Source organism: Crinia signifera, chromosome 1, assembly GCF_055691185.1.
Source record: "Crinia signifera chromosome 1, ASM5569118v1, whole genome shotgun sequence".
Taxonomy (NCBI): domain Eukaryota; kingdom Metazoa; phylum Chordata; class Amphibia; order Anura; family Myobatrachidae; genus Crinia; species Crinia signifera.
In genome coordinates, this window is record NC_139217.1 from 84,332,169 (window position 1) to 84,467,652 (window position 135,484).

The window sequence follows — 135,484 nt, forward strand, 5'->3', positions numbered from 1 at the left end:
TAGTCTGCTGTTGCCACTGGCTACCAGTATTTATCGCAGTATATAATTCCAGTCTGCTTTTGCCTCTGGCTACCAGTTTTATTTATCACAGTATATAAATCCAGTCTGCTGTTTCCACTGGCTACCAGTATTTATCGCAGTATATAATTCCAGTCTGCTGTTGCCGCTGGCTACCAGTATTATTTATCACAGTATATAAAAATCCAGTCTGCTGTTTCCACTGGCTACCAGTATTTATCGCAGTATATAATTCCAGTCTGTTGCCACTGGCTACCAGTATTTATTGCAGTATATAATTCCAATCTGCTGTTTCCACTGGCTACCAGTATTATCAGTCCAGGGGTGCCCACATGTGTGCTGTATCCATCCAGGGGTGCCCACATGTGTGCTGTATTTGTCCAGGGGTGCCCCCATGTGTCCTGTATCAGTCCTGGGGTGCCCGCATGTGTGCCGTATAATTCCAGGGGTGCCCCATGTGTCCCATATCAGACCAGGGGAGATGCCCTTTTTTTTAATGAAAATAAAATTAAGGTGTTTTTTTTTTTTTTACTGCAAGGGCTGTTAAATGCGCTGTAGTCCAGGGGTGAGCCAAGAGTGCTGTATAATTCATGGGGTGTTGCTAAGTAAGGTGTGCTGCTCTTTTTTATAATTAAAAGAATACACATTTTTATTTTTACTGCAGGAATTTGTCTGCCGTATAATTCCATGCCTGCCGCCATGTGTGCCGTAACAGTCCAGGGGTGCCGCCATCTGTGCTGTATAATTCCATATGTGCTGTATCAGGTCAGGGGTGCCACCATCTGTGCCGTATAATTCCTGGGGTAAGCCAAGTCTGCCGTATAATTCATGGGGTGCTGCCAAGTGTGCTGTATTAGTCCAGGGGTGATGCTAAGCATGCCATATCAGTCCAGGGGTGATGCTAGGCAGGGGCGGGCTGGGCCGGGGGGCAGGATGCCACATGCCCCCCGGGCCGGTATGAAGTGGCTGGGCCAGGGCCGGCTGTGTGCATTTTGCACAGCCCTGCTGCCGCAGCCGTCTCCGGGTCCTGCTGCACACAGCACAGGCCTCCATGTACGGTGACGGCCCCTCCAAAAATGGCCGCCGCCTTGGAGGAGACAGACACTAGAGGTACTGTTGTACCTCTAGTGTCTGTCAGAGCCTGGATGACAGCGCGGCCAGCAGTGGCGTAAGTATGGGTCCGCACTCGCAGTCTCGCGGGGGGGGGGGGGGGGGGGACCATCTCCACTGGGGCGCAGCGCAGGGTCACGGCAGGCACATAGCACTAATACTTTAGTGCTATGTGATGTAAATATATATGTTATGTGTTTTTTCACCTGCTCCATGTCACTTGTATCCCCCCCTCTCCATGTCACATGTAATCCCTCCAGCATAATGTCACATGTAATCCTCCAGAATAATTTCACATGCAATGCCCGCACCCTAAACTGGGTTCACATTCCTTCCTGACACATTTTCCTTCCAGGTGCTGGAAGAATGGGGGGCCAGAGCCATTGGGGTGACCTGCCTTGTGGAGGAGCTTGGATCAGGACGGAGATTTGCTGTAAAGAAGGTCAGAGAACCTGTTATTTATCTGCACACCAATAGTAGTAACATGGACGCCCTCCTCTGACTCCATTATCATACCTGTATGCCCATATATCTATAAATAGGCAGTGATTGCCCGCCCATTAACTCACCATCATCTGAGTGCGGTCTTCTACTACTGGTTGTATCACTGGACATTTGTGCGGAGTAGGTGAATAGGGATGTGGCGGGTATAGCATGGGTGAATAGGGGTGTGGTGGGTATAATAGGGTGACAGGTATAGCATGGGAGAGTAGGGGTGTGGCGGGGGGTATAGCATGGGTAAGTAGGGGTGTGGCGGGTATAGCATGGGTGAGTAGGGGTGTGGCGGGTATAGCATGGGTGAGTAGGGGTGTGGCGGGTATAGCATGGGTGAGTAGGGGTGTGGCGGGTATAGCATGGGTGAGTAGGGGTGTGGCGGGTATAGCATGGGAGAGTAGGGGTGTGGCGGGTATAGCATGGGTGAGTAGGGGTGTGGTGGGTATAGCATGGGTGAGTAGGGGTGTGGCGGGTATAGCATGGGTGAGTAGGGGTGTGGTGGGTATAGCATGGGTGAGTAGGGACAAGTATAGCATGGGTGAATAGAGGTGTGTTGGGTATAGCATGGGTGAATAGGGGTGGGTATAGTAAAGGTGAATAGATGCGGGTATAGCATGGGTGAATAGAAGCGGGTATAGCATGGGTGAATAGGGGTGGGTATAGCATGGGTGAATGGGGGCGGGTATAGCATGGGTGAATATGGGTGGGCATAGCATAGGCGGATAGTGGCGTTATAGCATGGGTGAATATGGGTGGGTATAGCATGCGTGAATAGATGCCGGTATAGCATGGGCGAATAGGGGTGGGTATAGCATGGATGAATAGGGGTGGGTATAACATGGGTGAATATGGGTGGGCATAGCATGGGCGGATAGGGGCGGTTATAGCATGGGTGAATTAAGTTGATTTGCTGCGGGTACAATCTTACCTACTAATTATGAGCTTTCATGTTAGTCGTTATATCATTGTGGTGGGGTACAACTACATGTACTGTAATTGCTAAATGAAGTGTGATGAGCCTGGTTAAATGTTTGTATACATTGTATTTAAATATGCACCTGTTCGTTACATTATAATATTATTTCACTGTGAACGAGATGCCGCCGGGACTACTCAGTCGTGGACACGGGTGCTATGTGCGTCTGGTGGTGTTTCCATGGCAGCCGCGCACGCACTTGCTATGTGCGGCGGGCGACGTCCCCTTGGCAACCCTTTGTTCTTTCATGACGCTGTGTTAGCGTCTCACCTTGATGATGTCACTTGTTTCTATTGCCGACTCTGGCTGTGTGGATTTTCGCGGGCTGGTGAGTGTGAGGAGGGGGATATAAGGAATGCTATTGTCATTTGCAAATTAGCCTGATGACGACATGTTGTGTTGAAACGTTGCTGTAGTGTGCTTTTTGAATAAGAGATTGATATCAAAACCGTTGGCGTGCTGCTTCTTTCTTGTTATATATTTCATACCGGATTTTGCAAATAAAGTTTTTTAGTGCAAAAGAATTAGTATAACATGGTCGTCAACGTTTCAAGGCCTCAGCCTTTTCATCAGGACGGACATAAAGTGCATACAGTGCATATATATATATATATATATATATATATTTCTAAAATATGGGCTGACCCTGCTAGAAAAAACTGCCTGTACCGTAAGTACATTTTTCTACCTAGACTTATACACACACATATATATATATATATGTAATGAACAAACAGTGGCACTCCATGGGTTAAAGCAGGCAAATATATGTTTAATTGGCATTACGGTGTGTGGCATTATGTTTAATGGGCATTACGGTGTGTGGCATTATGTGTAATGGGCATTACAGTGTAAAATTTTGCAGCGCGCCTTCGCCGCGCACTGTCCCTAATTCAGCTGTGTGTATGGGGAAATTATTGTTTAATAATTGCTGCATACTAGATAGAGGGGAGAGGGAGGGTAGGGTGTTGAAACAATGGTGATGGTGGTGGGCCACTTGCTTGTGTTGCCCCCCAGGCTAAAAGTTGCCAGCCAGCCCCTGATGCTAGGTGTGCCGTATCAGACTAGGGGGGATGCTAAGTGTGCCATATCAGTCCAGGGGTGATGCTAAATGTGCCGTATCAGTCCAGGGGTGATGCTACCTGTGCCATATCAGTCCAGGGGTAATTCTAAGTGTGCAGTATCAGCCTAGAGGGGATGCTAAGTGTGCCATATCAGTCTAGTGTTTGTGCCGCACACTTGTGTGGCTTATCATAGTTATCCAGCTACCTCGGTGCAACCTTTTGCCCTAAAAACAATATTGTAAGGTGTGAGCTGTTCAGAATAGACTGTAAATGAGTGGAAATGAATGTTATTGAGGTTAATATAGCGTAGGAGCAAAATAAAATAAAAATTATGCGATTTTAGCAGTTTTTATGCTTTTTTAACAAAAAAATCAGAACCCAAAACCCAAGAAATCCAAACACAAAACACTTAGGAGGTGTTTTGGCAAAACCCATTAGAACCCAAAACCTCAATGTAATCAGAACCCAAAACCGGTCGGTGCACATCTCTACTCCTCATCCATCTTGGCCTTCAGGATACCTTTGACGTTACTGTACAACTTATGTTAGAGAGGTCCCGATGGCAGGACATCCAGGACCGTCCTCCACATTGCCTGCTTCTGGGAAGCAGGGGGCCCTGTACACCTGGGCATCCAGACAAGTAGATCTGCGGGTCCCGACCACAAACCCGGCGGCGGCAAGCGGAGGAGTAAAGCAAGGATGGGGGTTTTAACTTTACCTGGGGAGGTGCTGACGAAATTTGGTAGTTACGACACTCTATACCGTAGCTATGGGTTAACACGCTCGGCTCGCGGCATCTATGATTAGGGCATTGAACATGGATTTCTGTTCAAACCTCTCTAGGGCTAAAACACAAATCTGCAGTGTGTTTTAACTGAATAGCACCAGCAACAGATCAATTAACCGCTTGCAATTAACTGAGGCTAATTGGATCTGGCCCCATATACGAGACCTCAATATTTATATTGTAATTGCTTTTCTTTATTTCTTTTGCTTTGGTCAATTGTCTTTTGGCCTAATAGTATGTTATAACCTTTGGGAAAACACTCCTCCTTTTCTCTGTGAGACAGTTCCAATAGGCAGCTTTCCAGCTTTAAAGCATGGAAGGGATGAATGTGCAGATGGTTTTATCATTAACATGCGCACCTTTCATTAACATTGGTCAGCTTTTGTTGTACCAGCAGGGAAGAATATACACTCAGATGCCTCCTAACAGGACGTGATTCCAGTTGATAGATCTACAATGTCCAGGGCTTAAAGTGGTCCTGGAGAGGTGGTGGAACTCCTTTCCCCTAACACTGCCCCCCCCCCTTACCCTCACCCCCTCATTAGGCAGAGTCTAGACCAGTGCCAGAGAATTTGCACACAGAACACAATCATATACACAGCGAGGATTGCAGAAAACCAGCGATCCTCGCTGTTTAACCCCCGCGCCGGCCGCTCGCTCTATTCAATGTTCTGGGGAAATCCTCGCCATCACAGGACAGCGAGAATTCCCCAAAACAGCGAGACCCGCGGCTAATGCAGAAAACTCGCTGTATTTAGCCGCGAGTCTCGCTGGTTAAGGAGCCGCATACGGCAATACCCCCTCACTCAAAAAATGGAGCGAGGGGGAATTGGCATATGAGGGGGCTGCATTGAATACTGACAGGGTGAGTGGTGACAGAGAGCAGGAAGCTCTGCTCGCTGTCGCCGTTTACCCACAGCATTGAATACCCCCCAATGTCTAGATCAGACATGTTCAACCTGTGGCCCTCCAGCTATTGTGACTACATGTCCCATCATGCATTGCTACAGTTTTGCTATAAGGGAATGCTAAAACTATGGCAAGGCATGCTGGGATGCACCCTGAGATGCTATACTCCTTGAATTATTAACACCACCCCCCTGATGGGTCAAATGCCCCCCCATTGTCATAACGCCAACCCGAAGCGTGGCCAGCGCAGCGAGCCCGCGATGGGTTACGGTACGCGTCCTCCGACCTTTTCATACCCCCACTATCCACGTCGGCATGGAGTTGAATTTATATAGTGTAGCGAGCGCAGCGAGCCCGCAGCGTGGCGAGCGCAGTGAGCCCCGCGATGGGACGCGCATTACTTCACAGATATTAAGCGTCCGCTCGCCACGCTTCGGGCTCGCCACGCTTCGGGTTGGCGTTCATCGTGGGGTAGCGTTAACAATGGGGGGCATTTGTCATGTAAAATACCCATAAGGGTGGGTATACAATGAAAAATCGGGTCCATTGGCCCATTTAACATTGTTCCCTATGTAAAATCGAGTACATCGCATCGGTCACATCGCATGCCTTAACTAGAAATAGCCCTAAAATCGCGTTGGTCGCGTCCATGGCATACCTTAAGTTAAGGTATGCTATTACCTACGACGGGCGCCGTGCTAGGAAACAAGTACCAAATTGACAAAAGCACAAGAACAACATTGCAATGGTTGACACATGAAAAGATCAACTTCAGTTTAAAAAAAAAAAAAAAAAAAAAATTAATCCAAATGACTTGTTGATACTTTATAATCCGTGACGACTACAACTGGGAGTGGTAAAGTGCCTGGCGAGCGAAGCGCTTAATGTGAGGGTACACGTTACACTAACTGGGGTCCATGTCGACACACAAAAAAAAAAACCTCATGTTGACCATTGCCGGTGTTGACAATTTCCATGTTAACCGATTGCTCGTGTCAATCTTTTGCCCATGTCGAACTTTTTGTTGTTTCATCCTTTTCACTGTTGCCCTATAGTGGGCCTCCCAATGCTAGAACTCTTGCAATGTCCAACTTTTGGCCTGCAGAATTAGGCAGTAGACTGCAGCTATACACAGGTTACATGCACCTACTGCTACTGGGACTGAACAGCGAGCACATCTCACTCAGAGGCAGCACTGACAGCCAGCCTGACAGGAGGGGACGCAGTGACGTAGATGGGACCCACTGACGCATGCGCAGAAGCCGCTTTTCCCGTTGTGTCCCAGGATCTCCCTGTGGCCGCCGCTGCTTCCTGGGCTGGGCTGCGCATGCGCAAGGCCGCCGCACTAGTGATGGTGGAGGAGTGAGCTACTGATCGGTGCGTACACAGCGATTGTCATCACATCAGCGCTCTGAGCGGGGACGTGGGCCTGGGCTGCCATCCCTGGAGATACCCCCACTACTGCTGCTTCTGCTCTATGGTGAGGTAAGGCTGCTGCTCTGCGTGCATGCATTGCTGCCAGCATTGTGGGGGGCGTGTTATCCTTGTGTAATACTTTGGGTATATAACACCCTGACTCCCCTGGATGTGATACAACTTCGCTGCTTCTCCCAGAGAGGACCACCAGTAGCCCACACCCCCTGTCATGTGTCACTGGGGTGCAATGGCTGGTGCATGTTCTGCAGATTCGTGCTTGGCAAGTGTGTGCAGTGACTGAGACACAATCTCTGATTACACACTGATTCGTCTGTCCAGGGATGTGCTATATATGTTCTGGGTTATTTGCATTTATTTATATATATATATATATATATATATATATATATATATATATATATATATATATATATATATATATATATATATATATATATATATACAGATGGTCAGCTATCTGTAAAAACAGTCTTGCCATTCTATATAGCACCACGTATAAAGCAGCGGGTCTGTATTTATGTACCTGTTGCAGCAAATCTGGACTTTGATGTGTTTAAAAGGTTAAACATTTATATAGGTGTAATTTTGTGGGCATGATGTTTGTTTAAGGAAATGCCAGCTTTGCCCAAGTAGAGCGTTCAATCACTTGTGTTTTTAATCTCTATATTTTAGAGTGTAAGCTCTCATGAGCAGGGCCCTCATACTTTTGCTTCCCTCCATCATCTCATTACCGTTGCCAATAGTGACAGCAAACCTTTTATCCCATTTTACGCAAAGGTTTCATGTTGTAAGTCTTCCGTTTTTCTTGTCTTTATACTTTTTTCTGCTCATAAACTCTGCAAGGCACAGCTGACCCCTTGAAGCGCCATATAAATAAATGATCATAATCAGCAAAATTTATCTTCTATAAATAGCACTCCGTAATGATGGCTCCCCATTCATTCTGCTATGTGGAGTGGTTGGGTTATGATAGGGTAATCCAGGCAGTACAGGAAATATAGACAGAATTAAGCAACTGGCAAATATCACCAGGATGATTCCACCTCTCGATTGTTTCTGAAAATTTTACTCACAGATGCTTAAGTAGGTAAGGCTTTAAGGTGCCCATACACTAGTGAGATTTATCTTCAGATCTGGCTGGTTGGAACAAAAACATGGTTATGGAAGAGTGACAGTTTGTCAGTTTTCCAGCATTTCCTAGCAAATGGTCAACTGTCATTTGCTCTCATCCATGAACATGTTTTTGTTCCAACCAGCCAGATCTGAAGATAAATCTGCGTGTGTATGGCCACCTTTACTGTAAATTAGTCTGGGATCCGAATATGTTTTTATGGTACTTGTGTAGTTTCCCAGCGCCCGATATATCGCATCCGATATATCGGCTGCTATTGCAGCCGATATATCGGGCGCCGTGAAACTATACAAGTACCGTTTTTATATGCTACAGCAGGTTTTTGACATTTTTTTTACTTTTTATTGCTCTTGCATAACCTCCTTTTTTTTTTTTTTTTTTTTTTGGTGTATTAAAAGTGTCCATGAGGGAACGCCAGGGTAGCTTGTGGTTAACCACCTATTTAGCGTGGTCACGTTATTTGCAAACAATGCGACAGGTCAGAAATCGATTGGCTGGCTGCCAGATGATATGCTTCTAGCAGCTGTCAATCACAATGGACCTGTCGGCCCCTTAGCTTACCAGTACCCTCCTCTAGTGCCTGCCATGCATCTGATTGGTTAGCGCGGCTGCAAAGAGGAACATCTACTTGTAATCTGACCTACTCTCTGCCCACTAGTGTTTACCTGACAGATGCTGAGGAAATCACACTCGTGATGTCCTGTTATTTTAATGGTAATGTTTCAATGTTTGGCAAAAAAAACCCACAATATTTTACAGATGTTTACACATTAAAAAAAAAAGTATTTTGGATGTGTTTTAAATAGATCTCCTTGACCTAATTAAATCGTAATTAAAAAAAAAAAAGACACAACACGACAATTTCTGAAGGGTTTTTTGAAAATAAAAACACCAGTGTACTGGATAAAATATACTCATTGTTTCTTTGCTGACAGTTCACTATGGGATAAAACAGCTGTTATTTTTGGTGATGACACCTGCATAACATGCTGAAGGGGGAATCGCACAATGGCCTGATACACCTTGAAGATTCCACAGATTGCTTCTGTCAGGGCAATGTGTCTCCTGGCCCATTATTTTACTTTAAAACCAAGGATCGCAATAAACTTAATACACTTCCATTAAAAAAATAAAAACCTGCCTGACGAGTTCCTGTACTGAACATTTTACTATTATTGGATATACAGAGTATAATTTATCATAGATTGCTTTTTTTTTTTTTTTTAAAGAATTGGCGCCTATCAAAGTAGTAGACAATAAGTGACTTTGCATTACATTTTATTTCATACTTGACTGCCAAGGAATAAGATATATTATCCTGGAGGCTAATAAAAACAGAAATTGGAATATATAACCTATCGGGTGCTCTTTCTTTTCTTAGTTGTTGAATCCATATAATGTCACTTCACCGTGGATTTTACATGAAAGAAAGGAGTGTCATATAGTGAAGTACAGTAAAAATGTCTTTATATACACACAAAAACATATAAAACTGTATTGTTTAAAATTGCACTGTGCAAAGAATAAAGTGCATTAATTTTCCATAAATTCATAAACATCGGGGGCAGTGGTGCGTAATTACCGGGATCAATAGAACTGGGTTTAGTCAGTTCTTAAAAGGCTCAGTTCAAATGTCCAGTCTCAGCTACTGGATACTGGATTTCCTGCACTGCTGTCCTTTGGTGTAAAGCTTATTTCCTTCACTGCATCCGACTGGAACACAACTCACCAACGCTTTTCTTCCCACATGGGGACTTTATCCTGGAGGCCTCTACTTTGCTGTGCTGAAAAGTCATATTTAGTGGTTGGGAGGGGGCTATAATACGCCTTTTTTAATAGCAACTGTATTCTATCATTTATTCTCTTTTTGTCATGTTCTCCTTTGATGTTGGTATTATGATGGGCATCCTGGTTGTGCAAACTCAATGCAGTACTTTAGATATACGGTATACTCACCCATGCAGATTTATTGTACACCTGTGTAGGTTGCTGTAAACAAATCCGATTCAGTGGTTTTCCACCACAGCTACAACTAGGGGGTGCAAAACAGAACATTTTGCATGGCTAAGGGCCAGATGTATCAAGCTTCAAAAGTGATTAAAATGGAGAGTGATAAACAGCAAGCCAATCAGCTCCTATCTGTCATTTTTGAAACCCAGCCTGTGACATGACAGGTAGGAGCTGATTGGCTGGTTGTTTATCACTCTCCTTTTTATCACTTTTTTTTTTAAGCTTAGTACATCTGGTCCTGAACCTGGTACTTTGAGGGGTATCTAAGACATGTTAAATACTAATGACCGTCCAAACAGAAAAATAATTGAATTGTTCCATGTGAAATGTTCAGGAGCTATTCTGTTGTTTTGCTAGACCAGACCGCATTGGTGGCAACTGGCACATTCTTGCACGTGAATTCATTGGATTGGCTGTGCTGAGCAGCTTCTCCTGCCCTGCAGTTGCTGCACTCTTGGCACTATCAACCAACCCTGAAGCCCTGTGTATCCTGGACTTCTGTGGGTAACTTAGGAGGGTGTGAGCAACAATCCTCTATACATGCAGCCAAGGGACTGGTCACACTAAATAATTGAATAGCTTTAGATGACCGCTTAACTCAGTCAAACAGTTGAATCGACCCATTTTAATGTCTACATAATGACTAAATACATATTTGTTTATATATTTCTGAGTAAGAATGCCCTTAAGTATTTGAAGATTTTATAGAATCACTTAGGTCAGGCATGTCCAACCTGCGGCCCTCCAGCTACACATCCCAGCATGCCTTGCCATAATATTGCTATTAGGGAATGCTAAAACTATTGCAAGGCATGCTGGGATGTGTAGTTTCACAACAGCTGGAGGGCCGCAGGTTGGACATGCCTGACTTAGGGCAACTGTAAAATGTATCTTTGATAATGAGGTGAACTTTGTTTCATACAGAGATTGAGTTGACCTTGCAATCTTCCTCGCTTACCAACAGTGTGTGCTATTGAAGGCCCCCTATTTAGCAATGTCTGAGGCCTCCTGACATCGTCACCTGTCACCTTGTCCTCACTTGCAGCGATCACATTAACACCTGCACAGTACGTACATTTATGGACGTCTTACAGAAACCGCTATAAAATCGGTGTAATACAGATTTCTACATTACAGACTAAGCATCAAAAGAAAGTCATTACTGTGTGCTTTAACCAGTCTAGGAATCTGTGTGCTGGTCGGATTTAGGCCCTTATTCAGATCTGATCGCAGTACAAATTTGTTCTCAAAATGGGCAAAACCATGTGCACTGCAGGTGGGGCAGATGTAAGATGTGCAGAGAGAGTTATGCTGCCCATACACCTGTGAGGGATTGCATGCAATCATTCAATTTCGACCACATCTGGCTGATAAATGGAATGATTGTATGCATTTTTAACGGGACATTTGACGCGATACGCTGGTCGAATGTCGAGTCTCAAGATCTTATGTGTTGCACATAATATTTATCAAACTGCAGGAGCAATCGCATGTGGTTTTTAACCACATGCGATGCTCGAATGCAATCCGCAGGTGAGGGGTGGAGGGAAAGCTTTTCCATCGGCATGGGGAGAGGGGGCCGGAGGGACCGCTGATGGCGTGGGAGACGGCAGTGTTTTGTAGCGCAAGAAGTAGCGCTAGTGGATGGCGGGGGTCAGTCAGTGGTGGTGGCAGAAGTACTTAAAAAACTGGGCAGCCCTTAAACAATTCTGCTGCCACCGCTGACTGACCCCCGCCGCCCGTTAGCGCTTCTTGCGCTACATAACGCCGCCCTCTGCCCGCCTTCTTCCAGCACCTAATGTGCCATCTCAAGATGGCATGCGACATCGGGTGCTGCAAAGGGGGCACTTTAGCACCACAAGATGCGATCGGGTTGGATGTAATCGCACTGCGATGTCGCATCGAATCCGATCGCACAAGTGTATGGGCAGCATTAGATTTGGGTGAGTTATTTTGTTTCTGTGCAGGGTAAATACTGGCTGCATTATTTTTACACTGCAATTTAGATTTCAGTTTCAACACACTCCACCCAAATTTAGCTCTCTGCACATGTTACATCTGTCCCACCTGCAGTGCATATGGTTTTGCCCATGTGAGAACAGATTTCTACTGCAATCAGATCTGAATAAGGGCCTTAGTTTACACTTGCGTGAACTCATCCATCTAATGGTGTGTACACACGGTGAGATATGCCTTCCGATGTTGACGATATAGTCAACATTGTGTCGGCATCGCATGCAGATCCCGATGCGCGTTCACGTATCGCAAGACAGATAGTCTTGGCTGCATTGACTATATAGTGCAGATCTGCACTATATAGTCGGAATTGTGCCACTGCATGCATGCCGTGCTATGCGAGTCCCGATACGATCTGATCGTATTGGGACTCGCATAGCATGGCATATCTACCGTGTGTACACACCATAAGGCTGTTCCTAGGCGTTTGGTAGTAACTGCTTTTCAGTACTGGGGCCTCGTTTTTCTAATCCCAACCTTTTTATTTTATTTAGGACAACCCCCCCCCCCCCTCCCTCCCTAACAAACAAAAATAAAAAGCTCTTTAGTTGGTAACAAGCTGTGCCTTCTTGCCTATTGCTGGCATTGTGTGGAGACCTATTGTTTTTCTGTTTCTTCATGTCACATGCAGCACATCATTGAAAAGGCACAAAATGTTCGAGTGGCTCGTGATTACTAATTTTATAATAAGACAAATAATCCCGGATCATCCACAGTATGTAGTTTAGCGGGAGACACATCCTGCAATGGAAAAATAAAGTTCTTTCTAAATCAGAATGGATGCAAGGTGTCCCTGCTGCAATATAATATGGGGCTTTACCGTGGTCCCATCTGTATGCATCACATTAGGAAATTATTTTTTGACTGACATTCTTTAGAATAATATTGTACTGGTGTTTGGCACCATACTTTACATATATCTCTTGTCTTGCATACATGGGGTCAATTTAGTATAAGTATGTTCATTTAATGATCAGGCTGTATGGTGGGCAGATAAGCAGATCACTAGGGGCCATGCAGTAGGTATGAAAACATATGCAGATTGTAATCTTTAATCAATCAGTTATATCCAATCAAAATCTGACAACCATATTACCTGCCTGTGTGACGGTCTACACAAGCAATAGCTAACAATTCCTATGTATAAAGTTATAAATCCATAATTCACTAAGCATTTATACATCTAATTTGAAAATGGGGTAGGTGCCTACCACATAGCCTAAACTAGGCATGTCCAACGTTGGCCCTCCAGATGTTTTGAAACTACACATCCCAGCATGCTTTGCAATAGTTTTAGCATTCTCTAATAGCAAAACTGTGGCAAAGCATGCTGGGATGTGTAGTTTCACAACATCTGGAGGGCCAACGTCGGACATGCCTGGCCTAAACCATGGGTCTTCAACCTGTGGCCCTCCAGATGTTGTGAAACTACATGTTCCAACATGCATTGCCACATTTTTTCCTATAAGAGCATGCCAAAACGGTCAGGGCATGCTGGGACATGTAGTTCCACAACATCTGGAGGGCCACAGTTTGAAGACCCATGGCCTAAACCAGGCATGTCCAACCTGCGGCCCTCCAGATGTGCTAAAACTACACATCCCAGAATGCCTTGCCACAATTTGGCTATTAGGGAATGCTAGAATGATGGCAATGCATGCTGGGATGTGTAGTTTTAGCACATCTGGAGGGCCGCAGGTTGGACATGCCTGGCCTAAACCCTTGATGGCTAACCTTGACACTCCAGATGTTTTTAAACTACACATCCCAGCATGCTCTGCTTCAGTTTTGCTATTTTGGCCATGCTACATCTGACGCAGAGCATGCTGGGATGTCAAGGTTAGCCATCAAGGCCCTAGACCAGGGCTGGGCAAAACCGGCACTCCAGATGTTAATGAACTTCACATCCCAGGATGCTTTGCATTACTTTTGCTATGTGGCCATGCTGAAACTGATGCAAGGCATGCTGGGATGTGTAGTTCATCAACATCTGGAGGGCCGGTGTTGCCCAGCCCTGCCCTAGACCCTTAAGGTGCATAAACATAAAATGATTTGGCATACAAAGTGGGCCTTCCTGATCGATTGGAGCGACCAATCATTCAAATCGTTCTGTGTGTATGAATGATATCGATGCCTATGCGCGTATCCACAGTTCGTTAATGGAGGTCTGTGATCGGTTAAGCCTGCAGAAAGATCTTAGACCAATCTTTTACAGTGTGTGTAAATTGTTTCATGTGTATGCCCAATGAACGATTTGGTAAAAGCTGATTGGCTGGCTCCCACTCCCCTCCACCATCGTTAACTGTTGATCGTTCGTGTGTAATCGTTTGTACAATGGTTCACTATTTGATACTAAATTGTTTGGCCTGGAGTTCTGAGGAAATCGTTAACAATATTGGATCGTTTCCCAAATCCCTTTTAATTGTACTTTTGTTTACTCTTCCATTGTAGTTGAAAAGATTAGTTCCATAACAATGTGAGGATTCATCTTCCAAAGAATATCCATGTATTATAAATGTTAATTTGATAATAGCTTTAGTTCTTAAAGAAACTGGATGGCTGTCAACATTAGCAATGATCTTATATAGGTATGGCTAATCTTATTACATTTAGTCAACTTTCCTGAAGCACATTTTCTGTTCAATACCGATTCAATTAGGATCAAATCGCACGGCGCACTTGGTTTAGACTATATAGTACAGGCCTGTACTAATAAAGTCTTGCCTGCACAGTCTATTTTTGTTATTGGCAAAGTATTGTAATCAAAATGGGTGGATTACACCCACCCATTTGGATTACAATACTTTGCCAATACATTGACCGGACCAGCCTTCCCTCTTTCCCACAGCCATATCCATATCGAGATCTGAACAAGCCAGCCTTCTGACAGACGGGACACCTAAATCACGCACCCCCACGGTGGAGAACGCAGTTTCTTCTCCCTAAATTAATCCACTCTTGGCTCATAATCTGTGGAAGTACACAGGGAGGCATCCTAGGAACGGACATTGGACACATTATCCAAACGGGACTATATCCGCACATTCATTTACTCCATATATGGTATCACTGATTTTACAGTAAAAACGTTTTAAATATGTCTTAATAAATTCCCTTTACTTTTTAGTTCCAGCTGTTGCATGTGTTTTTAGATATAGCGCAGTTATACCCTTTTCTGTACCAGGGGTCTGACAACCCCTGACACTAACTGCAGCTCTGCAATTCTACTCCTCCCTAGGCACCTTCACGGGACACCTGGTGCCCTACCCTCTCTACCACAAATTCTAGTTGACTCTGACCCGCTAGGTTCTTCCTATGTCACAACGTTACAGCCTTCCTCCGTCTGCCTTGCCCACTGCATCATTCAGGCCAGTAGTACAGGTTTAGTATCCAAAATGCTCGGGACGAGAAGAATTTTGGATAACGGATTATTCTGTATTTTGGAATATTTTTATATTTCAGTGAGGTATCTTGCATTTATGTGTTGTATAAACACACCAAACACTTGAAGTACACACAATTATATATTATTTGTGCATGAAACAAGGTTTTAAAATATGAAACAAAGTTTGTATCCTATCTCAGGCACTGAATGTGAATGCCAAGCAATCATTGTCTTGCACATATTTAGTGGCAGTTACATATCATGTCCCCAGTGGTGCCAGATACAGATGTCCCCAGTAGGTTTTTAGCTGTTATGTCTTTCAAGTACATAACAGATCGGATTCCCTAGGCACTGATCATTTTTGTTCCTTTTCAGTATCTAGATTAGTGTTCATTCTAGCACCTGCTATCTTTGAAAACCCCTGCAGTTCCTCTTCCCTGCCTGGGGTGTCGCTGTCTGCTGTAGTGCTTCTAGCACAGTGTGGTCTGTATATTAGCACTGATATGCAAACCAGACCTGTGCTAGAAACACCACAGCAGACAGCGACACCCCAGGCAGGGAAGAGGAATTGCAGGGGTTTTCAAAGATAGCGGGTGCTAGAATGAACACTATAGATAAGAATAGAATAGATTGTTTTTTTTGTTTTTTTTTTGTTTTTTTTAACTGCCTATTTTACAATTGCACAAAATAAAAAGGGAGACAAGTCTGCACTTTGGGCCTGATTCAGACCTGCATATACTCGCAGCCTAGCGAACATGTCAGCGCCGTCCGCATCCCCGCGCTAGCATGCCAAGTGGAGGTGTATGAGAACACATCCCCTCGCATGTGGCCTAAGTGGAGAGAAATCATTTGATGGTCGGCGACATCAAATGATTTTTCTCCCCTTCGGAAATCAGTGACTCTAAACTGACTTATTTCTGCCGCAGATCGCTGAATACGGGGCGGGCGCTGACGTCATGTGACTTCCTGTTTTATTCCCTTTTCATAACCGTGCGTTCTATTGTAATAGCACCTCTAATTCCCACTTAGGGCAGTTCTGATCGTTACACTTCACTTGAACTTAATGCACATTAAGGTAGAGATTTATGCAAGCCTGGAGAGAGGTAAAGACGACACAGATAAAGTACCAGCCATTAGCTCCTTACTGCCACGTTACAGACTGTAAGAAGAATGACAGGAGCTGATTACTAGGTGCTGAATCCCCCACCCAAATGCTAGTGACTAAATTGGAATGACGGTAAAGGAATACAGGTAATATGTAATTAATATATACAATAGTTGATGATACTGTATGAATGGCCTGCGAAGATAACCGTACCAAGCACGTCTATTATTGTTCCTTCCCTGAGTCACCTATGCCTCGGAGCAGTAGGGGGCGGCATGTGATGTCTGACAGTGGGTGTTGGCAGCAGCCTTTCACAGAAAATAATAATAGTACAATTCCACTAATTCATGTCTTGTACGCCACGCCGGATTTTCAGTAATGTGACTGACAAAGGATGTAGGAGTGACTTCTGCTGAAATACTGTGTCACTCGGCAGTCAGCCAAATTACTCTCCTGGTTATCCAGACCTTGATTACCTGTAACAAAATATCAAAATATTCTTTTCTGATAGAGTCCTACCTTACACCCCTTTACCAACCTGTCGTGCAGTCATGAAACTTAAGGTTATGATGTGTCCTCCTGCTCATGGGCCTAATTCAGCATGTATCCTAGAGAAAGTGCAAACCGAGTGCTTATGGAATTACTGCGAATGAATACTGTATACAGACCACATTGTGCTAGAAGCACTACAGCAGACAGCGACACCCCAGGCAGGGAAGAGGAACTGCATGGGTATTCAAAGATATCGGGTGCTAGAATGAACACTAGGTTTAAGAATAAAAACTGTGGGTCAGATCCGGGAGCCCACCACAGACATGGGCATGGCGAGCGGTTAAGCTTAAAACAAAAGGATCAAGGTCAAGTAATGCTGGGTACCTCAGCTGGTTTATTTAATATACTCCTTTTATTTCACATACTTATAAGGAGGATTTGTGTTGTTAATTGTGCGTATTAGTCTGTAGCCTGGCTGCAAAGGAAATGTAGGTGTTGTATCTAGAGATTAGGGATAATATTTAGTTTTATTTCGGTAAAGCAGGCAGAAAACAGAACAACCGTGTCACAGAGAAGTTGCAGAGTAACCTGTGCATGCCCCTATTACTGTCCCTTATTACTATTTGAGGTGATATTTGTCTGTAACATGTGTAAAGTAAAATTCTCTAAACTGTAGCTGAGGTTACTTGCTGTGATCTAAGGGATTACATCCGAGCTGTTGGTTGTGCTGTTGGTGACCTACTGTGTTTTATTTTTAAATGGTCAAATCCCTTTGATAAACACCTTTAGCTTTCTGGTCAAATGTAACCATGTGTGTGATCTTTAGTTCCTTGTGGAGTTTTGTAAAGTTGTGTAACTTTGGAATCCATGACGAATGATGGATGATTTGTTTGTTATCTGTAATAAGTACTGTACATGAACATGTTGTTAATATATGTGGGGATGAAGTGAACTGGAGGTTCTTCTAAGAAGGTTAGTAAGGTGAACTGAAGATGCTTGCACATTAGGTTTCCAGGAAAACCTCATACTAAACAATTCAAACCTTATTTAAGAATGTCAAGAGTCCTGTTTTACTGATTTCTCTCTGTTGCATGTAAACAGTGTTGCTGTGTCAGCTGCAAGATCACACGTCTGAAAGGGGGGGCTCAAGTTAAGGTCTGCTTGCGATGTGTTTCTATGAATTCATAGGACTGAATTAAATTGTTTGCTCAAGACGCATTAGCAGCAGAACAAGCTGGGGACACCCTGATCTGCTGATTGGGAGCACCTGGTCAGCCAGTGTGATTATACAGGTGTGCACCCAGCTTTTTAATATGGGATCAACCCCATATTAGGCAGAAGGTTAGTGAGAGTGGTAGAAAAAGAGCCAAGGAAAACATCTAAAGAGATGCAAGGTGAACTCAGGTGTTTCCAGTGATCGAAAATGATGTGCTATAGCGCGTATCTTACTTTTCAGATTGCCAGGGTCCACGGGGACCCACTGCACCGTAATTGGCTTTAATAGTTGATGTCTACATTGACAGGAGAGGAGTCATGCAGCCCTTTCTGGGATGCAGATGCGGGTTGTGCCGGGGGTGGGATGCCATGCGCCCCCCGGGCCACACCGCCAGCTAATGTCTTGGACCATCTTCTTCACATGCATGCAGCATGCGTAATCGCACTGGTGGGCAAAATAATCCGTGTCAAAACCAATGGCATTGCACCATGGCCGCAGCAGAGAATGGGTCCGCAGCCAGTGGCATTACAATGAGTCAGTGACTTATTTACAATGCTACCGCTCACCGCTTCTATTCAGCGCAGTATTTCAGTGTTGTCTGTAGGGTAAGCAGGGCAGGGGCCGCTCTCCAGTCTCCACTCTTCTCTTACTTTGGTAAGAGTCCTATGGTACTATGATGTCTTTGGGACCCACAGGTTTTATCGCACCATCCAAGGCTTTTTGAGTAACAGTGGGTTCCACGGAAGAAGACCCAGTAGGAAGGCAGTCTGGAGTGAAACATTCTGCACAGAAAGCTCTGTCACATATCACTTTAAAACACACCGTTAAAAGCACTCCGGAATGGATAAAAACAAAACCCCAGACTGTTTAGAAGTGTCCTGCTATGTGCATTGGTCTGAATCCTAATGATCATCTATGACTGTGGTTCCCAACCTGAGGTAAGTGTACCCCTGTGGGAACTCTGCAAACCGGTTGGGGGTACTTGAAAATAATATTGGTAACGACAGAACAACAAGAAGTCTCCCATTGCCATGGAGACGAATCACATTGCATCAATTCCGGTTCCATCTGCAGCGTCATCAGCGTATCTTTTATGTTTTTGGCTGACCAGCAATCCACTGGGAGCTTCCCGCACTGACCTCAGACATTAGTGATCGTCTGTCCCATGCTGACACAGGTGGAGGAAGCAGCAGCATTAATCCTACAGGCGTTAGTCAAACCCCGGAGACCGTACACAGCCAGACACGGAGGGACCCAATTGCTGACCGCAGACTACTCATCCGCTACTGCTTAATATAAGGACATGCATACGGCTTATTTCCACTTGTAAGTACTGTGGATATTTCAAACTGAGAGGAGGGGGTACTCATAATTGAAAAGCCTAGTCAAGGGGTATGGCAGAGAATAAAGGTTGGAAACCGCTGATCTATGGGAAGAGCTGAAACATGAAGTCTGGAGATGGCACCCATCAAACCTAAGCTAGCTGGAGCAGTTTGCTAAGGAATAAAATGGACCAAACTAACTGTTAACAAGTGCATAAGTCTGGGGGGGGTGGTGGTTTAATTCTTATGCGTGCCCCCTGCTAGCTGCCTATAGTAATAGAGCCATTCATTTGCGGATTACTGCTGACGTGCCAACAGAAATCTGTGTACGGCTATGGGGCTGCTTACAAGTACCGGGCGCATCGTAACTGCAGTGCATCTGGCACGATGAGCAGGAGCTGCTCCACATGGTTAATCACCACGCACACTCACCATGCGACAAAGCTCCTTGCGGGCTCGGTGGTTCGCTGTGTGTGCCACAGGCTCTTTTCTCCCTCAGTGTGGGTCATGGACTGCCACAAGGGAGAATAGCCCCTGTTGGTCTGGTCCCTGACTGTCATGCAATCGAACAGTTGGGATTTCAATGTTGGTACACTGACCGACGAGATCCCGTCCGTCGGCCAGTCATCCAGCATTCATATATACAATGTACTGCTGTAACCATGGGTAGTGAAGCAGCTGAAGTGTTTGTGTTCTTGGGTAATTCAGTCCGTGCCCAGGGCAAGCAGATCTGGGATGTAAAGCAGTTGTTGTTGCTCAGCATGTATATAATCTGATGACGCTGGTGTGCTGTATGTAACAGAGAGCCAGTTCTGGGTTTTTTTGTTTTATCAGAGCTGTGCAGGTTAATTTTAGCAAGTTGTTGCTAGGAGAGCGCTTTCCCCCACCTACATGGTGAGATGGCACACTCCAGAAACAAATTGGTTCTATTCACTTCTTCAATAGAGACATTACATCGGGGAGAGAGAGCTGTACAGTTGATCCTGCTGCTGAATACAGCCAATCGATTGATTTGAAGTCTCTACTGCGATTCTTCTGTTACATTTCTTCTTCATGGTTTTGTTCTCCATTTTCATATGACATCTAATACAGGACAGGCCTTTCCCATTGTTAGTTTATTTGTCCAGAATGCTCCTCAAAGGTTGCAGTCTTGTCAGAATCAAAGAAACCGCTTCCAAAAAATAAGCCAACTGGACAGGCCACAGAGAACGGTGTCGTTTTTGTTTCAGTATTTGATAATATAGGGGTAGATTTATTAAGCTCGGTGAAGTGATAAAGTGTTTTTATCACCGGCCAATCAGCTCCTACCTGTCATTTTTCAAACCAAGCTTGTAACTTCACAGTTTGGAGCTGATTGTCTGGTGATAAAAAAACAGACATTTTATCACTTCACCAAGCTTAATAAATCTGCCGTCACTTATTAGCATTATTTCTTAAATAATGTTATTATATTTTATTAACACGTGTGTGTGTTTGTGTTCAACATTTATTGAAGTTCTCTTGCTTTTGTCTAAATTTATGTTTTTGCTGTATGTATTAAATGTTTCATAATATTTTTTGAATGGATCCAGTATGAAATGGGAGCATTCACCCCCAATTGATTGGGGGTGGAACTCCATTCTTTTGGGCACTGCAATTATATTGGTGCAGGTGCCTATTAATTATCATGCTTGTCTCACCCAAATAGATGAGGTTTAATCTTGTATGGCGGCTAAACCCATCTAAAGTCCTGTTTCGGTGGACAAACCAAGGCATTTTCGCACATTTCATCTTGCCACCTCAGGAGGTGTTGGAAACTGGCATGATTATTGGTTAAGCTCATTCAGTGGCCGTTTCACTACAGTTGCATTTTAAAGATCCACATTAATTGATTTTGATAAAATCCGACTTCTGTTTTACATTTTACTGCATCAACAACCCAGATTTGGATTGTCCCATGGCCCTGAGTGTCATTAAAGTGTCATTACTCATTTAAGGCAACATGTACTAAGCCATGAAAAGTGATAAAGTGGAAAGTGATAAACCACCAACCAACCAGCTCCTAGCTGTCATTTTTCAAACATCCACTATCACAACAGTTAGGAGCTAATTGGATGGGACTTTATCACTCTCCACTTTATCTGATAGACCAAGTCAGAACCAATGCGACATACACACTGAGATATGTGGTTTAGCAGGTATCGTTACAATATCGGTGGTTCCGCGGAAACTGATGACCCGCAGGTAAACACTGAATGATGTTGTTAACGATATAATTTAGTGATGTCACACTGAGCCCCGGCAAACATGCAGTCACTGAAGATATCATCTGATTGGACTGCAGGTTCAGACAATCAGGGTTCTCGTTACATGGGATCCTTGCCGGGCTGGTGTAAGGCTTCTCAGCACCCTAGGCAAAACATCAACTTACACTCCCCTAAAATTTGGGCGGTCCAGTCCCCTGGGAAGGTGGGTATGGCCCCTGCTTTCCCTGGAAGCCCCCAGGAGGGGACAGGAAAATAGGGAAGTATGCCTCAAGGGGGAAAGTATAAAGGTGAGATCTTAGAAGTTCCACAGCTTCCACCTGAATTAAGTACAACAAGGATCCTCAGACATCCTTGATTTTTTTGATAGGCAGACTTGGTGGCTCCCCCCCCCCCCAGATCCTGGCGCCCTAGGCATCTGCCTAAAGCTGCCTAATGGTAGAGCCGGCCCTGGATCCATGCACATCATTAATGATCTAGTGGGTACACACTGGACGATATGCATAGTGATATCGTTAATGATATTATTATTGTGCATATCGTTCATGAAAATCGTGTAGTTTTGGGGTTTTTCTATAAAGTTACTTGTGCTGGAATGATTCCTTATCAGCAACCTTGGCTTTGTAGAAGACTATGCTTTCTATTACTACATTGTAAACTGCCCCAGCAACATACAGGACGCAGAGCCGGCTGTTTTGTTGGGTTTGTCACTATTCAGTTCACTTGAGGACAAATACTCATGAGGCGTGCTTTCTTAGTACTGACAGTTTGCCATTCTGGTAACAGAGGCATTTGAAGCTTTAATAATGCATATTTTTGTTATTTATCAGGGCAAAAGTTGGCTGAGCTTTCCTGTAATGATCTTGCTATCTAGTATATTGCTGTAGTAACAGAAAACACATTCACATCATGTCACTGAGTTCATACAGTTTGTCCAAGGGCAGGACCAAAGGTTGTAAAATCAGCATTAAAGCAAAATAATTGCTGGTTATTTAGAACCCTGCAGTACAGGACAGATATAGCAACAACTTACTGAAAATAAGGCATTTGTTTCTTGTGGAATCTCTGTGCTACTAATGTAAATGTCTATAAATTGTAAAATATTTAGAAACTCTGCAGCAAAATGAAGCATTTATTATAGATGGCAGACTAGCATTTATAAATATTGTGTATGCTGAGGTTTCCATACTGTATGTCAACAGAGTCTAAAGGTCCATACACACTGGGCGACTATGCCCAGCGTGTATGGACAGCGATGATGTCAATCATCGCTGAGGGGAAAGCCGCTCAGTGCATACACACTGAGCGACTTTCCCCCTGCCCGGCGCCGACGGAGAGGGGAGGACGGCGTTGCATAGCGGAGCGCTATGCAAAGCCATCCTGAAAGCCGCTCATCTGCTGGTATAACCAGCAGATGAACGGCTTTCCCGGCGATGATTTGGCATACACACTGGGCGGCTTTGAGCTGAAAGCCGCTCAAACTGGGTGTTTTGAGCGACTTTCAGCTCAAAGTCTCACAGTGTGTATGGGCCTTTAGGCCATGGAGAGTTTATAAACTACCTTTGTGGCTTATACTGTGTACGCGCGGTGAGATTTTGTGTTCGATTTTTACTATATAGTCCAAATTGAATAGACATCGAAAGGTTTTCAGCCTCATTCGATGCCGATTCGATCCCAATGCACGCCCCCCATTTAGTGTAAATTGAACAGTAAAATAGACTGTGCAGGCAAGACTATATAGTACAGATCGAATGGGTTTTGCGTGACGTTCGACTTGATCCCAATCAAATCGGGGTCAAATCGCAAGCAAAATGGCAGCTTAACAGACAACGGGGATATCAAGTTTGGGGGCTGAAGTTTTATGAGTTGCCTATATCAGAATTCCTGCCTGATACCACCTGTTCACTAGGCTGCGTATGTCCATTTAAATTGATGATGTTAAAAAATGTATTGCGAAGACTGTATTGTGATGACGGTTGAAATCCCAGTGTCCATTTAAATGTACGAAAATACTCTGATCGCTTTCCGCTGATGCTGGAGTGTCAACACATTAAATTAGAACGAAACCCAATGTTTTGGTGTGCAAACTACAATATTTTATATACTAAAATATAACATGACCATACCATATTTTTGAGGGGGTTACTTTGGGCCTAATTTGTCTACTTTTACCATTACTGGGATACACCAGAAACATGCAGTGGGTCATAAAGGGTTAAGTAGGCATTTATAAAGGTAAGCAGATTTACTGTTCTGTTAGAAAAGAAACATTTGCTGCAATGCTTTTTAGTCCTCTTTTCCTATGTTTTCTAGACTCATTTACTAAATCGGTTAATTATTCTTCCTTTCATATTTTGATTTGTATTACAAAAAAAAACAAAAAACAACCACCACTAAACCAGAAAAACAACGTGTTCTAAATTGAATGCTTGCGGGGAAAGTAGGTAACTAGGCCAACAGGTTACTGGGACAATAGAGAATAAGTGAGTTCATTGACTAGAGCCGCCTTACGGTGTGTGCCAGATAAATCCCTTCTGTCTGTGTACATAACACACTATTCCGGTGATCCTGCCTCTATAAACATTGTACAGAGATGTTTCTCTATCAAAACAGCAGGTTTCATCCAATACATTCTGCACTCGTTTAACATTCACGGCGCAGAGGTTCATTATCGGTTGTTTTTTCCATCAGTGTCGTGTTCAAGCGAGTAAAGCAGTGTATTACACAGATAATAATTCACAGAAAGTTGTAGAGTCGGCTAAACTCTGCAGATTGCATAGCCTGTTCTTAAATGTTACCCAGAAATTCCTCATGACCCAGTAGAGGTTCCATCTAAGTTGTTTTTGGAGGGTGCCGCACCCTGCTCGTTTTTCAAACCTCAAAATGCACCCTGCCCTTTTTGTGTTAGAACTTTCTGTGCATGCCATCATGTGTAATGGCCATTATGCTGTGGTATAATGTGTAAGGCATTACAGTGTGCCATAATGTGTAGTTTTCATTACAACAGAATATTTAATGGGCATAGCAGAGTATGACAAAGTATAATGGGCATAATTCTAGGGCATTGTGGATTTTGTTTTATATAGTTTTTTTTTATTTCAAAGTAAATTTCTAATATAAAATGTGCCCTCCCGATTGAAAAAAGTGCCTTGTCCAGTCAGCGCTCTGACTGGTGATCAGCACCCTGCCCTAAAAAAACCTTAGAGTGAACACTGTGGGCCCTTGAACGCCAGTGTACTTATCGCATCTAGCTCACTAAGCATACAGTTCTTGAATATAAACCAAATTCCTTGTGTGTTTTAAAACCTCTGTGCTGTCATGTACAGGGTTAAAAATACTTGCGTAACCAGTATAATAGAGGTCAGAGATAATGTTGGTGCAGGTGTTTTATGACTGCGTTTTTTTTTTGTCCTACATCAGTAATCTATGCTGTTACGGAACCCTGCTGCATCCATTAGCTAATTTCTTCTCTTCTCACATCATGCCTCTAACACATGTATCCCTGAGCATATTGGGAAACGCTTCATGAGCTGAAAATGTACAACCTACTGTATTGGAGAGACTGATATGTAGTGAAATAGAGGTTGAGAGCAGTTTGGGATTTTAAAGTAGCAGGCTATAAGAAGCAGCTTTCTGATCACCTTGTATTTATAGGTTTCAGTCTTCAGACTGATGATAGTGATTGTTTATTCATCAGATTTAACATTGTTGTGAACCTGGTAACCACAGTTACATGACACGTGATGTATGGGGGGGAGAGGCTTTGAGAAAGCTCTGATTGCACTGTGATATCTCCCACTCTTCCTTCCATAGTCTGAGAGCATGTGTCTGTGAAGCAAACAGACTGCCTCTGTCTTGCGGCCATATACTGTATATTGTCAGCCAGTGTTGTACCTTCTTGCTCCCTTTTCCTCCATTCCTGACATGTTAAGCGCTCTGGCCACCAAAATTGTTTTCCCTCCATTGTCTCAGTCTGCTCGGTGATTTAGGGATTCTATAGGCGGGATGGGATAATTTGGTCTACAAGAAGTTGGTCGACAAGCTTTGGGTCAACACCATTAGGTCGACATGGGGACATGCTTGTGTTGACCAAATGACCTGTCGACCTAAACCCATGTTGCCTCTAATGGTGTCGACCCAATGCTTGTTGGCCATCATGTTGTAGACCAAATGACCGTATCCCCTAGAGGCAGGAGGCCATTGTGAAAGTTCTATACCATTTACCCCAGAATGGGCCGTAGGGGGTATTTACCAGAGAATAGCAAAAGGTAGCAGAAAAGTAATTGGTGAAGTGTGCAATGGCAAAGAGAATGATTCTACAACACTGGATACATCACAATACTCTTCATTATTAAGGAGAAATCACATTTTATTTTCCGATTGGATCGAGTGATAAACGTATTTGATAAGCTAGTGTTCACTCTAGGATTTTTAGGGCAGGGTGCTGACCACCGGACAGGGCCCCTTTTTTCAATCGGGAGGGCACATTTTATGTTAGAAATTGACATTAGAAACAACAACAAAAAACATATATAAAAAATTGTTCACTGCACTAAGATTATGCCCATTAAACATGGTCATACTCTGCTATGCCCATTACATATTCTGTCGTAATGACAATTACATATTATGATACACACTGTAATGCCTCATACACATTATACCACACACCGTAATGCCCATTACACATGATAGCACACACCGAAAGTTCTCAGCGTCATGTCAGCACGGTGGGGGGCAGCATAAGGGTGCACAGTGCCACACACAAAAGGGGCAGGGGGTATCTTGAGGTTTTAAAAATGGGCAGGGTGCGGCACCCTGCAAAAGAAGGTTAGAGGGAACACTTATAAGTAGATGTGTGGGGAACTTTTTTGTAAGAGCTACATTTCCACTCAATCCATTCCTATATGGGTATGTCTAGACAGACAGGGTCTAGAAAAACAGACAGACAAACAGTGCCTAGATCAGGGGTGAGCAATAAGTTTCCCTCCATCTGTTGATGAACTACACATTCCAGCATGCCTTGTTTTAGTTTTGCTATTTGGTCATGCTGAAACTGATGCAAGGCCTGCTGGGATGTGTAGTTCATCAACAGCTGGAGCGCTGCTTATTGCCCACCCCTGGTCTAGATAGAAAATCAATAGCTTGACACCAAAAGGTCAACAGGGTGAAAAGGTTCAATATGAGTTTTTGACAATTTTTTGGGTGCCAATATCGACAACTGTCGACATGGACCACTAATTAGGTCTCCCTCTGTTATATTCTCTCTCTTTGTTGACATTAATGGTGAAGTAAGAACAATTTGGTTAATAAAACACATGAAAAACTAGTCTTGGCCTTGTCATATGTCTACCTTTTTCATATGGACATTTGAAAGCCCACACATGACCCCGTGGGCTTTAAAAAAAAAAAAAAAATTCATGTTGACCTATTGTATGTTGCCCTTTTTGGGGTAGACCTATTGACTGTCTATCTAAAGACTTTAGCTCTATCAACTGGAACCATCCCATGCAAAGCCAAATCCACAATATCCTGTGTCTGACCACATGGTATGAAACTCAGACTCAAATTACAGGGTGATTTCATGGATCATATACTATGTGGTGTACACATCTTGGGGGGTATTCAATCCTCACCTCTATTTCCGACAGGGAAAATAGCAACAGGCGCCTATTCATCGCTGTCTTTCCTGACCGCATTGAAGAGGCATCATTGCAGAGCAGACCCAACTTTAAAAGCTGCCGGGCCCGTTTTGCCAAGAACGGCCGTGGATTCTTGAGAGCACGGCCGGTTTCACAAACAAACTTTTTGCCGATCGGCAGGCGGTACATTGAATCCTGCCTGCTGATAAACAGGCGTGTGGGCCAAAAACGGGCCAGGGTCACGACTGTCTGGACATACCAACAGTTGTGAGCTGGGATTGAATACCCCCCCTTAAGGTGCTCATCACGGCCAGCATCGGCAATTGTGTACCCAGCTTTAGTTTTGGTTCCTGTACGGTATATGTTCATATACTATGGGGGTATTCAATGCTGCAGCGAGCGGCCGGCGAGGGGATTAAACAGCGAGGATTGCAGAAAACCAGCGATCCTCGCTGTTTAACCCCCGCGCCAGCCGCTCGCTCTATTCAACGTACTGGGGAAATCCTCGCCGTCACAGGACGGCGAGAATTCCCCAAAACAGCGAGACCCGCTGCTACTGCAGAAAACTCGCAGTTTTTAGCCGCGAGCCTCGCTGGTTCTGGAGCCGCATCCGCCAATTCCCCCTCGCTCAAAAAACGGAGCGAGGGGGAATTGGCATATGTGGAGGGTGTGTTGAATGCTGTCAGGGTGAGTGGTGACAGCGAGCAGGAAGCCCTGCTCGCTGTCACCACTCGCAAACAGCATCGAATACCTGCCTATACGATTGCCAAAATAAGTTCCTGTATCTTCATACATAATTTACTCTACAAGTCAGTGGTATTGAGGTGTTCTAACTATATATCAGTTTTGTTATAATAGCAATGTGTATTTTATTACTTATGTAATGCTCATTTTTTCTTGAGCTTGTAATGTACGCAGCTACACATTTCTTTTGACTGTTGAACATCTTTTGTATCTATTTTTAAATCTCAGGAAGACAACTGACATGGAGATCTGCCACTGCTGGCTGATGATTTATTGAGGAGATTGCCAGAAAAGAACAGTGTATGTACAGTATACATAATACAAATACACTTGTGAAACCGGTTGGGTCTTCAGGCTGCCATTGTTCCTCCAGTGCCGGTATGTGATCTTTCTACTTTGAGGACAAATTGAATAAATTATACACTTCTTGTCTACTTGTTTAGCTATTCCTGTTTGTTAATGCAAATATGTCAGCAACTTCATTCATAAAAAGCATTCATATATATTCTTCATTTTAGTTAGCCCAAATGCCTGAATGGGGAAGAAGTGACCTTGATGGTGAAATAATTCTGAGTGCCAGAAGGGGTGGTATGAGTATCTCACACACTGGTGATCTTCACAGAGTTTATGGAAATGGTGGTCAAAGCACAACCAATATCCAGTAAACAGCACCTCTGAGGGAGAGTTATCAGAGGAAAAGGATATACTGACAGGAAGGCAGTATATCACATGACCATGGGTTACAGCAGTGGTATACAGAAGAGGATGTACTTTAAACCACCAGCATATACCTGGTCCCAGTTGTGCTACGAATAGGAAACTGTGGCTACAGTGGGCACAGGGTCACCAAAACTGGAGAGAGGTTGCCTGGTCAAACACACATAATACAGTATGGATCCATCCCCCTGTGTGTCATGGGTTCACACTGGTGGGGAATGTTCTTGGCATACATTAGCCGGGTGCCCGCTTACTCCAGGAGCATATAACGTAAGAAAGAAGCAGCAATGTATTCACCCACAGCAACGTTTCAATGCAAATGGCGCATTGTCATCAGGCATTGTCATCACCGAGCCTGATGACAATGCACCGTTTGCATTGAAACGTTGCTGTGGGTGAATTACACTATATATAATTTTATTACCGTACCCAGAGGACACCCACACAAGCACGGGGAGAATATACAAACTCCGCACAGTTAGGGCCATGGTGGGAATCAAACCCATGGCCTCAGTGCTTAAGGCAGTAATGCTAACCATTACATTGTTTGTGCTGCCCCTTCTATTGGTATTATTATTTTACTTTAAGGCAACATAACGTTTCCACAGTCCCATACAGGGCACACACATAGTAACATGAACAGTGTAACATGATATCATAACATAACTTGTCACATTTCATTTTCAAGCTAGTTACAGGAAAGGACAATGAGATCAGCGTATTCCAGTGTCCTCAATAGTCACATGTCTGTCCACCGTGGTGGAAAGCGGGGCAATTGCGGGATGAATCTGCAGCAACTCTTTGGTTCCATCATGTCCGCGTAGACCAAAATCTCTAAGGAATGTTTCCAGCACCTTGTTGAATGTACGCCACAGAGTCTATTTGTTTCTATCTGTAATGCCAAACTGTTACATGGCTGCATGTTTTCAGAAAGTGAGATCTGCTGTGAAGGAGCATTTTCCCAATTTGTAAGGCAATTATTTTAGCATTAACCTATAAAATAACATAATACTTTTACAGTGGCTCAGATCCATTTCTTTGATGAGCGTAATTATTTCCCTCTTAATGTCAATTGGGAAAGATTGTGATTAAAATCACTGAAGCAAGGGAAATAATTCCCATACAGCATTAGTGTTCGTCAGCGTCATTTAATTTTCCTTCTGTGGTAATGTAAGTTTGTTCAGATTTGTCAGGAAGAGTATATATACAATTCCAATAGTGCTTCCTCACTTTCACTCGAAGTGGTGTTCGTTCTAGCACCCGCCATCTTTGAAAGCCCATGCAGTTCCTCTTCCCTGCCTGAGGTGTTGCTGTCTGCTGTAGTGCTTCTAGCACCGTGTGGTCTGTATATCAGAACTGATATGCAAACCAGACCTGTGCTAGAAACAGCACAGCAGATAGCGACACCCCAGGCAGGGAAGAGGAACTGTATGGGTTTTCAAAGTAGGTGGGTGCTAGAATGAACACTATGGTGTGTTCAATGGATTGGTTTTGCTGCTGTCTAAAGAAGCTAAAAGTTGGAGTTGCTTACAAGCCAGATGTATGTTTTATGTTTCTGTAATAGTAACATGCACATAGGTGGAAAATGGGCCATGTAGTAATAGGGAATAAGATGCCCGTCTTGGCTATGTACTGTGTGCCCCAATCACAGAGCATATTGTAGTCCGAGTATACTGACCTATGGTAGGTCTTGGGCCTTCTCATGGTGAGTTCTCCGGTGCTGCGTGTAGTTTTAGCTATTCCATCGGAGGAAGAAATGAAGGACCCTGAGACAATTTTTTTCAAAGAGAAGAATTATAAGATTGAAATATGTCTACTTGTTTAAAGCACACATTACCAGATATATACTATGAAAATTGAGACATTAATACACTGTATGTGCTTTCATGTTTTTGTATATTCAACTGATGAGTGAAAACCTTATGACCACCTGCCTAAAAAAGGTTTGCCCTTAATCATCAGCCATAACATTTAAAACCACTGGCATGATATTGTCTAGGCCCCCTCATGCTGCCAAAACCACTCTAATCTGTTGAGGTGAGGATTCCATAAGACAAAGGTTTAGGCACCTGCACAAGACCAACAGACAGACCATGTATAGAGGTATTGATAATAGATCAACAATTCCCTTTTTGGGCTAATTGAAAATGAGCTATACTAGATAATATTATGGTGTTGGTGGTGCTCCCCAGGGTTCTAAAATGACATACAAGGTGTCCCCTGGAAAAGCCTCCAGGAAACAAAGAAGTTGAGGCAAGGACTCTGCAAGTGTTCTGTAGAATCTGGCGCCAAGACTTTAGCATCAGATCTTTTAAGTCCTGTAAGCTGCCAAGTGGGGTCTCCCTGACTAGGACTTGTTATTCAAGCACATCCAACAGATGCTCTACTGGATTGAGAACGGGGAAGTTTGGAGACTAAGGGGGTCATTTTGGTTCACTCCTTCTGGCAGATTCCTTCTTAGATGGACAAAGCCATGTGCACTGCAGGTGGGGTAGATGTTACTTGTGCAGAGCGAGTTAGATTTGGGTGGGGTTTTACTTCAAAGTGAGATCTATATTGCAGTGTAAAAATAAAGCAGTCAGTATTTTCCCTGCAGAGAAACAAAATAACTCACCCAAATCTAACTGTCTCTGCACATTTTACATCTGCCCCCCTGCAGTGCACATGGTTTTGTCCATCTAAGAAGGAATTTGCCAGAAGGAGTGATCCAGAATAAGGCCCTAAGCCATCACCTTGATCTTTGTCATGTTCCTGAAACCGTTCCTGGATATTTTTTGCATTGTGGCATTAAACTGCTGAAACAGGCCACTGCCATCAGGGAGTACTGTTACCATGAAGGGGTGTACTTTTTCTCCAACAGCTAGTACATGTCACATTGTCTCTGCTGGTCGGTAATGGCACTGACTTACCCAGCCGGCGATACCGAGCATCGGCATCGCTACAGGACATACACATGGAGCTTTCCGTGCGCCGTTTCTAAGTGATCTAATCTTAGAAAAGGGGCTGAAATCGCCCCGTGTGTATGCCCCTATAAGTTCCTAGAATGTTGCGTGTTTTTGTAATAATATTTTTTGATAAGTCAGGTAATACAATAAGACGCACCAAGAATATTAAGGGGGATCCAATTTCCTGTGCTACTTTTTCCAGACAATTGGCAATTTTAGGACCCATTTTCTGGTGATAATGTGTGGGATCCTGGACCATTTCTGCACCCACCTGTTATCACTGAAATAAAGGTTTCTAAGGCAGGGCTCGACAAATACCGGTCGCCAGGTCGCCATGGCGACCAGATTCTGCTTCCTGGCGACCAGATTTTTTGGGAGAGAGGAAGCAGAATCTGGTCTGGGCAGGTCAGTGACAGCGTTTCCTAGCCCCCACCTGCTGGAGGTCAGCAGAGCGGCCAGGGTGCATGACCCCCCTCTCCCCCTCCCAAGGGACCAGCGGCAGCGCACTGAGCGGCGCCCGCCCCCGTCCCCTGGAAGTCAGCAGCGCGGGCTGGTGGGTGCCCGACTCCCCCCTCAGGGAACAGCAGCAGCGCACTGAGCGGCGCCCACCCCTGTCCCCTGGAAGTCAGCAGCGCGGGCTGGTGGGTGCCCGACTCCCCCCTCAGGGAACAGCAGCAGCGCACTGAGCGGCGCCCACCCCTGTCCCCTGGAAGTCAGCAGCGCGGGTTGGTGGGTGCCCGACCCCCCTCAGGGAACAGCAGCAGCGCACTGAGCGGCGCCCGCCCCCGTCCCCTTGAAGTCAGGAGCGCGGGCTGGTGGGTGCCCGACTCCCCCCTCAAGGACCAGCGGCAGCGCACTGAGTGGTGCCCAACCCCGTACCCCACCTGCTGGAAGTTAGCAGCGCGGACAGGGTGTCCAACCCTCCCCCCTCCTAAGGGACCACCAGCGGCAGCGCACGGAGTCTGCAGGAAGTCAGCAGCGGCAGCGCACCGCCGACCACTTCAGTGCGGCAGCTGCTGCTAAAGAACTCGGTGCCTCCTCTATGCCCCGTGTAAGCACATGTTAACCCCTGCAGAGAATGTTAACCCCTGGAAAAGTATGTAACCCCAAGGGGATAGGGAAGGGGATATGGGGGGGGGGGGGGTAATGCACACTACCTCTTGTGTCATGTTTTGCCCTAACCACCAGCATACATATGTCAACCCCCCCTTGTGTGGGCCTGCAAGGGCCAGCCTGCCCCACCTGTGTAGCCTGCACCCCCCTGCAAGTGCCAGCCTGCCCCACCTGTGTGGCCTGCACCCCCTGCACGTGCCAGCCTGCCCCACCTGTGTGGCCTGCACCCCCTGCATGTGCCAGCCTGCCCCACCTGTGTGGCCTGCACCCCCTGCACGTGCCAGCCTGTCCCACCTGTGTGGCCTGCATCCTCCTGCAAGTGCCAGCCTGCCCCACCTGTGTGGCCTGCACCCCCTGCACGTGCCAGCCTGCCCCACCTGTGTGGCCTGCACCCCCTGCATGTGCCAGCCTGCCCCACCTGTGTGGCCTGCACCCCCTGCACGTGCCAGCCTGTCCCACCTGTGTGGCCTGCATCCTCCTGCAAGTGCCAGCCTGTCCCACCTGTGTGGCCTACACCCCCCTGCAAGTGTCAACCTGCCCCACCTGTGTGGCCTACACCCCCCTGCAAGTGTCAACCTGCCCCACCTGTGTGGCCTGCAAGTGCCAGCCTGCCCCACCTGTGTGGCCTGCACCCCCTCTAGTGCCAGTCTGCCTCACCTGTGTGATCCCCCCATACTGTCTGCCCATTTGTCCATCTTTGCCCCAGTCCATCCATATATTCATAGATGCAGCATATGGTGCTCATTCCAACCATTTTCCCCAATGTCTCTCCCAGACACTCTTTCTTTTAGTTACGCCCCTGGCCATGGGCATTACGGCGTGTGGTATTATATGTAATGGGCATTACGGTGTTTGGTTTACTGGGTAATGGGCGTTACGGTGTGTGTGGTATATGTAATGAGCATTATTGTGTGTGGTATAGTAATCAAAAGTTTTTTTGGTGTGTGGCACAATGTGTAATAGGCATTGTGGCATGTGGGTATGTGTAATGGGTATGTGACATGTGCAATAGGCATTATGGTGTTACTTTTTGGCGCACACTGTCACTATTTTTTTTCTGGCTCCTACATTTTCATCCAGGCTCCTAGATTTTTTATAAATTTGTTAAGCCCTGTTCTAAGGGCTACTTCTCACCTGAGACGCACAAAGTGAAATCCCCTATAAGTGCCGGCTATCCCAAATCATGTGACCTGCCGATGAGGGTTAAGATATAGTGGGTCGACACCTGAAAATGGTCGACATATCATAGGTCAACACAAGCTAAATTCGACATGGACATGGTTGATGGTCAAAAGGTTGACGTGTTTTACATGGGTTTTTGTGCTATGTTGACATATGTTGTTGTACTGCGTCCCACGCAGTGCTCACCATGCTTTGGGCACAGTGCCTTACTGCACTCTACACACTATTATATTCTCACTCTGCGCTCACTTGGATAGTAAAATATGACCCAAGTCGGTCTACACCAGGCATGTCCAGCCTGCGCCCTCCAGCTGTTCTGATACTACACATCCCAGCATGCCTTGCCATAGTTTTAGCATTCCCTTATAGCAAAACTATGGCAAGGCATGCTGGGATGTGTAGTTTCACAACAGCTGGAGGACCACAGGTTGGAATTGCCTGGTCTACACCATAAAAGTAACACACTTGTGTCGACCTTGAGCTTGTGTTGACCTTCTGTCAATGCTGACCGACCATTTCCAGGTGTTGACCTAGTGACTGTCGATCTAGGGTGAGTTCTAAATTGTAGGGGACTAAAGGACCCCCTGACGTCACAGGGGAGGAGAATGGGTGGAGAGAGGAGGAGCAAGGTCGGAAGAAGGGTCCTAAAGGACCCTCGTGGGCTCGCTTTGCTCGCTACCTTGTTACTTAAGGCAACCAGTGGTGGCGTGGATAGTGAAGAAGCAAGCCCCCCGGCCTTGCTCCTCCCCCTCTGCGTGGAAGGTCCTTTAGCCCACTACAATTTAGCATTTACCGTCGATCTAGACCTTGTCGACCCGGGGACGGTATACCCTGATGAGAATCACTGACCCTTCTCACTGACACCCTCTGTCCTGTATATGATTGCTGGGATTTCTGTGTGCCAACATATACCTAGCTCTTATACATTCAGATCCTATTTAATGCTGTATATGACCAGTTTATGTCTTAGATACTATTATGAATAGCATATAATGAGTATATACGGTATTTACAATCTAGCAGCATGTCATTTACCACTTTCCTCATTGTTCCAGACGAGCCTAGAGATGCAGCTGTCAGGAGTGGTTCTGGAGACGTAACGGTCCTTCCCATCATCCACCTCTGTAAATGAGATCATTCATTTTGACCGCAGACCGCAAGGTAATGCCTGCTACTGTTGGGATGATCTTTCTGTTCCCCATGCCGGTCCTTTCCGCTGTAGACTATATGACTATACATAAGTCATCCATTCATAGTTACATACAACATTATGTTCCACTGAACATCTGAATGGAAATCTAAAGTAAAACAACCCTTGCCTGGTATTTGGGAATGGAAACAGTAAATATCTAAAATGTATCCAGGGGAAAGCAGCTTCAGTACTTATAATATACAAATAGCTAAGAGTGGCTGGCGATGAATAAATAGTGAACTTTAGTTGCTTCTGGATGCTTGCTTAAATTGTCAGATGCCCGTCATGATTATGCCAGCAGAATGCAAACGTAGCTCAGGGCCCGCGGGGCGCGTAGCGTGACTTTTTTTTTTTTAATTTACTGAAATATTTAATTTGTTACTTGTAATTCTATTTTAACTTGTGACCAGTTAATTCTGTAGAAGATGTTTTATTTATGAATTTTAGGTTCTGCTGTGATCTGTGGGGAAATGTGTTTGCCTGTATATTTAAAACTGCAATCATTTACACAGCAAGTCTAACCTGGGGGGTTATTCTGGTTCATTCGCAGAGACAAAACCATGTGCACTGCAGGGGGGCAGATGTAACATGTGCAGAAAGAGTTAGATCTTAGTGAGTTATTTTGTTTCTGTGCAGGGAAAATACTGACTGCTTTATAGATCTCGCTTTGAAGTAAAAACCCACCCAAATCTAGATCTCTCTGCACCCCTGCCCATCTGCCCTAATACATTGCCCCGCATATCTGTAATGTAATGTAGTTTTATCAATTAAAAATACGTTTGTTTTTCAGACACGTTATCAATGCTCACTAGAATGTTTCTTTCCCAACCTTTTCACAGACTAGCATACAAATGTCTCCTACACGGCTAAAGTGTGGCATTTTCTACTTTTTTCCATAAGCAACCATAAGATGAGCTCTATCACAGACAGGTAAGAGGGCTTCCATGTCTCAATTAGGTTTTTTCCTATGGTTTATGGGTTTTTGTTGTTGAGGGACTTGCACGTGTTAAAATCTGTCCTTTAGAGTATGTTCTTACAGGTATAGTCAATGCCGCTCGGCGAGCGGCGGTGAGGGGTTTATGCTGTGAGAATGGCTTTTTTTTTTTTAGTGAGGAAAAGCCATCCTCTCTGTCCAGCCCCATCGCTGGCCGTTTTACGTATTCTACGTTCCCCTAAAGGGCGAGGTTTGCCGCAAATGCAGGGAGCCCACTGCATTTTGAGGCGAGCCTCACCATTTTGACAGCCACACTCGCTGTTTCCACCTCACCTCAGGGAACAGGCGAGGTGGAAACAGCGAGTGCGGGGGTTGAGTTGAATGCTGGTGGCAAGCTATCGGCGCTGCTCGCTGTATAGCTCGCAGTCAGCCGCATGCTCTCCCCACATTGCATATACCCCACAGAGCCTATTAAATGGAACCAAAATCCAATTCAAGCAAATGGGATATGGTCGCTAGGTCAACCACTAAAGGTCGACATTGCTAAGGTTGGAAGGTTAACAAAAGCATAATGTCGACATTGAAAAGGTCAACATGGGTTTTTAACCTTTTTTTTGCCGGGAAAATATAAAAGTGCCCGAAGCATGGCGATGCAGTGAGCTATGCGAGGGAATACGGTACACTGATTTGGTATCCATGTCCACTTACATCGAAATGCGAGACAAAAAAGTGAAAAACTGAATTAAGCCATGTCGACCTAAGCTCTGTTGACCTTTATTGGCCGACCTAATGTATGTCGACATTCATACAGATGACCCATACCCAAGCAAATGGACCCATATACTCCTGATTTGTCAAGTGGTAGCTTCCATGCTCTTTGCGTCTATATCTGTGTTTTCTGCATTGGCCTTGATTAACGCTCCTAGGGAATTTACGTTATTGTATGTTGTCGCTCTGTAGCAGCTCTTTGTGCCCACTATATTTACATGTTCACAATTTTACTATGGTCATAAATGGGGAATGTCCTGAACTAGCAATTACAACTTTTAGCTACTTGACACTTGTACTATATTGAGTGGATTTAACCCCTTCCCGACATTTGACGTACATTTACGTCATGGCCGGGATGTACTTCCCGACACATGGCATAAATGTACGTCATGACTTTAAACTGTCACTGCGTCTCGAGACGCAGTGACAGAGGGACGATGTCTGCTGTCCCTGACAGCAGACATGTCCCTGCATGCCCAGGGGGGGCTGCGATGTCGCCCCCCCGTCGGCGATCGCTGTGATTGGCTGTTCAGTGTGAACAGCCAATTACAGCGTTTTCCTGTGTTACCAGCGAATCAGACGCTCGGTAACACAGGTGTCAATCACCGCCGGGCGTCAGGGGGCATGAGGGGGTCATCGGTGACGATGACACCTCACCCCACCCTCACCCCACCTGCCCCCAAGGCTGTGATTGGTCCGTGGGACCCACGGACCAATCACAGCCAAGGCGCGACATTTAAACTAACGGTGACTGCGCTGCAGACGCCATTCCGGTCTGGAGTAGCGTGCAGAGCGGTCACCGTGCCTATCTGCCGTGATACTGACCTGATCCTTGCTAATACTTACCTGATCCTTGCAAATACCTTACCTGATCACTTGATCACTGCTTGTAGCGTGCTGGACGCTTCCTGGATCTGACTTCCTGAGACTTCCTGCTGCTGCTGCAGTGTGATAGAGAGATAGAGAGAGAGAGATAGAGAGAGATAGAGAGATAGTGACAGAGAGAGCTATATTTTGTGTCTGCTACCCCCCCTTTTTGGGGGTGCAGGGGTTTTTTATATATAAATAACTGTCGCTGCTGCTGCAGTGTCATAGTGATAGATAGTGAGAGATAGTGATAGATAGTGAGAGATAGAGAGATTTGTGTCTGCTACCCCCCCTTTTTGGGGGTGCAGGTTTTTTTTATATATATATAACTGTCAGTGCTGCTGCTGCAGTGTCATAGTGATAGATAGTGATAGATAGTGAGAGATAGAGAGATAGAGAGAGATAGTGACAGAGAGTGATAGAGAGTGTATATTTTGTGTCTGCTACCCCCCCTTTTTGGGGGTGCAGTTTTTTTTTTATACATATAACTGTCAGTGCTGCTGCTGCAGTGTGATAGATAGTGATAGATAGTGATAGATAGTGATAGATAGTGATAGATAGTGAGAGATAGAGAGAGATAGTGACAGAGAGTTAAAGAGAGTGTATATTTTGTGTCTGCTACCCCCGCCTTTTGTGCTGATCACCATATCTGAGGTGATCAGCAACTTTTTGGGGGCGCAGAGGTTTTTTTTTTTATATATACCTGTCAGTTGCTGCCAGTTGCACCAAAGGTTGTGCACCTGCTGCCCCTCACTGGTAATCAGTGTCGCATCACTGATCACCTTTTTTTTTTTTTTGTGGGTGCTGTGTGGTCTTTTTTTAATTTTTTTTTTACACACACTGTGATTTTGTGGGTGTCCTGTGGCCACTGTGCGCTGATCAGTGACGTACATCACTGATCAGCTTTTTCGGCACAGGGTTGATCTATTTTTTTTTTTTTTTGATCAAATTCCTGTTGCCTTTGAGCGCTGTTCAGTGACAGACGTTACTGACCAACATCTGTGCTCAATTTTTGGCGCAGGACCTTTTTTTTTTTTAACCCCTTCAATTTTTTTTTTTAACCCCTTCAATTTTTTTTTTTTTAACCCCTTCAATTTTTTTTTTTGGTATAAAGTATTTTTTTTTTCTGCACTACATACACATTACACACTACATTCCCCCCAGGTTGAAATAAAGTTTGTACCCCCCCCTACACTATACACGTGTTGAAACATTTCACTACCAGTAACACAAAAATAAAAATGGCATCCCAAATGTCATCCCAAATGTCATCCCAGTCATCCAGAAGAATGTATTCAGTGGAGGAGGCATATGCCATGCTTGCTTCTGACTCTGACACAGCCAGTGATGCAAGCGGGGAATTTGAAGGATTCGCCTTAAGCTCCTCTTCCTCCTCTGGTGATGAGGGACCCCCTCAAAGACGTCCCCGTAGAGCAGCTGAGACCCCCCCCCCAATAATTGATCTCGTATGGACCCCACCACCAGACAATTTTGAGCCCCAGGTTCCTGAGTTTTTGGCCATGCCAGGAATCCAATTTGATTCCACAGGTCTCAGAGAAATTGACTTTTTCAAATTATTTTTCTCTGATGATTTTATAAATTTAATGGTGGACCAAACTAATTTATATGCCCAGCAGTTTATTGCTCAAAACCCCACGTCATCATTTGCTAGGTGGACCCCTGTAGATGCAGTAGAGATGATGACATTTTGGGGTCTGGTGTTTCATATGGGCATAGTAAAAAAGCCAGAAATTAGGCAATATTGGAGTACAGATGTTCTGTACAGCACCCCATTTTACCGTATGGCCATGCCCCGGGCTCGATTTGAGACGATCCTTAAATTTTTGCATTACAACGATAATGCACAGTGCCCACCCAGAGATGATCCCACCTTTGACCGGCTATTCAAAGTCAGGCCGGTCATTGATCATTTCAGTGCCAAATTTGAAGACATGTACATCCCAGATAAATTCATTTGCATAGACGAGTCCCTTATACATTTTAAAGGAAGGGTTAAATTCCGCCAGTACCTTCCCAGTAAGAGGGCAAGGTATGGCATAAAAATGTATAAGCTGTGTGAAAGCACCTCAGGGTACACTCACAGGTTTAGGGTATATGAAGGGAAGGATTCAAGAATTGAACCGCCAGAATGCCCCCCCTCCCTCGTAGGTGTTAGTGGAAAAATTGTCTGGGATTTAGTGCACCCCTTCCTGGATAAAGGTTATCACCTCTATGTGGATAACTTTTACACCAGCATCCCCCTGTTTAAGGCCCTTGGTTCAAGAGGTACAGCAGCTTGCGGTACTGTGCGCAAGAACCAAAGAGGCCTCCCAAAAACGCACATTGCCCAAGTAATGAGAAGGGGTGAAAGCAGGGGAATATGCACCGAAAATATGTTGTTGGTCAAATATAAAGACAAGAGGGATGTCCTTATACTGACAACAATTCACGGAGACAGTACCACCTCCGTCCCTGTACGAGGTACCAGTACCCACACCTCAAAACCTAATTGTATCCTGGATTACAATAGGTACATGGGCGGAGTGGATCTTTCAGATCAGGTACTGAAGCCGTACAGTGCCCTGCGGAAAACAAAAATCTGGTACAAGAAGCTGGCCGTGTATATCATCCAGATGGCACTGTATAACGCTTACGTGCTATTCCGTTCTACCGGCCAGAGGGGGACATTTATGCACTTTCAAGAGGAAGTCATAAAGGGCCTAATATTTGGGAACCAGCAGGCAGAGGGCCCCAGTACTTCTAGTACTGGCCCCCGTATTGTACCAGGGCAGCATTTTCCTGATGAAATCCCCTCCACTGGAAAAAAGGGCAGGACACAAAAAAGGTGCAAAGTTTGCTATAAAAAGGGAATAAGAAAGCAAACTATTTTCCAGTGTGACACTTGCCCCGACAAACCCGGCCTATGTATAAAGGAGTGTTTTAAAATATACCACACATCTATGGATTATTAGGTTCATAATTTCACCGTGCTTCGGGGGTCTTGCTAATGCCACATACCACCCACCATTCATTCCACCATAATCTGAGCCGCAAAATCCAAAAATCACTCCTTCCCTTCTGAGTCCTGCCATGCACCCAACTGGTATTTTTTGGTCACATGTGAGGCATTGCCGTACTCGGGAGAAATTGGGGCACAGATTTTGGGGTGCTTTTTCTCCTTCATACCTTCTGAAAATGAAAAATTTTGAGCCAGAACTGCATTTTTGTGTAAAAAAATGTAATTTTTCATTTTCACTGCCCACTTGTATCAAAATTGGTGAAACCCCTGGGGGTTTGAAATGTACACTATACCCCTAGATGAATTCCCTGAGGGGTGTAGTTTGCAAAATGGGGTCACTTGTGGGGGGGTTCCACTGTATTGGTGCTTTGGGGGTCTTGCTAATGCGACATAGCACCCACCATCATTCCACCAGAATTTGTGCTGCAAAATCCAAATATCACTCCTTCCCTTCTGAGTCCTGCAACTTTTTGGTCACACATGAGGCATTGCCGTACTCGGGAGAAATTGGGGCACAGATTTTGGGGTGCTTTTTCTCCTTCATACCTTCTGAAAATGAAAAATTTTGAGCCAGAACTGCATTTTTGTGTAAAAAAATGTAATTTTTCATTTTCACTGCCCACTTGTATCAAAATTGGTGAAACCCCTGGGGGTTTGAAATGTACACTATACCCCTAGATGAATTCCCTGAGGGGTGTAGTTTGCAAAATGGGGTCACTTGTGGGGGGGTTCCACTGTATTGGTGCTTTGGGGGTCTTGCTAATGCGACATAGCACCCACCATCATTCCACCAGAATTTGTGCTGCAAAATCCAAATATCACTCCTTCCCTTCTGAGTCCTGCAACTTTTTGGTCACACATGAGGCATTGCCGTACTCGGGAGAAATTGGGGCACAGATTTTGGGGTGCTTTTTCTCCTTCATACCTTCTGAAAATGAAAAATTTTGAGCCAGAACTGCATTTTTGTGTAAAAAAATTTAATTTTTCATTTTCACTGCCCACTTGTATCAAAATTGGTGAAACCCCTGGGGGTTTGAAATGTACACTATACCCCTAGATGAATTCCCTGAGGGGTGTAGTTTGCAAAATGGGGTCACTTGTGGGGGGGGTTCCACTGTATTGGTGCAACATAGCACCCACCATTCATTCCACCAGAATCTGTGCTGCAAAATCCAAAAATCACTCCTTCCCTTCTGAGTCCTGCCATGCACCCAACTGGTATTTTTTGGTCACATGTGAGGCATTGCCGTACTCGGGAGAAATTGGGGCACAGATTTTGGGGTGCTTTTTCTCCTTCATACCTTCTGAAAATGAAAAATTTTGAGCCAGAACTGCATTTTTGTGTAAAAAATGTAATTTTTCATTTTCACTGCCCACTTGTATCAAAATTGGTGAAACCCCTGGGGGTTTGAAATGTACACTATACCCCTAGATGAATTCCCTGAGGGGTGTAGTTTGCAAAATGGGGTCACTTGTGGGGGGGTTCCACTGTATTGGTGCTTGGGGGGTCTTGCTAATGCGACATAGCACCCACCAAAATTCCACCAGAATCTGAGCTGCAAAATCCAAAAATCACTCCTTCCCTTCTGAGTCCTGCCATGCACCCAACTGGTATTTTTTGGTCACATGTGAGGCATTGCCGTACTCGGGAGAAATTGGGGCACAGATTTTGGGGTGCTTTTTCTCCTTCATACCTTCTGAAAATGACAAATTTGGAGCCAGAACTGAATTTTTGTGTAAAAAAATGTAATTTTTCATTTTCACTGCCCACTTGTATCAAAATTGGTGAAACCCCTGGGGGTTTGAAATGTACACTATACCCCTAGATGAATTCCCTGAGGGGTGTAGTTTGCAAAATGGGGTCACTTGTGGGGGGGTTCCACTGTATTGGTGCTTGGGGGGTCTTGCTAATGCGACATAGCACCCACCAAAATTCCACCAGAATCTGAGCTGCAAAATCCAAAAATCACTCCTTCCCTTCTGAGTCCTGCCATGCACCCAACTGGTATTTTTTGGTCACATGTGAGGCATTGCCGTACTCGGGAGAAATTGGGGCACAGATTTTGGGGTGCTTTTTCTCCTTCATACCTTCTGAAAATGAAAAATTTTGAGCCAGAACTGCATTTTTGTGTAAAAAATGTAATTTTTCATTTTCACTGCCCACTTGTATCAAAATTGGTGAAACCCCTGGGGGTTTGAAATGTACACTATACCCCTAGATGAATTCCCTGAGGGGTGTAGTTTGCAAAATGGGGTCACTTGTGGGGGGGTTCCACTGTATTGGTGCTTGGGGGGTCTTGCTAATGCGACATAGCACCCACCAAAATTCCACCAGAATCTGAGCCGCAAAATCCAAAAATCACTCCTTCCGTTCTGAGTCCTGCCATGCACCCAACTGGTATTTTTTGGTCACATGTGAGGCATTGCCGTACTCGGGAGAAATTGGGGCACATATTTTGGGGTGCTTTTTCTCCTTCATACCTTCTGAAAATGAAAAATTTTGAGCCAGAACTGCATTTTTGTGTAAAAAAATGTAATTTTTCATTTTCACTGCCCACTTGTATCAAAATTGGTGAAACCCCTGTGGGTTTGAAATGTACACTATACCCCTAGATGAATTCCCTGAGGGGTGTACTTTGCAAAATGGGGTGACTTGTGGGGGGGTTCCACTGTATTGGTGCAACATAGCACCCACCATTCATTCCACCAGAATCTGAGCCGCAAAATCCAAAAATCACTCCTTCCCTTCTGAGTCCTGCCATGCACCCAACTGGTATTTTTTGGTCACATGTGAGGCATTGCCGTACTCGGGAGAAATTGGGGCACAGATTTTGGGGTGCTTTGTCTCCTTCATACCTTCTGAAAATGACAAATTTGGAGCCAGAACTGCATTTTTGTGTAAAAAAATGTAATTTTTCATTTTCACTGCCCACTTGTATCAAAATTGGTGGAACCCCTGTGGGTTTGAAATGTACACTATACCCCTAGATGAATTCCCTGAGGGGTGTAGTTTGCAAAATGGGGTCACTTGTGGGGGGGTTCCACTGTATTGGTGCTTTGGGGGTCTTGCTAATGCGACATAGCACCCACCAAAATTCCACCAGAATCTGAGCTGCAAAATCCAAAAATCACTCCTTCCCTTCTGAGTCCTGCCATGCACCCAACTGGTATTTTTTGGTCACATGTGAGGCATTGCCGTACTCGGGAGAAATTGGGGCACAGATTTTGGGGTGCTTTTTCTCCTTCATACCTTCTGAAAATGAAAAATTTTGAGCCAGAACTGCATTTTTGTGTAAAAAATTTAATTTTTCATTTTCACTGCCCACTTGTATCAAAATTGGTGAAACCCCTGGGGGTTTGAAATGTACACTATACCCCTAGATGAATTCCCTGAGGGGTGTAGTTTGCAAAATGGGGTCACTTGTGGGGGGGTTCCACTGTATTGGTGCTTGGGGGGTCTTGCTAATGCGACATAGCACCCACCAAAATTCCACCAGAATCTGAGCCGCAAAATCCAAAAATCACTCCTTCCGTTCTGAGTCCTGCCATGCACCCAACTGGTATTTTTTGGTCACATGTGAGGCATTGCCGTACTCGGGAGAAATTGGGGCACATATTTTGGGGTGCTTTTTCTCCTTCATACCTTCTGAAAATGAAACATTTTGAGCCAGAACTGCATTTTTGTGTAAAAAAATGTAATTTTTCATTTTCACTGCCCACTTGTATCAAAATTGGTGAAACCCCTGGGGGTTTGAAGTGTACACTATACCCCTAGATGAATTCCCTGAGGGGTGTACTTTGCAAAATGGGGTGACTTGTGGGGGGGTTCCACTGTATTGGTGCAACATAGCACCCACCATTCATTCCACCAGAATCTGTGCTGCAAAATCCAAAAATCACTCCTTCCCTTCTGAGTCCTGCCATGCACCCAACTGGTATTTTTTGGTCACATGTGAGGCATTGCCGTACTCGGGAGAAATTGGGGCACAGATTTTGGGGTGCTTTGTCTCCTTCATACCTTCTGAAAATGACAAATTTGGAGCCAGAACTGCATTTTTGTGTAAAAAAATGAAATTTTTCATTTTCACTGCCCACTTGTATCAAAATTGGTGAAACCCCTGGGGGTTTGAAATGTACACTATACCCCTAGATGAATTCCCTGAGGGGTGTAGTTTGCAAAATGGGGTCACTTGTGGGGGGGTTCCTAACTTTTAGCATCTTATGGTGCCTAGAAACCTACATGGTGCCTAAAAAATAATCTCATAAAAAGGAGGCTCCAAAATCAAGTAGGTGCTCCTTCTATTATGAAGCCTGTGGTTTGGTCACCGTGCACACTAGGGCCACATATAGGATATTTATGAAAACAAAAGAATTGGGGGAATCAATTTTCAGTCACATTTCTCTAGTAAAATGTACTGTGTTCCTTAGAAAAATGTATTAAAATTGCAAATCTGCAAAAAAAAAGAAATTTTGAAATTTCACCTACACTTTGTTTTAATTCCTGTGAAACACCTAAAGGGTTAACAAACTTCCAAAATGCTGTTTTGAATACTGTGAGGGGTGCAGTTTTTGAAATGGCATCATTTATGGGGGTGTCTCACATACAAGTCCCTCAAAGTCACATCAGAACTGAACTGGTCCCTAAAAAAATCAGTGTTTGAAATTTTCTTGAAAATTTGAGAATTTGCTATTCATATTGTAAGCCTCCTAGTGTCCCAAAAAATTAAAAGGAAGTTGAAATAATGATGTCAACATAAAGTAGACATATGGTCTTTGTTAGTTATTAACTATTTTGAGTGGTATGATTATTTGTCTCACAAGCAGAAAATTTAACATTTTGCAAATTGCTAAATTTTCCATTTTTTTACGACATTTTGGTATTTTTCACAAAAAAACACAAACTGCATCGACCCAAATTTACCACTAACTTGAAGTACAATGTGTCACGAAAAAACAATCTCAAAATCACTGGGATAAGTAAAAGCAAAAAAAAGTTATCCCCACTTAAGTGAGACATGTCAGATTTGAAAAAAAGGGCTCTGTCAGGAACGCAAAAACTGGCTCTGTCAGGAAGGGGTTAAGGACGGATATTGTTTTGTTTTTTTTACAGGTAGCCAATCAAAATTTAGACACTGGATTATCGACCTATTATGATTGTGGCAGTTAGGAAGCTAAATAAAAAACAAAACTACTATCAGAATGCCAATAATGTGCCGCCCATTTCTGTTCCGCCAGCCTCCCAACTCTTCTAATTTCACCATTACTGATATCAGTGTTTATTTTAATGTTAAGGATAAATTCTGCAGTGTAAATCCAAGATGCGCCATCATTTTTTTTTTCTTTTAAATATAATTATTTTTGTGAGAGAGTGGTCAGTATTTACCCACCTGTCAAAATGACGGAACAACATAACATTAATGTAAGTGCTGGAGGTTTTGCGCGCCTGAACAAATGCCATCTGTTGCCTGCTGATGCGCAACACACCTGAATGTTTCCCCATAGAGGTGAGGAGCAGCATTCGCCTTTTATTCTATAGGATGTGGTGCTGCACAGAGCAGGAGAGTTGTATCATAAACGTATATTTAATGTTTCCTCTAATGTTCAAACGTTCTTTTACCGTTCATTTTATTTAGTGGAATGCGTTTCATACTTCTGTCTTGCCTGGAAATTGTTTAACTGGAACTATGAGGATTTATATATTCAGCCTGTAACAATATTTGTATCTTTATAGAGATGATGGGAGTATTTTTGATGGACTTGTGGAAGAAGATGATAAGGATAAAGCAAAAAGGTTGGTTACATTTATTTAGTCTTCAGTTTCACTATGGAAGTTCTGGCTGATCTGTCTGAAGACTTTTTGTCTGCTAACTACAGTACCTAGACCAGGGGTATCCAAACCTGTCCTCAAGTTCTACCAACAGTTCATGTGTGTCAGGCAACCTGTGGATCTATAGTAGGAATGAATGCAGCATGTATGACAATGTGGCAGTTAGTAATGACTAGAGCTGTGCACCAGCTAGGTGATTTTGAAAACGTGGACAATTGGTAGATCTCGAGGACTGGTTTGACCACCCCCAAATCTTTACTACAGCCTTCCTTTTATTGAAAAGTTCACACTTCTCCGTTCATTGCACATTGCAGATTCCCCTCCTACAGCTCTTAGACATTATGCATACATGATCACCATGTAGCAATTACAGACATTAATGTCTGCAGTAAAGAAAAATAATGGGTTGTGCCATCAAGGTATCCCAGTCCCCTAAAAGAACTTGCACAGTAATAGTAGATGGGTGTGGTATGGGACTCCGACAGTCGGGATCCCGACAGTCATTATCCCGACGTCGGGATCCCGACAGTCATTATCCCGACGTCGGGATCCCGACAGTCATTATCCCGACGTCGGGATCCCGACTGGCCGGAGTCAGACAGCATGGCGAGCGCAAAAAAGCCCCTTGCGGGCTCGCTGCGCTCGCCACGCTGCGGGCACGGTGGCTCGCTACGCGAGCCACCTATTGTATTCTCCCTCTATGGGGGTCGTGGACCCCCACGAGGTAAAATAGCGGGTGTCCGTCGGGCACCCGGTTGTCGTCATTTTGACAGTTGGGATCCCGACGTCGGGTAAATGACTGTCGGGAACCCGTCCGGCACCCATACTAGATAGTGGAGATCTCTGGTGCAAGATATTTGAGAAGTCAAAATAAGTCATATGAAATAACCTCCAATGATGTAATGAGGTTGACCGAGTACATATGAAAAGACTTTAAACTATAATGCATAAATTAGCTCTGAAGCATGGATTAAAATGGTAATTTATGCAAAACAAATAAAAATACAGAAAGTCCAAAATATATTAAATGTTACAACATGCCAAGCAATCCAGTCCAGAGTTCCCAAATATGGAGTTTCCATAGAATTTGACACTTGAAATGTTCGTTAATTTGCTCTGAAGTAAAGTAAGTACACAAACCGTTCCAGAGAGTCAAAACAGTGATGGTAAGAAACAAGGGAGGTTCCCAGAATCCTCTGTTTGGCTCACCATTATACCACACTGGAATCTGTATCAAGATGCGGCATGCAAGCACTAGGGCTCTGTCCAAGGTACCTACGCATGCTCTTGGTGTGCAGTATTTATAGTGTTGTCAATATGGAACAATTGGTCACTTCCGGTTTATGACTTTGGTTGTTCCTTAAGTAGGGTGATGCAGGTTTAGCCACAATGTGTGTAAATCACTGTAGAAAAAGGCACATGCAGTCAGTGCCATAAATAGACATTTCGGTGCAATGTGTCAGAAAGGGAATTGGTGCCCCCACCCCACTATGCTTAAAACAGGGACAGTGTGTGCCAAATATTTAGGGGTGTGGCTTCATGGGGCTAGGGTCTTGCCAAATAATAGTACCAATAACCTCATAATGCCCCTTACACAATATGCTACACTCTTTTGATGCACCTTACACATTATGCAGCACACCGTAATGCTTACTGTATTATATATTATGCCGCACACTGGAATGCCCATATCACATTATGCCGCACACTGGAATGCCCATATCACATTATGCTGCACACTGGAATGCCCATATCACATTATGCCGCACACTGGAATGCCCATATCACATTATGCCGCACACTGGAATGCCTATATAACATAATGCCACACACTGGAATGCCCATATAACATAATGCCACACACTGGAATGCCCATAACACATTATGCCAGACACTGGAATGCCCATATCACATTATGCCACACACTGTAATGCCCATATCACATTGACACACAGTTTAATGCCCCTTACAGTGTCCAGAGTAGTGCCGATTACACAAGCCACCAGTAGTACCCCGTATACAGGGCTCCCCAGTACTGCTGCTTACAGTGTAATCCCGGTGCTGCTGCGATTAAAACCAGGGAGGAGAGCAGATGAGCATAGACCAACAGATATTTCAAATATGGCGGTGGGTTGTCAGTCAATTAAAGCTTGTGGTTCGGCAGCCAATTGCTAACTGTGGCTGCCGATCTACAAGCTCACCGCATTTGAAATATCCGCTGGTCTCCGCATAGGAGCAGTGAGAGACTGTGAGGGTGGCGTTGACAGATGTGCGTTTAGAGTGCAGATGCTTTGTGGGCAAGGGTGCCAGAGGACTCACCGGCAGTCGGGATTCCGACAGTCATTACCCTGACGTCGGAATTCCGACTGCTAAAAGCCTGACACACGGGCAGTCGCTATTCTCCCTTGTGGGGGTCCACGACCCCCATAGAGGGAGAATAAAATAGACGCAAGCCACTGTGCCCGCAGCCTCATCACGCCCCACTGAGCAAACACAGGCCCCCAAGAAGGAGGCAGTATGGTCAGGGCTGGAAACCCTTTTACCTGTTATCTGTAACTACACCAAACAATGCCATCTATCAAAGCAAATCTGACTACGTGTTATACTTCTGCTACACTGAAATCTGTCACTATCAGACTGTGTAATATGGATTCTAAATCCCAGGAATTGCGTGTACACATGTGGTGATTCTTCCAGGTGATTTTAACTGGATCGTCAAAATTGCCTAGTTTAGCTAGAATCACCCCGTGTGTACACCCCTTTAGTGTGTTTAGGTTTGTTTCTTTTAACCTTCCTGTTGCCTTTTCTTGTACTTTCATCAGACCTCATTACTGAAGCTGGCTATGGGAATAGCGAAGCCCGCTTAAGGGCATACACACAGGGCGATTTCATCCCCTTTTCTAAGTGATCAGATTTAGATCACTTGGAAAAGGAGCACGGAATGCCCCGTGTATATGCCCTGCAGCGATGCCGATGTGTGGTCCTGCGCGTCGGTATCACTCAGACACTGCCCGACATCACCCATGCACGACTATGCGGCTCTACGCAGCGTGTAAGAGGCCACACTGCACAGGCCGCTCAGACCCCTGCCCACCCTCCATGGCTCAGCCCCCTCCTCCCGCACTGCCTGCGCCCCAAGCTGTCAGCCGCATGCTGCTCAGCTCCCCGGCCGCACCGTCCCCCCTCCTCACTGTCCATGTGACCACCCGCCCTCTTCATTGACAGCCACACACACCCTTTCCCCTCCCCCCCCCCCCATTTTCAAGGAGCATCCATCAGAACAGTAAGCATAGGCTGACTGTACTTTTCTTTACAAACAGATTAAAAATCATTCAATGGTGAGTAACTATCAAATGGTTTCTCATCTGTGCGGGTGGATGTGTAAGCATACATAGTACAGGGGATGTTTACCTGCAGGTCTGAATCAGGCCCTTTGTGCTTTAATACCACTACATGTTGAGTTTGGGAGTCCACGTTGTGCCTATGACATTTATACATCAGTTGGATATTCGGAGGCATTCTGTAACGTGGTTGCGTTCATCCTGTAGGGTGTCTCGGAACAAGTCTGAGAAGAAGCGTAGAGATCAGTTTAACGTTCTCATTAAGGAGCTTGGCTCTATGCTGCCAGGAAATTCGCGGAAGATGGACAAATCCACAGTGTTGCAGAAGAGCATTGATTTCCTGCGGAAACATAGAGGTGGGTGACGAAGTATTCAATGTACTGTATCCATTTACTCGCCAAGACACTGGTAGTTGCCAAAGCCCTAGAATTTGCAAATATACTAGAGTTATAAAATAATGAGAGTAAACTGTGGCCATCAACACAATTTTTACTTACTTTTAATAGTTTCTTGAAAAAAAAACTCCTCTTTAGTTAAATAACATTCAAGTAACAGGTTAAGCTAATATACTAAAACACTTGTATATCAATTTGCTTGGTAATTCTAGTATATACTGTAGGTATATTTTGTGTGTGTGTGTGTGTGTGTGTGTGTGTGTGTGTGTTGCACTGATAGTGGCTTTGGCTTTATACATAAGCATCCGATATTAAATCCTCATTCTTTTATCTAAGGAACATAGTCAGAATCAAGCACTTAACTCCCCCAGAAGATATTCCTGTCATACATGTATTTGTATCATCACACCCAGGGCATAAAGTGGTCATGCAGAGGTGGGGGAATCATTTCTCTATGCCACCTAATTACCCCCCTCCCCCCATTAGGCAGAGACAGGGCCAGTGGTAGGGTTTTTGGGATCCCCTGCAAACTAGAATGCTCTTTTGTGAGAATTACTGTGTAGGGCCAATGTGGAGGTTGAAATGTTCCACCTCACCATTAGAGATGGTGGAACTCAGTTCCACCCCGTTCCCCCTCACTTTAACCCCTGATAACGCCTAGACTATTACAATGCCCTCTACCTTGGCACCACTTAGAGCTGGTACAAAACGCAGATGCCAGACTAACCAGCCATGTTCCAGCGGTTACGGTATAAATGCTAGACGATGTCTAGTTTGAACTCTAATGGTTGACACTTGTGTCGACCTTTTGTTAATGTTGACAATGGGTATTTCAATTATTTGAAGGTGTAGACCTAGTCACTGGTCGACCATTAGTGTTCAACCTAGTGACTGACATCCTAGACATTGTCTACTCAGTGACCGCAGGTTATGGTATGCATCATAGACTGTCTCATCATAGACAGTCATATGTTCGACCACTAATGGTCTACAGTCACATGGTCGACAGGGTCTAAAGGTCGACATGCGTTTTTGATGTTTTTAGGTTGTCTATGTTGACATAGGTCGACATGGACACTGTCTAAGTGTACCGTGTCCCCTCGCTGCGCTCTCCATGCTTCGGCCACGGTGCTTCCCTACGCTCGGCACACTATTTTATTCTCCCACATCGCCCTAGAGGATGGTAGGGCATGAAATACCACCTGTCGGCACATGTCAGCTGAAAATTTTGTAAAAAAAATGCAGGTCGACCTGTTCCGCGTCGACCTTTAGACCCTTTCGACCTATTGTGTGTCGACCTTTAAACCCTGTCCACCTTTTGACTGTTGACGTTCTGACCCTGATGACCTTGTGACTGTGGACCACTAGTGGCCGAACATATGACTGTCTATCGTGAGTCAGTCTATGATCAGTCCGGATACCGTGACCGCATACCGTTCCTGCCACAACACTAATTATTTTCTCCCTTCTGTGGCCGCCTGCAAAATTCAGAATCTTTTTTGATGATTGGATTACTAACTTTCAAAGCCCTACATGACCAGGGCCCGAGGTACTTGAAGCAGCTTCTTATTCCATACTGCCCCGTTGGCGTACTGTAATCTGAAGATGAAAATGACTATTTGTGGGTTCATATGATTTCACAATGGTTAAAATCCCGACAGGCATTGGCCGATGGTCAAAATACTGACACTGTCGAAGTGCCGACATTTAAAATGCCGATGTGGTCAAAATGTAGACATTGAAATGTTAACAGTTAAAAAAGTAGACATGTTGTTTAAGTCGACAGAGTTAGACATGGACATTGTATAAGTGTACCGCGTCCCCATGCATGCACACTTTTATATTCTCCCTCTATGCCCACTTGGATGGTAAAGTATGAAGTCAGTTTCAAAAATCATGAAAAACTCATGTCAACTTTTGACCTGTCAACATTTTAAATGTCATAATTTCGGCCCTGTCAGGATTTTGACAGTGTCAGTGTTTTCACCATCGCCCAATAGTTGTCGGGATTTTGCCTGTTAGGATTTTGCCTTTCTGGAAATTAACTGCATCCCTTATTCGCAGAACCTAGAATCTCCCTGAATTCATCTGGGGGTCAAGCTTTTTAGCTATTTTGGTATGGAACTCCCTTCCCCTCATAGCTCAGGAGACCATTGACTCCAGAGTCCTTCAAAAATAGACTCTACTTATCTGTTTACTCAGCATTTCACTAATGTCTGTTATCAAGCAGCCCCGTTGAGAATTGAACAATGCCAATCCCAGTAGGACATATATTCCTTGATCATGGCTTTTGTAAGGAGGAACCGGAGCTGTCAGCCGCCTGCTGTTACATGAGTCCTAACCTATTGTCTCTCGTTCTGTCGGTATGGTGGGGCTTGTAGTATCTTCTTCACCCAGAGATGGAGACGTACTGTACCGTCTGATCCATTAACGAACATCTGGAAATGTTATCATTTGTGTTTATTTCTACTAAGCTGATAGAGTTGCAAAATAGGGGATACATATTTTACTTCTGGCCTATATGAAATCAATTCAATAAATCTTTTACTTGTGTTCTTCAGAGTTAAAGTAAATGTGAGCATGATAAAGCACACAAAGCCATCTGAGCCATTCATTCATTCACTGAAATATATCTCCAACAGTATATGGACTATTCCATACAGTACATTCATTCAGAAATACACCTACAACAGTATTTGTGATACTGTAAAATGCTCATTGATATTTATTATCAGACAAGCCAGAAATCTATACAGGACCCAAAGTGTTTTCCAGATGTCCGATGTAATCACAGTTTATTGCTTGCAGAAATCAGTGCGCAGTCAGATGCGAGCGAAATTCAACAAGACTGGAAACCTGCGTTCCTTAGTAACGAGGAGTTTACACAGCTCATGCTGGAGGTAGGTGACTTCACCCTTTCTCACCAGTGGTCGTGCAAATCCCTTTAAATGCTATTCGATAACATTCCTTTATAGCACAACAACAGTTGTGATTTGTTGCGGCCTCCGTGTCTCTCAGCTGCAGACAGTCTCGTGATCTATCCAGATCCTGCACAGCTACCCAATTGTTAGTGTGCTGGGCTGCCAGGACCGGAGATCGGCAGCTCCGATCTCCGCGGCCTACACACTACCAGTCGTCTGGTCAGTGGTCAAGTTTCCTAGTTTTTAAGCATGTTTAAATACCAAGAGGCCCAGCGACCAGGTGACCAGGATTAGATGTGCGGGTTGGTCAATGGAGGGTACACACTTGTCGGGCAATCTGGTCAGCCGAGAGTCGGATCTCCGGAGGATTGGACAAGTGTGTACCCAGCTTTAGCTCTCACCGCTCCCTGTTAGCGCCACAATTTAACAAATGCATTAGTTGGTCTGTTGGGGTCATGATAACGGAAAATTTGCCTAGTTTAAGTTTATTCAAATGCATCCCCAATAGGGCCAATACTATAGTGTATGAGATCTGAAGAGATGGTGATTACAATGAGCCATGCAGAACAATTATAGGCCAGACTGGGCATTGCTAAGAAAGAAAATATGACTTCCTTCAAAATAAAAATAAAGTTAGAGAGATTCCTATCTGCTACGGCAGACTGTGTTGAAGATAGAAGCTGATTGGTTGGTTCTTTGTATCTCTAAGCTGTGATACATCTTCCCCATAAGTTCTCTACAGTGGATGGACACTATTCACGCGATTGCTCACACTGACAGGATGGGTGTGCATCAAAGGCTCAACAGTGTCTAGGTAGACAGTGAGTAGGTCGATGCCACAAGTATAGATGGAGCACCTGCCAGCCTGCCTGCAGGATTGCCAGATGTCCTGAGCTGGCGCAGGTTGGCTGACAGAAGCTCCATCTGACTGGGACACTCGTGCGTCCCTGTCAGCAAGGCAGTGGGGAGTGGCTTCCCTGCCCGTCTCCGCTTCAGGGAGACGGGCATTGAGTGGGGGATGCAGGAAGCCGTCGGAGTGCTCGGACAGAACGGACGGCGGCGGCTGGTGCGGGACGGCTGCTCCATCTGTAGGTGGACATTTTTTGGGTGTCAGAGTACAAATCTAAGCATGTGGACAACCAATTAGAGTAGTGCGTAATATCTATCTACAGTATCTATCTATTTACATTGTATGTGTTTTCATTGAAACAGTTCATGGGCATGTTTATATTCTGAGCTTGCATGTAATGTAGGGGGCATATGTATCAAAGCTGGGAGAGATAAAGTACCAACCAATCCGTTCTAGCCTGTAAAGTGACAGGAGCTGACCTGCACTTTAGCTCTCTCCAACCCTTGATACATATGCACCTCGTATCCGAATGGTGACCTATAATCACTATGGGTCTCGCTTCGGTTTCAGGCCCTGGACGGATTTTTCCTGGCCGTTATGACAGATGGAAATATAATCTACGTGTCAGAGAGTGTTACACCATTACTTGAACACTTACCTGTAAGTTACAGCTGCCAATTATTTTCTATTTTCTATTTCTGAGTGTTTATACCGTATACAGGTTGTGTGCTGAATAATTAGCTTTACTAGTGGAGAAAATCCATTATTTCAGTAAATAAAGTACATTTCATTGTGTTATCCTTATTACTGCAACAGAAAGTTACTGTGGTTCTTGTTGCTTTCCCATGTCTGGTAATGGTATTCACCACCTATACAGTACTGTACATGTTTAGATACAGTATGGACCTTGCAGATGAGATTTTCTTCTCATGAAGGATACCCCGATCTATGACATATGTGCTAGATTATATAAATCGGTGTATCTGTAAACCAGCAAATTCACATGTTTTGCTCATTTGTTTGGGTCCGGTTTATTAGAAAAGTAGTCTAGAAAGCTGTAGGGCTGGGAGGGTCTGTGCTCATTGATTGTAAGGATGGCTGTTTACTGATTGGGTGTATGGTAGACATCCTTATTGAAGCTCTCATTTCAATATTCAAATCTATCAGATCCCTTCTCCCCTGAAGCCCTTTTACATGGTTCCTGCAGTTAGGTGTCCCGAGGACAGTGCATGGGACAGGTGAAGGCCAGCGCCATGGTACAGTAGTAGTTTGTTGAATGGGGTATTTGCTTTTTAATCTTCAGCCCCATACACACTAGTCAACAGGGGCTGTGGCCAATGTAGTTAGCCACATCAGGCGACGGCGTCCGGTAGTGTCCGTACACCAGGGATGGGGAACCTTTGGCCCTCCAGCTGTTGTTGAACTTCACATCCCAGCATGCCCTGCAACAGTTGTAACATGGCCACATAGCAAAACTGTAACAAGGCATGCTGGGATGTGTAGTTCCACAACAGCTGGAGGGCTGAAGGTTCCCCATCCCTGCTGTACACACTGACTATTATCGTCCGCCAATATCATACAGTGACGTCACCGGGAAACCTGCTAGTCGCTTGGCTATTTTGCCAAATTGATCTGCATGTTTGGAAGACAATCATCATTAACAGCGCGCGGGAGTGTGATCTTAAGTGTACACACTAGACGATATTGTGAACCATTTCACTCAAAAACCCTTTCTGAGTGATATTGACACAAAATCGCCTAGTGTGTATGAGGCTTTACTGTATATTGCCACCAACATTCCAGACTTAAGGAGCCCATACACCTTCTGTTGTGGACCGGCTCCGTTCTGTACTATGCGATGCACGCTCCCGAGCATCACATAGTACGGTACAAAAAGTATGTGCTGCACATACTTTTTGTACTAGGTAAACATCGTATCGGATCGCAGTGCATGCACAAGGGATGCGATCCGATACGATGTGTGCTGTTTAAGCACAGAAGGGATCCAATGAACGGACCTTGTATGGGGGGCTATAGACCTTTGTGTTAGTTGTTTGTGTGTGAACGTAACTATTTTATATCTTGTCTTTCAGTCTGATCTTGTTGATCAGAGTATATTTAATTTTGTCCCCGAGGGGGAACATTCAGAGATCTATAAAATCCTGTCTACGCGCATGTTGGAAAGTGGTTCTTTGAGTTCGGATTACCTGAAAGGTGAGTAGTATCTTGTGACCGCAAGGTTATACTTTTGCACAGCTAAGATTATAACCTATAAATAAATGGAAGCTATTATTATTTTTTTAATAGTATAAGCCACAGATGTCAGGTCAACAGTGCCCCTAGTGGTCAAATTGAATTGGTATAAACATTTTATTTTAGATCTAGTGAAAATATAGGATTGTTTTCTCTGTTCTGACAAGATCAAGAAACATTTACATAAATATTTGTCAATGAATAGTCTGTAGCTATTTTTGGATAAATGTTTTTACTTTTTCGTGACTTAAAAAGTGTATTTCACTAAACCTGTTCTAAGGAGCATGTTTCCCATTTTGTAAATGCCATGAAACATGCACATTCTGTGTAGTTAGTGTGCGTTGACTTTTAGTTTCTGTAAGAGATGCAAAGGGGTCTATTCATTTTTCTTAAAAGTAGATGAAATATAATTATCCACCTACTTTTATAAAACGTAAGTGTTGGTCCATTTATTACACCGGTATTGCAGCGAGGTCACTGAAGCAGAGCAATGGTCTCCATACAATAGAATGGCACCTTCTTATTTCACAGTTTTTCTGAAAATACTGTATGTAAGTTTTGGAATTTAATTGCAAGAATGAACCCCCATCTTCGAATGGATGGAGTCAAAAAGATGTCCCTGTGTGGCTACCGCCGTGGGACATCTGGCTCTTCATGCGAATCCATAATCAAGTCAGACTCTGCAGTGTTATATGTAACTGCTGCAATAGAAGCGGGGACCAGGCACGTGGTGAGATCTGACTTTCATATAAGTTGTCCACCATAGCAATGGGGATCTGCTCTCATGCTTCTGTATCCACCGCTGCTACTCACTGTGAGTTATATACCAAATTAGTGCCGCATGGTAGCAGGGGTATGATTTGTATGGTCGACACCACTAGGTCAACATACTGCAAGGTCGACATGGGACAAGGTTGACGGGTCATTAGGTTGACACAAGAATTAGGTTGACCGTCAAAAGGTTGACATGGGGTTTTTCACTGTTTTTGACCCGAATGTCGACACAGGATTAAGTGCACCGTGTCCCCTAAAAATGGCTCGCAGCTCTCGTCATGGTTCGATCGGCACACTCTTTTATTCTCCCATCATGCCCTAGTGGATGGTAGGGCATGAAATACCATCTGTCAGCTCATGTCGGCTCAAAAACAGTGAAAAACCCCATGTCGACCTAGACCATGTCGACCTAATGCTTGTGTTGACCTAATGACATGTCGACCTTGCAGTATGTCGACCTAGTGGTGTCGACTTAATGACTGTCAACCATCTTTAGGACGACCAACCGACCGTATCCCAGTGGCAGTGCCTGTTAAATAAACACCTAAATTCCCAGTATCTGGGAGCCTGCAGAACAGTACAATAATACATTTACAGAGTTTCTGTCCAAAAACTTAATTGTGCATTAAACTTGTTTGTTTCAGCAAAAAATGAGCTTGAATTCTGCTGCCACATGTTGCGTGGTACCGTGGACCCAAAAGAAACCGCTACATATGAATTTGTAAAATGCATTGGAAATTTCAAGTCCTTAAATAATGGTAAGTGTCACAGTGGATGAATCATTGACTGGCTGGATTGGGGGTAAGGACTAGAAGAAACCCTGTTTGTATGCCAGTAGCTCATTATCTATGCTCTGCTAATGTGTTCAATGTAGTTTCCTGATTTCTCTAGTGGGCTGAGGAAGGTATTTGCTGATGTTTGACGACAAGTTACATGACTACTTAGGGCAGAGGTTTCCAGACTTGCCATTACACTCCAGGGTTTTGGGATATCCATGATTGAGCATAGGTGACTAATGCTGGCCACACATCAGACCAACTTTACTCCAACCATCCAACTAGTTGGTTGGATGGAATAAAAATCTGGTACTGGATGGAAGCAAATGTAATTTGTAATTAAGTCATTTGTTTCCCAAATCTGAAAATGGACAACAACTGTCACTCAGACAATGAACTGTAGTTGGACCTATTGGATTTAAACAATTTCACTGAATGTTTTTGTCCATTCTCCTGGGTTTGTGAGTAAATTGCTTATTGCCATTTGCCCCCATACAGTACCAGATTTTCAGTCCATCCAACCAACTAGTTGGATGGTTGGAGAAAAGTTGGTCTGATGTGTGGCCAGCATTATTTAGGGATTCAGTATGAAATCCCGGCGGTCGGGATCCCGGCGTTCAAAATCCCGACCGCCTAAATCCCGACAAGGGGGGGACGTGGATCGCCCCCCCCTTGCAGGCTTGCTGCGCTCGCCACGCAGCAGGCCCGGTGCCTCGCTACGCTCGGCACACTAATTTATTCTCCCTCCAGGGGTGTCGTGGACACCCACGGAGGGAGAAAGTGTCGGCATTTCGGCGGTCGGGATTCTGAGCGTCGGGATTCCGAGCGCCGGGATCCCGACCGCCGGGATTTAAACTGCATCCCCTTATTTAGTACCTCAGTCAGTTTAATTTAACCACCTTGACTTAAGCAAGGATATCCTTAAAACCCGGACTGTAATAGCAGAGTTTGAGAATCTGGGGCTTGAGGTTAAGTTAGAGTTTGTGTTGCATTGGACCTTTAATTCCTGACTGCATACTATGGCAGAACCATGATCTCCTGTCATTCTGTATCCCTGCCTTGCAGTGCCCAGTTCTACACACAATGGCTTTGATGGTGCATTACAGAGGTCTCTCAGGCCAACATATGAAGAGCGAGTCTGCTTTGTAGCTACTATAAGATTAGCTACGCCTCAGTTCATTAAGGTACGGCTAGGTTTCTGTTTCATTCGCCACCTTATACTGAACTTTTCAAAGATTTCTATGAACTGTTTGCTACATAATAAGTCCAGAGGTATCGGCTTTGGAGGAGACAGTATGCGGTCTCCTCTGCATCGATGGTGACGGGTGCTGCACCTCCATTCAGAGGACGAGCCGGTAGTGCAGTTAGAGACTCCGGGGCTGCTCAGCATCTCCAGGAATGCTGGTTATATGCCAAAGTTCTGATAATAGACTTGCGCGCCTTCGGCTTATGCAGGGTACTCCAGACCAAGTATTTTATTTACTTGGGGTGCAGCATTTCCCATTAGCAGGGATGCTGATTCCTCTGGAGCTTGGGAAGTTCATGAGAAGGGAGATCGACATCACTGCTGTTAGTGTGGGAGAAGCCGCTTGTGATTCCCATGTGCACAGCAGCTCTGGACCCATTGGACTTTCCCAGGCGAAAAATGGGTCAAGGAGATGGAATTGTGGTAGTGTTGGTTTCTAGTTAGGTACAGCTCTACATATTGTAGTCTGGTGATATCCACCCAAACTTAATATATATATGCATATTGCTGTTTTTCAGTAGTTTATTGATTACCCATATTATACTATAAGACTTTGAGTTATCATTTTTATGCACTACCATCTGGTCATCTAACTTCTTGCTCTGCATATAAAAAAACATGGCTTTTGCATATTTGTTTTATATAATTGCTGAGTTTAATCTTTCTCTCAGGAAATGTGCACCGTGGAGGAACCCAACGAGGAGTTTACATCAAGACACAGTTTGGAATGGAAGTTTCTTTTCTTGGATCACAGGTAGTGAGCTTCTTACTGCGACCTGTGGTGACCTTGTGTGTGTATATATACTGTATATATATATATATATATATGTATGTATGTATATGGTACTTGTGTAGTTTCATGGCGACAGTTACGTCATCAGCGTAGCGTCCCTGTCAGAATCAGCATAGTGTCCCCGCGGTTAGCGTAGTCAGTCAGATGTAGCGTAGTGTTCCCGCGGCCATTTAGTGTGGTTAGCGTAATCAGCGTCCCTGTCAGAAAAACATATTATTCCGAAAACCATAGTTGCCAAAAGCACTACTGGGGACATGGTATGTAACTGGCACTACTGGGGACATGATATGTAACTGGCACTACTGGGGACATGGTATGTAACTGGCACTACTGGGGACATGGTATGTAACTGGCACTACTGGGGACATGGTATGTAACTGGCACTACTGGGGACATGGTATGTAACTGGCACTACTGGGGACATGGTATGTAACTGGCACTACTGGGGACATGGTATGTAACTGGCACTACTGGGGACATCTGTAACTGGCACTACTGGGGACATGATCTGTAACTGGCACTACTGGGGACATGGTATGTAACTGGCACTACTGGGGACATGGTATGTAACTTGCACTACTGGGGACATGGTATGTAACTGGCACTACTGGGGACATGGTATGTAACTGGCACTACTGGGGACATGGTATGTAACTGGCACTACTGGGGACATGGTATGTAACTGGCACTACTGGGGACATGATATGTAACTGGCACTACTGGGGACATGATATGTAATAAGCACTAAATATGTGAATGAAAATTATTGCTTGGCATTCACATTCAGTGCCGGAGATGGTAAACAAATTTTGTTTCATACTTTGAAAGCTTGTTTCATGCACAAATAAATGGTATTTGTGTGTGTTTCATGTGTACAACATACATGCAAGATACATCATCGAAATATGAAATTATTCTGAAGCGTTTTGATATTCGTTTCTATACATTATTATTAGTTATGGTGGCAGACTCTGAATGATAAATGTAATACAGTATACACTTGATTCCTTATTTTAAGTAGCACATATAATCCATAGCAAACTATTTGATATGATGTTCTATTTCAGTGGTTCTCAAACTCGGTCCTCAGGACCCCACACGGTTCACATTTTCCAGGTCACCCAACAGGTGCACTCATTACTGACTGACACATTTTAAAAGATCCACAGGTGGAGCTAATTATTTCACTTGATTCTGTGAGGAGACCTGCAAAACATGCACTCTGTGGTGTCCTGGGGACCGACTTTGAGAACCTGTGTTCTATTAGATTCCACAAAATTGCTGAGAGCTTATGAGTTGCCATAGGTTACAGCACATAATTGCATTTTCTTAAGTAAAGTACCTGTGTGCACACTTCCGCTGTCTACATATTTTCAGTGTTCTAAATGGTGACCATAATCTGTACAACACAGCATTGTGTAAAGTGTAGACTCTTGATGGGAGCACTCAGGTGTGATCGTGTCTCTGCTGTATTTTGATAGTAGACAATGTAACAGATGTATTTAACATATGCAAAGTCTCCGGTCCGGTAACTCCCAGTAGCTGATTCTAATTTATTTGTCTTTCTATTGTTTTAGGGCTCCTCCAATTATAGGATATTTACCTTTTGAAGTTCTGGGGACTTCTGGGTATGACTATTATCATGTGGATGACCTGGAGAATCTAGCAAAATGCCATGAACATTGTAGGTGGTTTACTACAGCAGTCATAAATTATCTTGTAATCTTTGTTTCCTTCTTCAAAAGATAATTCCAGCAAACAATCCTTGTAGAACTCTTCCCTCAGTGCTGCTGATGTTTCTTGTCATTCAGATGGTGGTGTTTTGATCTGTTTTATGTATGTTAGGCGCTCTTTGGCTGTTTTCCCCATCTTTACCTTATTAGGTGATAGAAGAGGGTTTAGGGGCCCAAACAACTAGCCTGTATCTGGGTATTTCCCCATTGGGTGATTAGAGAAATCCAACATAGTGTACAATCGATGCGCACTGATTCTGACCAGAAAATGGACAGAATCGGCATGTCAGGTATTTTTAACCTAACAAATTACCGTTCGTTGCTGTCTATCAACCATAGGATCAGCAGAACAGGGAAGGTGTGTGGCCTGCATTACTAGTGCATGCATGATAAGCTTTCCTGCTAGTGATTAATAGAACAATATCATTAGATCACTTCGGCCTACAGTGGGCTTCCCTATCTTAGATAATATGTTAGGAGCTCCAACCATTAGGGTGGGATCGACCAACCTCTTATGGTACATCCAGCCACATATCATGCTGATACTAATCCGGTATGTACTAAGTCAGATATGCCATTAGTAAGATTGCGTTCAGCATCGGTCACTGGACTTCAGGGTGTATGACCCGGGAGTCAGTCTGTGCATGCACTGTGGTGGCTGCTGGGATGGATTCGATCAAATCCTTCTGACAGCCCAATGCAGCTAGAAGCCCATGTGCTTCTCTGCACCGAAACCCGGCATTGCCAAATCCCGAAAACAGGGGTTTTAACCGCATTTTCCCTTCAGTGCATCCTGCTTTATAAAACTTTTACACATACAATATTAATTGTATCAGAACTTAGCAACAATGGCACATGATTGAGGGTCGCACTTTAATAGTCCACCCCTATTTTCCCATTTATACCTATGGCCAGTGGCCATTCCATTAGGTGTTGGTTGAGGTGGGATTCCCCTTGCATAGGTCTTTGTCCTGCTCAACAACAGCTTCCCAGACTTACCCATTTCATCTGTGACTTCCTTCAGCTTTCAGTAGCCCTGCTTCTACATATTATTTTTGGTACTCTTTACCTAGAACGGCGCCCGTCGCGGGCATCGCGGGTACATTTATGCCTGCCCGCGACGCGACCGACGCGATGCCCGCGATTTTCCCATTGAAAACCATGTTAAACCTGAAAAATCGCGTCGGTCGCGTCGCGGCCGGCCATAAACGTACCCGCGATGCCCGCGACGCGATGCTCCCGATTTCCCATAGGAAGCAATGTTAAAAGCCGCGATGTACCCGATTTTAGTGTTAAATGCCTCAATCCACCCGATTTGGCCATAGGAATCAATGTTAAATGGGCTACAGAGCCCATTAACCCTTAAATGTCCCCCCAAATTTTTAACGCCACCCCACGATCAACGCCAACCCGAAGCGTGGCGAGCGCAGCGAGCCCGCGAGGGGCGGCGGTACGCGTCCTCCGACCTTTTCATGCCCTACTATCCACGTCGGCGTGGTGTGAGAATAGAATAGTGTGGCGAGCGCAGCGAGCCACCGAGCCCGAAGCGTGGCGAGCGCAGCGAGCCCCGCGAGGGGACGCGGATACCTTCACAGGTAAGCGCGTCCCCTCGCGGGCTTCACAGGTGTCCGTGGCCACGCGGACACCTGTGAAGCCCGCGAGGGGACGCGTATAACTGTGAAGGTATCCGCGTCCCCTCGCGGGGCTCGCTGCGCTCGCCACGCTTCGGGCTCGGTGGCTCGCTGCGCTCGCCACACTATTCTATTCTCAACTCCACGCCGACGTGGATAGTAGGGCATGAAAAGGTCGTAGGACGCGTACCGCCGCCCCTCGCGGGCTCGCTGCGCTCGCCACGCTTCGGGTTGGCGTGGATCGTGGGGTGGCGTACAAAAATTGGGGGGACATTTAAGGGTTAATTGGGGCTATTTGGGCTCTGTAGCCCATTTAACATTGATTCCTATGGGAAAATCGCGGGCATTGAGGCATTTAACGCTAAAATCGCGGTCAATCAGGCTTTTTAACATTGTTCTCTATGGGAAAATCGCGGTAATCGCGGGTACCCGATTTTGATGTACCCGCGATTTACCCGCGATTTACCCGCGATGCCGCGATTACCGCGATTTTACCCGCGATGCCCGCGATTTCAATCGTGGGCGCCGTTCTAGGTAAAGAGTACCTTATTTTTTTTAATACATAATTGATACCTTAGTATGGTTTGAGGTTATTGTATCATTTTGCATATATTTTATGTCGAATAATTTTTTGTTCATGTTCTTTATTCTAAAATCAAACTCCTTGAAATAAGCTTTACAATAATGGCAGGACTTTGATCCTGATTGGTAGTATTGGCAAATACATTTATTGCATTTTTTTTTTATTTTTTTATTTTAGTAATGCAGTATGGGAAAGGCAAGTCATGTTACTATAGGTTCCTAACAAAGGGACAGCAATGGATATGGTTGCAGACTCGTTACTACATCACCTATCATCAGTGGAACTCCAGGCCAGAGTTCATTGTCTGTACGCACACTGTCGTAAGGTAACCTCAATTAACACATTTCACTGTGCTAGATTTAATTGGGTCCCATGTGCATGGCCAGAATGCATTGCAGCTTAATTGCATCACAGGGCTGACCTTGTCCTGTGTCGGATGACCCCCGGCTTGCAAGAGGCAGCAGCTGCAGTTTTGCTGCATGGCTTTCCATCTCACTTGTATGTATGTTAGAATGTCTGATGTCCATTCATAATGTTCTTAAATATCACTATATGGGTTCCTATAGTACAGTAGCACGGTATTTGGATAGAGCTGTGGCAGTGAGTCTGAGACTACGGTCTCCTAGGACAGAGCTGGTTAGTAGGCTGTTGGTATGGTGAGCTGCACTGCAATCCAATACACCATATTCTATACTGTCAGAAGTTCTGTGTGTGATTGTTCTTCCTCCACGCAGTGTTATACAAGGGTCCATAAAAAAAATGAAAAAATAAATATATTTTGCTTTTCTTTATTTTTTTGTGTGTGTACTGCACCCCAATAGTATATACCATCAGTTTCATGTGTGATTGTTCTGCCTCCACTCAGGGTTATACAAGCTGCACATTATAAAAAAATAACAGTAAAAATTACAAACAATTTTTCTCTTTATTGTTTGTGTGTACTGCACCCATACTATACTGTCAGAAGTTCCGAGTGTGATTGTTCGGCCTCCACGCCGCGTTATACAAGCTGCGCATAAAAAAATAATAAGAAGAATTTTGCTTTTCTTTATTGTTTATTGCTATTCTTTATTGGTGTATTGGAGTGTACTGCACCCCAATACACCATACTAATACTGTCAGAAGTTCCGTGTGTTCATAACCAGCCAACTTGCTGCAGACCTTGGCCTAAATTGAATGAAAACAACATTGTGAGCTGTAAAGTGGTCAAAATTGTCTGGAAAGGGTTGGAAATTAATTTTATTGAGGTTAATATTACTCTAGGGACAAAAAAAATGCAAAATTACGTGATTTTGGCATTTTTTTTTTTTGACCATTTTTAAAAAAAAATCAAATCCGAAGCTTTTCACTGCTGCTTGACAAAGCCAAATTCAAATCCCGGCGACAAATCCAAAACTTCGGCCCCGACGCCCATCTCTAATCCCTACATAGAGCTGGTATTCTGGCTACAGTGGTGCCCAAAGATCTCACTCCCTCTGTTTTTGTACTTTTTGAATTCCAAGGTGTGAGTTAGGCACTGCAGTTATGCCATCAGGACAAATTGCTTATGTAGAAATTAGGGTGGTGAGTCACGTAGAGGAAGAGACCGTGAAATTGAGTGGGAGCAGACAGAATTGCCTGGGCTGGCTCATCGCATTAAGCGAGGGAAATTGTTTACAAATGTGTAATTCATTTCTGCTGCGTAGATCATTTGTGCTAAACCATTTTTCAGAACATTAATATGCTAATTTGTTGTGTTGATCAGAGATACAGTACTGTAGGAGTGCCACAATTAGAACATGTAACTGTATCCATATTATACATATGAGGATTGGCTGTCTGCTTTCTCATAGCCTTAAGTTCTGCTGGTGTAGGAGAAAAGCGACCCACACAACTTTTAGTGTTGGTTTTCTTTTTTAAGATTACAATAATAAAATGACTTTTGTTGAAAATAATGGTCCTGATTTGGATTTCTACACAAACCTGGTAGTTTTACACAAGGTTTTTATGTTATTAAATTGTGTGTTATAATCTGCTGTTTAATATAATTGAAGACCCCTTCAGTTCATTGTTCAGGAAAACTGACATAAGATTATAAATGCCTGTTATGCCCCGTACACACGGGGAAGCAGGAGCGGTGTGCTGAGAGACCTAGTTAAACACTGATTGCTCCGCACACAGTGATGTACCAGCGATGTGCGCTGAGCGATCTGTCATGGCCAGTGTTCGCACACAGTGATGTACCGGCGATGTGCGCTGAGCGATCTGTCATGGCCAGTGTTCGCACACAGTGATGTACCGGCGATGTGCGCTGAGCGATCTGTCATGGCCAGTGTTCGCACACAGTGATGTACCGGCGATGTGCGCTGAGCGATCTGTCATGGCCAGTGTTCGCACACAGTGATGTACCGGCGATGTGCGCTGAGCGATCTGTCATGGCCAGTGTTCGCACACAGTGATGTACCGGCGACGTGCGCTGAGCGATCTGTCATGGCCAGTGTTCGCACACAGTGATGTACCAGCGATGTGCGCTGAGCGATCTGTCATGGCCAGTGTTCGCACACAGTGATGTACCAGCGATGTGCGCTGAGCGATCTGTCATGGCCAGTGTTCGCACACAGTGATGTACCGGCGATGTGCGCTGAGCGATCTGTCATGGCCAGTGTTCGCACACAGTGATGTACCGGCGACGTGCGCTGAGCGATCTGTCATGGCCAGTGTTCGCACACAGTGATGTACCGGCGACGTGCGCTGAGCGATCTGTCATGGCCAGTGTTCGCACACAGTGATGTACCAGCGATGTGCGCTGAGCGATCTGTCATGGCCAGTGTTCGCACACAGTGATGTACCGGCGACGTGCGCTGAGCGATCTGTCATGGCCAGTGTTCGCACACAGTGATGTACCGGCGATGTGCGCTGAGCGATCTGTCATGGCCAGTGTTCGCACACAGTGATGTACCGGCGATGTGCGCTGAGCGATCTGTCATGGCCAGTGTTCGCACACAGTGATGTACCGGCGATGTGCGCTGAGCGATCTGTCATGGCCAGTGTTCGCACACAGTGATGTACCAGCGATGTGCGCTGAGCGATCTGTCATGGCCAGTGTTCGCACACAGTGATGTACCAGCGATGTGCGCTGAGTGTTCTGTCACGGCCAATGTTCTCAATTGAGAGAACACTGGCGATGATGCAGTATAAATCTAGTCCGGTGATAATGATGCACCTAGCAATCCGTGCTTCATTTCTAAGCGATCTAGAGAGATTTCTTAGACTTGTGGCTGTAATCGCCCCATGTGTATGCCCATAACTCTTCACAAGTAAAGACCTGTTTCTGAAGCCTAACACACAATTTGCATTGCTTGTAACAACGCAATAAATTCCATTGTATACAATAGAATTTACCTGTTTGTCAAGCACAAATACTATTAATGAACAGGTTTAGGGTCCTCCCTACGCCCCATCGAAAATTGTACTCTGCTAATAAACACTGATGTAATTATATCAGAACCTCCTATTTCTAGAAGTTTTAGCAACACGCCGCAGCTTCAGACAGGAGCAGTTTTGAATTAAGATCTACTACAACCTACAGTATATGGACAAAAGTATTTGGCCACACCTGTTAATTACTGAATTCCGGTTTTTCAAACATACCCGTTGTCGCAGATGTATAAAATCAAGCACCTAGCCATGTAGACTACATTTGTAAACCATTACGATACAAAATGGATCATTTTGAAAAGCTCAGTGACTTCAAGCATGACTCAGAGATAGGATGACACCTATTGCAAGAGATAGCATTAGAATGTGGAAGTGTGTAGGAATAACTGCAACTTGGCCACAAAGCGGAAGACCACATGAAATCACAGAGAGCGGTCAATGCCTGCTAAGGCGCATGGTGCGTAAGTCACCAAAGCTCTGCTGATACCATAGCTGAAGAGTCCTCAACTCCCACTGGCATTAATATAAGCACAAAAACTGGACGGTGAGAGATTAGTATAATGGGTCACCATGGCCGAGCAGCTGCAATCCAGCCTCACAGCACCAAGTCCAATGTCATGTGTCAGATAGAGTGGTGTAAAGGACACCGACACTGGACTGTGGAGCAGTGCAAACGTGTTCTGTGCAGTGATGATACGCTCTTTTTTGACAGCCATAGTTGGGGAGCCTGGGTTTGGCAGATACCTGGAGAATGTTACCTGCCTGACTGCATTATGTCAACTATGAGGTTTGAGGGAAGAGGAATAATGGTATGGGGCTGTGTTTCAGGGTTTGGGCCAGGCCCCTTATCTCCAGTGAAGGGCAATCTTAATGCTTCAGCATATCGAGACATTTTGACCAATTCTACACTTCCAACTTTGTGGCAACAGTTGCCCCAGTGTACAAAGCAAGCACTGTAAAGACATGGTTTGGTGAGTTAATTGTTGAAGAACTTGACTGGTATGCACAGAGCCCTGACCTCAACCCCATTGAGCACCTTTAGGATGAACTGGAACAGAGATTGTGAGCCAGGCCTCCTCGTCCAACATCAATGCCTGACCCTATAAATGCTCGACAACCGTGGTCTCCAACCTGTAGCTCGCGATCTACCAGTAGCTCACTGTCATATTTTGGGTAGCTCGCCTAGCTGCAGTACTGCTGTCAGCTGGGATTAAGTGCCTGAAATCAGGACCTGAATCCGGGAGCCACCACAAGGCAGGAAGAGAGAACCTGGTAGCTACTGCCAGCTGCAGTGTCATTGTCCCATAGCAGACTGGAGGCTGCTCGGGGGACCCACGAAGATGCACACCACTGGTGGGAGACAGCAGAACAGCTGACACTCCCACAGAGATAAGTGGGAAGGTAGTTGGGAGTCACTGCGAGATGTAGAGGGGAACTGTTGGAAGTTGGCCAGGCAGGTATGGGGACCACATGAGAAATTAGCACTAAAAACATTATTAGTAGCTCTTCAAGTGGTTTAATTTTTCTCGAGTAGCTCCCGCCCCAAATAGGGTTGGCGACCACTGATCTACAATATGAATGGGCATAAATTCCAACAGCAACACTCCAACATCTTGTCTAAAGCCTTCCAAGAAGAGTGGAAGTTACTATAGCTGCATTACAATGCCTCTTGGTGTAATGGTCAGACGTCTGGATACTTTTTTCCGTCTCTGCAAAACGGTAATACAATATTTATATTTCAGTTAAAAATATCCTCCAAAAGAGACATGTTGCCACAGTATATGCAGTCACTATGGGCTAGCCTTGTGTATACGATCACATGGGCCGACCATGTATAACCCTTTAATCATCCCCATGCTCCGACTGACTATTTTTCTTTTACTTCACTAAAATTGCACTTCCTTTTTTAATCTCCATGCCACTTATGATCAGCAGCCACCAGCCTTGGGGTGGGGGCAAAGGCACAGTAGGGATGGGAGCTGTTACAGATAGGGAGAGGAGGGTGGGGGTTTGGAGGTATGCTGGGGAAAGTAAAATGCACATAAGGGGAGACTAGGCACACATGGGGAGGTAGGAGACAAAGACACAGTTGGGGAGGGAGTAGTTGGGGTTATTTATGGGGATGTGGGGGTCATGGGTACATATATGCACTGTATATAATATAGAGAGATTTATTGTTAAAATACATTTATACACATATTTAATCATAGCTTGTGTATTCTAACAATTATTTTGTTTGGCTTTAGTGTTTACATTGTAATACCCACTTATAATAATGTTTTCTAGTTAAACCTTTAATCCTAAATGTGTTTCCTGCTTTAACAGCTATGCTGAGGTCGGGGCGGAGAGGAGACGAGAACTTGGTGTTGCGGATTCCCCGCCAGCAATCATTTCTGATAAAGTGAGTGCTCACCGCGGGGCGGCTGACTGATGCTAAGCGAGTGTGAGTGTGACTAAGATGCAAAAAAAAGCATTTGACGCTAGCAGAGTGGCACGGATCATGGCAGCTCCCTCCAAGGCATTTCACTCTGCTTGGCATATTGAGGCTAGATGTATGAGGACACATCTGTATGCCCAATTTACCGTATCTGGAAATCTTGCCATTAAAGGTGCCCTTAGACCAGGCATGGACAACCTTTGTCTCTCCAGCTTGTTGTTAAGCTACAAGTCCCAGCATGCCTTGCCACAGTTTTGCTTTTAGGGAATGCTAAAACTATGGCAAAGCATGTTGGGATATGTAGTTTCACAACAGCTGGAGATCCACAGGTTGCTCATGCCTGCCTTAGACCCTACTGAGGGTAGGGTTGGATTTGTGAAATCTATATAGGTGTATGTTTGCTTAAAAGTCCAATTCTCATTAAAATATATGCATTCAAATCTACTAGAGTTTCTATAGTTCCTGAGCTCAGTGGTGTGCCCAGTATTACTGGTTTAACTGACTTATCAAGCTGTAAAGTGCTTGTGTAGGTTATTAGGTTACAATCTTCTCTAGAGGTGTGCAGAATATGCCTTGACTCCATTAGCAGATCCACATATTTCCTTGAATATTTCTTTTGTTAGAAACCAAAAATGGACTTTAAATTGGATTTCTTCTACTAAAACACAAAAGGTTAAAACTATTGCGCTGATAATCAATACCAATTTTTATTGTTCTTATAATGTTGCTAATGGGTTGGAGTCGACGCACAAAACAAATTTATGCTCAAAGAGAACTGGTGGCTGCCAATCATAAAATGTATGGACAGTTAGAACCACAGCTATGTTCCCCACCACATAACTGAACCTGGTTAAGTTAAGTACAATCTACTTTAGTTTTTTATTTATCCATATGAAACTTTGGTACTTCTTTACTTTCACGGCACCAGCATGGCGCCGCGCGTCAGAGTCCCCTTGCGGGGCTCGCTTTGCTCGCCCACGCTGCGTGCTCGGTGGCTCGCTACGCTCGCCACGCTAATTAAAATCAACTCCATGCCAACATGGATAGTGGAGGTATGAACTATCCATGTTGGCATGGCGTTAACTTCGTTTATTTTACTTAGTTTGTGGCGAGCGTAACCCGGAAGTAGCGCGGCGCCATGCTGGCGCCGTGAAAGTAAAGAAGTACCGAAACTTTTTGACTGGGGGTGCCTTAAACAAATGCTGATATTCTAGGGCGCCCTGGTTCCAAAAAATTTGGGAAGCAATGTCCTATACCATGAATTAATGCTTAATAAAATGAGGGGCCGATATGCCTGCACATCCAGGAACAACTTGGTTGTAATATATAAAATTGAGAGCACTAAAAATATATTTTTCTAATACAATTTATTTGTAGATACAATTAAATAACGGCTAATACCAAAATAACAAAAACAATGGGTTCGGGTTGATATCTCAACATTCAAAATACAAACAAGCATCGCAGACAGTCAAAATACCGGCATGTTCAAAATGACGACTTTCATTATGCTGACATTGGTCAAAATGCCAACATTTAAAATGGCGACCCTGTCAAAAAGTTGACATGGAGTTTTTTTGTAGGGGGGGTGTAATATGTCGACCTGCTTCTGGCTCACTATTATGATCTAACTCTATGCCCACTTGGAAGTAAGAATAAGTAGGTTTCAAAGAAAAAAATTATGTAAAATTCATGTCGACTTTGGCGTGTCGATATTTTAAATGTCAGTATTTTGTCTGTGTCAGCATAACGAATGTCTGCATTTTGATTGCCTGCCAATGGATGTCTCTATTTTGACCGTCATTCAATTGCCTGCATCCCCAAACAACATACACACGACAAACAACATATAACATGTTTGCATAAAAGTATACATTTTTCTCAGCCAATTTGTGAGTCCTTATTAGGAGAATGCCAGTGGTGCTGTGCTCACCCAATCAAGTAAAGCAAATTACCTGAAAGTCCTTTAAGCTGTGGAGATAGGGTGGTGCGTCTGTCGGCAGACAGTGTCACTGTTCCTCACCATTTTATATAATATTACGTCACACCCAAATTGTTTCTGGATCTCTTTTACCCCTAAATGATTTATTGCAGAAAGTAGTTACGCATGTAGATATTTTCAGGAATAAATCTGTTTTAAAGTGGTTCCTTTTCATAGCTGAATGTTACATTCTTCGCTAACAATGGTACTCCCAAAATATTGAGTCCATTCCATTGCACAGAAAATGTTTCATTCACAACTTTTGTATCCATTCACATACAGTTTTCACCCTTGAGCCGCCACAGTTATTTTTTCCAATGGCCTGCGCAGTGTGCCACCTTCCTTTCCTGGTCCCATGCAGCATTCCTACACCCTCACCACTGTCTGTGCCACGCCTATAAATCAAATGGGCCCGTGCCACCTGGCATGAGATGGGGATGTTACTACTGCAACCTCTGCAGCATCCCTGGTATTCCTGTGCTGGTGACTGCAGGGTGAGATGAGTGAATGGTGCCCACAATTTTCTCCCTTATCCCTAATAAAGTTTGGAGGTTCATGGATTTTTTTAAATGATATATTTAGCGACTATAAATTAGTGATGACTTTTAGTTTCCAAGGGAAACTCCCTCCTGGCATTAACAGTCACTCGGTGGTCTCTGTGGGCTGCATGTGGGTACAGCAGCAACTGGGTGATACGTTTCACCTCTGTCTGGCCTTGTGTGACTGGCTGGTAATATGCAGGAACAATCTACAGCAGTGTCTGTTACAAACTGGTGCAGGTTAGTAATGATATGAAGATGACTGCTGTCGGTCTCTGTGTAATCTACTTACCATCACACTGACATATACACTCCAAAATACACCACCTGGAGTGTGGCCTTCGCCTCACTCCTGCTCTGTAAGAGGGTTCTATTACCAAGTAATCCTACCTGCATGACAATGTGCTGATTTGTGTTAGCCTTTGTATATAGGCACCATCGTACGCAGTGATTTCCTGGTCATTTATCATCACAGTGGGAATACAAATGTACATATTCTGTAATAATGTCCATCTCACAATAGAGCATTGCCTGATAAGAGTCTGACTTCCAAGGCTTAGAAAGCAGGCTTAGCCTTATTATATGTTCTGATTGGTTCTGTGCCTGACGTCACTGTAGTTTGCTGTATGTGAGACTCTGGTTACTCATAAATGATGTATTTTCAGATTGAAGACTCTGTGTCAGACAATCACGTAAGCAAAGACAGCCTGAAGGATGCCCTGGAAAGATTTGACGACAGCAGAACGCCGTCACCATCGTCTAAGAGCTCCATCAAGTCGTCTTCTCACACAGCAGTGTCTGATCCATCATGTGCGTATGAACTGTGCAGTCTTCTGTTCATCTGCTTTACAAGTGTGTCATTATAGACTTTACAGTGTGTGTGTGTGTGTGTGTGTGTGTGTGTGTGTGTATCTATGTGTATATATATATTATATAGGTAGGAGCTACTGAAATGATGCAGCATTGCCTCATATTTCATGTACCCACAACACTAATGCGCTAAGCATTTGCCCTTATGCATCTGGATATTGGTACCGGGCCACCACTCACTGTTCTGTGTGTGAAGTACTAATGTATCTTTGCATGATGTAAAGGTACAGACACGCCAATAGCCACATGTGTTTCATCACTACAATATGAGGTGATTTGATGATCTGTAGAACTTGGCTGTGTATTTGCATACAAGGAAAGTGCTTCCTGTATGAATGGTCTATCAGTGAATGCGCTTCCTGGTCATCTCTCAACGGGGACAGAAGGACTGGGGATTCCCAGCATGGCATCAGGAAGGTCTAAAATCCACCCCCCAAAAGGAATAGACCTAACAACATCCCCTTAGTAGGTTGAAAACCATTGCACCTATTAGTTGAACAACTACGTACATGCCAGTTGTCGACATTCAGAACATGCCGACATTATGTACTATACCCAGATAAAATCCTTTCCGATAGATCAGCATTTTACACTGAACTTACAATGTACATTGTACATCCAGCTAATAGGCGCGTACCTTGAAGTCTCTGCAGTATAGGAACTCGGCACTTTCCCAGGTACATTGTTGGCGCCACTGCATTGTTCAGTGAAGTATTTTTATGGGCCGATTCTAGGGCATTTTCTAAGCGATCTCACTAGATTGCTTAGAAACTCCCCCTACATCGCTCCGTGCGTATGGGCCATAGCGATAATGATGCGCAGGCCAAGGGTCACTATCGCCCTGTGATTAATATCCAGCATGCTGGATAAATCTAGTTAATCACTGGGCAGGGCCAGTGTACTCACACATTGCTCAGCACACAGCGCTGTCACATCGCGGCGTGCTGAGCGTTCTAGCATCACTCAGAACGCTTCAGCATCTCCCCGTGTGTAGGCCCCATTATACAGTACACAATAGGACAATGATGGCTAACCTTGACACTCCAGCTGCTGTTCGACTACACATCCCAGCATGCCCTGCTACAGTTTTGCTATTTGGCCATGCAAAAACTGATGCTGGGATGTTATACAGGAAGATATATACAGAGGCAAAAAACCTTGTATATACCTCACAGAGAGCGCCACACAATTGGACACGTTTTTAACAATAAAAGTTAATTTTTATTACTGAAAATATTAATATTGGTATATACCTCTGACAATAATTCATAACATAACACAAAAAATATAATATTTATATTAATAATCCCTAAACTGGTTAGAGAAGTTTGGCCATTAGTAAGCACAATTACCGGGTTTCTCAGTCCTCATAGATCACAGAGAATAAGAGTTCCTTGCGGACACTTGATAAAGATGTTTAGTAGGGGAAATGGTACAAGGCAGAGATTTAACAGGCTCACCACTGTGCCGAATTAGTAGGGGCTCTGCTGACAGCTTCTAGCTACCCCGCACACGCCGCCAGTTGACGTGCCGCTGTAGTAGTTGCTGGGATGTGTAGTTCAACAACAGCTAGAGTGTCATGGTTAGCCATCGCTGCAGTAGGACATGCCCTGAAACGGAATAGAGCTATAAAGTCAATGAAGTGTCCAAATTGAACAGGTGCACACAGACTACATTGTAATTCAGGTGAAAATACATACACTAGATACCAAAACTGTGTCTATCCTTTCTCAATAATAATTGTACTATTTATATTTACCTAGCTACCCCAACCAAGATTACAACAGAGACCAGCACCCCCCCACGTCAGACTCTGCCTGGGTTGGACAAGCGGCGGTCATCGATCAGCAGCCAGGTACAGTGATCCCCCTGCTACTTATACTGTGCTGTAGTAGCTGTGTGTTCTGTCTTACAGCACCGCTTATTACAGTATACACAAACACATGCAGTTGTAATCTACACTTAAAATTATAAACATAAAAGTACGCGTGAATTTTGATAATGACTAGTTAGATTTATTTCCCTTGTGTACATTATATGCTGTGTACATTAACTGCAGATTAACAAGTGTGTTGTTCTCCTAGACCATGAGCTCCCAGTCCCTTAACCAGTCGTTGCCACAGCCAGCACAGAAGCAGCCAGCTACTGCTGTCCACTTGCAGCCAGGAATGACTCAGGTGAGGATGCTTTATTTTTATTTATTTTTTTATTTACAGTTTCTTATATAGCGCAGCAGATTCCATTGCGCTTTACAACTGATGACAACACTGAATGAACAAACTCGGTAAAACAGACAGACTTAGAGGTTAGAGGGCCCTGCTGCAAGCTTACAATCTATAGGGATATAGGAGGGAAACATAGGACAGGCACCAGTAATAGCATAGCAGTCCCACCAAGTTGCAAGTCCAGAAGGGAAGCTATAGAATACATGAGTGCCTCAGAGGGTTATGCGTGTAGAACTTTAATATGATATGCTTGCCTGAAGAGGTGAGTTTTCAGGGAACGCTTGAAAGTTTGGAGGCTTGATGAGTCTCATTTATTGCAGGAGGGCATTCCATAAGGTGGAAGCAGCCCGATGAAAGTCCTGTAATAGTGAATGGTAGCTAGTGATCCGTGCAGAAGAGAGACGCAGATCTTGTGCAGAGCGAGTTGGGAGATATTTTTTGATAAGTGAAGAGATATAGGTTTGTGTGGTTTGGGTAAGAGCTTTGTATCTGTGCATTTGCTGGCATGCGATGCTATGCGATATTTAATCGTACATTCCTGTTAATTTACGCGAATATCGCATTCCACTATGTACGGTATGCGATGGGTGCCGTGCTAGGAAACAAGTACCGAGCGATCAGATAGGTAGGATGAGAACCAGGAAAGGGCTGTATCATTAAGACATACAGTAGGGAGTGCGGTGTTTGTATGAGAAGAGTGGTCAACAGTGTCAAAATCAGCAGAGCGATGTAGAAGAATACGTAGTGAGTAATGGCCTTTAGACAGCGTTCAAAATCCCGACCGCCGAAATCCTGACAAGGGGGGCATGGATCGCCCCCCCTTGCGGGTTCACTGCGCTCGCCACGCAGCCGGCTCAGTGCCTCGCTACGCTTGGCACACTTAATTTATTCTCCCTCTATGGGTGTCGTGGACACCCACAGAGGGAGAAAGTGGCGGGATTTTGGCTGTCGGGATTCCGTCGTCAGGATTTTGAACACCGGGATTGTAACTGCGTCCCCTCTAGACTTAGCATTTACCAAATCATTCACCGCTTTATGCTCATTATTCACACTAACCTTTTATATGACCATGATACACAATGCTGGAGGCATCAATGGTTCTTTATTCTGAAGAACCAATCATCTAAATGTGTATTTATTTTCTACTACCCAGTTAAATGCGCACATTTTTTGCATTGGCTTTTATGTTTAGACCAATAAGCTTAGCTGACTCATTTTAATGTCCGTGTCCTTTCCTTTTAAAATGAAATTCCTGAAATGTTAATGGTGAGTACTGGAAAGTTGTGAGCCTTTTTCTTAATGATTTCCAGCCCATATTTCAGTTTACGGCACAATTTGGAGCCATGAAGCACTTAAAGGACCAGCTGGAGCAAAGAACGCGGATTATAGAGGAGAATATTCACCGGCAGCAAGAGGAGCTGCGTAAGATCCAGGAGCAGCTGCAGATGGTGCACGGGCAGGGCTTCCAGGTAAGGGAGCAGCTGCAGATGGTGCACGGGCAGGGCTTCCAGGTAAGGGAGCAGTCACGGTCTGACCTCTTAGTCACTAGTAGTCAGTATTTCCTAGTATGACTGTGCTGTATTGCTAATATGTATATTTTGAAGCTGATTTATACAGCCATTTTACAGTCGGTTTTATATTATTGTTAGAACGATGATTGTAGTATGCATTTTGCTTCCATAATTAATATCAAAATGCATTCTGTTAGGATAATTGTGACCTATAGTGCTGCATTAAAGTGAGCGGTCCAAAAAACACACACACTTGTTACCAGTACTCAGTAGAAGCCGTTGTTTTGTCTGTTGAAGCAAAGTTCCACCTGTAGATTCAGTGGAAATTAGTGATGGACATACACTATACCAGTGCATACCTCCCAACTGCCCCAATATTGCCCGGACAGTCCCGATTGTCAGGGCCTGTCCCGGCGTCCCGCCTGCAGTGTCCCACGGGTGGGGGAGTTTGCCGCGGGAGATAATCACTGTTTATACCTCCCGCGGCAACCTCCCCCACCCGCAGTACACTGCGGGCTGTAATCACTGTGCCTCCTGCCTGGGCTGAGCCTGTGCAGTGAGGGCATAGCTGCCCGCTCACCAATTGCCGCTCCCTGGGGCATGGAGATGTAGCACACATGTGCGCACCACAGACCACACACATGGGACACACTGGCGGCTGCAGAGTTGTAGGCAGTTTGCCCCAAGCAGCTATGAGGGCAAACATCCTCCAGCAGCCAATAGTCGGGTTTGGCCCCGAACCCTATGACGCGTGACGCCCAACCATGCCTCTCACACACTTGTCACGAGGATGGGCTGGCTGGCTGCACTGTAAGCTGGGGATGGCTTTTTCCAAGCGGAAAAAAAGACGCTGTGCGCATGCACACAGCATCTATCCCCCGCATCCAGTGGAGCTGGGGGCTTGGCAAGAGGCTCACAGAGCCTCAGGGCCATGCCCCCACAGCGTAAAACGGGGGCGTGGCCTTGCGGGTCGTCGCGATTATAGGACACGCCCATCATGTGGCAAGCCACGCCCCCTAATTTTGGGCGCGTGCAAGTGTCCCTCCTCGGATGACCTGAAAGTTGGGAGGTATGCCAGTGTTAGCCAACTCTAGTCCTTCAGAGCTACCAACAGTTCACATTTTCCAGACAACCTAGCTGCTGCACAGGTGCACTCAATACTCACTGACACATTTTAAAAGATCCACAGGTCGAGCTAATTACTTCACTTGTGATTCTGTGAGGAGATCTGGGAAACATTATAACTGTTATTAGCTCTCGAGGACTGGAGTTGGCTACCCCAGCACTATACCATTATCTGGCAGGTCAGCCTCCAGATCTGGCCTGGTAATATGAAAGTATAGTAATTGATGAGAGCAAATGACTGTCGACCATTTGCTGCTAACACTAAACAACTGTAGTTCATACAAATAGGTTAAATATGTGATTTAACCAATTTGTCTGAAAATGGTCAGTTGTTATTTGTGCTCATTCATTACCAGATTTTCATTCCAACTGCCAGATCTATCAGATAATTGTATAGCGTCTGCCCAGATTATTTTTGATGTAAGAAAACGAATTGTGAATATTGTGGTCTCTTTGTAAGCACTTGGGCCTATAGCATTTTCTGTACAGATGCGCTGTAATTAATGATTTGCACAACTGCTAGTGCTCCGTATGTAACGTGCAGCTTTGTTATCTTCCAGATGTTCTTGCAGCAGCCCACGTCCAACCTGAGCTTTGGCCCAGTGCAGGTGTCTTCTGGCAATGGCTCCAGCATGCAGCAGCTGCCGCAGCTGACCATGCAGGGCCAAGTGGTGCAGACTAACCAGCTACAGGGGACTATAAATAGTGGCCACCTGGGAGCTCCGCACATACTACAGCAGCAGCCCCTACAAAACGCCAGCCAGGTAGTAGGAGTGATACTATGGGCGTAGTACTGGGGTAATCTTATAGTACATGCTGATTAGATTATTCTTAGAGTATTACTAGTACTGTACACTCGCTGAACAAAATGCTTCAGATTTAGCGGTGCTCTTTGCCCATGTCGAGCGTGGTGAAAATAATGTACCCACCACATCGCTTGGGCATTGACGTCGCTCCTGCGACCCATTTAAAATGTATTATCAAGCACAGTGTTTACGAGTCACAGGAGCGACTTTCAGCACCAAGTGGGCACTAGCGGCCATATTGCAGCCACAATGAACATGGCTACAGCTGCAAGTTCCAGCTCTGTTTTACTGATGAGAAAAATAGTGTTCTGCTAGTGAGAACCTACATCACTACCGTAGTATAATCCAATTTGGGGTTAGTTTGTTTCTCCTTATGCTTAAATTTCCATTGTAAGAATGCTGTGTATTGCACACATACATAGGTGTACTTGTATGTAAGCAGCAAGTGTGAAGAACCATTGAAGCAGTCAGTGCGTTTGCACCATGCGGTGCGCGCTCCCGCGGGCATCTCTTCACACCGTACTAAAAGTATGTGCTGCACATCATTTTTGTACTACCTTCTGATTGCATCGCACGCAAATCGCATGCATAACGCATGCAATGCGATAATCGCACCGTTTATGGGCACCTTTACTGTGATAAGATGGTGTTCTTATTGTACTAAGATCTAAGGTCTGGCTGTGTCTTGCCGCAGGGCCAACAGAACATGCACGGAGGGCACTCGCAGCAAACATCTGTGTCCAGCCAAACACCGGGGACTCTCGCTGCTCCACTGTACAACACTATGGTGATCTCACAGCCATCTGCTGCCAACATGGTACAAATGCCATCCAACATGCAACAGAGTAACCAGGGAGCAGCTGTCACTACGTTTTCCCAGGACAGACAGATCAGGCAAGTAACGTGCAGTTGTGCGGTAGTCTGTCAAAAATATGCAGTTACAGGAATTTTACCCATCAACCCCTTCTGATACAACATAGATATGCTCTGCTCTGTTATAGTTATAAGACCCATACACACTGGGCAACGTTCCGCTGAAAGCGGCCCAGTTTACTCATTTGAGCTGCTGTCAGCTTGGAAGCCATCCAATGTGTACGGGCCAGTGATGAGCGGTGATGCGCACTCCCGCATCATCGCTGCTCATCTGCTGATGTTACCAGCAGATGAGTGGCGGAGTGGACGGCTTTCAATGTCATCCTGCAATGAAAAACCATCCACCACGGTGAAGATCACCAAAACGTACGCACTGATCATTTTTCAGCCCAGCGTTTTTCCCCATTTCCATCAGCATGCAAACTGGACAAAATCGCCCAGTGTGTATGGGCGGGTAAGGGTCATTTGGCTCGACCACATTAAAGTTGACATACATTGGGTCGACAACTGAAGGTCAAAAGGTCTTATGTCGACACAGAAAACCAGTCGGCAGGGTGGAAAGGTTGACACAAGCTAAGGACGACATTGGGAAGGTCAACAGTCAAATGATCGACATGGGTTTTTCAAGTCTTTTTTGTTTTGAATGTCGACATGGAAACCGTATTGTATACACGATACACTCGGCACAGTATTCTATTCTCCCTCCATGCCCTAGGGGATGGTAGGGCTTGAAATACCGCCTGTCGGCAAATGTTGGCTCAAACAAACATGAAAAACCCATGTCAGCCTTTCCAAGGTCAACCTAATGCTTGTGTTGCCATTTTGACCCTGTCGACCTTAAGCATGTTGGCCTTTTGTCTACATCGACCTAAGGCCAGTCGGCCCAGTGTATGTCGACCTTACTAGTGTGGCCCTAACGACCGTATACCGTATGGACCGATAGTGTGTAAACATCTGATGTATTTTACAGATTTTCACAAGCTCAACAAATCGTGACTAAACTAGTGACCACGCCGGTGGCTTGCGGAGCGGTTATGGTTCCAAGCACAATGTTCATGGGTCCAGTGGTAACGGCATACCCGACATTTGCTGCACAGCAGCAGCAACCGCAGACCATTTCCATTACACAGCAGCAGCAGCAGCAGCAAGACCAGCAGCAGCTCCCTTCTGTGCAGCAACAGCAAGCCCAAGCACATCATGGCCAACAGCCACAACAGTTCCTGCAGGTAATATTAATGCTGGAGCGCGTACAGGCATCAATGGGCCTTTCAGATACATTACACATTTACAATGTCTGAGATTGCTTGGGTGGGTAGGGGGGGTGTATTTGGACAGTAATTAAATAGGGGTAACTGACCGCAGACATTAATCCATGTGTGTGTTTCCCCAGGCCTCCAGGTTAGTTCATGGGAACCAATCGGCTCAGCTCATCCTCTCCTCTTTTCCTGTACAACAAAGCACTTTTGCTCCATCACACCAGCAACAGTTGACGCGGCATAGGACAGACAGTATGAGTGACTCGTCTAAGGTCCAACAACTGTAGCAGTGACTGGTATCGGACTTCTCTGGAGAAGACACGGAGGAACTGACCTGGCAGTATTGACAATTGCTAATCACTATCAATGCAGCACAATGAATGTTTGGTACGAGAGAACAGAGCTCAATCACGTCATGGGGAACGGCATCGCTTTGCAGCCCTGTGTTTTCTGGTTATACAGGCCTGATCTATTGTCAGTAGCACATCAGTGTGTCAAGGTACATTTCATTATTGGAATCCTTTGGTCCTGAAGGTGCTTGCAAGCTGCCATCCACTGTGTATAGACCCTTTGGTGTGCACAAGTGGTGGCTTCAGGATTGCCTTTGTTTTACAGTATCTACATTTTATAGATAAGGTTATTGTTTTGTCTAAAGGAAAATAGGACTTGCTCCTGTGTTACATTACGTTTTCCTTATTTTAGCAAAACCAAAGCATTTCCCCAGCTGTGAGCCTGGATCATCGGATTGCAGCTGTACACGTCACGGGATATCTCTGATCACGTGGTCAGTGTGCAGCTCTGTTGTGCACAGTGTGTATTTGTACAAGTGATCATGTTACCGCACCCACATCTGGCCGGCCCCTCATTTCTTTTCTGTTATACCCTCCAGGAAATTATTTATTGGATTATTTTTTATAACATTCCTGAAAGTAAGGGGGCTTATTTCATTATAAGTGAAAATAGGTTTACATGCAAGTACATACACACTAAATGCATTATTGCATCCAGGCGTAGAAAGCCTTAGAGGTAATTATGGGAAAGTACTGACTTGCAAGTCTAGATTGTGCTGCCAAGCCCTGCAAAACCACATATGCCCCTTTCAGACCACACTTTTTACCCGTTATTTTACCGTTTTAAAACGGTAATTTGTGCAGTCTGAAAGGTGCAGAGTGAATTTACCGGTTCTAATGAACTGGTATTTCTAAACGGTAATAAAGCAGGGTCCTAGCTGTTTCAGACCCGATTTTTTTCATCCACTGTATTTTATGGGTTAAAATGGGTTCAGTGTTGTGAAGGAACAAAAACTGCATTGAAATACCGTTTAAGGACAAAAACTGCACTGAAATACCGTTTAAAGACATGCGATGTGAAAGGGGTTTTAGCTGGCAGACCCAGTTTTAGAAACGTTTTAAAATACCTGGTCAAAGCCAGTCTGAAAGCAGCAATAGAGGGAAACACGTCTGCACATTATCACATACAGGGGAATGCGTGTACATCCGCCTGCACATTATCACATACAGAAGAATGTGTGCACATTATCACATTCTTATTCTGCTGGCCAGGCCATATTAATGCAGTCATTTAAAAAAATGGATGCATGGTCAGCAAATACTCGGTGACAACTACAAGCCTTAATACTCTGTGCCTGGTCACTAAATTCATTAGCCTATAACAGCCTCTCCCCAAGGTCACATGCATCTCCCCAAACAGAGTTCTCTGCTCCCACAAGTTTATTGAGGACAAGGTGAGCCACAAATTGGTAAAAATCAGTTGCAGTGTTATTTCAATGTGGATTCCAGGCACATTGACTGAGGCTTTGGTTTCTGGTAACCAGTACTGTTGTAAAACTGGACCTGGCAGTGACCCAAGGGCATTATCACTATCCTGAACATTAACAATCTATCTTTAATAATGGTTAAACTTGTGTTTTAGGTAAAGACATTTTTAAAGCAAAAGCTCTGGCTTTTTTAACGGCAATATAAATGGTTCTGCGAATTGCCCTATAGCATATGTTTCACTGGGTCGTTATTTTAGGAGTGTTTTTGGTCTGTTTAGAATACAGCAAAAGAAAAGGCATACCAAACGCCCTAACCACAGCTTTCACTGAGAGAACCAACCCTGAGCTAGTGTCTCTGTTTTGGCTGCTAAAGGGAGTAGCCCTGTTATACAAAACCAGGTCCCCTGCTAAAGGTGATTCCCCTGGTTTCCCACTAAAGGAGGTGTTTAGCTGACCTATCAACAGGCTCCGCACTATTTTTCTGCTTTAAACTAATTGCGACCGGAATAGTTAATCAGGCGCAAAAAATTTTTTATATAGAATATATGGAGAGAATCACCTTTTAAATTTAATATTGTTGATAATGGACGTTACTCAATAAAACTATTGGCTGCTCTCAAGTAGCAAGCAGGAAAATTGAGAAAAAAAAAATGGTACTTATGTATTATCTGGACTCCCATGTTAAATGCACCCCATTTTTTCATACCCCTACTATCCAACTACGCATGGAGTTGATTTTATATAGTGTGGCGAGCGCAGCGAGCCACTGTGCCCGAAGTGTGGCGAGCCCCGCGAGGGGACACGGTCTCATAAGAAAACTGGGAGCCCAGATATTACATAAGTACCAAAAAACCTATACAAGAGAATAGCTACAGAGATTAATAACGCTGTACATATCTCAGAGAGCGCCACACAATTGGAAACACCATATAAATTAAAAAATAATTAATTTATATGGTGTTTCCAATTGTGTGCTGCTCTCTGAGATATGTACAGGGGTATTAACCTCTGTATCTGTTCTCTTGTATATTTTTCTGCTTAACTGATTTCTATGATCCTACTTAACTGATTTCTATGATCCTAAAGTTGTAAATTATGTAACCGGTCCAAATGCCTATTAATTTATTTACTAAAGCTGGGTACACACTGGGTGATATATGTTTCAAACCGATATATCCCAAACCTCGATATTTCTGTGAATAACGTTGTTCCCTGATTGTACTACACAAGCGATGGCTGCTATATCGGCACATCTGGCTGTGTACCGGTGGTCCTACACATGTTGTGATGACTGAAGACAAAGCTGCACAGACCATTTCAAATACTCGCCCAGCTGGGACATCAACTCAAGCGGCCAATCAATAAGTTTTTATACTTACCGGAATCAGGCGGTAGGCCGTCAAGTCGCCCAGGTGTGTACCCAGCTTAAGCAGTTTTTTCATGGCACTTTTTTTTTTTTATTGCACATTTAGTTTTGCAGTTCATTTTTGTATTCTAAAGACCAAGACATTGCAGGCATCTGTGGAACCAAAGGAAACCTAAAAAAATTGCCTGTAGTTGGTGACTGAATAGTCTGCAGGGTAAGAATCAAGCTATGGATAAAAAATTGCTCTCGTCACTATTTTTTGTAAACTGCATAACACTATTTTGAGGATGTTTTAATTCAGATGTTGTGTTGTACAGCTGGTATAAAATATTCTGTAAATAATTACATATATATATGGATAATATAAAATAAGTGAATTTTATATGATGCATGGCTATAGGTTTTAATGTATTTCTGATGCCACCAGATTTTTATTCCACCACCCTGCCCAATGTTCTTTGTTTTTTTTGTTTACAATTGATTTTGATAGTTTTACTTTTGTGTATTATATTGTGTGGTAACGTGTCCTGCTCTGGCAGGGTGGTGCTGTGCGGTTTAGCCGTGTGTCAATTCTTTAGTTGTTGTTGTTTTTTTTTTTTTTTGTTCTTTCTTTTTACGTTTTGCTTTGGGGGTAATTTATGAATATATCAGAGTGACAGGAGTATTTCACAACCATCCGGTTTATCATTGTATTCATATTACTTTCCCTTCTCCCTCCTATGGTTTTTCTGTTTTGATATGTAAAGATTTGCACTTTTTCCTGATTTTGGGAATAATTTTACCTCTCAGAAGCTATTTTTGTGTATTTGGAAAGAAAAATATTTTAAACAGAAAACTTTTAGAAAATACATATTGGATGTTCCGTTCTAGGAGTGATTTGCACAACATTCTATACATGTACTATATATTTTTAGATAAGTGGAAAAATATTTCCCCGCAGTTTCTCTGTACAAACCAGGCCCTGCACTATTTAAATACTAACGAGGGCTAATATCCAAATCACCACTAATCTCTACAGTGCCTTGATATACAATATTCAGGTTATACTTTCTTAGAGCGCATATTATTTTCTACCTGTCATAACATTTTAGACTGAATAACGGATGGCATATTTATTGTGTCAGCTTTGACCTTACTAAAAATCTAATTTACAGTGACTTTGTTACAAGCCCCTCCTTGCAGAAAAAAATACTATAGTAAACCTGTGTTTAAAAAAAAAAAAAAAAAAAGATGCAGGGTTACCATGGTGATTTGATTGTTTATTATGGTGCAATTTCATAATTAATGAGAATATATTCACTCCTTAAATTTTATATATATATATATATATATATATATATATATATATATATATATACTTAGAAGCAGTATTGTCCTTTATAAGAACATATATTTATATATTATATACATAAATAAATAATGCAAAGTTTATCTGAAACCTCATACATTAATATTTTCAGACTTAGGGGGAGCTGTATGAATGCTTTGCGAATAAAATATAGTAGACACCAATCCGTTTGAAATAGTACTTCTAATCCACTATGAACTTTATTAATAATATTATTGCTTTGTAACTGCTTTGTAACTGTAACTGTTCTGTCTACTTTCCTGGTGCCCGTGACATTTCCAAAATAGCATTTTAGGACCCAGTTGGCACTCTGTGCCCTTGTTACATACACAAGGTGGAGACAGCTGATCCAGAATCTAGAACCTCATATTCATTCTCTATGAAGCAGAGACAGCAAGTGAGGCACAGAGGTGGTACTGGCCACCGCCATTTGTGTTGACACTCCTCATCCATTATTAGAATGTTTTATAAGTGGTTCCTGGTGCATTAGTGGGCTGCATTTTCACAAGCATTGACATAACATTGCAGTCTCTCGTGAGTAGGGGACAAGTATGGATCAAAAGCTGGCAGTAAAAGTCAATTGCAAAAATTCTAAAGATATTTCTTTTTTTAAGTTATTTTCAATTACTGGTAATTTCTAATAATAGTTGTTTGAGGTTTTGACTGCATCTATGTGGTGTATTTGTGTGGTAATGATATCAGTTGTAGAGTTGTACAATAGATTTATAATGCTGTAATGTATTAAGGTAGAAATATTATGCAGTCCCTGCAACCATAACGCTGTAGTGATCAGGACAACCTTAGAAGGGAAGGAAGTGTGATTATGACATGGCATATGCCTTAACAGCACAGTTCCGGAAATGCAGTAAAGCAGCACCATTGTGCTTCAGATGTGATGTATCGTTACATTGCGTCGCTGAGTTTCACTGTCAGAGGGTGTGGACCCAGCTTAACTTTTTAAAGGGTAATAGCATATTTCAAGTTAGACCTTACACCTTGTTCTTCTTACTCTGTGCTGGGAATTCTAGCATTTATTGCTAAAGCCTCATACAGATGGGGACACAGAAGTGATGTAGTCAAAGCGCAGATCACCTCAGCTGGTGCATCGCATGTGTGCTATGTGTATGTGTGCTGACCAGTAATCTCTGCTGAGAACACTGGAGATCTGAGTAGATTTTCACTGCATCGCTATTTCTATGGGCTGTACACATGGGCGGTGTGCTAAGTGATCTAGTCAGATGTGTATGGGCCTTAAGCATAATTTTTATGCAATAATAAGTCACATAATTCTGCAAACTGAAGTGTTATACTATTTATTTTAAAAATTGAATCATCCCCAGAGAATTACATTACGTTGTGCAAAAGCTACTGTCTTTTTGTTGTAATTGCTGGCATTCCGCTATTTTGCGCTATCATAGCTGGTAGTGCTTGTGCGGAGGCTGATATTGGTCATGTTCCGAAGAGCATAGTAATCCAGTCACGCCACAATAACTATGAGAAAGCAGACAATGCAAAGTCATACACTTAGTTAATTGTGGTTAGTGACCAGTGTGAATAAAGCTGTGCATAAGTATAATATAATCTCTATACCTTTATGGCTTTCACTCGAGTTCTAGTGTTTTTTGTTTTTTTTAATCTTTTGAGGTCCTGTCCTAATGCTGTATTTAGTAGTGTCTTCACTTCTAACCAGAACCTCTGCCATTCACCAATGGGATTGGGTGCCTGAATGGTAGGAATGACATGGCACCACTAGTTTGTCTGGACTGAACACTACACTAAACTGGGGCTCATGTGTCGACATCGGAAGGAAGTTAAAATCTTGTGACTACCGTTTCGCTGTAGCCCTAATATACTGTATGACACCTATGGGAGTGATTGATTATCACATGCAGTTGAATTTAAATTAAAGGAGTTAGCTCTTGGTCTAAAGGCCTCTATATGTGGTCTGCTATATGTGACCACAAGGGGTCATGCTCAATACACCTAATAGCGGGTGTCCTGGGACAATGGCTGCCACCAAAGTAACATAGTTTAGTGTAGGATTATTTAATGATCCAAGGCTAGCTTATACTTCAGATGCTATCAACTACAGCGTTTGGCTGAAGAATTAAACATTGTAAAAATAACAAATGATTTTGAGTGAATATAAGCACCCTCATCATTCCTTTGCTATTACCACAAGAACATTGTGTGAGCCCCACCACGTAAGTGCAGAGCCACCACGCACTGGGATGGCTGTACCATGTGTAGTGATACTGGCTGCAGGCACCCTGCACTACAGAGTTACCGCCTTGCCTCCTAAAGCCCAGCTTTGTAGTAATGAGGTGCTGTGCCCCAGGGGATATTATTTAAGCTCACTGCGTGGCTTCCTCTGCTATGGCTTAGGGACAAGTTGCTGTTAGGCAATAGAGATATTGCAAACTGCCACAAACTTTTTTACAATACTTTTTTGTTAAAAACAAAAATGTGATGAGATCGAAATGTCCTCAAATAGTAGACAATTGGGGTAATTTACTAAAATAAAAAGTTTTATTTCACATGGGATTTTGCTATGGACAACCAATCAATGGGCAGTATTCAACGTGAAATATTCTCCGTGCATGGCGAGAGATTTTTTCTCTCGCCATGCACTCGCCCTGTTCCGGAGGGCTCGCTGCCTCTCCTGCTCCCACTATTCAATGTGGTTAAGACTCGCCGCCACTCGCGGCGAGTCTTAACCCCTGCAGCGGATGAGCGTCCGCGGCAGGGAGCTGGCAGGGAGCCGGTGGCAGCCAGGGAGATTAAAGTCTCCCTGGCTGCCCCAGAACATATGTGGAGGGGAGGTGGGCTCCCCGGGACCCAGGCAGCACAAGCTGCCCATACCCTATAGCCAGCGGGGGACCCAGTATTCACTGCACCCGATCGTGCATATGTAATGATCGGATGCAGTGAATATCTAATGAGCGGCTCGAGCGCTCCGGCCCCCTGCTGGCTGCTCTGTGTAAAAAAAAAAAAAAAAAAAAAATTTTTTTTTTAAATTAAATATATATTCATGTGCTATAAGCACATGAATAAAAATAACATGCCCCTTAACAGAAAAAAAATCCTGATTTTTTTACACCAAAATTTAAAAAAAAAAACCTTTTAGTTTAAAAGTTCACATTCCAGTTCTCCATGAAAAGATGGAGAATTGCTACACGGAGAGACACGGTGAAAATCACTTAAAAAGACGGCGAAAATATCACATTGAATAGGGTGGTTCACTTTTGGAGAGCAAAATGCTCCCTTCCAACGCGATAACAGCACAAACTCGCCATAAAACAAGGCAAATTTTTCTCATTGAATACTGGCCTATATATTTAACAGATAGTATTTGATTAGTTGTTCATATCAACATCCCATCTGAAAAAAACTCCCATTTTAGTAAATTTCCTCCAAACCAGTGGTCCCCAAACTGTTTCGAATCATGGCGCCCTAGAGTATCACATATTTTTTTGTGGCACCCCTAGGCCAAAAGTTTCTTATTGAGTACTTATATAATAAACTAAAAATGTAATAAATTATTTTTATATGACATCCTTAGGTTCAGCTAGGTGGTGAGTGACAGGATTCACTTCCATTTGTCCACATAGTTTATGATCTGAAGCCATCAGCACTGGCTTTGCCTATTACATTGACCATAAATACTTTGAATTGGTCCTGGACCACCAACCCAGGGCACCACCGCAAGGGCTCTGCGACACCCCAGGGTGCCACGGCGCACAGTTTGGGAACCACTGCCCCAAACTATTAGGAAGTCACGTCAAGGACACCAAACGACTCCCCTAGAGCACAGTTTCTCAAACTCTGTCCTCAGGACTCCCCCACACAGCGCATGTTTTGCAGGTTTCCTCACAGAATCACAAGTGAAATAATTATCTCCACCTGTGGATCTTTTTAAATGTCAGTCAGTAATGAATGCTTTTGAAAATGATGAAATGACTCATTGTTCTGAAGACAGACATACGCTGTCCTAACTAGAGTATGTAAATGCTGGGCATATAGGGACCCAATAGTACAGGTTCCTGTGTACAATTCCAGGAATTACTGTACAGAAAACATTGAGCATTTGTAGTAGCACTATCCCTGGTGCACATAATTAAATCTGCCACTAAAAGCTTACTGAGCTGTAATGTTTCTACAATGGTTAGTGTAAAGATGTGTACTTTTTATGAACCACTTAAATGTACGTCTTTGGATAAGCTTTTGTGCCTGCCAGTATGAGTTGTCATAAGAAATTCTAATATTGATACTTAAGGCTTAGTGTTCACTCTAGGAGTGACACCGGGCAGGGCGCTGGGGGGCGGACCGGGCACACCGACGTCACAGCTGGGGGCGTGCCCGGGCCACTGACGTCATGAAGGGGGCGTGCCCGGGCCGCCGCCGTAATGAAAGAGGCGTGCTTGGACCGCCATTGTCATCAAAGGGGGCGGGCCCGGCCGCCACAGTCCTCAAAGGGGGCGGGCCCGGCCCCTACGAATACACTGTGCTGCCGGGGAAGCGCCAGGCATCGCCGTCAACTCTGGGCTTCCCCGTGAGGCTGTTTTAGCGGGGCGCTGCGAGACGGGCAGGGCGCATTTTGCCCTTTAAAAATCGGGCAGGGCGCAGCGCCCCGCTAAAACAGCCTAGCGGGAACACTAAGGCTGACCAGTGTCCTGGCCAATCCCCACACTGGCACCGACCATGTGTTCAACAATACTGCTGAACCATTTTCCCTATTTTGCCAATCATGCAGATAAGTGTCCATGTCCTCTGACAGCTTGAGTATATTTTAATGCCCCTCAATAAATAAATATATAATGAGTTTATTTTCCTTAGACTTCCTTGCTCTGGGTCAGACGAAAGCTTATTTTGACCAAAGATGGGAATTGATTCTGAGGGAGGCTCGATTCTGTGTTTTGTTTTTTCCTCTTCATCTTATCCCTTTTGTAAGTGTATCTACAGTACAGTATGCTACTTTTCTTCTGCTCATGTGAGACCGGTCTCGGTCTATTACACTTTTATGGAACATGGTCTGATGTGCAGTCACTATTCTAGTAAGATATGTGCAATGCTTGGCATGTGAATTGAATTTTTATGATGTGTGAGTACTGAAAACACTGATGTTTGAAGTAGAATGACCTGGAGTACGTATACAACAAATTGTATCAGTAGTATGTAGTCTCTGCATAGGACTTTTATTGTTACAGTTCAGCATGATGATTTGCACATGTGATCGAGAGGAAGTATCAAAGAAGTGATTTGGGAGCCCACCTATTGCCATGCACCGCTGTCCACCTTTTTTTTTTTTCATTTCATTTGACTTTTATAGATGTATGTTGACTTTTTCGTCCTAGAAAATTAAATGTTTTAATTTTGTAACAAACACAACTTGTTTAATACGGTGTCCTTTCAGACTATAGGAAGCAGTAACTTGATGTATTTCATAAATATGACAGTGCAGCTGTGACTGTACAGTACTGCATCCAGTAGTGATCACACTGCCTTAAAGTAGCAATAGATGACAATTAGAAGTTCTGCTCTCATAGCGAATGATGATGTAGAATACAGTATGTTCAAATTTATCGTCTGCTGGTTTAGCAAAAATGGAAAGACTAAGATGGGAGTTGTATTGAAATTGTTGCCCATAGCAACAAATCAGATTCTACTTATTTAGCAACTTCTAGAAAAATAGACAATGATTGCTATAGGCAACATCCCATCTTCATAAATTTAAAGAGACAATTTTAAGTGTCTCTTTAAATGCTCTACTAAAGGCATGGCCAAACTATTGCCCTCCAGTTGTTGTGAAACTACAAGTCCCATCATGCCTTGCCCCAGTTTTGCTATTAGGGAATGCTAAAACAAATGCAAGGCATGCTGCGATGTGTATTTTCACAGCAACTGGAGGGCCACAGTTTGGCTATGCCTGCTCTACTGAGAAGTCTCCCATACACTATATGGAAGAAAGTCATTGGACACCACATGTCAACGGAAACCATGCGTTTATTTGCAATCAGTATTGGGTAGGTCCACCTTTTGCAGAAATAACAGCAGCTACTCGTCGTGGTAAACTTTCCACAAGTTCGAGTAGCACACATAGTGGGGTATTGTGCCATTCCTCCTGCAGTACAGTCACCAACTGTGGTAGTGTAGAAGGTTGAGGCGATCGCAACCTGCACTCAAGTTCATCCCACAGATGTTCTATGGTGTTCAAATCAGGGCTTTGCACAGGCCATGCTAGTCGGGTGACGCGATTTTAGTCATACCACTCCATTGCAGCCCTCGAAACATGACACGTCGCATTGTCGTCCTGGAACACAGAATCATCATTCCCATAGAAACACCACAACGTAGGTAACATGGAGTTATCCAGAATATCCATTATTTCTAGGTTGCCAATTTCATGTTCCCATGCACCTGTACAAGTGGACCCACGCCATGCCAGCAGAAACAACCCCAGAACATGATGCCTCCACCTCCAAATTTTACTGTTGGCACTACACATTCGTTAACAGGTAGTGTGGCCAATCCCGGGATCGGCGGGATCCCGGGATTTGGCCTAAAAAAAGTCCGGGATTTCAATCCCGGGATTGGAGAATCCAATCCCGGGATTTCGGGATTAGACTGCGCATGCGCAGTCTAATGCCGGGCAGCGTCTGAGCACTCGCTCAGACGCTGCCCGGCTGTTCCCGTAACCTGACCCGGCGTGCGGCCTGCGTAGCGTGACAGTAGAGGTCAAGCTGCGCAGGCCACACGTCACCAGTGACCGCCTACCCGCCTCTTCTCCGCCGCCAGCACGCCGGCCTGACTCCGCCCGCCTCCGCCGGCCTGACTCCGCCCGCCTCCGCCTGCCCACCTCTTCTCCGCCGCCCGCCTGCCGGCCTCCGCCCGCCTGCTGTCTTCTATGGAGGTGCACTTGCCGGGAGGCACCGTGCACCTCCAAACCCACTCCCGGCCGCCCGCCCGCACCCTAAAATAAGTAGATGTGCGGGGCGGCCGGGGTGGGTCCTATGCTAAAAATGATTTTTTTTGGTGGGGATGCCAATCCCGGGATCCCGGGATTGAGCATTTTTCAATCCCGGGATTGAAAAAATGCCCCGGGATTGGCATCCCTAGTAACAGGCGTTCTCCAGGCAATCGCCATACCCACACTCTCCCATCTGATCGAAACAATGTAAAGCGTGATTCATTGCTACATTGAACTTGTTTCCATTGCTCCACTGTCCAGTTTTTCCGCTCCTTACACCAACAAAGTCTCTGTCGTGTTTTGTTTTTGTGATCGGAGGTTTGTGAGCCGCAGCTCGACCATGATAACTGAGTGCATTTCCTGTCCGCCATTTTATCAGCAAATGATCTGCTTTAATGCTTGCTTCCATATTTATACATGTAGCAAGAGTCCATATTCACTTTGTCAGGAAAGATTCCCTTATTTCAGAGTTAAACCAGGTTGTCCAATGACTTTCTTCCACATAGTATATATAGACACATCTGTATTGATTTGGACAACACTGTATGCCCTGTTTCGTGTATGATTGTCCCAACTGTACACCACAGCGCCTTACATGCTAATGAATAGAACTACTGTTCCATTTGCATCTTTCAAGAGTACAGTTGCCTTGTAATTGTAAGTTGTTATATACTACTCATCTGCCTTCTTGCATTTGCTTCTAATAGTCATAAGGTTCCTACACATGGAGAGGCGTGCCAGAGATTCAGCATGAGAGATTTCAAATTTCTCAATTTAAATAATGGTTTGGAATAAAGCCTGGGGGAGTGTCATATAACACGACACTGTCAGTGTGACATATAAACATTGGTGCAATAGTGTCCATAGTGCACAATGACCGCCTGCCAGAGCCAAGTATATGTTCAGGAAGAGCCGGTATTGCCAGGGGTCAGTATGAGCAGTTAGCATCCTGAACCCTGGTTTTGAGGAAACAGCTCCTACACCACCTCCATTAGCTGCAATCAGTGCTAGAGGGAGATGATTTTTGGTAGCAAAACATTTAACCACCATAATAATCATTATATTGCATTGTGTCGCAACTATTGCCCACCTGGGCTTCCCAAACATCAATTTCTGGAAGATTTCTCTGCCTGGCTCCCACACTTCTTATATCTCCACCATCATCATGGGTGATTTCAATATCGCTATTGACAGCCCACTTTCTCTTCATGCCTCTAAACTCCTCTCTCGGCCTCTCCCAATGGTCTGACTCCTACTCACAAGGAGGGACACTGCCTTGATCTTGTATTCACTAGGCTAAGCTCTGTTTCTGAATTCACTAACGCCCCATTCCCACTCTCGTGTCACAACCTTTTCACCTTCTCAACCGCCTTCATTTCTCCAAACTATACTACCTAAATCCTGGAAGCCTCCTCTAACCCACAGAAATATTGACTTTCAACAACTTTCCACCGTTGCAACAGCTGCTCTCACCCATTTCTACACTTGCCTGTCCTGAGACAGCTATATACCACTTGAACCAGACTCTACAAACTGCCCTTGATGAAGCTACTCCTTACAATCCATGTAGGCTTAGATGCCAACCATGACACTCTAAATTATCAAGACACCTTCAAAAACTATTACGTAGATTTGAATGTCAGTGGCATAAATCTCAAAATCCAAGTGACTGTCACATTTAAGACTACCTACCACTCCTATCGTAATACTCTGGACACTGCTAAACAAACTTATTTTCAATCTCTCATCTCATGCCACTAACCCCAAGCGACTTTTTAATAGATTTCAATCACTTCTTTACCCTCCTTCACCCTCCCCACCTGCCAATATCAGTGCGCAAGAGCTTGCTTCCTTCTTCAAGGAAAAGATTGCTAAAAGCCAAGATGAAATGGCATGCTCTTCCTCAGCCAGTGACTTTCTTTCCTGAGCCATTTGCCACTTTCTCCTCATTTGACCCCACAAGTGAGGATGTAGTATCCACTCATCTCATCTTACTATCTACTCCACTAACTCTCTTCTTGATCCTATACCCTTACAAGTCACTAAAGCACTGTCTCCTGTACTTATCCCAAGCTTAACTAAAATCTGTAACCTTTCTCTACTGGTATCTTTTCCTTCTCTGTTCAAGCATGCACTTATTACTCCCAGTCTAAAAAAAAAAAACAATTCTGATCCAAACTGTCTCTCTAACTATCCTATCTGAGCTCCCATGCCTTTCCAAGCTACTTGAGAGACTTCCCTACACTCGCCTCACACACTTTAACTCCTACAACCTATTGGACCCACTTTAGTCAGGCTTTCGCTCTCAACACTCCACTGAGACAGCACTGACTAGTCAATGATCTGGCCACTGCTAAATCTAAAGGACATTTCTCACTTCTTATTCTTCTAGATCTCTCAGCTGCCTTTGACACGGTCGACCACTCTCTTCTCATACAAACACTACAATCCCTAGGTCTTCAGAACACAGCCCTTTCTTGGTTCTCTTCCTACCTAATCGCTCTTTCAGTGTTCGCTTCTCTGATTCTACCTCCTCGCTACCTCTGTCCGGAGTACCACAAGGTTGTCTCTGCTTTTCTCAATCTATACCTCCTCACTTGTGAAAATCTTTTGGATCTTAGTATCACATGTACACTGATGATACTCAAATCTGTCCTCCTCGGAATTGTCACCATCAGTATTGCTCTGTGTCTCAATGTAGTTCTTCCATTTCAACTTTGAGGTCATCTCACCACCTCAAACTCAACATTTCCAAAACAGAATTAATCCTACTCCACAAGATCGCTGCCTAGGGGTCATCCTCAACTCTGAACTGTCCTTCATTCCTCAATTTCAATCTGTCTAAATCGTGTTACATGCATCTAAAAAAAATTTATCAAAATTCGTCCGTGCCTTGCAAAAACTCTAATCCGTGCACTCATATCAAGTATTGATTATGGCAATGGCCTCCTTACCGGTCTTCCCAAGAAAAGACACTCACCACTACAATCCATTTTGAATGCAGCTGTGAGGCTGATTTTCCTGGCTTGACATTCAGTCTGCTGATCCGCTCTGCTAGTCCCTCCATTGGTTACCTGTATATTACCGCGTTCAATATAAAATACTTCTACTTACATACAAAACCATCACTGACTACACAGAGATATATCTCTTTGTTTATCTCAAAATATATCCCCACCCAACCTCTCCGCTCTGCACAAGATCTGCGTCTCTCATCCACACTCATTACTCGTTCCCACTTACACTTGCAGGATTTTTGTCGAGCAGCACCCACCTTATGGAATACCCTTCCACGCACATTAAGACTCTCCTCTAGCCTCCAAAATTTCAAGCGTTCCCTGAAAACTCACCTCTTCAGACAAGCTTATCATATTCAGGAACACCCACACAAGCTCCAGTAGCATTCCTATCTAATTGCATCCCATCAAGACTGCCATGCTATGGAATTCTATCCTTACATATCCCTTCTATTATCCCTATAGAAGATTGTTTAATCACGGTTGTTTCCAATTGTAAAGTGCAACGGAATATGCTGCGCTATATTAGAACCTGTAAATAATTATAGAAGATCTAGCTTCCCTAAAAGCAGGGGCACACTTTGCACTGACACCATAACTTTCAGCCCTGCTGAATCCACTCACTGTACAGATTTGCAGATGCTCTGCCCGGAGCACAAATGCCTGTCAGTAATGAAAAGGCGCAGAGTACATTTGCAGCAATGAGGATACAATCGACCGGCAACTTTAAGATATTGATCTGCAGAGTGAAATTTTAAAAAAGCAGCAGCTTTATCGGTTTATCCCAACCACCTCATCTCAGGGGAGAAGGGTGCTGGGCATCTCAGGAGGAGAAAAGTGAGATCATCCCAGCCACCCCCCTCCTCCTCCTCCTCACCTGGGCTCTTGGAGCGGATCGGGGTCCACAGCAGGCGGTGAGTAGAGCACATTGCAGCTCCTCTCAACCCATGTCCTGGGACCAGCTGTGCAATACCTGGGGAGCGTTCTTCCGGCTCACTCTGTGCACCAGAAGTCACTCAGCCCCTGGGGCGCCAAGGTGGTGCACTACTGGGGTCAGACGGCACTTTGGTAGGAGGCAGTTCCAGCATCTCCAGGGATGGCTTTAGGCGGCGTCATGGGCGGCTTCCGGCAGCCGATGGCTCAGAAGGTCACCACACATGTGAAGATGTGTGGGCCTTCTGAGCGACAAAAATAAGCAGGGTTATGTATCGCGGTCCCACGCATCGCTGCGTGGGCTACACATACAGCAATAGTCAGCCACTTTCTGAGCGATTACGTAAAATCGCTCAGAAAGTGGCTGAATATCGCTGTGTGTAGGGCCAAATATGCTCCACTGGGTTTATTCACTAAGCCTTGGACGGACATTGGACGGTAGAGAAAAAGGCTTTTCATGTCAGTGGAAAGGGTGCACCATTCAGCGCTTCATACCAATTCCTTAATGCATAACATAGTCTTGCGGCATATGCTGTAAGGAGTATAGGTGTAGTAAGACTGAACCCAGACAGGTCAACATCACTTCATTCGGATGATCAGGATGGGAGAACATTTACCAATCATGAGCGGAATAAAACCAGCAGTAGGAAGAGGTTACACTCAAAAGAACAGGACACTTGTAAAACTTGAGAGAAGTATCAGAAAATATTTTAATAATTTACAGCTGGCAGACATTCTTATTAATCCACATTTCATTTATGCCATAGCTCGGTCGGTGGAGAGCTTAGTCTTTGTCCGTGTACTGTAAAAAGGATGTTGTGATTACACTGCCACAAATAAACCAGCATCATATACCAGTAAAAGGAAAAGAGGTTCCGGTCTGATGGCTCACAAAAGGAACATTTAATTTCACAAAAAAAAAAAATCCCCTCAGGGTTGGAGTGCTACGCTTCATATTTAGATAGTCATCCATGGAGCAGTTTGGGAAGACAGGCAGCTTTTAGCATGAAGATAGTGCTAAGTAGGCCGTAAATGACTTCTTTGCTTATTGATGGTACCATTACGCTATGCTTCCAGACTACCGTTAAAGCAGATTTAGTTTACAAGACCTACCCCTTCACCAGTTAAGGTCATACACTAAGACAGTTAGGACATTTCTTCCCCCTTACACTCGTGCACTGTTGGAAACAAGACTAAACATTCTAATGTGTATTTTGGTGGAACAAAAAAAGTTGGCACCTACAATCCTATGTGTAGACTTTCACAATTTATTTTTTAACAAGAAAAAAAAATATCCTTTACTTTAGCTTATAATATAAAAAGAGTTCAATGTTTACACTTCAGAACAATTCATATAATCTAGTTCCTGCACATTTCTAAAACTCACTTAAGAGATTTGAGAATAGTAAGAGGTTCTATATCCAGAGTTACAACTGCATGGGAAATACTCACCCATTGATACCTCCAAGACAGCCTAATTGATCAGTGTATGGGCACTTCCAGCAGAAGCCCCATAGTTGGGGATTTGTAAGTGTAGTCGTGAAAAAAGTTTTGAACACATGTAAATGTAGCCCACTACAACCAACACCAATGGAACATACTAGGGCTTCTGGATTAAGCATAACTCTGAATCCATAATCCAGAGAATCATGTATCTACATACCGTGGGCAGTGTACATGCATTACAATAGTGAATTAAGTCACTGGCTATCACTTTATTCAAATAAAACAAAAGGGGTAATACTTAGGCAAATTCCCATTCATTTAAACACAAGGGCCTGGATGTACTAAACTGAAAATGCGGTAAATGCACAGTAAATTGGGGGTTTTACTGCATTTTCATATGCATTAAAGTCCCACTGCTGAGGCTTTGCTGTGGGGGTTACACCAGCATCCCCCTCACCTGTGTTCATTCAGACTCCTGCTGTGCTGCCCGGACCAGTAACCATCTCCTCTCTTGCACCTCTTCCAGGGTCCAGGGAGGAGGAGACGGAGAGCCATGGAGACCTGCTCACTCCCCGCCAGCTGTTTCGCAAGAGCTGCCCTTTGCAATACTAATCTCATATGTTAGTACATATGTGATTAGTAGAATTGCGATATACTGCAGTTGCTTTGTACATCCCGCCCAAGATCAGTAAAACATGGTTTAAAATATTGTTCGTTATAAATAACTTTAAGTCCTAGACACATTTTATGCATTTCATAGGGAATATTAATCTTCATTTGTATGGCAAAAGTACATATTCATTACATTACCTCTGCGTTATTTCAATGAAAGCAGATAACAATCCACCTCAGAAGGGCCAGTAGCCATCTAGTGTGAACTTATTATATAACAGCTGCAAGACTCCTCATGGCCAGAGAGTTATCAAATATAATGGATATTTATCTTGCAGTACAGTTTGGAAGTATAATTGCACCGCTTTTTGCCCGTTTTTTTGGGGGGGGGAGGGGGGGGAATACAAATAAACTAGTTTAAATTAAGCCATGATCTCTTCTGTGATAGCAAAACTTAACATGGAGTACTCTGCTGTGGTGTAGAAAACATAGAGACACTGGCTACACACAAGACTCACTACATGTGTATATATACTGTACATATATATTTTTTCCTAAGCTGAGGTGAAAGTATTTTACACTCAGGAACATGTCAGCTCCTACAGTCACCCAGCATGACCCAGCCTAATGTCAAATATTGACAACTTGTATAGGGAGTATTGTGCACATTCCCAGCACAATAGTAATGAGGACCCTTTAATATGCTTTTACATAATGCAGCTTCCAGAAGAACAGTAAGGTGGAGATAGCCTTATATCAGTAAAGCTGTTCACAAGAAAACAAACCCTTAAAAAAAAGATACCTTAGCAAGAACCAAGTCAATTGGATAGAATGATTCCGTACAGTGGACATCTCCTCATACCTACAATTGTATATTATATACAGAACTACAGTACAAAAAGGAGTCTCTTTCCACAATGATGTCTTGAAGAAAAAAAAAAAAAAACACTTAAAAACCTGAGTCTGGACTTATAAATAACGCAGAGAACGCAAAGGCTATGAACACGATTCCACCAATAATAGTCACTGGAAAACAAAACATAAGGACAAGTTGTTAGCATGACTATACAACAGATCTAGGCAATGATTATTTTGGTAAAACTAGTGTCAATGCAACCCAAACAGTAAAAAGCAGCTTTAACATACAGATATAATGCATTACCCCATGCCTAGTACATATTACTCTACTCTGTTTACTGTACAAGACTGAAAAGCCCCAGCTGCCACAACATTTCTCTCAAAGCCAGTAGTTTGGAAAGCCGCAAGCTATACTGGTATCCAGGTGATACGTTTATTTTTGGGGGGACAATGACACTTTCATATTTCGAACATCCACTTGGGAACATTCCAATTGGCAACGGTAAAGGGTACCAAGCACAGCAACATTCCAGAAGCCTGGCAAGCTGAGAGTTATGCACTACAATAATTGGGGGACCATGTTGACACGGGCACATTTTTTTTTTATTTATTTTTTTAAATGCCAACCTCTTCATGAGTTCACTTTTTGTCAAAGACAATCTAGACCTTTCTATCCACACCACAAGGTCTGACAAGGATTCATCTGTATTGGATGTGAGCTGAACATGTGACAATCACATCCAAGCCTATGACAACCACTTTAGCCAGGTAGGTCCCTCTACTCACAGGACACACAGGGGCAGATGTATCGAGCCTGGTGAAGAGATAATGTGACCGGTGATAACGCACCAGCCAATCAGCTCCTGAGTGTCATTTTTCAAACCCAGCCAGTAACTTGACAGTTAGGAGCCAATTATCCCTTCACCAAGCGAACTACATTTGCCCTACAGTTTCCTACTCCCATGAATCTTATTGCCTTCTCAAATCCCCCAACTGCTTCCTGGAAAATGAGCTTTCTATATTAAGCTTGCACTTTCTACCAAAATGACAAGTTCAAATAATTAGAAAAAAATCAATTACTTACCAGTTCGAACTGAAATTTTCTGTGCAATCATTCTTCCTCCAATAACTGCTAACCCGGTACATAGACAATGGCCAATGGTTCCACCAACGGCAACACCAAAAGGATCCTGTATCGAGGGGGGGGGGGGAACCATATCACTATCAATTGCTGTCTTATAACATGTTCATTACATTTCCACTAGTCTGAACGCTATCACATGCTACAACAGCTGCCCCTCAAACTTTTTCGAATCATGGCACACTAGAGCATCACATTTTTTCGTGGCACCCCTAGGTCAAAAAAGTTTTTGATCGAGTACTTAAGAAAAAATTATTAAATGAAGTAAATTGTGTTAATAGGTCATCCTTATGGTCCGTTATGTGGTGAGGGACAGGATCCACATTTGTTTGTCCACATATGTTATGATTGGAAGCCACAAGCACTGGTTTTGTTTATTATATTGACCATAAATATTTTGAATTGGTCATGGACCACCAACCCAGGGCACCCCTGCAAGTACTCAGAGGCACCCCAGGGTGCCATGGCGCACAGTTTGGGAACCACTGCACTAAACCATAAGTACAGGACAAGATGTAAAAATGCAAGTCAGAACTGGCAACCTTGGTTCAGGATGTGTCCTATCAAAAGGAATATTTTGGGTACCTAAAATGGAACATTACATGCGTTCACACTTAAATATTATAGTGGTCTTTTGAGCAGGTCAGTATTTGCTAGATTAGACCCCTATTCAAACACTACCATATACAAGTTTTATACCCAGCCTAAAATGGATACTTCAAGACATAAATGCAAATGAATTGCAAGTTTGTCAGAGAGCAAACATGATATTAACCTCTCTGGCTGCCAACACAATTGTTGTGAGTTGTGAGCGATCCCCCCACTCTGCCAAGAACGTCAATGTGAATGCTTGGACAAATATTGGAGAGATGAACTGCATCCATCTTTTCTTGGGCATGGTGGCTCCCCCTCCAGTTTCCACATCCCCAGATCCATTCAGGAGTTTTGTTCTCTGAAGCTGGAAAGAGAAAGCAGAACATTGTTCACTTCAGCCATCTTATGTATTGTAACAGATATGGGTGACTGCTATTAGACAAAGGTGAAAAGCTTGGGACAGGTTTGTATTGTCTGGATGGCCTTCCTTAAGATCACACTTCCCAATACACAGAACATTATTCTTACATAAAGATCTGTACTGTATTATTATCAGTTTCTTATATAGCGCACACATATTCCACAGCGCTTTACAGAGAATATTTGAACACATCAGTCCCTGCCCCAGTGGAGCTTACAATCTATATTCCCTACCACATGTACAGGCACACAGACATTCTAGGGTTAATTTTTTGTTGGGAGCCAATTAGCCTACCAGTATATTTTTGGATTGTGGGAGGTAACCAGAGTAAACCCACGCAAGCACGGGGAGAATATACAAACTATGCACAGTCCAAGGTGGGAATCGAACCCATGACCTCAGTGCTGAGAGGCAGTAATGTTAACCATTACACAGTCAGTGTATGGTAGTGTAAGACAGGACCACAATGCATACAGAATTATACAATATTTGTACTGTGCTGAGGGAACATTTTATGCTGCACCATCTCCCAAAAGTAAAAATTCTATAATACAGGAATAAAAAAGGTAACATGTAAAAATAGACAAAACACTCAAACATCTACCCAAAAATAAAAAGCCCTTCACATTCATAGCCCAGATACAGAGGAAAGGGAAACATGGGCACCATTTAACATACTTCCTCATCTTTTCTCTTGATTTCAGCCTGAACTTCCTCCAGCTCCTCCTGTCCTTCATCAGCGCTCATCTTCAGTCCCTCCCGCAACATTCTAATACCGAATATTGCAAACAGTGCAGTTGATACATAGTAGGTATACACCCTGGGAATGACTGTGGTGGCATAGCCAAACAGAACTGAGAAGACAAAAAGGAAACACCATGAAGTCAGTAACCCGTTAGAACATTCTTAGTATAGTTACAGGTTATCCTAGCCAATACTACAGAGCAAAGCAGAGAGACTACGTAAACGGGACTTTGTATCACTATATTGCAGAAACATGACAAATGTGAACAATAAAATGGAAGTGGCATCCTAAATGCAGCATCTTTCCTCCTGCTGTGACAAATGTGGCCTGATCAGCGTATAGCTTTACAGTAGCTTTAGACAAGACAGCACATTATCAATATTAGAAGTAAAGGTGATGGAATTTAGCTACTGTCATAATAGGAGTAGAAAAGACAGAATACTTATTGGAAGGTTATAGTTACAGGGCCCCATCGGAAGCCTGCCACGTGGTCTCAGCAGAAGTTACTGTGCCTAAGATGCCACAGAATGGATCAAGTCAATAGAATGGAGTGTTTAATTAGCTCTACACCTTAAGAAACACACACCATAATCAGTTTCGTACATAGCGCAGCATATTCTCTTGCGCTTTACAATAGGGGACAGTGATAAAACAAACTGGGTATTTACAGACAGTTAAAAGGGTAAGAGGGCCCGGCTTACAACCTATAGTGAAATAGGCATTGATACACAAGGATAGATATTCTTTATTAAATAAAGTTAACCAGAATACAAAGGTTCTGGTGTGCTGTATAATACGGTGACCCAGAAGTTTGGAGTCTGGAATTTAATAAGCTTGCCTAAAGAGCTGAGTTTTCAGGGAATGCTTGTAGGTTTGGAGACTGTGGAATGCCCTCCCAAGCACAATAAGACTCTCCTCCAGAGTAGGTGCAGCCCGAAGAAAGTCCTGCAAATCGGGAATGGGAGTGTGGATGAGAGACATAGCTTGTGTGGAGCAAAAGGGTTGGGTTTGAAGATAGAGATAAAAAAAAAAAAAAGGGGAAGACGGCATTGAATTGGGCCCGGCGGGCATCTCCCCGATGGGAGGTGCTCGCCGGAGATTGAATATCCCCCTTAATGAGAGATTATGTAGGTATCTTGTTAATTTAGAGTGGCACAGTTGCCATTTAGGCCTACATGGAGTGTGGTGGGTAACTGGAGCAACTTCATCAAGGGCTGTTTTAAGAGTTAGGTTGAGGTGTAATACTGCCATCTCTGCGGGCTTGAGGTGGTTTGAGGGATTTACATACAGTATCTTTCAGTTTGAAGTAAAAGATGAGAGCAGGCAGCTGATAAGGTTGTGATCTGAGAGAGGGAAAGGCGAATTGGTGAATTCAGAGACTAAGCATAGTTTAGTGAATACAAGATCAAGGCAATGGCCCTCCCGATGAGTATAGGAGTCAGTCTATTGGGAGAGACCGAGAGAGGAAGCATAAGCAGATTATTTTGGGCTACCAATGTACTTTAATTTCACATGGTTTCACCCTATAGCAATGGTTCTAAAGCTGGGTAACATACCCACAGATTTCTGTCCCATCTGTCTGGTGGGGACAAAAAAAACCTGGAAATATATATGAGTCAATGACAGTCAACCATTTGTTCCCAATTGTCATATGCTCGCATACATTTCAAGATCTGCGAACTTAAGATGTGCGCATAAATTAGCCTTCAAATCTTTTGTCCATCCTGGAGACAAACACCATGCTATAGTTGTGGGCAAGATGCACAGTATGCTGGAAAACAAAGCCAGTGACTACTACTCACCAGATAAACAGGTCATAAGCCCCAAGGCAAGCATCGCTCCGGCCAGGACAGTCAGGCGGTTGTAGCGCATTGCCATTATGGCTGCTATAAAGAAGGTTTTATCCCCCAGCTCTGACACGATGATCACGGATATAGCAGCTACAAAAGCATGGATGAAGCCCAGGTTACCATTAGAAGGGAAGTCTATATTCCCAGGATGCACTGCAGGGGACTGAGTGAGCATCTTCTGTGGAATTAAGAAGAAAACTGTATATTACACACTTATATGAAATAAGGCATAAACATTGGTAGAGCAAAATAGCATTGCACAATAATATTGCAACAAAAAAAACTTTCACACTTGTTCAAAGACTAAGGGAGCAGATTTGAGGGCCTTGGGAGCAGATATGTGGTGGCCATTTTCAGAAACCTAAGGGCAGGCATGTCCAAGCCTTAAAGAGTGGAGAATAGGACAAGCGGAGAAGTAACCCAGCAGTCAGTCATTAGGTCGACAGTCAAAAGGTCAACATGGTGTTTTTCACTGTTTTTTCGAGCCGACATGTGCTGACAGGCGGTATTTCATGACCTACCATCCACTAGTGCATGGGTCTTCAACCTGTGGCCCTCCAGATGTTGTGAAACTACATGTTCCAACATGCATTGCCCCATTTTTTCCTATGAGAGCATGCCAAAACGGTCAGGGCATGCTGGGATATGTAGTTCTACAACATCTGGAGGGCCACAGGTTGAAGACATGTGCACTAGGGTGTGGTGGGAGAATAAAATAGTGTACCGAGCATAGCGAGGCACCATGCCCAAAGCATCACGAGCGATTTGAGGGGATGCGGTGCACTTTAAACTCTGTCCATGTCGACATTCGGGTAAAAAAAACAGTGGAAAAACACCATGTTGAACTAATGACCTTTCGACCTAGACCCATGTCGACCATCATGCTGTAGACCAAATGATCCCAACCCATTTAGAGATAGGATCCAGGACAACCAGACAGTGAACATTTGCACCTGCTGCAATAGATTGAGTACAAAATGAGCCCTTAATTAAACATACAAACAAATGGTGCTACAGTGTCTATACAGAGTATAACATTTCATTTCACCTTACTGAAGCCAAACATTTTTTGTTTTTAATTTGTCAGTCTTGTGAGAAGAAAAGCTTAATACAAATACATCAGTGAAAATATTTGCGGACAGTCCATGTTTTCCCACATAACTATGCAGCACAAACTACAGTGATGGGTTAAAGAAGAAAAAAGTAATGTTCTAAATCCCCACAGCATGTTTATTATAAAACACTGTAGGTTTATTAGCCCCAGTTTATTCTACACAGTCATTAAGGGGGAAAATATACCCAATAGTACAATTCCCAGCATGCTAAGACCCATATACTAAATAAATTAGGATCTGTTGACTGATGTGAACAATAATTATTAATAATGAGATTATATATTTATTCAGAAAACAACACCAGAGGCCAGATGTTACAATTGGAAGGTTGACAATCAAAAGGTCGACGAGTTTTTCACATTATTTTTGAGCCGACAGGTGGTATTTCATGCCCTACCATCCACTACAGCGTGGTGGAAGAATACAATAGTGTCCGCCACCAATGCTCAGTTATATCACAGTACCATTGAGCTATCCAGCATATCCTTCTAGGTTGAGAGAGAGCTGATAACAAGATATCAGATAGGGGCGCAATTCCTAGACCTGGTAAGCAAAAGAAAAAGCTGCAGTACAAAAAAAGGGGGTTGTCACTCCCCTGCTAGAAGATACAAAAAAGAAATACAGTAGACTGCGCTAATTTAAGAATAAAAAGTGAAAAGAAATGCCAGTAACCTAAAAATTAATTAGACATGATTTAATGTAAAAAATAGACATTTATAGCAGCTCAGATATAAAATACATATATTATGCACATAAAACTTTCAATGGGTATATAGCACTGAAAAAAATGTGGAAGGTTTGATACTTCCTAAAGTGACTGAAAAAATATGTCCATACGGTACCGTATATTTTGGCAGTGAGTCCAGCTGGGTTTTGGGCAAAGGGTGAAGTGCCCGTTAGGATCCGTTCCTATTTTGCCTCGAATGTAGGACCTGGAAGGCTGAGGGGAGGGAAAAGCAGCTCAGTGTTAGGGAGTGACTAGAACTCCTGCTGTTTCCTCGGGTGCCAGGAAAATGGCTTGGTTGTAGATTTTAAACTTTCTCCCCAATTGGTGCCAAAAACAAGGTCTGGAGGCTGGTTCGGTCTCTCAGGTGGTGCCAGCTGTTAGGGTCTTGTATTGGAAATCAGTCACTTAGGCAGGTTCACCAACGCGTTTCACTCTATGATAGAGCTTTTTCAAGGTGTATGTGAGGCTGCATCTAGGGGGTTTAAATACCCCTCTCTGTTATCAAGGGGGCGGTTACTAGGCACAACAATTAATCAATTAAGAATCACATAAAGTTACATAAAGTTAAAAGTACAAATCCAATATTACCTATCATGAGCAGGAGACAGGGCTGTTCATACCAGATGTGTATATACAAAAACGAGTGTTGTAAACATGATTTTGTCATAAAAACAGATATTGTTTATTATTAGCTGCGTGGTGCCGCTTCCGGATATCCGGAAGTGACGTGTTTCCGGTATTTGGAACGCACGCCGCTTCCGGTATCCATAGCGCTGGACCGCAAACAAGTGGTCCCAGTGATCTGCCGGATGGGTATTTGTTCGCTTCTCCTGTGATGCGCTTCCGGACATACGGAGCGCATCATCCAAGTGCACGTCCACCATCCCTGTTTTAGTTATATACAATCACGGCGGCCATCTTTGGTGCTTCTTTTTTAGTATATATATATATTGGAACATAATACGTGGGATCGGCCATGTTTTTGGTTTGTGAAAAGATATTCCACTGTTGATATAAGGGATCATTTTCTTTGGGAGTTAGATGGCGGCGGCCATTTTGTTGGTTAGACATAGAGTATTTCTAATACTTAGAAGAGATGTAAACAGTACAAAAACATAAGTGATAATATAATGAAATAATGTATATCAGCTAAATAATCATGAATAGTAAGAGTAGTGATAATAATACTAATAAAAACGAAGATAGCAATAGTCATCTAAATAATAATAATAATAATATGTAATATATTAGGTGTTTTCCGGATGTCATAAAAAATGCAAAGTACATAGGAAAAAAAATGAATTTAAACAAATAATCAGTAGAGCACTTTATCCGGCCCTCCTCAACCGGTTCGTTTATTCCTTTTTCAGTGTTTTTATAACCATTGTTGGTCTATCCTATATTGCCCTATATTATATCCGTATCACGGAAATCTGGAAAAAGGATAGGGAGGGGTATAGATGTAAAAATCTATCAGTGAAGATGGCTAATGACATCATTTTAGGAAAAGGGAGAAGAATCTGTGTTAGATAGGTATATAAATACTAACATTTGCGTAGGGTTACGGACACAAAAATGGGGGGGGGGGGGATGGTGTGGATTTCCGGGCAAAGCTTCATATAACAGAGTTTAGTTCTACCGCCTCGTTTAACCCATCCGGAAAGATGGTTTGTAGGCGGAACATCCAGTAGATTTCTTGTTTACAGAGTTGACCAAATCGGTCCCCTCCTCTTACGGTCTTTTTAATATGCTCTAAGCCCATTAGTTTTAGTCCTATTGGGTTTCCTGAGTGGGCTTCATGAAAATGTCTGGAGACACTATGGGTAAGGACATGTTTAAGAATGTTCCGTCGATGTTCGAGGAACCGCGTCTTGATTTTTCTAGTAGTACGGCCCACATATTTCAGGTTGCACGGGCAACTGAGGACATATATCAGGTATTCAGAATTACAATTGATGAGCGTATCCGCTGTGACTGTGTTCCCATCTTTATCTTTAATTGGGTGGTCATTTTTAGTTAGTACGTGGGCACAGGTTGTGCATCTACTTGACCCACATTTATAAAAACCTTTGAGTTTAGGGTTCAGCCAGGTGGAGGTTACAGGTAGTTGTGGCTGTGTCTCGATGGGCTTTAGCATACTGGGTGCTAGGAGGTTTTTTAGTGTCCTATTCTTTTTAAACACAAAGAGAGGTTTGTTCGGAATGACTTCGGCTAGGAGATTGTCTTGTTTTAAGATGTTATAGTTTTTCCAGACTATTTGTTTAATCTGGCTCGAGTGGCTGTTGTATTTAGAGATGAAGGTGACCTCTAGATTATTCTTCTCATTATGTGTCTGTCTAGTTTTTTTGTTGTTATTTGGTTGGTCTAATAAGGTATCTCTATCCAGAGTAATGGTCTCTTCATAGGCTTTTTTTAGGAGGTACGGGGGATACCCTCTCTGCTCAAATGATTCAATCATTTCTAAGGCTTGTTTTTCAAATATTTCTTTGTTTGTGCAGTTCCTAAAGAGTCTTAAAAGTTGCCCCTTGGGTATGCCTTTTTTCCAGGGCTGGTAATGTGCACTTTTGTAATGTAGGTAGGCATTTGAGCCTACCTCTTTGGTAAAATTTGAGGTAGAGATGCTATCCCCCGTTGCCTCCAGGGTCAGGTCCAAGAAAGAGGTCCGCTCCGAGTGAATGTTGTGAGTAAAGTGTAAATTAAAATTGTTAGTATTAAGGTGCTCAACAAAATCAAGTGCACGGGAGTGTTCCCCATCCCAAATTATAAACAGGTCATCTATGTAGCGGCCATAGAGGACCAGATTCGCGCGGAACTCGCCATCCCAAATCAGTTGTTGTTCCACCTCCCCCATGTATAGGTTCGCGTAGCTCGGCGCGAATCTGGTCCCCATGGCCGTCCCCATAGTCTGTAAATAGAATGTGTTTTCAAAAAGGAAATAATTGTGCTGTAAAATATATGAAATAGAATCAGTGAGAAATTTTTGGTGTCTCACCCCCAGGTCCCCGTCAAGCTGTAAACGTTTGGCGATGGTTTCTGTTCCTTTGTCGTGGGGAATGTTGGAGTAAAGACTGGTTACATCCAGAGTGAGAAAGGAGTAAGAGTCTTTCCACTCCACTCCCTTCACCAGCTTTAAAAAGTGTATAGTGTCTTTGACGTGGGACCTGAGGGTGGCGACCCGTGGTTGAAGATAAGTGTCAACATAAAAGGAAAGGTTAGATGAAAGTGAATTGATGCCAGAAATTATTGGACGCCCAGGGGGTGCTGTGAGGGTCTTGTGTATTTTAGGAAGGTGATAGTATATTGGTGTCAAGGGATGTTCACAGAAAAGGAAGCGGAACTCTTCCTTGGAAATGACCCCGTCATCCAATGCCGATCTCAAGAGATTGAACAGTGCTAGTTTAAATTCCTCGGTTGGGTTTGCAGCTAATGGGATGTAAAAATCTTTATTTTTGAGTTGCCTGTTAGCTTCTGCGATGTAGTCCGATCTATTTTGAACTACTAGGCCGCCCCCCTTGTCTGCCTCTCGAATTGTTAAGGAGGTATCCTTAGTTAGCTTTTTGAGGGCTTTCTTTTCGTTTTTACTAAGATTAGACTTCATTATATGGGTCTTAGAGCTCGCAGTTGTGCACATCTTTTTAAAATCGGCGAGCGTGGTCTTGTAAAAGCTCTCCACGCTTGACCCCTTAGATTTGATGGGGAAAAAATCTGACTTTAATCGAAATTTTCTTTTCGAAATATCGAATATTTTCACTGGCTCCGGTGAACTGGGCCCTAGTTCCTCCAACAATTCATTTAGGGCAGCCAAGGCTGGCTGGTCACCTTCATCTAGAATAATCGCAGCTGCTTGGTCTCTATTTTTGTTCAGCACTTGTCTCGCAAAGTAACGTTTGCGACATAGGCTTCGTATGAATCTGTTGAGCTCGACAAAGAGGGTAAACATATTTGGTGGAGTGACAGGGGAATATTTTAGACCTTTTCCCAGAAGGGAAAGGTCAGAGGGGGAGAGGTTTTTACTAGATAGATTGAATACTGTTTGTTTAGCTTGTTTAAAGTTTTTAGTTCTTATATTCTTTTGTTTCGTCTTCTTTCCTCCTCTTCTCCCTCTGAATCTAAACTTCTCCCTCTTTTTGGTGTCCCCAGATATTTTGTTCGTATTAGTCTGGATTCTTCTCCCCGTTGTGTTTTCCTCTCTAAAAAAACCTCCTCTGATTCTCTTTCTCTTTCTTTAGTGATTCGGCTAGATTCCTTGGGGCGTGCTCCTAGTTGGGTGTTTTCTGTTTCTCTAGGGTCATTCCATCTATTCGGTTCTCTTTGTGGTTTAGGTGAGGCTGGTTTGAGGGATTTGGTAGGCGTGCGGGGACCGGAGTGGACCCTTCGTGTCCCAGTTTGCCCATACTTTCTTCCCTCAAATTTGTCTCTTCTGTTGATGGACCCATCATGGTTGGTACCTAATCTATCCCTATTTCTTCTAAGGCGATCATTTCTGCCATTATTCTCTGGGTATACTCTGTTGTTTCTCATCTTATTTTTTTCCCTATAGGATCTAACTTCTCCTCCTCTATAATCCTCGAGGTCTCTTCTAAATTTCTTCCCTTTCATCTCTATAAGTGACACTTCGAACTTGGAAATTTTGTCATTAACTATTTCATCTCTCTCTTTATATTCTCTTGTTTGTTTCTGAATATCTAATTTATGTTTGAGTTGTTCTATTTCTTTTTCTGTTTTTTCTGCTTGCATAGTTCTGTATTTAATAACTATCTTCATTAGCTCCATTGAGCACCTGTCAAGTGTTGTCTCCCATTCGGTTTGTTCCACTGATTCTGGTAAAAAGATGGATGGCTTAAAAAGCCGTAACCCTCTGGGTATCATATTTTTATCAATATATTTTTGTAGGTTCACACTATCCATCCAGTGTTTCAGCTCACATTTCAGCAAATTTTCTAGCTTAAAGAAATCTTCCCTTAACTCTGGAAGTGGGGTTTCTATATCCGTATTAGGTAGCTCCCATTTAGAAAAAAAATTCTGTCTCCTGCTCATTCGATCATTAAAATTTGCAAAACAGCTCATGGTTGCTGCCCCAGTAAGACTATGTGTGGTAGAGAGAGAGCTGATAACAAGATATCAGATAGGGGCGCAATTCCTAGACCTGGTAAGCAAAAGAAAAAGCTGCAGTACAAAAAAAGGGGGTTGTCACTCCCCTGCTAGAAGATACAAAAAAGAAATACAGTAGACTGCGCTAATTTAAGAATAAAAAGTGAAAAGAAATGCCAGTAACCTAAAAATTAATTAGACATGATTTAATGTAAAAAATAGACATTTATAGCAGCTCAGATATAAAATACATATATTATGCACATAAAACTTTCAATGGGTATATAGCACTGAAAAAAATGTGGAAGGTTTGATACTTCCTAAAGTGACTGAAAAAATATGTCCATACGGTACCGTATATTTTGGCAGTGAGTCCAGCTGGGTTTTGGGCAAAGGGTGAAGTGCCCGTTAGGATCCGTTCCTATTTTGCCTCGAATGTAGGACCTGGAAGGCTGAGGGGAGGGAAAAGCAGCTCAGTGTTAGGGAGTGACTAGAACTCCTGCTGTTTCCTCGGGTGCCAGGAAAATGGCTTGGTTGTAGATTTTAAACTTTCTCCCCAATTGGTGCCAAAAACAAGGTCTGGAGGCTGGTTCGGTCTCTCAGGTGGTGCCAGCTGTTAGGGTCTTGTATTGGAAATCAGTCACTTAGGCAGGTTCACCAACGCGTTTCACTCTATGATAGAGCTTTTAACTTTATGTAACTTTATGTGATTCTTAATTGATTAATTGTTGTGCCTAGTAACCGCCCCCTTGATAACAGAGAGGGGTATTTAAACCCCCTAGATGCAGCCTCACATACACCTTGAAAAAGCTCTATCATAGAGTGAAACGCGTTGGTGAACCTGCCTAAGTGACTGATTTCCAATACAAGACCCTAACAGCTGGCACCACCTGAGAGACCGAACCAGCCTCCAGACCTTGTTTTTGGCACCAATTGGGGAGAAAGTTTAAAATCTACAACCAAGCCATTTTCCTGGCACCCGAGGAAACAGCAGGAGTTCTAGTCACTCCCTAACACTGAGCTGCTTTTCCCTCCCCTCAGCCTTCCAGGTCCTACATTCGAGGCAAAATAGGAACGGATCCTAACGGGCACTTCACCCTTTGCCCAAAACCCAGCTGGACTCACTGCCAAAATATACGGTACCGTATGGACATATTTTTTCAGTCACTTTAGGAAGTATCAAACCTTCCACATTTTTTTCAGTGCTATATACCCATTGAAAGTTTTATGTGCATAATATATGTATTTTATATCTGAGCTGCTATAAATGTCTATTTTTTACATTAAATCATGTCTAATTAATTTTTAGGTTACTGGCATTTCTTTTCACTTTTTATTCTTAAATTAGCGCAGTCTACTGTATTTCTTTTTTGTATCTTCTAGCAGGGGAGTGACAACCCCCTTTTTTTGTACTGCAGCTTTTTCTTTTGCTTACCAGGTCTAGGAATTGCGCCCCTATCTGATATCTTGTTATCAGCTCTCTCTCTACCACACATAGTCTTACTGGGGCAGCAACCATGAGCTGTTTTGCAAATTTTAATGATCGAATGAGCAGGAGACAGAATTTTTTTTCTAAATGGGAGCTACCTAATACGGATATAGAAACCCCACTTCCAGAGTTAAGGGAAGATTTCTTTAAGCTAGAAAATTTGCTGAAATGTGAGCTGAAACACTGGATGGATAGTGTGAACCTACAAAAATATATTGATAAAAATATGATACCCAGAGGGTTACGGCTTTTTAAGCCATCCATCTTTTTACCAGAATCAGTGGAACAAACCGAATGGGAGACAACACTTGACAGGTGCTCAATGGAGCTAATGAAGATAGTTATTAAATACAGAACTATGCAAGCAGAAAAAACAGAAAAAGAAATAGAACAACTCAAACATAAATTAGATATTCAGAAACAAACAAGAGAATATAAAGAGAGAGATGAAATAGTTAATGACAAAATTTCCAAGTTCGAAGTGTCACTTATAGAGATGAAAGGGAAGAAATTTAGAAGAGACCTCGAGGATTATAGAGGAGGAGAAGTTAGATCCTATAGGGAAAAAAATAAGATGAGAAACAACAGAGTATACCCAGAGAATAATGGCAGAAATGATCGCCTTAGAAGAAATAGGGATAGATTAAGTACCAACCATGATGGGTCCATCAACAGAAGAGACAAATTTGAGGGAAGAAAGTATGGGCAAACTGGGACACGAAGGGTCCACTCCGGTCCCCGCACGCCTACCAAATCCCTCAAACCAGCCTCACCTAAACCACAAAGAGAACCGAATAGATGGAATGACCCTAGAGAAACAGAAAACACCCAACTAGGAGCACGCCCCAAGGAATCTAGCCGAATCACTAAAGAAAGAGAAAGAGAATCAGAGGAGGTTTTTTTAGAGAGGAAAACACAACGGGGAGAAGAATCCAGACTAATACGAACAAAATATCTGGGGACACCAAAAAGAGGGAGAAGTTTAGATTCAGAGGGAGAAGAGGAGGAAAGAAGACGAAACAAAAGAATATAAGAACTAAAAACTTTAAACAAGCTAAACAAACAGTATTCAATCTATCTAGTAAAAACCTCTCCCCCTCTGACCTTTCCCTTCTGGGAAAAGGTCTAAAATATTCCCCTGTCACTCCACCAAATATGTTTACCCTCTTTGTCGAGCTCAACAGATTCATACGAAGCCTATGTCGCAAACGTTACTTTGCGAGACAAGTGCTGAACAAAAATAGAGACCAAGCAGCTGCGATTATTCTAGATGAAGGTGACCAGCCAGCCTTGGCTGCCCTAAATGAATTGTTGGAGGAACTAGGGCCCAGTTCACCGGAGCCAGTGAAAATATTCGATATTTCGAAAAGAAAATTTCGATTAAAGTCAGATTTTTTCCCCATCAAATCTAAGGGGTCAAGCGTGGAGAGCTTTTACAAGACCACGCTCGCCGATTTTAAAAAGATGTGCACAACTGCGAGCTCTAAGACCCATATAATGAAGTCTAATCTTAGTAAAAACGAAAAGAAAGCCCTCAAAAAGCTAACTAAGGATACCTCCTTAACAATTCGAGAGGCAGACAAGGGGGGCGGCCTAGTAGTTCAAAATAGATCGGACTATATCGCAGAAGCTAACAGGCAACTCAAAAATAAAGATTTTTACATCCCATTAGCTGCAAACCCAACCGAGGAATTTAAACTAGCACTGTTCAATCTCTTGAGATCGGCATTGGATGACGGGGTCATTTCCAAGGAAGAGTTCCGCTTCCTTTTCTGTGAACATCCCTTGACACCAATATACTATCACCTTCCTAAAATACACAAGACCCTCACAGCACCCCCTGGGCGTCCAATAATTTCTGGCATCAATTCACTTTCATCTAACCTTTCCTTTTATGTTGACACTTATCTTCAACCACGGGTCGCCACCCTCAGGTCCCACGTCAAAGACACTATACACTTTTTAAAGCTGGTGAAGGGAGTGGAGTGGAAAGACTCTTACTCCTTTCTCACTCTGGATGTAACCAGTCTTTACTCCAACATTCCCCACGACAAAGGAACAGAAACCATCGCCAAACGTTTACAGCTTGACGGGGACCTGGGGGTGAGACACCAAAAATTTCTCACTGATTCTATTTCATATATTTTACAGCACAATTATTTCCTTTTTGAAAACACATTCTATTTACAGACTATGGGGACGGCCATGGGGACCAGATTCGCGCCGAGCTACGCGAACCTATACATGGGGGAGGTGGAACAACAACTGATTTGGGATGGCGAGTTCCGCGCGAATCTGGTCCTCTATGGCCGCTACATAGATGACCTGTTTATAATTTGGGATGGGGAACACTCCCGTGCACTTGATTTTGTTGAGCACCTTAATACTAACAATTTTAATTTACACTTTACTCACAACATTCACTCGGAGCGGACCTCTTTCTTGGACCTGACCCTGGAGGCAACGGGGGATAGCATCTCTACCTCAAATTTTACCAAAGAGGTAGGCTCAAATGCCTACCTACATTACAAAAGTGCACATTACCAGCCCTGGAAAAAAGGCATACCCAAGGGGCAACTTTTAAGACTCTTTAGGAACTGCACAAACAAAGAAATATTTGAAAAACAAGCCTTAGAAATGATTGAATCATTTGAGCAGAGAGGGTATCCCCCGTACCTCCTAAAAAAAGCCTATGAAGAGACCATTACTCTGGATAGAGATACCTTATTAGACCAACCAAATAACAACAAAAAAACTAGACAGACACATAATGAGAAGAATAATCTAGAGGTCACCTTCATCTCTAAATACAACAGCCACTCGAGCCAGATTAAACAAATAGTCTGGAAAAACTATAACATCTTAAAACAAGACAATCTCCTAGCCGAAGTCATTCCGAACAAACCTCTCTTTGTGTTTAAAAAGAATAGGACACTAAAAAACCTCCTAGCACCCAGTATGCTAAAGCCCATCGAGACACAGCCACAACTACCTGTAACCTCCACCTGGCTGAACCCTAAACTCAAAGGTTTTTATAAATGTGGGTCAAGTAGATGCACAACCTGTGCCCACGTACTAACTAAAAATGACCACCCAATTAAAGATAAAGATGGGAACACAGTCACAGCGGATACGCTCATCAATTGTAATTCTGAATACCTGATATATGTCCTCAGTTGCCCGTGCAACCTGAAATATGTGGGCCGTACTACTAGAAAAATCAAGACGCGGTTCCTCGAACATCGACGGAACATTCTTAAACATGTCCTTACCCATAGTGTCTCCAGACATTTTCATGAAGCCCACTCAGGAAACCCAATAGGACTAAAACTAATGGGCTTAGAGCATATTAAAAAGACCGTAAGAGGAGGGGACCGATTTGGTCAACTCTGTAAACAAGAAATCTACTGGATGTTCCGCCTACAAACCATCTTTCCGGATGGGTTAAACGAGGCGGTAGAACTAAACTCTGTTATATGAAGCTTTGCCCGGAAATCCACACCATCCCCCCCCCCCCCCCATTTTTGTGTCCGTAACCCTACGCAAATGTTAGTATTTATATACCTATCTAACACAGATTCTTCTCCCTTTTCCTAAAATGATGTCATTAGCCATCTTCACTGATATATTTTTACATCTATACCCCTCCCTATCCTTTTTCCAGATTTCCGTGATACGGATATAATATAGGGCAATATAGGATAGACCAACAATGGTTATAAAAACACTGAAAAAGGAATAAACGAACCGGTTGAGGAGGGCCGGATAAAGTGCTCTACTGATTATTTGTTTAAATTCATTTTTTTTCCTATGTACTTTGCATTTTTTATGACATCCGGAAAACACCTAATATATTACATATTATTATTATTATTATTTAGATGACTATTGCTATCTTCGTTTTTATTAGTATTATTATCACTACTCTTACTATTCATGATTATTTAGCTGATATACATTATTTCATTATATTATCACTTATGTTTTTGTACTGTTTACATCTCTTCTAAGTATTAGAAATACTCTATGTCTAACCAACAAAATGGCCGCCGCCATCTAACTCCCAAAGAAAATGATCCCTTATATCAACAGTGGAATATCTTTTCACAAACCAAAAACATGGCCGATCCCACGTATTATGTTCCAATATATATATATATACTAAAAAAGAAGCACCAAAGATGGCCGCCGTGATTGTATATAACTAAAACAGGGATGGTGGACGTGCACTTGGATGATGCGCTCCGTATGTCCGGAAGCGCATCACAGGAGAAGCGAACAAATACCCATCCGGCAGATCACTGGGACCACTTGTTTGCGGTCCAGCGCTATGGATACCGGAAGCGGCGTGCGTTCCAAATACCGGAAACACGTCACTTCCGGATATCCGGAAGCGGCACCACGCAGCTAATAATAAACAATATCTGTTTTTATGACAAAATCATGTTTACAACACTCGTTTTTGTATATACACATCTGGTATGAACAGCCCTGTCTCCTGCTCATGATAGGTAATATTGGATTTGTACTTTTAACTTTATGTAACTTTATGTGATTCTTAATTGATTAATTGTTGTGCCTAGTAACCGCCCCCTTGATAACAGAGAGGGGTATTTAAACCCCCTAGATGCAGCCTCACATACACCTTGAAAAAGCTCTATCATAGAGTGAAACGCGTTGGTGAACCTGCCTAAGTGACTGATTTCCAATACAAGACCCTAACAGCTGGCACCACCTGAGAGACCGAACCAGCCTCCAGACCTTGTTTTTGGCACCAATTGGGGAGAAAGTTTAAAATCTACAACCAAGCCATTTTCCTGGCACCCGAGGAAACAGCAGGAGTTCTAGTCACTCCCTAACACTGAGCTGCTTTTCCCTCCCCTCAGCCTTCCAGGTCCTACATTCGAGGCAAAATAGGAACGGATCCTAACGGGCACTTCACCCTTTGCCCAAAACCCAGCTGGACTCACTGCCAAAATATACGGTACCGTATGGACATATTTTTTCAGTCACTTTAGGAAGTATCAAACCTTCCACATTTTTTTCAGTGCTATATACCCATTGAAAGTTTTATGTGCATAATATATGTATTTTATATCTGAGCTGCTATAAATGTCTATTTTTTACATTAAATCATGTCTAATTAATTTTTAGGTTACTGGCATTTCTTTTCACTTTATATCCTTCTAGGTTGCAACATTTATCAGCTGGTGGTCATAAGGCTTTACTGTACATTCCTATACACGCATGGTTTCAGATCATTATCCTTTCCTGGTCACCCAACAAGCTTGAGAGGACATGCTGTCAGCACAAGGCTTTGCACTTGTGCGTGGGGACAGCTTATCTGCTGAGCTATTGTACTAACAAGAGACAGAGCACGCTGCCTTAAACCCCATTAACAAATACAGCTGTGCGCAATGAAGCCTTTGAACCGTGAAATATTTCGCGAGCCAACATTTCTGAATATCCTTCTTTCCAGAAGGGATCTTAAAACCTTGACTACAGTAGGTTACTTTACAAAATACAGTTGGCACGGACTGCTGGCACAGATTGGATCAGCAATTATTGCTGTGTCATCTAAATCTAGATGTGCTGAAAGCCAATGGAGAGCTAGCAGGTGATGTCTTCTCTAAGCGCCAGCAGAAGGAAGGTCCAGCCTGCAATGTGAACGGGGTTGGAATCTTTGATACTTACATTGTTCATTATTTAATTAATCTATTCTATCCACTAACACATTATGATCTCAGTATCCAAGCCTTTATGAACCCTGAAGGCAAGCATGGCAACCTTGCAAGTCTTGCGCTATAGGCTTAGTGTTGTAAGGAAGTGTTGACTGCCCGTTCATCTACCAGGATCCCAGTAGGCAGGGTATTGCGAACAAGAGGAGAATGTGTGGTGGCACACTTGTGGTATTTATAAGCTACCCATTGTTAGATGGGTGTGATAAATGCCAAGCTACATTACATCAACACAAAAACTGGTTATGTTTATTGTTCCATTCTCTAACTTGTGGAGAAATCAGTGAGGCTCAACATTCCCTCTATCATAGACTGTTTGCTTTTTGTCTTTCTTTTTTTTAAAGTAGTAACATTACATACACAATATATATATATATATATATATACAAGACAGGAACAGAGTGCGCTAGAAGGTGAAAGTACACAACTTTTTTGTTTTACACAATCAAAAATTTAATAAAAGCCAACAACACGGCTCATAAAAAATACAGTGGTAATATAATCATATAAATGAATCAATTTGACAGCATCTGTGATAATTCAGTATAACGACAGGCCCAACGCGTTTCGTCAACCACGTGACTTCATCAGGGGCATTAGACGACTTGATTTATCAAAGCTGCAGTTGCTCTAAAAATAACAATACAGTATATCAGAAAAAAACAGGAGAAAACATGTAAAGCTCATTTAAGCTAAAAAAGAAATTCAGAAGGAGGAGGAGGACAATGAAGACGAAAAAAGTGAAGAAGACAATAAAAGAACGCAATGCAGAGTATCATTTGCAGAATGCATATACAAAAACCATTATCGACATTTGCCATATCTAATTGACATCACTGTATAAATTTTACTAAAAAAGCAATTGATTGTTTTAATACAATTAATAACAATAAATAGACCAGTAAAATGCATCAGGTCTACGGCCAACATTTAAATAATAAACACAATTACTAAAAACATACATGAAAAATTTCTTAATAAAATACATACATACAGAGAGAATACATAAAAAACAATACCTTCTTGCAGTGTCTCAAATTGACTGAGTATATACAAATTAAGTGGGTAATGATCTGGATGGAAAAATATGTACAATTGGCAAATTAGATTCAATTTCTCATCTCTATAATTGCAACCACCACCGGCACCTAAATTGTGGATCAAGTGTAAGGTGGACTGAGGTGGAACTTACATTACACCAACTGACAGAGCTCTCGTCAGTTTTCACTGGTACAAATCTCAAAAAAATTCCACTCTATTACAGATGTCAGCAATACAATTCATCCAAGAATCCACTTAGAGAAGCAAGAGATAAATGTCCAATCAAAATAAAATTACATACAGAAAAAAAAACTATATGGGACCATGATTACTAGCAGGAGCCTATATAGAGAAGCCAATACTCACATAAACCTGGGTAACTGGACGCTTGTCACACTGTATCCAAACAGCCAAGTGAATCCCTGTACTAACAGGAAGCTATATATAGGCCTAAGCCTATGACATCACTTCCTTTCAATTAAGAAAAGTGAAAAGAGGTTATTAATGGTGTTAATGGCTCTTTACATACGGGCCTGATCACTTATTACCAAGCTAATGGACTGACTTGTATTCCGCTACTAAATAGTACCAAACAAATACTTTATTTTGGACAGGAACGCACGGTGCTCCCGCCGTGCGTTCCAAACGGGCGCCATTTTGGATCGGGGTGGAACGCAGACGCGTCACCCCGTCACTCATAGATGGCGTCACTGCGCTTTATTTCAGACAGGAACGCACGGCGCTCCCGCCGTGCGTTCCAAACGGGCGCCATTTTGGATCGGGGTGGAACGCAAACGCGTCACCCCGTCACTCATAAATGGCGTCACTGCGCCCTCTAAGGGCTGTGATGGACGGCGCGAACGCCGAGCATTAACAGCCGATGCCTACTACTGACAGATGGAACGCAAATGCGTCCCCTATAACGTCCTTTATATATACCAAGCGGTTCAAATCACCGCCATCTTAAGTATGGTACCAGGAAGCTCCCACAGTATAACCTCCAACGGCTTCAATATGGGCAAAAATACCCATCCAAAAAGAACCTACAATATCCACATTAACCCTTCCTTTAAGGGAGAAATATACAATTTAAAACGGGTGCTAACAATGAGATAGAAGTATAACAATACAAGATCCCCTAAACATATATTTATATTAATTACCGTGTTTTTTATTATTTATAGCCATAATTATAATACTATAACATTATAATGAACCCCTCATGGATAAAGTGAAATAGAATATCTATTTTTTAAACTATATGTGTATGACTCAATATATTATTATTTTTATTATATAATAACCTATCAGATAAAGTATTATCAGTACTAATCATCCTAAAGTGTATAAAAAATATACTAAAAAATATCCTAAGCGTGTAAATAATTAATAAATTTACAATGAAAAATAGAATAATAAATAATGAATTAACTAATCTAACCTCATTTAATCCAAATACTAAATACATAATATACAGCCCCTAAAGAAGAGGGTAATAACCTAATTACACTAAGGAGTGAGGAAGACAACATAAGAGGTCCCCATTATCACTCATAATAAATAATGAAATGAATTGACTAATCAAACCTCATTTAATCCAAATACTAAACAATATACAGCCCCCAAAGAAGTGGGTAATGACCTAATCACACTAAGGAGTGGGGAGGACAACATAAGAGGTCCCCATTATCACTCATAGCAAGTTAGTGGACAACAGGGGTTATTAGGCTCCTACCAGTACATCATCGTCCCATTTCCATCGAAATTTGCTCTGTATATAAACAACCTATTCAATTCAAAACAGGCTTATAAATAAAAAATCCAAAATGTATATGAAGAATAGAGAATGATAAGGAGACAGGGGACCAAGAGCTACAGACGAAAGATATGAAAATTATAAGAAGGCCACTATGTCTATGCCCTCGTTCAGTCCTTTCGGAGTTAAGGAATTTAAGGAGTAAATCCAAAAACTTTCCTTTTTAATTAGTTCGCGGCCTCTGTCCCCCCCTCTAGGATTTGATGGGACATGTTCTAAAATAGTGAATTTAAAATTCTCTCTTGTAACCAAAGAATTGTGTTTCTCCAGGTAATGCCTGGGCAGGCTGTGTACTTTAACTCTGTTCTTGATGTTACGCATATGCTCCTGTATTCTAAACTTGACCTGTCTTATGGTCTTCCCGATATAAATCAGATTACAGCTACAGGTGATTTTATAAATGACAAAATCAGAGTTGCAAGTCACTGCGTCTTTAATTTTATACTCTCTGCCGTTTTCCATGATGTGGTGGAAAGGGGCTTTCTCCAAATGGGGGCAACAAATACATTTATTGCACGGCAACACTCCTGGTTTTTTGTTTAAAAAGTGGACCACTTTTGGAGTTGTGGTAGTCAATGGTTTCATTCGACTTGGAGCCAAAATTGATTTGAGGTTTTTCGCCCGTCGGTAAACCATATTAGGCCTTGGGGGCAAATGTGGACCAAGTACTGGATCTCGTAGAAGAATAGACCAGTGTTTCTCCAGTACTCTTTTGATTTGATGGTTCTCGCAATTAAATTGCGTCACAAAAGGTCTGCTTGTGGGTTCTCTTTGAGGTTTGCTGATTTTAGATAACAACTCCTCCCTTTGATGAGCAAAGGCTTTACCTCTGGCCTCTTCTACAAACTCCACTTTATATCCCCTTTCCACAAAGCGGTCAAAGAGTAATTGAGATTGGGACCAGAACTCACTGTCATCATTACAGTTACGTCTGATCCTCAAAAACTGTGCAAATGGCACACTGTTCTTCCAGGCAGGAAAATGGCAACTCGTTGCAGGAATGAAACTATTGGCATCAACCGATTTAAAATATGTGCGGGTAGCAATTTCCTTACCGGGTACTCCTTCCAACTCCAAATCCAGATATTCGATCTTAGTGGGATTTGATTTATAAGTAAATTTAAGGTTGAAGTCGTTATCATGTATATGTGACATAAAATCTTCAATGCTTGACTCATCTCCTTGCCAGATCAGTAGAAGATCGTCTATGTATCTTTTGTACATGATGATATTTGCTTCAAAACGTGATCCATAGACGAACTGTTCTTCCCAGGCACGCATATGGAGATTTGCATATGCCGGGGCAAACTTCGTCCCCATAGCTGTGCCTTGTTGTTGAATATAAAACTCATTGTTAAACTCAAAGAGATTATGAGTTAGGATGAACTTCATACTGTTGACGAGGAACGATATTTCAGAGTCAGTATTTTTTGGGTCACTTCTTAAGATTTTTTCAACAGACTCAACTCCTTTATTGTGGGGAATTGACGAATAGAGACCTTGCACGTCAATGGTGAGCCAACAATAGTCCATTGACCAAATTTTGCCTTTGAGCAACTGTAGAACCGAGGAACTATCCTTCAGATGAGAGATATTCTGCATAACATAAGGTTGCAGTTTTAGATCAAGGAAGTGAGAAAGGTTGGCGGTCAGAGAATTTACACCGGCTATTATGGGGCGTCCCGGAGGTCGATCCTTGTCCTTATGGACCTTCGGAATATGATAAAAAATTGGGAGTACTGGGAATTTTGTATTGATGTAATCAAATTCCTCCTTACACAGGACCCCATTTTGTAGGCCTGAAAAAAGGAGTAACTCTAACTCGCCTTGAAAAACCATGGACGGATTCTCGGGAATTTTTTTGTAGGTGGATTCATCGCTTAGAATTTTTTCAGCCTCGGTGAGGTAATCAGACCTAGTCTGAAGTACGACGGCTCCACCCTTATCCGCACTCTTAATAATTGTGTTTTCATCACTCTTCAATGTTTTCAAAGCTCTATTCTCTTGAGGGTTTAGATTTTTTGGTAGATGTTTATTGGGTTTTATAGTCCTGAAATCTTCACTAACTGCCTCGTAGAAGATATTCAGGTGACTTCCTCTAGATTCCACCGGATAAAAATGTGAGACCGGGGCTACTAAGGGCTTGACGACGGTGGTTTTGTCAGTTTTGATAGCATTGGATTGGTTCTTTAAGAAGTGACGTTGAACTGTGAGGTTTCTGATGTATTTATTCAGGTCGATAAACAGATTGAAGTGATTAACATGGCCGTCTTTAATTTATTAATTATTTACACGCTTAGGATATTTTTTAGTATATTTTTTATACACTTTAGGATGATTAGTACTGATAATACTTTATCTGATAGGTTATTATATAATAAAAATAATAATATATTGAGTCATACACATATAGTTTAAAAAATAGATATTCTATTTCACTTTATCCATGAGGGGTTCATTATAATGTTATAGTATTATAATTATGGCTATAAATAATAAAAAACACGGTAATTAATATAAATATATGTTTAGGGGATCTTGTATTGTTATACTTCTATCTCATTGTTAGCACCCGTTTTAAATTGTATATTTCTCCCTTAAAGGAAGGGTTAATGTGGATATTGTAGGTTCTTTTTGGATGGGTATTTTTGCCCATATTGAAGCCGTTGGAGGTTATACTGTGGGAGCTTCCTGGTACCATACTTAAGATGGCGGTGATTTGAACCGCTTGGTATATATAAAGGACGTTATAGGGGACGCATTTGCGTTCCATCTGTCAGTAGTAGGCATCGGCTGTTAATGCTCGGCGTTCGCGCCGTCCATCACAGCCCTTAGAGGGCGCAGTGACGCCATTTATGAGTGACGGGGTGACGCGTTTGCGTTCCACCCCGATCCAAAATGGCGCCCGTTTGGAACGCACGGCGGGAGCGCCGTGCGTTCCTGTCTGAAATAAAGCGCAGTGACGCCATCTATGAGTGACGGGGTGACGCGTCTGCGTTCCACCCCGATCCAAAATGGCGCCCGTTTGGAACGCACGGCGGGAGCACCGTGCGTTCCTGTCCAAAATAAAGTATTTGTTTGGTACTATTTAGTAGCGGAATACAAGTCAGTCCATTAGCTTGGTAATAAGTGATCAGGCCCGTATGTAAAGAGCCATTAACACCATTAATAACCTCTTTTCACTTTTCTTAATTGAAAGGAAGTGATGTCATAGGCTTAGGCCTATATATAGCTTCCTGTTAGTACAGGGATTCACTTGGCTGTTTGGATACAGTGTGACAAGCGTCCAGTTACCCAGGTTTATGTGAGTATTGGCTTCTCTATATAGGCTCCTGCTAGTAATCATGGTCCCATATAGTTTTTTTTTCTGTATGTAATTTTATTTTGATTGGACATTTATCTCTTGCTTCTCTAAGTGGATTCTTGGATGAATTGTATTGCTGACATCTGTAATAGAGTGGAATTTTTTTGAGATTTGTACCAGTGAAAACTGACGAGAGCTCTGTCAGTTGGTGTAATGTAAGTTCCACCTCAGTCCACCTTACACTTGATCCACAATTTAGGTGCCGGTGGTGGTTGCAATTATAGAGATGAGAAATTGAATCTAATTTGCCAATTGTACATATTTTTCCATCCAGATCATTACCCACTTAATTTGTATATACTCAGTCAATTTGAGACACTGCAAGAAGGTATTGTTTTTTATGTATTCTCTCTGTATGTATGTATTTTATTAAGAAATTTTTCATGTATGTTTTTAGTAATTGTGTTTATTATTTAAATGTTGGCCGTAGACCTGATGCATTTTACTGGTCTATTTATTGTTATTAATTGTATTAAAACAATCAATTGCTTTTTTAGTAAAATTTATACAGTGATGTCAATTAGATATGGCAAATGTCGATAATGGTTTTTGTATATGCATTCTGCAAATGATACTCTGCATTGCGTTCTTTTATTGTCTTCTTCACTTTTTTCGTCTTCATTGTCCTCCTCCTCCTTCTGAATTTCTTTTTTAGCTTAAATGAGCTTTACATGTTTTCTCCTGTTTTTTTCTGATATACTGTATTGTTATTTTTAGAGCAACTGCAGCTTTGATAAATCAAGTCGTCTAATGCCCCTGATGAAGTCACGTGGTTGACGAAACGCGTTGGGCCTGTCGTTATACTGAATTATCACAGATGCTGTCAAATTGATTCATTTATATGATTATATTACCACTGTATTTTTTATGAGCCGTGTTGTTGGCTTTTATTAAATTTTTGATTGTGTAAAACAAAAAAGTTGTGTACTTTCACCTTCTAGCGCACTCTGTTCCTGTCTTGTATTTCTATCTGTTCTGGGTCTCAGCTAACAGGGGACTCTCAGAGTTGCTGCTATCTTTAGAATTGGGCGCGGACTTTTTGGGTTTCTTTTGTCTTTTTTGTGTCTATTTTCTGTTAGCTACCCAAAAACCGCTGCCGCTGCAATATGCCACTGTTCAAAGATAGAACCAAAAGGAGCTATAATGTAAAGAGCATTTTTGATGAAGAAGATTTTGAGTTGGATATGGAGGACGATGGAGATGACTACTTTGGGCATCTTAATGCCCTAGAGAAATTAGCCACTAAGGAACTAAAAGGGTGGTATGACATCGCCACGCTGGAAAAGTACCTCGAGGTGAACAGGATCCCGAGAGGTCTACGCCTTCAGAAAACGCCAACTTATGGCATTGACAATCCAGCCTTCCTAAAAATCTGGAACGCCATTCTTGATGAGTGTTCGGCTAAACTCATGACAGCGTTAATTAACGAAAGAAAAACTGAATTAGTGGCATTGGAAAGTGAGATGGGTAGAATTGAAGGACTCTTGGTGAAATTCGACTCAAGTGAGGAATTTAAAAGGGACATTTCAGATTTGCAGTCTAAATTGGATACCCTGGAAAAAGAAATCATCCTGCGGAAACAAAAAAAGTTTATAAGAGACAAAAGGGACTATATCAGTGGCCATATTCACATTTGGCCAAATGAGAATAGGAATCCCGATATCCCATCTAGGAGATTTCGTCCAGCCAATAATAACTCCAATTGGGAAAAACCAAGACGGGGCCCATTCTGGGATAGAGAAGATAACATCTCTCGACCATTGAATCATTATCATAATAACTATCAAGGCCAGAGACCAAATGATAGGTACAATGAAAGACCCAGAAGACATGAGTACCGCGATCAGAGGGATGATTACCATCAAAGAAGAAGGTTTAGGGATAGGATACCATCTTATCAAGATTCCTACCAACAACAACGAAATGATAGGTTCAGATCCCCTTCTCCTCACCGGAATCAAAAACATTTTTTAGATGTAGAACAAGATTCGGGCCCTCCACACCGTACTGTGCGGGAAGAATTGTACACACGTCTGGAATCCCCACATGGCCTGAAGCGCAGACTAAATGGAGACCCAGAGGGTGCAGAGGGGGTAAGCGGCTCTCCAAAGAAGAAAAGAGGTCCAGCCTTACCATCGCTAGGACCGGAGTCATTAACAACTCAACGAAAGAACTATCTACTGAAGAGAACACGCTACTAAATAAAGGCCTTAAGTTTGCGCCAGACGGCCATGTTAATCACTATAATCTGTTTATCGACCTGAATAAATACATCAGAAACCTCACAGTTCAACGTCACTTCTTAAAGAACCAATCCAATGCTATCAAAACTGACAAAACCACCGTCGTCAAGCCCTTAGTAGCCCCGGTCTCACATTTTTATCCGGTGGAATCTAGAGGAAGTCACCTGAATATCTTCTACGAGGCAGTTAGTGAAGATTTCAGGACTATAAAACCCAATAAACATCTACCAAAAAATCTAAACCCTCAAGAGAATAGAGCTTTGAAAACATTGAAGAGTGATGAAAACACAATTATTAAGAGTGCGGATAAGGGTGGAGCCGTCGTACTTCAGACTAGGTCTGATTACCTCACCGAGGCTGAAAAAATTCTAAGCGATGAATCCACCTACAAAAAAATTCCCGAGAATCCGTCCATGGTTTTTCAAGGCGAGTTAGAGTTACTCCTTTTTTCAGGCCTACAAAATGGGGTCCTGTGTAAGGAGGAATTTGATTACATCAATACAAAATTCCCAGTACTCCCAATTTTTTATCATATTCCGAAGGTCCATAAGGACAAGGATCGACCTCCGGGACGCCCCATAATAGCCGGTGTAAATTCTCTGACCGCCAACCTTTCTCACTTCCTTGATCTAAAACTGCAACCTTATGTTATGCAGAATATCTCTCATCTGAAGGATAGTTCCTCGGTTCTACAGTTGCTCAAAGGCAAAATTTGGTCAATGGACTATTGTTGGCTCACCATTGACGTGCAAGGTCTCTATTCGTCAATTCCCCACAATAAAGGAGTTGAGTCTGTTGAAAAAATCTTAAGAAGTGACCCAAAAAATACTGACTCTGAAATATCGTTCCTCGTCAACAGTATGAAGTTCATCCTAACTCATAATCTCTTTGAGTTTAACAATGAGTTTTATATTCAACAACAAGGCACAGCTATGGGGACGAAGTTTGCCCCGGCATATGCAAATCTCCATATGCGTGCCTGGGAAGAACAGTTCGTCTATGGATCACGTTTTGAAGCAAATATCATCATGTACAAAAGATACATAGACGATCTTCTACTGATCTGGCAAGGAGATGAGTCAAGCATTGAAGATTTTATGTCACATATACATGATAACGACTTCAACCTTAAATTTACTTATAAATCAAATCCCACTAAGATCGAATATCTGGATTTGGAGTTGGAAGGAGTACCCGGTAAGGAAATTGCTACCCGCACATATTTTAAATCGGTTGATGCCAATAGTTTCATTCCTGCAACGAGTTGCCATTTTCCTGCCTGGAAGAACAGTGTGCCATTTGCACAGTTTTTGAGGATCAGACGTAACTGTAATGATGACAGTGAGTTCTGGTCCCAATCTCAATTACTCTTTGACCGCTTTGTGGAAAGGGGATATAAAGTGGAGTTTGTAGAAGAGGCCAGAGGTAAAGCCTTTGCTCATCAAAGGGAGGAGTTGTTATCTAAAATCAGCAAACCTCAAAGAGAACCCACAAGCAGACCTTTTGTGACGCAATTTAATTGCGAGAACCATCAAATCAAAAGAGTACTGGAGAAACACTGGTCTATTCTTCTACGAGATCCAGTACTTGGTCCACATTTGCCCCCAAGGCCTAATATGGTTTACCGACGGGCGAAAAACCTCAAATCAATTTTGGCTCCAAGTCGAATGAAACCATTGACTACCACAACTCCAAAAGTGGTCCACTTTTTAAACAAAAAACCAGGAGTGTTGCCGTGCAATAAATGTATTTGTTGCCCCCATTTGGAGAAAGCCCCTTTCCACCACATCATGGAAAACGGCAGAGAGTATAAAATTAAAGACGCAGTGACTTGCAACTCTGATTTTGTCATTTATAAAATCACCTGTAGCTGTAATCTGATTTATATCGGGAAGACCATAAGACAGGTCAAGTTGAGAATACAGGAGCATATGCGTAACATCAAGAACAGAGTTAAAGTACACAGCCTGCCCAGGCATTACCTGGAGAAACACAATTCTTTGGTTACAAGAGAGAATTTTAAATTCACTATTTTAGAACATGTCCCATCAAATCCTAGAGGGGGGGACAGAGGCCGCGAACTAATTAAAAAGGAAAGTTTTTGGATTTACTCCTTAAATTCCTTAACTCCGAAAGGACTGAACGAGGGCATAGACATAGTGGCCTTCTTATAATTTTCATATCTTTCGTCTGTAGCTCTTGGTCCCCTGTCTCCTTATCATTCTCTATTCTTCATATACATTTTGGATTTTTTATTTATAAGCCTGTTTTGAATTGAATAGGTTGTTTATATACAGAGCAAATTTCGATGGAAATGGGACGATGATGTACTGGTAGGAGCCTAATAACCCCTGTTGTCCACTAACTTGCTATGAGTGATAATGGGGACCTCTTATGTTGTCCTCCCCACTCCTTAGTGTAATTAGGTCATTACCCACTTCTTTGGGGGCTGTATATTGTTTAGTATTTGGATTAAATGAGGTTTGATTAGTCAATTCATTTCATTATTTATTATGAGTGATAATGGGGACCTCTTATGTTGTCTTCCTCACTCCTTAGTGTAATTAGGTTATTACCCTCTTCTTTAGGGGCTGTATATTATGTATTTAGTATTTGGATTAAATGAGGTTAGATTAGTTAATTCATTATTTATTATTCTATTTTTCATTGTAAATTTATTAATTATTTACACGCTTAGGATATTTTTTAGTATATTTTTTATACACTTTAGGATGATTAGTACTGATAATACTTTATCTGATAGGTTATTATATAATAAAAATAATAATATATTGAGTCATACACATATAGTTTAAAAAATAGATATTCTATTTCACTTTATCCATGAGGGGTTCATTATAATGTTATAGTATTATAATTATGGCTATAAATAATAAAAAACACGGTAATTAATATAAATATATGTTTAGGGGATCTTGTATTGTTATACTTCTATCTCATTGTTAGCACCCGTTTTAAATTGTATATTTCTCCCTTAAAGGAAGGGTTAATGTGGATATTGTAGGTTCTTTTTGGATGGGTATTTTTGCCCATATTGAAGCCGTTGGAGGTTATACTGTGGGAGCTTCCTGGTACCATACTTAAGATGGCGGTGATTTGAACCGCTTGGTATATATAAAGGACGTTATAGGGGACGCATTTGCGTTCCATCTGTCAGTAGTAGGCATCGGCTGTTAATGCTCGGCGTTCGCGCCGTCCATCACAGCCCTTAGAGGGCGCAGTGACGCCATTTATGAGTGACGGGGTGACGCGTTTGCGTTCCACCCCGATCCAAAATGGCGCCCGTTTGGAACGCACGGCGGGAGCGCCGTGCGTTCCTGTCTGAAATAAAGCGCAGTGACGCCATCTATGAGTGACGGGGTGACGCGTCTGCGTTCCACCCCGATCCAAAATGGCGCCCGTTTGGAACGCACGGCGGGAGCACCGTGCGTTCCTGTCCAAAATAAAGTATTTGTTTGGTACTATTTAGTAGCGGAATACAAGTCAGTCCATTAGCTTGGTAATAAGTGATCAGGCCCGTATGTAAAGAGCCATTAACACCATTAATAACCTCTTTTCACTTTTCTTAATTGAAAGGAAGTGATGTCATAGGCTTAGGCCTATATATAGCTTCCTGTTAGTACAGGGATTCACTTGGCTGTTTGGATACAGTGTGACAAGCGTCCAGTTACCCAGGTTTATGTGAGTATTGGCTTCTCTATATAGGCTCCTGCTAGTAATCATGGTCCCATATAGTTTTTTTTTTCTGTATGTAATTTTATTTTGATTGGACATTTATCTCTTGCTTCTCTAAGTGGATTCTTGGATGAATTGTATTGCTGACATCTGTAATAGAGTGGAATTTTTTTGAGATTTGTACCAGTGAAAACTGACGAGAGCTCTGTCAGTTGGTGTAATGTAAGTTCCACCTCAGTCCACCTTACACTTGATCCACAATTTAGGTGCCGGTGGTGGTTGCAATTATAGAGATGAGAAATTGAATCTAATTTGCCAATTGTACATATTTTTCCATCCAGATCATTACCCACTTAATTTGTATATACTCAGTCAATTTGAGACACTGCAAGAAGGTATTGTTTTTTATGTATTCTCTCTGTATGTATGTATTTTATTAAGAAATTTTTCATGTATGTTTTTAGTAATTGTGTTTATTATTTAAATGTTGGCCGTAGACCTGATGCATTTTACTGGTCTATTTATTGTTATTAATTGTATTAAAACAATCAATTGCTTTTTTAGTAAAATTTATACAGTGATGTCAATTAGATATGGCAAATGTCGATAATGGTTTTTGTATATGCATTCTGCAAATGATACTCTGCATTGCGTTCTTTTATTGTCTTCTTCACTTTTTTCGTCTTCATTGTCCTCCTCCTCCTTCTGAATTTCTTTTTTAGCTTAAATGAGCTTTACATGTTTTCTCCTGTTTTTTTCTGATATACTGTATTGTTATTTTTAGAGCAACTGCAGCTTTGATAAATCAAGTCGTCTAATGCCCCTGATGAAGTCACGTGGTTGACGAAACGCGTTGGGCCTGTCGTTATACTGAATTATCACAGATGCTGTCAAATTGATTCATTTATATGATTATATTACCACTGTATTTTTTATGAGCCGTGTTGTTGGCTTTTATTAAATTTTTGATTGTGTAAAACAAAAAAGTTGTGTACTTTCACCTTCTAGCGCACTCTGTTCCTGTCTTGTATTTCTATCTGTTCTGGGTCTCAGCTAACAGGGGACTCTCAGAGTTGCTGCTATCTTTAGAATTGGGCGCGGACTTTTTGGGTTTCTTTTGTCTTTTTTATATATATATATATACACACAGCAACGAATAAGTGGCACTCGGAGGCTTGTTTAAATGGTGAAACAAACAGGAATATTTATTCCTAGTGCAGGGAAAACGTTTCGGATTTTTTTTAAATGCCAACCTCTTCATGAGTTCACTTTTTGTCAAAGACAATCTAGACCTCCGTTGCTGCATATTCCTCAAGGACATCCCTTTTGAAAGAGGGCACCGGAGCAAGCAACAGGCATCAACCTACAGACCTGAGTGCCGGCCTCTTCGTTGTGTATATATATATATATATATATATATATATATATATATATATATATATATATATATATATATATATATATATATATATATATATATATATATATATATATATATATATATATATATATATATATATATAGATAGAGGAGGAAGGAGGCGGCACTCAACAGGCTTGTATAAACGAAGTCCTTTAATCCTACAGTATCGGGGTTACCCCCCGTCGTCAGGGATGGACAGCATACACAAAAACATATATCCAGAAAGGCTTTATATACCCACCACAACCCACATCCCACCCCGCCCACCAATCCCATTAAAAACAAATCAGTCTCACCTGCCGGATTCGGGAGCGTCCTACACAGTCAGGTGGGACCGGGAATGTCCCCCCGGCAGTAGGCGTCCCTCCGGTCCAGCTGACCACTCCAAAAGTCAGTTCCGCCTCAACACGCGTCTGCCGGGTGCACGCACCGCTGTACACAGCAGTGGACGGCCAGGAAGCTAGGTTTCTACACCCCACTTCCGCCAACCACGATCCGTGCAGCATGGAGCGCCACTCACAAGATGGCGTGCGGAAGCTGAAAATGACATAAGAGCTGGTCTGAGCCCGATTTGTTGCCTAGGCAACATTAAATACATACAAATAAAATTACACATAAACAGTGTAACTTGCGATAACTGCCTACAATATGACAATAACTTGTAGCTGTAGTATTCACCTGATAATCATAATAAATACAGTGGATGCAGTTCGCAGCAAAATATGCATTATACAAATAGATTCGTACCATAGAACCCACCAATAATATGAGACAAACAAAGTAACATAACCCACAATAGAAAAGGGCAAACAAAACTATTTATTCCGGGTGATCGGGTTGTCTTTATATCTTGAAGATAACCACGGAATAAAAGGGCAGGTCATAACCAATTAATCATATATAAAGAAACCAAGAAAAATATATATAAAAAAACACAGCAATGAACCGATAGAACTGACAGGTGGACACTCACAAAAAGCACTGCAGCCCCAGAGTCTCATTTAGACCACCAGGGGCCAAAGTGCCCAGTGTGAAAATCCACCTACTTTCACGCTGCAGCAACTGTTTATTCCTATTGCCCCCCCTGAGGTTTTTAGGAATATGGTCAATAATTATTGAACGTACCTCATTAACTGTATGGTTAAAGGCTAGACAGTGACGGGCAAGAGGTTGGTCACTATATCCCGTTTGGCCAGCCTGGTTGATGGCTGTCCTATGTAGGGCCATGCGCTCCTTGAATTGGCGCTGGGTCTTCCCCACATAGGACAGCCCACAAGGGCATGTGAGTAAATAAATAACGTAGGTTGTGCTGCATGTGAGAGGGTAATTAATGGTGAATACTTTTTTAGTGTGCGGATGCACAACTTTATCACCAATATCCATAGTTCTGCATGTAGTGCATCCCAGGCATCTGAAACAGCCATTTTTCCTAGTTAAGAAATGTGAGGGGACTTTTTTATCCCACCCAGTGATGTCCAATTTAACTAAACAGTCCTTTAGGTTGGACTGTCTTGAATAACTGGGCATCAGATGTGAATTATATAGGAGGGGAAGATCTGGATCAGAAGCCACCATCGGCCACCATTGTTTGGCTCTCTTGGTGGTATGTTTGCTATCACAAGAAAAGCGATTAACCCATGGGATTCTGTTGCCTGACTGAGTATCAGGAGCAGGTGGTTTGGGCCGTAGGGTAATGTCCCTGGGTGTCTCCAACACCCGTTGTTTAATGGGCAGTAGTGTTGGTCTTGGATAGCCACGTTGGACAAATTTATCCACCATGGTGTCCAAAGCCTGGGATACCTGGGATTCATCCGACGTGATCCGGCGCACCCGCAAAAGTTGCGAGTACGGTAGACCACGCCGCAATGGTAATGGATGAGAACTATTGTGTCTTAAAATGGTATTCCTATCGGTGCTTTTGGTGTAAAGGGCTGTAATCAAATGCCCATCTTTAAGACTAATGTCGACGTCCAAAAATTGGACATTAGTGGTGTCAATATGAGAGGTAAATTGAATGACACTGCCACTATTGTTGTGGTCATTTAGAAGTTGTTCCAGGTCAGAAGGATGTTTGGACCAGAAGATCAAAAGATCGTCAATATAACGATAATACAAAGCCACTCCTTCCCTGTGACGGTTACCCTCAAAAAATAGGTCAAGTTCAATCCCATGCATGTAAGTATTGGCGTAGGCCGGGGCCACCGCCGACCCCATGGCCACGCCCAGCTGCTGGATGAAAAACTTTCCATTATATAAGAAATAGTTCCTGGTCAGTACCAGGGTCAATAAGGCAATAAACAGCTCTATGGGAGGACCATTATAGAGAGGGTTATTAGTTAACAACTGCCTGACTGCCTCCACACCTGCAACGTGTGGGATGCAGGTGTAGAGGCTAGTCACATCAGCCGTACACAGACAGGTAATAAGGGAAAGATCTTGTATGCAATGTAGGTCCCTCAAAATCACCAGCAGGGAAGAGGTGTCCTTCAAGTAACCAGGTAGAGCCTGGACACAAGGGTTCAACCAGCAGTCCAGGAACACAGAAATAGGGTGATATAGGGACCCCCTGGCCGACACAATAGGCCGACCAGGCGGATCCCTAAGTCCCTTGTGGATCTTAGGTATACAGTAAAACAGGGGAGTAACTGGGAAATCCACTGTTAACGCCTGTTTCAGTTCCGGAAGAATATCACCTTCCCGTACTGCTTTATTGAGAAGGGAATCCAATTCAACCTTGAACCCCCAAGTAGGGTCTTTGTCCAAAAGCCCATAAGTATTGGCATCACTTAGTAGGCGGTCACACTCTTTGCGGTAGTCCCCCACATCGAGTACCACCACTCCACCGCCTTTGTCTGCCCCACGTATAATTATATCTTTACGGGCAGACAGAGCGTCCAAGGCCACCTTTTCTGCTTTAGTAAGGTTGTGATGTATTACAACCCCTGGTGCCTGTAGATGTTCCACTTGCTGTTCCATAAGGCGGGTGAATGTTTTAATAGTTGGGCTATTTGAAATTGGATCAAATTTCGACTTGGGAGCTAGTTTCTTGAGCTTGGGAGGAATAATAGAGATGGGTGAGGCTGTATCCTTGCTTAGGGGCTGTTTTCCAAAGTGGTCCTTCAGGCGCAATGACCTATTGAGCCTGAAGGTGTCCACCTTCCACTGGAATGGGTCCCCTCGACGGGTAGGAATGAATGATAACCCTTTTGCAAGTACTTGAATCTCCACCTCTGTAAGTGTAGCGGTCGACAGGTTAAAGACTAAGTCTCTTTGCGCGTCCGCGCATTGGCGCCTCTCCTGCCTGAGGTTTTGGCCCGCACGTCGAGTCCTCCCTCCAACTCTGCTGTAGGATCCCTTGAGTACATGGCCCGAGTCTGGGTCCCTAAAGGGAGTCTCCCCCTGCTGGCACCTGACGGGCCTGAGTCAGTCTCACTCTGGGAGGTACTTGAGCCCCCAGGGGTTCTACCATCAGCTGCCCGAGGTTGGCGTTTTTTGTAAGGTCTGGGTCTACCTTGTGGTCGATTTGGATTCAGCCACTCATAGACCCTTTTCTGGTCGTAGTCCAATTGTACCTTTCTAAGTTTGTCACGTTTAAAATTGATGAGATTTATTCTGTACGTATCCACTTGTTCCTGCAGCTTTTCAATCCATTTGTTGCTAG

The 135,484-nt window shown here is 43.2% G+C and overlaps 2 protein-coding genes across 7 annotated transcripts in view; one reads left to right on the forward strand and one right to left on the reverse strand.

The window, feature by feature from the left end:
- Window positions 1–6,676: 6,676 nt before the first annotated feature.
- Window positions 6,677–83,687, forward strand: CLOCK (clock circadian regulator). Of its 6 annotated transcripts, none has more exons than XM_083168806.1 (23): window positions 6,677–6,844; window positions 28,332–28,481; window positions 35,116–35,221; window positions 36,092–36,182; window positions 46,575–46,634; window positions 50,219–50,367; window positions 53,215–53,306; window positions 54,748–54,837; window positions 56,271–56,391; window positions 57,849–57,962; window positions 59,046–59,164; window positions 59,898–59,980; window positions 61,597–61,703; window positions 64,144–64,291; window positions 69,709–69,784; window positions 73,006–73,150; window positions 74,974–75,065; window positions 75,295–75,387; window positions 76,758–76,946; window positions 78,632–78,835; window positions 79,572–79,771; window positions 80,721–80,976; window positions 81,141–83,687. In XM_083168806.1, exons 4-23 carry the CDS (start codon window positions 36,163–36,165, stop codon window positions 81,291–81,293), a joined length of 2,511 nt encoding a protein of 836 aa, XP_083024932.1. In that variant the 5' UTR covers window positions 6,677–6,844; window positions 28,332–28,481; window positions 35,116–35,221; window positions 36,092–36,162; the 3' UTR covers window positions 81,294–83,687. The 6 variants fall into 6 exon arrangements, with proteins under 6 accessions (XP_083024932.1, XP_083024947.1, XP_083024924.1 ...); XM_083168821.1 differs by having other exon boundaries at window positions 76,758–76,904; XM_083168798.1 differs by having other exon boundaries at window positions 6,678–6,844; window positions 36,153–36,182; window positions 76,746–76,946; window positions 81,141–83,686.
- Window positions 83,688–97,100: 13,413 nt separating this feature from the next.
- TMEM165 (transmembrane protein 165) overlaps window positions 97,101–135,484 on the reverse strand; it is a 49,785-nt gene continuing 11,401 nt past the window's right edge. Inside the window, exons 2-6 of the mRNA XM_083168848.1 lie at window positions 104,034–104,259; window positions 102,165–102,340; window positions 101,247–101,429; window positions 100,415–100,520; window positions 97,101–99,498 (exon numbers count right to left, since the gene is read on the reverse strand). Coding sequence (XP_083024974.1) covers window positions 99,422–99,498; window positions 100,415–100,520; window positions 101,247–101,429; window positions 102,165–102,340; window positions 104,034–104,259 — 768 coding nt within the window. The 3' untranslated portion in view covers window positions 97,101–99,421. The remainder of the gene's footprint in view (window positions 99,499–100,414; window positions 100,521–101,246; window positions 101,430–102,164; window positions 102,341–104,033; window positions 104,260–135,484) is intronic.

Excerpts from the sequence above, each read along its gene's own strand:
- CLOCK (XM_083168798.1), top strand. The coding sequence starts at position 36,163 with ATGAGCTCTATCACAGACAG. Across the intron at positions 54,838-56,270 it reads CATTACTTGAACACTTACCT|TCTGATCTTGTTGATCAGAG; the intron begins GTAAGTTACAGC and ends CTTGTCTTTCAG. Across the intron at positions 56,392-57,848 it reads GAGTTCGGATTACCTGAAAG|CAAAAAATGAGCTTGAATTC; the intron begins GTGAGTAGTATC and ends TGTTTGTTTCAG.